This window comes from Aphelocoma coerulescens, chromosome 2, assembly GCF_041296385.1.
Source record: "Aphelocoma coerulescens isolate FSJ_1873_10779 chromosome 2, UR_Acoe_1.0, whole genome shotgun sequence".
NCBI lineage: Eukaryota > Metazoa > Chordata > Aves > Passeriformes > Corvidae > Aphelocoma > Aphelocoma coerulescens.
This window is the reverse complement of record NC_091015.1, coordinates 110,768,846-110,913,024: the sequence shown is the minus strand read 5'-3', so window position 1 is coordinate 110,913,024 and position 144,179 is coordinate 110,768,846. Positions and strand designations below refer to the sequence as shown.

At 37.3% G+C, this 144,179-nt stretch overlaps 1 long non-coding RNA gene across 2 annotated transcripts; it reads right to left on the bottom strand.

The window, feature by feature from the left end:
* Positions 1-61,891: 61,891 nt before the first annotated feature.
* Positions 61,892-136,961, bottom strand: LOC138105867 (uncharacterized). 2 transcript variants are annotated; one of them, XR_011148750.1, is made up of 4 exons: positions 136,868-136,961; positions 136,286-136,344; positions 123,447-123,537; positions 61,892-62,502 (listed from the first exon to the last, which is right to left on the bottom strand). It is a non-coding gene; the product is annotated as an uncharacterized lncRNA (long non-coding RNA). The 2 variants fall into 2 exon arrangements; XR_011148749.1 differs by lacking the exon at positions 136,868-136,961 and having other exon boundaries at positions 136,286-136,596.
* Positions 136,962-144,179: the final 7,218 nt, after the last annotated feature.

Sequence of the window (144,179 nt, the reverse complement as noted above, 5' to 3'; positions counted from 1 at the left end):
TGAAATTGCATGAACAGAGAAGGCATGGGAAGGGAGGGATGTTGTCATTTTGACAATTTTAGAGTAAATTACAAATTCAGAACTTTACTTTTGGTAATTATTTTGCTGTAAGAACAAAAGAGAACAATTCCAAATTTGGTATTAACATTAACCTACAGCTGTTACAGTAATTTTTTCTTTCAGCAAAAGCATGGTTCAGGAGATGTCCCTGATACAGAAGTGATGCTCCTTATTTGGGGACAAGCAACTTTCAGAAGCATGATTACATTTACATGAACAAACTAAGAAAACAACCTTTCCTATAGCAATCAATGCCCAAGATAATTGTCACAGATGCATTTGAAGGATCAATTTAGTTCAAGGTACCTTTTTAGACCAAGGATCTTTACCCATTAAAAAAGTACATATTAGAGTACAAGCAAAATATAATGGATTATTATCATGTTTTCTTATTAAATGCAATCCAAAAAGAACTACTTAAGTTGGCCAGGAACACACTTTATTACTACACTGGGACTTCAATAAGAATAAACCAAAAATATAATACTCTATTGCAGCCAAAGCTGAAATTATATACTTGAAAAAACATGACTAAGAAATGTCTTGCAAAATGGTGCAAATTTTTCTTATTAAACCTAAAAATGATTTCTTTTTATCTCAGTTTTGTATTGAACCTCTCCTAATTATAAACACCGAACTTTTAGAAAAATCTAATGGCAGTAAGACATTTCAAGCAAGCATAAATCAAAAAATGTTAAGTATAAATTTAGTCCTAGGAAAATTTATTGATTCTGCATCATACAGAAATGGACAATTACACCACCAGAATGGATGCCTAGAAATTTGTATTAGTTTACTGAGAGGGTTGTAAATTAATATTTCAAGAGGTTTTTACCAGAATCCAAAATCCTGTCAACAATAAGTCAATTGTGATATATGCATAACTTCACAGGAACAATAAATTTGCATAAAATTTTATATAAATAATTTTTCTTATTAACAAATAAACTCAACATTAATAATTATTGCTTATTTCTGTACAGCTCCCTGGGTGTCGAAACAAAACTGTGTGTGTGCAGTTCACATTGTAGAAGCAGAGTCCAAGTATAATATTCAGAACACCTCAAAAACCTGATGCTACATGGTGTTTCCACTCTACTGCCATTTGGTCATCATGCTGCCATTCCTTCCACCACACAAGGTAGTTTTGCTGCCCTTTGGCGACTCTGTGGCTTAGACCTTATGTCTGTAGGCATTTCCCAGTGACATCAACTCCTCCATTTTCAAAGACAGACTATTCCAAATAACTGAAAAGCTCCATATATTAGCTCCAGTTTTTTTCCCCAGTGCTACTATTCTATTTTTTGTTTAAAAGGAGACCAACCATAGCAGGAAATTCACCAAAGTTCTTGACAAAAAAAGGTGAAAAATAGTTAAGTTGATGAAAAATACATACTGATATTTTTTAAATTACTCTTGTAAATGACAGTGTTTCCTTTAAAACATTAAAAAAAAATCTGATCTCCAGCATCTTAGTTTAAAGAACAAAGTACAAATCAAAGTGAAAAAATGTACCCTAATACATCAGGGAGAAAAATGCCTGTAGATAATGGAATGATTTCAGAACACGCACATAACCCAGAATAAATTTGAAGCTGCTACAATTCATTGACACAAACACATATTTTTCTGGAAAAAATCTTTAGAATTTTACCATTGATTTGTTACAAGAAAAAAATTCTGAAGACAGAAGACAGATCATAAAACAGCTCTATAAAAGAGATGTATTCGAATAGTTTGGATACAAATTTAGCATTGAAGAAGCACAACAAAAAATTACAGGCAAAAGTAGTAGAGTGATCTAGAATCTCCTCAGGTATCACCACTTACTGAACATCAGTAGTAGCAGTGACAAAAATACCCACTTTTATGAGAACTCATAATGATTGTATATGGGAAGACCAGAGAATGTGAATGTGAGGACCTGATCATGTGAGGACCTGATCATGTGAGGACATGATCATGTGAAAACATGATAGTTTATGCGAGCCTTAAACATGACAAACTCCCAAAATTCAGTGTCCTTATATTGTAAAACACAATTTTTCAAGGAAATCTTCCTGGTTTCCTACCAGGAAATCTTACACAAAGTTCACTTCCACCAAAATGGAACTCTCCAAGGACTAAATGAGTGACTCATCTTAAGAATATTTTGAGTCTAATTTTGCAATTATTGTTTCACAGGCTGATTAGTAAGAATTTGACCTGATCTGTAGAGGATCCAAGTGATTAAAAGTCCAGTTAACTAGAAATTCTGCTTATCTGAAAGTTTTGGTAATTCTGTGTAACAGTAAGCTACACTAACTGTTGCTGTAGATAAAAAATCAGCTATGCTGATTTTAAATTATTATTTAATAATAAAGCTCCAATTCTAACTACAGCCACGTGGCCAGTCCTCATTCTACCAAGGAGCCCTAAAACATGTATGTATGTTTTATGTAAAACATATATATGTGTATATGTTATATATAACATATATGAATAGGTTTTATATAAAGGATATAGATATATAGACATATAAATATGTGTGTGTATATAAATATTTATGTAGAACATATATATATAGATATGTTTTATATACACACGTATATACATATATTAAAGTGTTCCCTATCTGTTCTGCCACCCCTAGACACAATGTTCAGTTACTTTCTGGAGCAAGAGATTAGAGTATGCAGCTCATAAAGAAAATTAACTTGAAATTCTTATTTTTCTTGTAGTTGTGTAAGCCAAATCTATGACAAGCATTCAGTCCAAGCCCTGACCTTACACATCGATGAAAATAAAATATCTAGGTATCAGCAAATATTGTTCTAGTGCCTAGGAAATGGCCAAGAAAACTCTGGTGCCAATGTATTTAATTTTTAATTGGGATAAATGTTATGTGTCTACCAAGAACAGACTTAAGTTGCAGGCAGGCACTTAAGAAAGACAGATGGAAGAATGGACTGAAACAAAGGGAGGGAGAGGAAAGGGAAGACAGATGTGCAGGCAGAGAAGGACGTGGATATAGGCTGATAGTAGGGAAGTCTGAGAAGCATTGGGATAGGTGGAGCTTTCTAAAACCATTGCCTCCTTAGGGAATGCAGGAGGCCTTTCATTTAAAGAAAAGCAAATACAGTAATGTCATCGCTCCTAGCACTGCCTATTAACAGCAGAGAGACCAGTTTCACAGAACTGGTTTTCAGGGGATCTTCATTTTGATGAGATCTTTTCCAGTCCTTCCCTGTAGGACAGGATTATAAGATGCAAAATCCTGCATCTCAGCAGGTTTGCTCTGTCTCTAATGAGATAGAAGGGAAAACCCTGTCCAGAAAAATACCTAAAATGAGAACAATACCGTACTCTGCATGACAGCTTGCCTTTAAGATGTAAGGCATGTTGTACTTTCTCCTTTCTTTTCTCTCCATCAAATTCATTGTCTACCTTACTTAGTACCATAGTAAAAAAATAAAAAAAAAAAAACAAACAAACAAAACAAAACAAAACAAAACAAAAAAAAGAGAAAAGTTTGAATTTAAAGAGCCTTTAAACTTCCAGACAGTTTTAGCTGTGAGTTGGTAGCTGTCTTTTTTCTTTTACTGTTCCATACATGAGCTGACCACACAATCGCAGTAACAATTTGAGTTGAATCTCAGACAGAATGTAGAAAAGTTTCTTTACACAAGATTTGCACATTTTTGCAAATCTGTGAAATCCACATATTTTGTCCTTATCTTGGAAAAGCAAAGTAAGACTATAATGGCCTCATACAGCAAAAATACATATACAGAAGCTGTTAACAGTATTAATTCTACTGTATAAAAGAATATATGGTATGCTTTAAGTGGTACATAAACACACATATGTACCATAAAATGTATATATATAGTGTATATGGTTTCTCTACCATTCCTAGAAATTATTATTTTAAGCAGAAATTCATTTAAGCATTTAACAGTAGCATTTTTCTAACTAAAATATTTTAATTGCTAAAACCTAGACAAAATAGATCTCATCTAGAGAAAAAGATAGGATGTTTGCAGGTTTTTTTGATTGTATGTAGTATTCTGTAAGAAGTGAGTATTTGAAATCCTGTGCAGAACTGGGATAAAGTGCTTTCAACACCACCTTCTATCAAATATATTTACTGATTTTATGTTAACTGCTTGTATACTCAGAGTTTGTCTACAAATAAAGAGGAAAAATCAAATTAAGGCCTCAAGTAAAAGATGCAGTTAACAACAGCTCCACAGTTAGGAACACTTCAAATCCATATCTGAACAATGACAAAAATCTATTTTATTTCAATGGTGTTTTAATTTATTAAGCACTAAAATATGCAACTGAAGGAATATTAGAGATAAAAAATCTACCTTAGTAAGCAAGAAAAGCCAGGCGAAAGGCATGCACCTGTCCCAGCCAGAACTCATGGGAGTGGCTAAAAAAGAATCTGGAATCAGGTAGGGCTCACAGATGGTGGTAGGAGTTTAGGTATGTGTTTGTATAGACAGACAGAAGGAAAGCTGTTTAATAAATGATAACCAATATATTCAACAAAAATTATGTCTAGAAAATGATTTGTGCAAAGCTTTTGCATATATCTATTCATATACTGTCCTGTCCAGAGGAACTAAACACAAAACAAAACATGAAATCTTTGGATTGTATGTGTTGTTGACTATTATGAATACACAAAAAGTGAAGAAAATAGAACTTTATGAAACAAAACTTTATCTAACCTTTCATTTAATTTTCAAATCCTTTGATAGGCTTTAGAAATGTCACAGGAAACATGGTACTTTCTCTTCATTACTTTGTGGCTTTTCCTGGCATCAAAAATGCAGCTTAATGAAGCTCTAACATTTATGGGCTCTAAGATCTTTATTTGTGCGAATTTATCGCATTTATAAATTATATGAAGAGAAAGAAAGTCTCCTGAATCTGAAGTGCTCTAACAGAATGAGTAGTTATATTTGCACCAAGGCACAGTAAAAGGCTTTAAAAGATAAAAGGAGCTGAGTCTGTCAAAAAATATTGTGGGGAGATAAAGAAAAAAACCCTGTAAATCTCTGTCAATAGGAAAGCCACTCCAGGGGACTATTAAGTATTGCTGTGGTCCAGGGAAGGTGTTTCACATGGCACCCATGCAATGTGCTAAGGGTTTGCAAACACTTGTTCTGGCTGGAATTTTTCTTTGCAGCAAGAAAATAGACATGAGAGATTGTACTAGTTTGAAAGCAAACCAGTGAGAGACTCAAAATCAGAACTACAATTTAATAGGAAAATTAAAAATAAAATCAGTAGTACAGAAACACTGACAGAGTCAGCGTACAACCTGACACCCTGCCTGGCAGGGTGGTGGTAGCAATCTGATTAAATGGTGGCTGCAATCCTCCTGATGTGATAGATGTGGTTCTGCTGAAGCAGTGACTCTGTAGAAGGGTCTGGTCCTCCTCTGGAGGTCCCGTGGTGGTTTTGTAGCTCTTGTCCTCTGGGAATCCAGTAGTTGAGGGCTGAGTGTGGTGTTCCAAACCTCAGATTATATCCAGGTAGCAATGCTAGGTTCCTCCCTCTGGGCAGAGCATCTCACAATGGGATGATGTAATTTTATGAGCCATGCAGTGAGGCTGGATGGCCCATTAACAGAAGATATCCCTCCAGAGGGAGTTATCAGGGATGTGTCATGGAAGAGGTAAAGAACATTGCCCCACCTGGTTTTAACAGATGGTGCTAGAATACATGCTTTTGGTTACATTTTACATTGTAACCTAAGACAGGAATAAACAAATATCTCCATTTTGCTGCTTATAATTTCTTTGGCACTGTCTTATGATTCCCATAACAATGGAATATAATGACTTGTATTGACTCAGGTAGAATACTGAGGAATATATAAATCCGTTGCTACTTCTAGGTAGTAGAAGTAAATCAAGTAAGCACATAGAAATAATTTCAGATGAAAGGCTCCAGAAGTTTGGTGCAGTTCTGAATTCCTGGATATGGTGGGTTTCCTGGATTTCACATACAATAGTAAAAAATTTCTCACTATTCTTTTGGACATACTGAAATAATGTAGGAATTTTGAGTCTACAGATCTGCTTCTAACTTAATATGTGTAAGTTTATCCTTAAATTGGTGAAAACCAGGAAAACTATGCTTCTCGTTCCACAGTAGAACATGAACAAGTTAGATACGATTTTGTGTGAAGAAAGGAATGCATCTGAATCTTCTCTTATATCACCTCTCTTTTTTTATTCCAGTTGATATCATAATAGGTTGTGATCTTACTTTAGGCAAGAAGTCTTTATTGAGAGACCTCCATGACTGTTGTTAATCCAAAGAGAGTTTTGTGTATTGGCTACAAAATTCCTCCTAAAAAGCATCTGCTAGGAAAAAGTAGCCATCATAAGAAACATTTATCCAATATCATTTTCAGCCTTTCCCTATGTATATTTATTGGCAAGGGCAGAGAAAATGTTAAGTGGGAAGAAAAGTTAGCTTTTCATTAAAATGCCTGGAGGACCTTAATCACTGTCAGTTCTGACAGATGACAAATCTATCCCTTTTAAGTGAATTTAGTGCAGAAATTTATGCATTTTTTTAATTATTTATCCCCTGATTCTTCCCAAATGTATGCCTGAATCCTGAGAATATTGGTAATCCAGGACTGAATAAATGATCTTTTACACTTACCATCAAATTGAAACAAAAATATGCATCAGTTGGCATACTCATATGGGGAAGCAAAGTGCAGATAACTATATAAAAAACCAAAGTATCTGAATGTTTAAAATTATTAACCACTCACTTTCCATCCTCACCCCTCTAAAAGGTGTGCACAAGTTGCCAAACAGTTTTTTGGTAATTATTTTGCAATGCTGCAGTGGCATATGTACAGTAACAAAATTTAGTTGTGCTGCTTTAAAAAAAATGTTTGTTTGATTTAAGAATAACCATATTTCATTTACTCCTAACTTATAAACTCTTATGTTCTTATGCATAAAATACAAGGGATTCGGGAAACAGACAAACATCAATCTGCTGGCCCGGTGTATAAAAGCCAGTGAGCCTTCATCAGTGAATGGAACAATTTCACAGAATTACAGAATCACAGAGTGGTTCCAGCCAAGGTGCGTGCAAATTCAAGGCCAATGCAATTTCATCTCATACAGGGCAGAATCTTTCCTGGTCTATGCCTCACTCAGAAGGGGCAGACACAAATACACAATCCTAAATGTCCAATTTGTTTTATGAGAAGACCTAAAACAAGACCAGTTTAAGTTCAATAGCCAGTAAATGTAATAGTTTCTTCCTATGATGATATTTTTTAAAATTACAGCTTTAAAGCCCAGACACATAGGAAAGCCATTAAGGTAAAACCTATTGTAAGCTCCTATAATGGAAAAATACCAACCAAGGAAAACAGAGAAACTTGATGTGCCTTTTTCCAATAATAATTAACTTGATTTCACTGAAAGGGAAAAAAAATAATTAAAAAAAAAAAAAATATATAACCATGTCATCTTGTTACTGTTGTGAAGTAAAATGAAGTAATATTTGTGTTTACTTTAATTTTCAGTTGAACAAGTTTTCCATATTGATTTTTGTACTTTTCACCCAAATAATCTCTCAGAGATTTTTTTATTCTTGTACTGTACTTCCTATTGCTCTACTAGAAATCCATACTAAGAGTTATATGTTGTTAAATATTGACCCAAAAATAGAGCAGTAATTTAAACTCTAGGCAAACAAAATTGATAACATAAATATTTTTTATTGATGGTAAATGTGCAACAGTTCCCTTTTAAAAATTCCTCAAACACTATAGCTCAAAACCAGTTTAAGCAGCTGGGCATCAAAACACTTAAGGTCCATTTGTTGTTTATTACTTTAGCTATGTTTGACTGAACAGTCACATTAGAATTACTGTGGGAAAGATGTGGTCTTACATTCTTTCTTGCACTGGTGCACATCTGATTGCTGTTAAAAAAAACAGGCACAGCAGAAAATTATTCACTTTTTCATTTTGTTTTTCTTTTGCTATTTAGCCTCCTGAGATGGTTCACAGTAGGATCAACTAAGAAGCAGCTGAGTTGCTCATAAAACAACACCAAATTTATGGAAATATTAAGCAAAAACAATGGAGCAAACAGAAACATTCCTGCAAAGCCAAAGCTTGCTGTGATTTTTATCAGGTCTCCTTCACATGGAGAATAATCTTTGCAGAACATGATGACCAAACTCATGTGAAAAGCGATCCCCCCATCTTGGGGAAAGTTTGGAAGTTGAGTTCTTCCACAATACAACTGGAATATCTTGTTCTAGAACTTCTACACCACCACTGCCATCTCTTCTACACTCTTACAGCATCACAGCTAGAATAGAAGTGTTTTACCTAAGTCAGAGCAATATGAACTCAAAACCAACTGGTTAGAGTCTCTCTTACATTAATGCATCATCATGAAATGCAAACATGTCAGACCAATTAGCCATTATATTTAAACACTTGTAAATTACTATTCAGTCAATAAAAGCTAAATATAGGGAAGGGGTTTGTCATCAAAGCCCAATGCTAATATGTTTCTAGCCAGCTGCCTTCACAGCCTCTTTTCATTCACTCCATGCAACCACAGTTCCCAGAAATGCCAATCTGCTTGCTACTGATACTCTTCCCATCCTGTATGTGAGCTACTAATTTTGAGACTAAGCATGAGCAATTTTAATAAGCATGTGCTCCTTTTATAGCACTAAGCATAGCAATCCCAAAAATAGTATTTTCAGAGTGTTGCCTACTTTGTGAAAATATAGCTCCATTATCATCACTTTAAAAAAAAATTGAAAAAAAAAAATCTGCACAAGTCTACAAATGAAGGTGAGACTATTAAGAGAATATTAATATTTTTCCTGATAAAATTAAAGAATCTGTTTCAAATTATGACAAAAAATATAAGTACCTTTGTCTAAAAAAGGATACATTTATCAATTTCATAGAAATGAATAGTTAAGCTACTATGTATAAACTAATTTTTAATGTAAACACTGCTGTAGGTGGGGTTTTTTTGTATTGCTGTCTTTTAATCACCATCTCATTGAAAAAAAAAATTATACTTACCAAAAAACTCATAAAATATTTATCCTACTTGTATGCATCTCATTTTTGCATTTAGAATTTCTAAGTAGTCTTAAAGTTCCTTTTAAAATATGTTAAAATTTTGTTATTTCCTCTTTGGCAGTACTGAATGTATCCAGATTTAGGGAGTTCTGCTTGCCTGGTGTTTTGGATACAAAGATTTGCTGTATGTAGAAGCACATCAGCATGTGCTGCACACTGCTCTAAAAGCTGTGTAAAGCTCTACAAGCTGTGTTGCTACTTTCTTGAATACTAAACACCCAGCAAGGTCACTCCCAATATCAATGAACAGAGTAATTTCATAAGTTATAACCAATATAGAAAATGGATTCTGAATTCTTCCAAAAGAGAAACCTCTGTTTTCCTTCTCACTACTGGAAAAAGCCTGAGAAGTTTTATGTGTCAGCTTTTGAGTATCCAAAGGCAAAAGATGCAATCCCTGGCAAGAAGCTTGGTCCTTATGCCCTCAGAGAAGTTTTAAACCAGGAGTTCCTCTGCTTACAAACCCTGCAAGGGAATCCTTTCTGGTATCATGCCTAAGTCAGAGTCCACAGACAGTATTTGATTGTGGTGTTTTGGCACCAAAGAGTGCAACACCACTCCTTTGTGAAAGTGGTTGAGTTCTTTTTCTCAGCCTAATGTATTATCCAGTTAAACATTTTTGCACAGAGAGGCAGACCCAAGAGTCACTGCAGTAAAGGCACATTTTCCCTACTATTTCAGCAGCACTATGTTATAGTGCATGGCACTGGTAGTGTTGAGTCCTTGCTCATTCCCTGCAGGCAGAGGACAGAGCAAGGGGATCCCAGACTCAGCTTGTCATGGCCTGTCATCTCCATGGTCCAGACGAAGATCCTCATTCTTACTCCTGGTTGATCCCCAGTCCACATCTGCTCCCCCACTCTCCCTGTCTTTACCGAAGCACTCTAGTATCCCTCATGCCTTCTGCTTTCTCAAAAAGCACTGTTGTTTCCTACTCCAGCTATTTACAGGTTGGATTTCTCTGCAGAGAAGTGCTAAGGGAGGCATGGCACTCAATTGCCACTACTGAGACAAAGCAGGAGAAAGATGGTAGCAACTTTCTCTCTAGCCAATGATTTCCACAGTGGTTTTCCATAAAAGGTATAGGAAAAAGTGTTGGTCCAGTTATTTTAAGGCAAAAACACATATATTGACATTCTTTAATGTTACACATTGCAACGTCAGCCAACGGCCGATATCAACATTTTATATGCATGTGTGAAGAAAATTAGTTTTTGCTCAAATTTTTTCTACCTGCACTGTAAACTGTCGATATTCAGATAAATCTATTCTTTGTTTCAGCCCACAAGATCACTACTTCAGAGTTCAGAGCTGCCCATCTGCAAACTGAGCAGGTCAATAAAAAATGACACTGATATGCTTAATCCATCAGTATTACCAAGTGGTGAAAACAAGAAACATCAATGAGACAAATGTTTACCAGACAGATCCTACCAGTATTATGTTATGCAACCTGTTTGCCAGGCTGTGTCCCAAAAATATTGGCGAGAAGAGGGCTACCTCCCTGTTTTGCCCAGCCTGCTCCCCAGTGCAGTGTTATCAAAGCCTCCAGGTGACTTCTGTCAGACTTTGTCCTGAGGGGTTTTCTAAAGTTTATTATAACTCAGAAGGCCAATAGAACTTGATGGACTGAGAATAAGAGTGATGTGAAGATCCCCACCCCGAGAGGATATGCTATACAGGGAATAGATGTGGTTTGAAATAATTTTTTCTTCCATCTTTCCTAGAGGTCATTGTTATCTGTTTCAAAAGTTCCCCCTCAAAAAAGTAGACATATATCAAAGTCCGGGCTCACTTGGGGTACTGCAGCAACATCATAGAGATTTTAAGAGGTTTTCATTGATGGCTCTTTAAGGTAAAAATTATCATGTATGAACTGCTTTCACATTTAACATTTAATTTTTATTTATTTATTATGGTTTATTTGAGAAAATGAGTATAAATTGCTGACTGTAACATACACGTAGCATTTTGGGACTTTTTTAATGTCTTCTTCATCCCTTTTTAAGGCTTTAAATATGCTATCATGCTAGTTGGACTAAAGAGGTTTACAGCCTTCACTAAGAAAGTGGGTTTTTTTGGCTAATTAAATATTTCATCCTATAAGACTTATTTATTGTTTGACTCTAATCAGTTTGACTAAAATCACTGGAGTCGGGGTTAGGCAATGATTGCTGCATTTGTTATGTGATGAATGGAACATCACATAAAATATGAATTGGCTGGAAGAGATTCAAGGATAAATCACAGCTAGGAGCTGACATTGCCAGTGTCTGGCTCTGTGTTCATTTAAAAAAAGAGAAGAGAAGGAGAAGGAGAAGGAGAAGGAGAAGGAGAAGGAGAAGGAGAAGGAGAAGGAGAAGGAGAAGGAGAAGGAGAAGGAGAAGGAGAAGGAGAAGGAGAAGGAGAAGGAGAAGGAGAAGGAGAAGAAGGAGAAGGAGGAGAAGGAGAAGGAGAAGGAGAAGGAGAAGGAGAAGGAGAAGGAGAAGGAGAAGGAGAAGGAGAAGGAGAAGGAGAAGGAGAAGGAGAAGGAGAAGGAGAAGGAGAAGGAGAAGGAGAAGGAGAAGGAGAAGGAGAAGGAGAGGATATATTTTTAAGAATTCTGCTACATCCTAAAATGATTGTTTCTTTTTCTCTCCATGTGTAGATATACACATGTATGTATTCCTGCAGCTCACCAGTCCTGCTCTTTGACTACTCTTTAAGGCAAAGAATAAATATATTTTGCTGTCTAAATTTATTCTTATACTGAGCTCAGAGAGTTAAAGTTCAAGACATAAATATGTTTCTAAGATTTAATATTTCCTTCTTATTATTAACTTTTCAGTATAATTCTTGATGTTTCTGAGATGCTGAAGCCCTTTTTAAAATGTTAATCTAAAATTTTAGCCTCACTGAATCCATTTGGAATATTTTATACAGATAAATGACAATAAGTGAGTCCTGCAGATTAAAAAATTATTTTCCTTTTTTTTATGAGTGCAGATTTTAAAGCCAGAAGGGGCCATTATAATCTTCTAAACTTTCTGCGGTTATGAAGCCCACAGTGATTTTGAACAGCTTCTTTTTTAAATAATAGCATCTTTTAAATCAGTCTTAATTAAAAAAAAATCTCCATAGATAAAGAATCCACGATACTTTCTATTTCTCAAGTTATGAATTTCAGTGCAGTTTTCATTCCTCACTCAGTATTTTAAATGCAGTAATTGTGCTCCACATTTATATGTCTGCTTCATATGGTACAAAGGATTGCTTCCTTCCTGTGCGTTATATTTTAAAAAATCCCTTAGGAGATCTTGTCTACCAAACACAAAAACTGAAGTTTCATTTTTTTCCATTCCAAAGTTAAGGTTCCAAAATAATAAAATATTGACACATTTTTATTGAATCGCAGCCTCTGTGTTTGCTTGAATTCAACTTTGCTGTTGATTTTGTTAGAATTTATCTATGGGTTTTTCTTTGTTTATCTTTTGACTTTTCCAAGTCAAAGGGAACATGACTTAAAAGCACTAATTTTAGTGTGCAAAAAATAACTTCAGAATTTTGTAAATAAAATCAAGAGTTCTTCTCAGGTATTAACTGGCAAATGCATAATTCCAGTATCTCTAAATACTGTGCATTTCCATCTTATCTGACTCTCTAGAATAATTAGAAAAGAATACCCAGGCAAAAATATACAAGTTCTAGTACACAAGCAAAGCTTTCAGGACCAGAAATCGGTAAAAAACCCCTCAGACTCAGCGACAAAATCTCAGCACATTTCCTTCTTTTTACAGATGTTACCTAGATTTATTATCTGCAATAATGGCACATTTCTCACTTCCATGTGTCCTTTAATAAAACAGTTGACCTTCAAAAAAAAAAAGGTAACAGTAGATATAGATAAGATAACTGAAAGTTTAAGCTTTGCTTCCAGTCCAGAGCAAGTTCCTCATGTTGAAATAATACATTTCAAGGAGAAAAGGTAGACTGTGATGCAAATGTCCTTATAGTATAAATCTGATCCCAGATTACATTCAGCTTTTGAAAGTCTATTTTGTAGCTTCAGATATCATAACAAAGGAGAAATCCAATAAACACATAGGAGTCTTTGTATTTTAAAAATAGTTTCTGAATTTTTAGTTCAGTCATATAGAAATTAAAGTTTAGTCTTTATGCAGCTTTATACTCAAAAGCTAGCTAAAAAATCCTAAAGCAGCTTTGGAATTGTAAATACCATTTCTTCAACCACAATCTAATTTTCAATAGCTCTTATTCTTAAAATATTCCACTATGATACTATCTTTCCATGATGAAAGGATGACCTGTGATCATGTGCTTAAGCCCCAGAAATATGAATAGAACATCTGATTTTTCATCTGATCACCGCCATGTCAATGGTCCAGTGTTAGGTCAGTGTTTCCAACAGGATTGTCTCTTAAATTCTAAGGCATAGCATGCTCCTACTTGCACTGGATTGATCAGATGTGTTGAGTGCTATGAATTGGTTTTGGTTAAGAATATACCTCAACAAACCACAGCCCATGCACAAGCCAGCTGCCTCTATAACCCTTCTGATGGCATCTCTCTAATCTAAGATGCCAGTTTCATGTCAATTCCTTGACTACTAGGTTAAGAGAGAATAAAACAGGCAAGTGGAAATCAAGACAGGGTCCATTCTTGGGAGGTGGTTGGTGTAGGGTTTGGGTTTTGGTTTTGGTTGGTGGGAGATTTTTTGGGAGGTGGGGAGTGTTGCTTGGGGTTTTTTTTTGAAGGAGGTTTTGAGCTGTTTGGGGTTTTTTAGAGAAAATTGTATTTCCATTTTATAGTTTTTTGAAATTTTTAACTGGGAATTGATCCAAATCTAGAAAAAGTGCCTGATCAAATGATCCTTTTCCTTCCTGTAGCTGAAAAATCCGACTTTTTATACATGAAGTTCCATTGCTGATGACAAATCAGTCATTATGGTAATACTTCAGACACAACTAAAACAATGAGGGGAAAACAAATAGAAAAGTAAAGCCTTTCTATAAGCAAACAACTTATTTTCTGTTTTGTTTTCTCTTGAAGAAGGTACTTTGTGGATTAATCTAACAGCAGCTAGAGTTAAGATACCATATAAACATAAACATGAAATATTTTCCTTAGGTTTTAAAAGGAATTTAATCTAATTGTTCCTGAAATTTATTACCTATTGGATTTGCATTCTGACTCCAAATGAGCAGCTTATTTTTAATTCATCAGATTCATCTATGGTTCTGTATTTTTAATGTGAAGGGTAGAACAGAAAAGATTCAGTACAGGCAGATGCCAGTTTTAATATAATATTCTCCTACTTTAGGGACTGCGCTAGCTGTGTGGGTTACCCAGTAATGCAACTCAGACTTTATAATTGACAGTAAATAATGCTCTTGCTCATCTACTTCCATTTGCTAAAGGAAGACAAGCCATAATAAAATCAAGTCAATTTGAAGTACTAGAAAACCAATGAAATACTTTGGATAGCTCAAATTTCTGTTCAGGAGGGAAACTGAAACCCCCTAATAGATATTGATGAGAGAAAGATGATTTTTGAAGTTCATATATTTCTTAGCATAAAGGTCTAATTATTTATAGCCTGCAAACCAAAGCTCAAGAAGGAAGAAAAGTGCATGGAAAAAGTGATGAAAAAGTCAAATATAGAAGCAATGGAGCCTTGTCAGCACTAGAAACAGGCATCCACTTCTCTGAACAACCTTTTCCAGTGTCTCACCGCTCTCACTGTAAAGAATTTCTTCCTAACATCTATTCTAAATATCTCTTCTTTTAGTTTAAAATCATTGCCCCTTGTCCTATTACTATCTGCCTATGTAAAAGATCACTCTCCTTTTTTATATGTAGTGGAAAGCTGCAGTGAGGTGTCTCCAGAGCCTTCTGTTCTCCACAGCTTTCACAGCTTCTGTTTACAGGATAGATGCTCCAGCACTCTGAGCATCTTTGTGACCCTCCTCTGGACCCACTCCCACAGGTCTGACAGAAATAAGGGACTCAGCTGAAGCAGGTGTCATCCATCCTCCTGCAGCAATATGACACACTGTGCTTTGGCACCAAAGACATGATCTCAGCTCAGCCTGAGCTGTCTCATACAGTAGCAAAAAAATCTGGCACTCAGCTAAGTACTACCAGAAGCTGTGCTAGATAGAATCATCACAGAACCATAGAATTGTTTAGGTTGCAAAGAACTACAAGATTATAGAGTCCAACTGTAAACCCAGCACTGACAAGTCCACCACTAAACCATGTCCCAAAGCACCAGGTCTCCACATCCTTTAAATTCCTGTAGGGTTTGTTGACTCCACCACTTCCCTGGACAAGCTGTTCCAGTGCTTGAAATATGGGGATCTCTACAACTTTCCTCTGATATTCAGAAGTTCAAATCCAAATCTGTAAGCCAGACCTTCCAGACTCAAATTTTCACAGCTCCTCAGATATCAAGAGAAGTATAAAATAGCAAAGTAGTTTTGTCATGGGTGGACAAGTCTTTATGTTTTAACCCCATTTTTTTTCCTCTTCTAACCTCTTCTGTGCTTCTGGATGTTAAAGGACATAGATATGTAGTTACTGGAATATATTCACTAATAAAAAGCTAACAAGAGGTTTTTTAGCCTTCATGCTCAGTCTTTTTCTAATTATAGTGAGAATCTTATATGAGAATCTCTTGGGATTCTTCCTTCTTTCCACAAGGAAGACTTTTGTTAAGTAGATTCAGATATTTTTATAATAATTGCATGATTTTTCCTTTCTTGCTGTGGCACAGTGTTATTAGCCTCTGTAAATCTATCCTCTGGTGTAAGCTGATAACATAAATGAATACTGGACAAAGTCATTTTTGGGGACATAGTGATGATATAATCTTTTAATTGCGTATTTTTCAAATTAGCATATCTAATAATTTATAAATGAGAAAAATATAAAATATATAAAAAAGAATAATGATTTTCCATTTGAAATTCTACATCAGAATGGAAATTCCCAATTTTGTAATTTACAAGACTTGGCTTGGTTAAAACAATAATTTTTTTTGGCCATAAAATCTCAAATTTATCTGCAACAAAAATGACAAGAAAGAGGAAAATGATAAAGTGTATTTGTCTATGTATAAAACTCACAGAATCATATCCTATATGAAAGTTTAAAGTCAGTGAAATCACAAGTATCTTATCAAGGCCCATTTTTATCCAAACATGAGGCCTTCTTATTGAACCTAACTTGATAGCCGGTATTAAAAAAGACTATACTACCAGCAGGATGAAAAGAGTCAGAAGACAGTTGCCACTATAGTGCTGTGCCAGAAGTGAGCTAATAAAAAAATTTAAATTGAGGAACAAAAAACCCAATTAGAATGAATTCAAAAACCATGGTTGAAACACTTCTTTGCCCCTTGCTTCAAGTCCTCTCCTGCTGAGAGTAAAACAACATGCCAGCAAGAAAGGCACGAAGAGCAGCTGGCAGTAGAATAACATACTAGAACTGTCAATGCCATCCACATGGTTCTCCACATGAGGTTTTTAGAGACTCCAGATACTGTAATCTATAATGCATTGGGAAAAAAAGACATCCTTTTCAAGGCTATTCTCCACAGAGGAGAAAGATAGGGTTAATGCAAAAAAAAAAAAAAAAAAAAAAAAAGCACTTCCCTTATATGTCTTTCAACCAGAAACTAAGGAAAGGGCATGGTAAAACCAGAAGCAGTGAAAGAGGTTATCACCCAAAATGGTGCAAAAATGCTTATCTATGCCTGTCAAAAAGTGTTTAGATGATATCCACTTAAAAAAACAGTTAGAAGCAAAATGTTAAGTAAGATTGCCACAAGACATGATTTTGTTTTCTTTTTTTTTACTTTATAATTTGCTTAAAAACTACTAGTCTTATTCCACATCATAGAATCAGAATCATAGAATATGCTGAGTTGGAAGAGACCCATTAGGATCATCGAGTCTAACTCCTGGCCCTGCACAGCAGCATCCCCAAGAGTCACACCATGTGCCTGAGAGTACTGTCCTAACACTTCTTGAACTCAGACAGGCTTGGTGCTTATACAATTTCCCTGGGGAGCCTGTTCCAGTGCTCAACCACCCTTTAGGTGAAGAACCTTTTCCTGGTATCTATCCTAAACTTCCCTTGACTTAGCTTCATGCCATTTTTTCTACTCCTGTCAATAGTCAAGAGAGGGAAGAGATTGGTACCGGCCCCTCCACTTCCCCTTATGAGGATTTTGAAGAGTGCAATGAAGTCTCCCCTCAATCTCCTCTTCTACAGACTGAACAGAACAAAGTGACCTCAGCCATTCCTCATATGGCTTCCCCTCTAGACCCTTCACCATCTTTGTCGCCCTCCTCAGCTTAATGTCTTTCTTATATTGCAGTGCCTAGAACTGCACACAACATTCAAGGTGAGGCCTCTCTCTCCAGTGCAGAGCAGAGCAGGACAATCCCCTTCCTTGCCTGGCTGACAATGCTGTGCCTGATGCCCCCCAGGACACACTTGGCTCTCCTGGCTGCCAGGGCACTGCTGACTCACATTCAACTTGCCATCGACCAGGACTCCCAGGTCCCTTTCCACAGCGCTGCTCTCCAGCCTCTTGTTCTCATCTGTCTGTACAGCCAGGATTGCCCTGTCCCAGGTGCAGAATCCATCACCTGCCCTTGTTAAACTTCATACTGTTGGTGATTGCCCATCTCTTCAACGTGTTGAAGTCTCTCTGCAGGGCTTCTCTGCCCGTGTGGGAGTCAACAGCTTCTCCCAATTTATTATAATTGGCAAACTTACATAGTGTTCCCTCAAGTCCTGCATCCAAGTCTTTAATGAAGGTATTGAAGAGCACAGGACCCAGGATGGAGCCCTGTGGATCCCCACTAGTGACAGGTCATCAGCCTGATCTCCCCCCATTTACTGTAACCCTTTGTGCCTGACCCGTGAGCCAATTTCTCCCCTCATGTAACACGGTTATCCAGCTGTGTGCTGGACGTTTTGTCCAGAAGGATCCTGTGAGAGACAGTATCAAAAGCTTTGCTGATGTCCAGGAAGATTCCATCTACTGTCTTTCCTAGATCAACTAGGTGGGTTATCCTGAAGTAGAAAAATATCCGGTTCGACAAGCAGGACTTTCTGCTCATGAAGCCATGTTTGTTGTGACCAATGACTGAGTTGTCCTCCAGGTGTTTTTCAATACCTCCCAGAATAATCTTTTCTTGATTTCAGCGGGCGCTGAATTGAGAGTGACAGGTCTGTAGTTTCCCAGGTCCTCCTTCTTGCTCTTCTTAAAAATCAGGACACCATTGATCAGCTTCCAGCCAGCTGGGACCTCTCCGGATTTCCAAAACTGCTCAAAAATCATCAAGAGAGGCTTTGCAATGACATCAGCATCTCCTTGAGGATATGTTTAAAAGACAATCTCTATTATTAAGGGCATAACTAAGACTGAGGAAACTTATGAAGAAATGCTGTATTATGATGCTTTAGCAATTTAATATCTGCTTTCATTTTGAATATGAATATATTAGTTGAAAGCTTTTCTTCTGTTTTTGTTAGCAGTGTCCAACCAAATGGTACATTTAGGTCTATATGTAAAAACAAACAAAAAACCTACATAATTCCTACAACAAGCAAACATTGATTAAAAAGGCTTTTGTCTTCTCTGTCTTGAATGAAGTTGATATGGTTACTTCATATTTGATCAGGCTTTTTGTAGTGAGTACTTTTGCCCTTTATATATATTGACATTTAGGCATTTCTTCTCTAAGATCTTAGAGGACATGCCTTATGTAAGAAAAAACCTGCAGTATTTTCATATGTTTTTACTTTTCTTCTTTATTAAAAAATGGAAGTGATTTCCACATTTCTTAGCATATAGCACTGGTAAAGTAAGGTATGTTTGGCAGTCAGGATGATAGCCAATATTTGACATTAATTTAAACCAGGAAAGATAGGTCCTTTTCCAGATCCAATAAATCCATGATTAACAAAATAAAACAGGAAAGTTCTTCTTGCTTGTTTGAAAATGAAAAAAATTCACATTTTCAAGACTTTAAGAAGCTCTGTACTTATTTGAGAGGAAAAAAAATAGACATATTTTCAAAAAGATTTTTGTAGAAAGATTTCTATGAGGCCAAGGAATATATTTTCATATTATTAGAGAACTCATTTAGAATTCATGTTTTCTGAAGGCACTCTCTGTTTAATGCATGTTTTTTGCAATTGCTCTTTGTCTTTCCACATGTCTGTTCAAATTCTTCACTTGGCTTGTGCTTCTTTAGGCTATGTTCCACCTTCAGCATGGTCAGAGTAGGTATAAAATAAGCAGAGTTTCATTTCTATTCAGTAAATTACTTTTTTTATCTTACGTGGGCCGTAGAATCACTGCCAGAAGGAACCCACAGAACGCAAATCTATCACAAAAACAAAATCACAAACACCTCTTCCTATTTCCACTGCAATGATTTTAGTGAGTTAATTGAGGTGGGTTCACCACAGCTGGATGGCCTGTGTCAGCCAAAGCTGCTCAATCACCCCACTCCTCAGCTGGACAGATGAGAGAAAATGTAACAAAAGGCTTGTAGGTTGCAATAAGGACAGTGAGAGATCAGTCACCAGGTACTGTCACAGGCAAAACAGACTTGATTTGGGGAAATCAATTTGATTTGTTGATAACCAAATCAGAGTAGGATAATGAGAAATAAAGCCAATTCTTCCTGGGATCCACTTCTCTCCTGAATTCTCTGCCTGATCCCCTCCCGTGGCGTAGGAGGGACAGGGAATGGGAGTTGCAGTCAGTTCATCATACGTTGTCTCTGCCACTCCTTTCTCCTCAGTGGGAGGACTCTTCATGCTCTTCCCCTGTCTCAGTGTGGGGTTCCTCACAGGGGACACAGTCTTCCACCAGCCTTTCCAACGTGAGTCCTTCCCGTGGGGTGCAGTTCTTCACAAACTGCTCCAGTCTCTTCCCCAGGGTGCAGTCCTTCAGGAACAGGCTGCTCCAGTGTGGGTCCCCAGAAGGATCACAAGTCCTACCAGAAAACCTTATTCAGGGTAATTCCATATTGGACATTGGGGAAGCTTATGGTGTCTGCTCACAGGAGCCATTCCTGTAGCCTCTGCTTCAAAATCCTTCCACATCAACTGAATACACATACGAAAATATGTTGTCTCCAGTGTCAAGGACTTACAACTGCAGATAAACTCCAGATAGATTTTAGTCCAGCAGTGTCTTGTTTTACCACCAAAAAATATTTTACTTGAAACTAGAACAGAGGCATTCAAACTAAAATAATTTCAGTAGTTTCTACAATAAATGCTGATTGGATAAAAATGTTATGTCTCTTTAACAGCCTGAGTAGAGATGTAAATGTAAGGATGCAATGAAATTTCTTATCAGTTTATAAGAAGAAAAGAAGCAGTGTATATTAAATCAACAAATAATCATTCCCTGATTTATCACAACTCCATCTCTACAGAAAAAAAAATATCACAGAAGTATTTTTTTCTGTCATTTGTTTGTTTTCCAACTTGGTGTTAGTTTGGTTTGGGTTTTTGTTTTGTTTTTTTTTATAATGATTAGCTGTTTTTTTAAACAGTAGGGGACTATCAATATCTTAAATCTAGGATTCAAAAGAGGATCCAAGATATAGAACTATTTTGCTTCAGTCCACAAATTCATAACACCATTTTTTTTGGCTGATATTTCAAACAATAGGATTATGAACTTTTAGAACCTTAATACGTGCCTGCTACAAGGACATTAACAACATATTTGGTACAGTTTGCTAGGCTGTCATCAGGTCATAACCAAGTACTGTCCATCACTGTTATACTGACCTTTAGCAATTTGGATCAAGCAGCCTAGAGTCAATAGCTTCCATTATCTTAGAAGCAATCCTCTGGGATATCTGGTCTATGAGTAAGAAAATCTAATAGACGGAACACCGACAAAATCTCACCAATAAATAACATCCCTACTCTTGGCTCTTGGCCAGCCTCAAAATTTGGTCTGTATTCCTCTTAAAGTCACAGATAAACAACTCAGAATATTCTGTGAATCTAAAGTTAAATGTCTGTATCACTTGCTACTGCCTAGTACCATTTTTTTTTTCCTGGTTGAAATTGCCTTTCTTGCTGTTCTATACTTTAGTCAATAGGTGGCAATGCCTACTCCAGTACATTTCCTCCATGGGCACTTGTGATGTTATTTATTCTCCATCTTTATATCGGCCTTCATATTTCAGCCTAAATATTTCCATTCCACCAAAAAAAAAAAAAAAAAAGCCAAACAAAAAAAAAAAAAACCCAACAACAACCAAACAAAAAACAACCCACCCATCACACATACCAGCTTAAAAAAAAAGTCTGTATGACATTAACCTCTACTTTCAGAGCCTTCTTTTACCATCATTTACCAATAGTAAATACTGGTGTCTGGACATTTCCTTAGCCTCCTTCCCCAAACTCTAATTATATTTTTACCCCAATCACTTGAAATTGAGATATTTTTGGTAGCAATGCTTCAGAGTCTGCTATCTTTTCTATGATACAAAGGTAATTTTGAAACAGAAGTTCCCATTTAGTCTGATGAAAGACTCAGACATGATTGTATTTCATTATAAACAGTTTTCAGAGGTACTAACCACTGAATCAATTAATTTTCTGGAGGTAGACAATCCTTACAAGGATTCTTGCCAATATTGCAAGGAAACTTTTAAAGAGGTGTGTTGTGAATGGCAGGTGGGGCCTTCTTGCTCCTTTTTCACTCCAAAATATATCCAAAAATATATCCACAATTTAACCCTAACTGGTCACTCTTAAGAGATCATTCAACAAGACTTTTATACTTTTTTCCATATAGAGCCTCACATATCATCAAAGATTTACCCAACCCCTTTTCTAATAGTAACTAAAAGAAGATGATATGAAGAAGAATGTCTTTTTCCTTTCATGTGGTAATGGAAAGCTGCTCTTGCAGCTCCAGTGAGCCATATTGAAGTGAGATTCTAAACAAAAAACTACAAACTATACTGTTTGTTAAATTATATGCTATGCAGTGAAGTAACAAAAACAGAACAGAACTTGTTTTTTCCCAGTATGTGCCAGATCCTTATGGAGAGTGAGCAGTAGAACAGGGAAGATCTTGAAAATTTAGTATTTTCAGAAAAGTTTCTTCATTCCAAGATCAATGAAGACAAGCACAGAGTTATTACACTCAGGCTTAGCTGTCCAGATTTATGTTAGGGCCAGTTTAAGCAATTACTAAACCCTGGTTGTTTGCTTCAACCTGTGTTTCTCTTCCATTTGTGTTACAGAGCTAGGTGTAGGGCTGCAGACTGAACTATCTGTATTAAGAGTCATAACTTTGGAGAGGTTGGTGATAGAATCAGTCTCCTGATTCCCGTAACAGCTGTAAGGCTTCTCAGTTGGCAAAATCCTCAACTGAAAATTTGTAGTGGTAAATAGTAATAATGCATTTCAGCATTTGTTATAAAAGCTAAGACAAAAATCTGTGGAAAATAGCTCCACAGAGCAATTTTTCACAATGTGTTAGCTCTGCTTTGCATTGCTATTGCATTTTTCTATTGAAACAGAATAACAAAGGAGGACTGCAGGAAGGAGTAGGAATTTTGGTGGAGAGGGATGTCATCCCAAAGTGAAATCCTGTCTGATTCAGTTCTTCATGCTGCTTTGCACGACTGGGGCAAGGATGGCCAGAACAGAACAAGCCTGCAAGCAACACCATAAACTGTGTATAAAATCAAGAACTTGGGAGCAGGGGAAGTTGAAAAGTAAATGTGTAAAAGCAGACTAGGGATAAGAAATCACTACAAAATGACAACTATTATTATGGAATGATTTTGCAAATCAGTGTCCGATATTGATTTTCAATTATTTCCTATGATACACATAGGAAATAATTCCTTCACTTTGCTAATGAAACAAAAGTTCTCAGTATATATCTATGCTGAGTTTGAGGCATTCATTACATTTCAATAAGAATATATACATCTGGGAGAAAACAAAGGGGATTCAATTATAAGCAGTTTTGGCTAAAAATCTCATGAGAAAAGGAAGGCAGAAGAATCTTCAAATTAATTTGCTACAAAGTAGAGAAAGTAGAAGTGTTGTGGTACCTGTAATCACCAATGAGATCACATAAGCTTAGACATAAGAGTAGTTGAAATTAGATGATATGGAAAAAGATAGTTTAACTTCAGAAAATAAAAATAATTGCAATAAATTACACTGAGAAAGTCTTCCCTTTGAAATGTTAGGTATATTTTTCAGAGCAGGGAAATGGATTTGATGTTCTTTTCAGATTTCTTTCAACCTAAAATGTCTAGGTTTCTCTCCACTGTCTAAGAAATCATAGCTTCTAACTGTTTTCTGCAATCTACTTTAGTAGTTCCAGCTTTCATTTTCAAATGGTCCAGGAGAGAACATACTATGACAGGTGAGAACACAGACTGCTAATGAGATTGTAATAAGTGCCATCGTTTAAAACAAAAGTACTAACAAAAAACCCGATCACTACCAACAAGAAAACCCAAACCAGGTATATCTTATTTCCTACTTATTGCACTTTATACTAAAAGAAGGTCAAGCTATTGCAAAACTCCAGTGGTCTTGGATGTGATGTACCACTAATAATAAAAAAATCTGTAAGTTTAGAACTGTACTTCCCATAACAACCATGTGAGGCTGTAGTGATAAAAATCAGTCTCTTGAGTGGTGAGATTTAAGCAATATTAGGTCAACAGAACAGGCTAGAGGAAAATAAATGGACATAGAGCAAAGAGGAAACATCTTTATCATTAAAAAGTCCTACACAATTGCACTGTAATGTGTCATCTCAACTCACGGTTACTGATAATAATACTTTGGCTTTGGCAAGTTGTGGCAAACAAAATAATTTTTTTGGGGTTAAAAATAAAAGGTTCTTCTAACTTTATTTCAAATCAGCATACAGCATTGATTTTTCTACCTCTATGTCCAATATACCAACATTTTGAAATGGCAACATATTATAACGACATTGTTTCCATAACTGTGGAGAATGAAACAATATATGAAGAGGCTAAAAGATGGATAACACAGTAGAATCTAGTCCTATTCATTTCAGACTACAGACACGTGGTTTTCTTTTTTCCAAATAAAAAGGAGAAAAAAATTAGGAAAAACTAAACAAAGCTGAACCAGCTCTCATCCCTTCCTCCAGTTATCCCCACAGTGGAGAAAGAAGAAAAAATACAGTGAGAATACCTGCAGATATGAGTCTAACTGATTAATAATATTTCCATATAAAAGTATGTAGACAACAAAAAATAAGTTTACCAGGTCCTACTATATAAAGAACATGTTCCCAAAGAGCTTCAAAGGAAAGAAAGCAATCACACCGAAAGTGTTGCGCATACACGTGCATTCCTGCATGCATAAAGACAAGTTAAAATGTGGCTATGGAGCTCTCCTGGACTGAAGAGAAATTGTGACATTTCTGAAAAGGAACAGTTTTGCCTAGCAAGTTAGCATGTGCTACCCTCAGGAGTCTTAACAGGATCTGGAAATGCATACTATGCCTCCCTGACACATCAGGAGATATCCTCATCAAAATCCTTAAAAGTCCCTTCAACAACCCCAACTTTTCTATGATTCTATGGTTCTAAGGTGTTACATTGTCACAGACTGAAATATTATATTTTATGACCTAAACATTTTCTTAAAGGACTTTTAAAACTGTATTACAAAAGCTGAAGAGAACATTACCACACCCTGAATGGGGCCCTGACTGAGGCCTGACACTGCTCGCTGATGAAGATAAGATAAAGTAACAACTCAGGGCTGAGGACATTCACTGACCACAGGCTTAACACCTCCAAGATGAGGACCACAGCCCCAGGGCTATCAGCTGCCAGGCTCGAACAGACCCTTGCACCAAGGGGTGGAGGGAGGAGAGGCTCTGGGTATCTTGAAAAAGCCACTGGTCAGAGGTGCAGTGACTTGTTGGGGTCCCTCCCCCGCCATGTAGCCCTGGGAGCCCTGAGGGAGGCACGGGGTTTCCCTGCCCCTGCTCAGCCTCGTTCCCCATTGGTTGGTTTGTGTTCCCCTGCGCGGGCAAAGGAGCTCGGGTCCTGACTTGTACAGTTCCTCAACAGAGCCCAGCCATGCGGCTGGGGAAATAAACATCTCTGAAACATCTAGCAAGAATCTGTCTATATATATTTCCTTTCCACGGGACTCCTGGTTTGATATAGGCGTGTTGCAGTATCCCCACTGTAACATATGGTGGAGATTTGAGGGCAGAACGATCCCCGATCCCTAAGCGACTGATTCGTGTGAGTAAATCCTGGAAACTTTGGATTCCTCTTCTTGGTTTTGTTTCGCTATTCCATATCTGGACTATGGAGGAACCGTGGGAAGACTCTTGGCTTTCAGAGCCTCATATGGACATTTATCTTAAACTTAAAATGATTCTTGAACAACTATTTGTAAATTTTAGCTTGATTCAAGCTCAGAAAGAACTGAAACACTTCCTGGCATGGTTGTTTAAGAACTTTTTCTATGTTTCTTGGGATTTAATTCTTACCAAGAGCTTTTGGAAAACCGTTTGGACCCAGTTAATATTTGAGTCAAAATATATGCCGATGGAAGAATATTTTCATGAATATTATTTGATTACCGAGACTGTTGAGCAATGTCAGCTGTGTCCTGGTGAAGGGAAGCCTGCCTCAGGGACCGTGCGGCCCAGGCCACGTGCACCGAGTGCTCTGCGAGCAGCAGCGAGACGGTTCCCGTGCGCGGGCGGAGCCACGCGGGCCGCAGTGTCGGTGGCGGAGCAAGGCGTGGCGGGAGCGGCGGGGCCCGGCAGTGCCCGCCCTGCCCTGTGCAGCACATGGTGGAGCGAGCCCCGTGAGCGCCCGAACGAGAGGGGCGGCGCGCGGGCGGCGGCTGGCGGCGGCGGAGCGGAGCCGTGCCCAGCCGGAACGCGCGCTGGAGCGGGGCACGGGGGGGTCATCGCTTGGGGGCCCAGCCGAGACGTGGGCGCAGCCCCTGGCAGTGGCAACGCAGCTGAGAGCAGGGGAGGCGACGCACGGAGAACGGAGCGGCGCGGCCCGGCCCGGCCCGCGCGGCCCCGAACACGACCCTGGGAAAAGCGCGCCGGAACCAGCAGCACCAACAGTTCCAACACGGGAGCGACCGAAAGAGAGAGCAAAGACGCAGCGAGACAGAAAACAGCAGCCACTCGGAAAAAGGAAAAGACCATAGTAGCTAAGATCTTAGGGACAGTGAAATGGTATAATGTTAAACAAAACTATGGTTTTATAACAAGATGTGATAACTAGCAAGACATATTTGTGCATAGAACTGCTATTAAAAAGAATAACCCTGAAAAATGCATCCCAAGCTTGGGAGATGGAGAGGTGGTGGAATTCAAAATCATACAAGGTAGAAAAGGGTTACAAGCATCGCAGGTCACTGGGCCTGATGGTGTTCCTGTAAAAGGCAGTATATATGCAAAAAATCGTAGTCATGTTAGACAATATCTCCATTGTAAACCCCCCCTACAATCTCCCTTTCCTAATCCCACCTTTCCCTTTTACCCTATGTCCTATTACCCCCAGTGTATTCCCAATCCATATTTTCATCCATGGTTTCCCTCACAAAACCCTGCCTTTGCCAGTTGTTTCCCCAAAAATCCCTTTCCAATGCTGAGTGGGGGATGAAAAGGGGGAGGGAAGAGATTGAACCCTCTCCTGCCTCAGTTTCCCCACAGGCATGTCCAGAGAGTTCTGTCTCCCTTCTGTCAGCCGTAGAATGTTCCCCAGAATCTGTTTGGACATTTAAAGACTCAGGAGGGTGGCTTGTTTTGTTTTGAAACTGTTCTTGTTATGTTTATCCAATTGTCTTCATTCTCCTTTTATTAAAATAAAACGGGTGAAATGTCGGGGTCCCTCCCCCGCCATGTAGCCCTGGGAGCCCTGAGGGCACAGACACACGGGGTTTCCCTGCCCCTGGTCAGCCTTGTTCCCCATTGGTTGGTTTGTGTTCCCCTGCGTGGGCAAAGCAGCTCGGGTCCTGACTGTAGCAGTTCCTCGGCAGAGTCCGGCCATGCAGCTGGGGAAATAAACATCTCTGAAACATCTACCAAGAATCTGTCTATATATTTTCCTTTCCACAGGACTCCTGGTTTGATATAGGCGTGTTGCAGTATCCCCACTGTAACGGTGACTGCCCATCCTCCACTGTGCAGAGGAGCCCAGCTGAGGGGTCCTCACTGGGGGGGGGAAGCTTATCCACAGCAGGAGGGGGTGACATGGCCCATCACAGTGGCCCCCCTCAAAGGGGTCCCCAGACCCTGCACAGAGCACCAGAGATGATGCAACAGACCCTCAGTGTTGCAAGGGACAGTGTGTCAAGCTAGCCCCTGCAAGAGAGGCACATGGGCATTCCCACCTGGCCCAAAGTGTATATTAGTCCACGGAATTCTGTACTCTTCGGCATGTGGCGGTCTGTGGCAGCATGTAGCGGCGTGGCCACGGTGGCGACAGGGGACCCTCACCACCAGCAGACTGGATGGAGTGGAGCAACGAGACGTCATTGGGACCCTCAGATGGGTGATCTGCTTCCACCTAACCCCTGTCACCTCTCCCTGTTCCCACCCCCCACGCACACTTCGATTTCTTTCTGTCTTTCTTTTCTCTTCCCTTCTCTTTGCCTCTTTTACTATTAAATAAAATACATCCATTTTTTGGCATCAGCATCTAACCTCATTTGGTTTTAATCTCATTCCTGGGGATATTTTGAACCTTCTAAGTTCTTTTCGGTTTATGCACAGAGACTTGGCTTGCTTTGCTTTTCTGGGTCTAAACCGGATGGTAACATACATGCACTGGGAAACTTCCATCTGTGAATTTGGTCCTAAATGCTTCTGGATGATTGCTGCTTTTTGCAAAACTATAAAACTTGTCAAAAATCTTCATTCTATGCAAGTATCCTGCATGTGAAACTGTTATTTTAAAAGTTGATGAGGTCTGTTCTGAAAGAGCTTTCTTTAGATATTGTACACATCACCAGGAAAGTATTTGTCACTTAAGCTTCTTTTTTAGGTGCAAGTGCTGTTCAAAAGCTGTTTGTACAAGCAATCTAGATCACATATTATCAAAACATTAGTCTCAAACCAATAAGCTGCTTAAAACATAAACTCAGTTAAATTAATTTCTTCATATCTGGATAACTCCAGTGTCATGAGAAGACAAAGTATTGTGTCTGGCACAGTATTGCGTGCACTCATTGCAGAGTGTGGGCAGGAGTCCAGTAGCTCAAGTTCATCTGTCAGTTCAGGTTTTTTTACAATAACTGTGTATATATCTACATATATTTTTTTTCTGATAACACTGGTATTTTTTCATTTGATCTTGAAATTAAATCCTAATAATAGGCGGTTGTGTTATTTACCTAGTCAAGAAACCTAATAAAGGAATACCTTGAAGTTTCTCTTTATTTATTGTTCTGTAAAGACAGGTATTCTTTGCCCTGTAATTACTGAACAGTCTTCATACTGTGAAGTACTATAAAGTCAGCAAAGGTTACGATGATGATGATTATGCTTCCATTACATTTCATCATCAATCTCTATATTCCTTTTATTGAAAGCCTTACACATAATGCCATTCCGTGATCAAATTTGTAGTATGATAACAAAGACAACCTACTGTCCAAGGCTATATGCTAATGATTAGGTATATTAACCTATCACATGGCTGTACGACTTTATTATAATGAAGCAAGTACACTGAAAAAAACTACCAAGGCAGTAGCAAGAAGGTAAAAATGCACACAAGCATGCCAGATTTTACATGAAGGCACAATGGACATAAAGAAATTAGGGAACAATCCAAATAATCAGCAAATCTGTCATTTCTAAACAGTTTAAATGAACCCATCCAATTTACACAATCCACTAGGCTCACTTTATCTCATAGCAATTATCACAATCTTACTGATGCTCTTGTGTGCTACAGGAAATAGCAATCCTCTGTCTTGCCTTGTGTCTTGCTAAACAAGCAAATTACATCGATTGTCATCTTAATGGAACATACCAACAAAAAGTCCTTAAGGTCTTTTATCTTGTGGAAAAAAGAAGAGAAAGGGTCTATAAAGCCCTTTTGGTTTTGTTTTTCAGTTGAGAAAGTATATTTTACAAGAAGCTTAAAAACCTCTCACAACATGCTTTTCACCTGTGTAATTCAATCTTCTTTCCAACATGAAGCAAATAAATAATCTTACATTAGCCACTATTTAGACAGGGTATTGAAGCAAATAAACAGCCTTTTCGTGGTAGTGGCAAGTTTAGCTTTAGCCATAATTATACAACGCATTTTTTTCCCTTGCAAAATCAAGACAACTATAAAATTTCACAAGCCTTTTTGTCATGGCAATCAGTGTCTTAAGTATTTCATAAGGAATTGATTTTTTTCACTTCTTTGTCAGACAATGAGGTGACTTCAATATCCTCACAAGGGGAAGCAGAGCGACAAATACTGATCTCTCTTGCGACCAGTGTCAGGACACGAGGAAATGACATGAAGCTGAGTCAGGGGAGATTTAGGTTAGATACCAGGAAAAGGTTTTTTCACCCAGAGGGTGGTCAGGCACTGCAACAGACTCCCCAGGGAAGTGGTCACAGCATCAGCCTGACAGAGTTCAATTTTTGTTCATTGTTTGGACAATGTTCTCAGGCACATGGTGTGACTCTTGGGGTGTCCTGAACAGTGTCAAGAGTTGGACTCTATGACCCTGATGGGTCTCTTCCAACTCAGCATATCCTATCATTCTAAGTTTCCACAGGAAGTTTTCCTAACTATGATTTTTAACATTTCATAAGTTGTGAGACTCAGAATTTTAGAATTACATCTCTTTGGAAAGGCAATCCTGAATAAGCAGTTGATGCAAAAATTGTTAATATCATACGATAATGGGTAGGAAGCTTGTGGTAGTGCACTTTACCACCACCACCAACCACCTCAGGCCACACTGTGATCTGAGAGATGCTTGTTAGGCCTCAGCCTTGATGAGCAGCACCTGGGCTAAGCTTCTCTTGATCTTAGCAGAATCACTGTCTGCTCCTAGATACTAGTGGTGTCTAACAAGCTCCTGTTTTTTAACGAACAGCCTTGGAAACTTATTTTTCTTGCCTGAATAACAAATCAAGTGGAATAATATTTTTGTTACCAAACCTTCAGAGAAAGTTACCAATTTGAATTGTGGCCAGGATCAAAAATTACTATGACTAAAGCACACTCTCTTGCAACCCTGTAAACAGTAGTCCAAAGTGAAACCCTTGGAGCTCTCCTGGACCACAGGAGGCTGCAACCAGCATTCTCCCTCTGAGCGGTCTGCCTCTCAGACCAGCGAACTCTCAAGCTGGCTGTACTCAGAGGATCACCAAATGACAACAGCGTATCTTGGGCTGATACTCCCACCTCCTCAAGTCTCAATCCTTCAACCACTGAGAAGCTGTGGACATCTGAAGTGAGGACTTCATTGAATTCAAGGGGAACTTTTTCACACGTATGTGTCTTGTACAGACTCTTTATGCCTGTGTGCATGTGAGTGGGAATATGCTATAGGAAATGTACCACAATTGTTCTCCTAGATTCTTAAGTATTTTACACTTGTAGTAAGTCAGGCCTGTGAATGAGTTACTATTGGGATAAAATAAATTCTATATTAATCTCTTGCTAAACTGTTTAGCTTCAGTTATCAGTTAAGTACTGTTAACTTTAAATGCTGTTAAGTTTAAGTTAAGTTAAATGTTCTCGGGCCTCTAGTCATAAACTTTTAGTCAAGTCCAGGCTCAGTTTAGCACGATGTTCTACTCTGAATCTTGTGACTCAACAGGAGGGTCTTCTGTATTCCTTTTTATCCTTACCCTTTCCTATCCTTTTCTCTTCCCTCCTCACCCTCCCAGCCTTCACATAGATAGTTTGGGATTTATTTGTTTCGATTGACTTCTTTTGGATTTTTGTTTGTTTCTCCTTGGTGCTTTTTAAACATCTAGTAAGTAATAGAATGAAACTTGCCATTGAATTTTGTCATGCTTTCATTTTTATATTAAACTTGTTTTTGCTGATACCTTTGCCAGTGATTCTTGAAGTGACCTTAAAACACTCATTGGTGAAAAATCTAAGGCAAGGAAAAAATTGTGCCAGGGTCTTGCACAAAGTATGCAATAGAACTGTCAGATCAGAAGTGCCCAGACCCTTTTCACTTTCTTCTCTTTACTGTATATTTTACTATTTTTCAGAACTCATAGGCTGAAAAAAATAAGAAAATCATTTCAGTCAGGTTTTACACAGGTCAGACTAGAATGCCTTACTTTTTGAACTTATTTTAATGAAGACACAAATAAAACAGAAAAATATCTATCTAATGCCATAAACTAGATTTGTTTTCCAAATCATTGTTTCAATCGTATTTGCCAGATCCAAATTAATTTTTCTGCTTTTAGGCTCATCTGGGCTTGAAATCCCTAGCAATAGAATATAAAAACTGGCTTAAAGGACGACAAGATTCTGTGCTATTTATTTTCACTTCTGGCTAAGCAGAAGAGAACAGTCAGTTGTCAGGTAAAATCAAATACAAATAAATTACCTAAAATCTCATTTTTCCATGTGGAAAAACCAAAGGAGAATAACAAACATGTATTTCTTATTTAGGAGGTTATAGTACCCCACCCTCACCTCTACTGCACAATGAAAAAAAGGAGGCAACAGATTGCTATCAGTGTCTCGGTTGATTTCAGTCTTACTGTCATAGTTTCACAGTCAATTTAACCTGGCATAAACTGGCAATGGGGCCAAATAAACCTTTCATGCTGACCCCTTCTTCCTTCTTATTTGCTCTTACTTCTTTTGATGAGGTGTAAGAGTTAATGAGGCCATTGAACACATGGGAGTAGGAAAAGCTTGTATGGATTCTTGTGCTGACATGAGAGACGGAACAAGTAGTCAGCAATGGGCTTGCAGTCAGGGATCAGAGATGCTGACAGATGAAAATGACTGAAAGTCTGCTCTTAGATACTTCTGTATAGGCTTGTACTGTACTAGGGTCTGCAGAGCTGTGTCTTGTGGTCATGCTAGCAGCCCTCTCTGACAGAGGCAATTGGTACAGGTCACTGACATCAGGCTACCTCACACACAGCTACAATTGTCACATGGAGAGAAACAGAGCTTTTCGAAAGAGGCATGATTATTCCTTATCAGGAGACAGGAGACAGAATGAAACACTTGTCTACACTTAAAGGCAAGATTGGAATGAATGGGCATTGGTAGGTTTGTTTTAATAACACATGAGAGTTTTTGCATCAGCTTCCCTTCAGAGAGCATGGTTCTAAAAGCCTATTTCTAATTTGAAAGTTGTTCAGTTTATGTAAACTATTTACAATTTGGCTGTTAAAGACTTTTTCAGAGGGTTTTCTTCACTTCTCTGTTCCCATAATCCACTAGTCTTTGGCTGCCAGCACAAAAGTGTTCAGCTAATAGCCAGGAAAAGAAATGCTGCAAGAATTACCTAAACTCTAAATAACCAAAAAAAGGCAAGATTTAAATAGATATTTAATAAAATAAGGAACACACAAAAAACTAGTCCTTTCATGAGATTTGAGTATAGAAGCAGCATTAAACTGTTTGGTACAAATAAACAAATGACTGCTACGAAGTATTTTGCATCTTTTGAACAAAAATCCTCCTAAAGAAAGTGTGCATTTTCTTAAGATACTGACAGACACAAAAAGACCATGTTAGAAAGGAAGACCTGGTGCTCTCCAAAGGGAAAACAAGCAAACAAAACCCCTTTTGTTGTTTATGTAATCCGTACAATTGTGTTGAGACTACCTGAGGCTATGAAATAGAAACTCCTAACTACTGCAAAGAGGCTCCTCATGAGTCTCCATTACTTTCTAGAGGGTAGAAAAGATAGTCTCAATAACGAAGGACATGCACATGACAGCAGGGGTTTTTTGAAAGATAGATAGCCACATATTGTGAGACTAACAAAAATAGTGACTTGTATCCAGATAATAAGCTGCATATGACATCTAATGATGTTTTGGGATTTTTTTCTGAATTTTCAAGTGCACTTTTCATGAAGGTACTTTTTGCAAGCTGTATCTGAAATGGTCTAGATTTACTTTGGAGGATGAGAAAATGAAGAAGAGGATGGTCTTTGAGCTACACTAGTCCAATGCACAAGCCTAGGCAGTATCTTTCTTATCATGCTTCCAGGCTGTCTGTGGGAGAAAGCTTAGGAAAAATTTGCCAGTATGAGCAAGGCAAAAGGGAACAGAAGTACAAAGAGGTTGCTGACATTGGCTGTATGTGTTCCTGAGAGAGTGCTCCTTTGGAGAAGAGCAATACTGTACAACAGAGACCTGCCTTAATGATCACACAGAGTGAATTCACAATGTGCCAATTTGCCCACAGCATCCTGTGTAGAGCAGTGAAATTCTCCCTTCTCTGTGAAATACATGCATCAACCTCCTCCACAAGCAAGTGTTAGTTATGCTGTTCCTTGGCAACACTGGGACACACTTGGTCTTACCACCTGATGTCAACATCCCTTAAGGGAAACTTTCAGGTCCATCTCCCCAGTTTTTCTGTTCTGTTCAAACCCATTCTGACTCACAGAGAACAGAAAACTTGAAAAAATCATCTGAAGCATACAGTGGGGAAAAGCTAAATTCCAAGAAATTTCTGATGACCTGATAACAGAAAGACATACGATAACTTTTTTTCACACTTGGCTTTTATTAAACTTAGTAAGTTACATCCATAGGGAAGAATCTCGGGGAAAATACTGTGCCTCCAGCTTCTGTTTTTATCTTATCTAAAGTTAATAAGAAAAACAATGAATAGGAACTGGAGAGTATGAAATAAGATTTAAAATGAAGTCACGGTATTTTGTACTAGCTTTCCCTGAACTGTAAGCAAAAAGGTATTTCTAGCAGAAGTGCTTTCATAGAAACATCATCAGATCATCTATTAAAAATCAACCCACCTCTGTAGAACAACTCTGTGAAACACAGACGTTGTACAGCAGGAAACATGGAACTAAAATAGGCCATGGCTAAAAGGGTTGCATAAGGAAAATCGTTTCCTCTTGGATGAACAGAAAGGTTTAGAAATTCAGTGCTGCTGTCTTTCTCATTGACGTAATATTTCCACTGCCAGAAACTTCCTGATTTATTAGTGTGCTGTGATTTTATACCACCAAAGAAGAACCATCAATAGAACGCACATGTTTTTTCAAAGGTGGCACTAATCATGAGGATACTGGAGTCCATTCCCCCCAGTACTCTATAACATCAGTAAAATCCCTCTGAGTGACTCTTCTCTGCTGCCCTGGGGTTGCAATTTACCAATGTCAGGAGCACCCTGAGAGAGGGTACACCAGAGCATGAAATATACTCCAGAACAAGAAGAATCTGTACTTGACTCTGGCTGTCTGTGAGCAGGAGGGGGGCAAATCTCCACCAGCTAAAAGGCATTAGAGCAGCTGCTATTCAAATATGCTTCATAAGATAGGCTTGACAATAAATTAATACTTACTGACTAAATACATTGAAAGGTGTAGATATTTCAAAGAGAATTCTTGTAAGATAGTCAATTATCTTTCCTTATTGTTTTGGGGCTTTTTCTCAACTGAGGTAAAGTTTTTTAGCTTCTGAGTAAGTTTTTTTTTTCAACAGGTGTGTAGCGGGTTCAGTTCGTAAACCGGGCAGAAACACCAATTTAGTGTAGTGGTTTGGTTCAAAATATCCATTACTTACTTATTTTCCTTCTGTGAGATAAGAATTAGGAGAAAGCAAAGCAGGCAGAAACCTTAAACAGTTGCAGTACAAAGAAAGAGTTTTATTACTAATAAAATTAAAAGTAAAGAGAAGTAACAAGAAATTAAAGCAAACCCCCTCCCCCTTTCCAACACTTTCCTCCTTTTACCCAACTCACACAAAGCGTAACAGAATATGGGATGTTAGTCAGTGTTGCAGTTCTTGATAAGTCTCTTTCATATGCTTAAGGAAAAAAGGGTTTTCTTCAGCTGCACATGGTTCCCAAACTGCCACCAACAGCAGACCCACCTGGAAAGAAACAATCTGCTGTGGTGTAAAACATCTCTCCCATGAAAAAATCTCACAGTTCCTTCACACTGCCAAACATAGGCTATCACATGGGATTATTAATCTTTTTAAGGATGAGTTACTTTGGCCTGAACACAAAGGCTTTCTTCACCACAAGTCTCTAAAAAGCCTCTCAATGCTTCTATATAGCCTGGCATAGGCACTCTTCACAATTTCCATGGGCCACACGTGAATTCTCCATCCCCTCCATGTACTTCAAATGGATTAAAGAGACAAACAGTTTGATATTACAGTTTCTTACCACGGCATGCAAGAAGTTTTTAAGCTACACGTGAGAAACGCGGCACCGCCCTCTTTTCTCCCGTCGCCATGTTCCGCTCCGTCTCACGTGACTCACTTTATCTCTGACTCTGACTCTGACGCCGCCACGTTGAAGAGTGTCCTTGTTCAGGCTTTATGGAGGAGAAATCCTCGCTCCCTTTGTGCTGCTGGCTGCACGGTGTCTTCCTCAGTTCAGCACAGGAGGCTACGCCGGCTCCCGTGGACTCCGCTGGCTCTGAGTGGGGAGGAGAAGGACCCGCCGGTCCCAGGAAGCCGCGCCGGATGGGTTTAGCTGTGTGGCAGTCCATGGCTGGGTTTAGCCATGTGGCAGTCCATGGCTGGGTTTAGCTGTGTGGCAGTCCATGGCTGGGTTTAGCTGTGTGGCAGTCCATGGCTGGGTTTAGCTGTGTGGCAGTCCATGGCTGGGTTTAGCTCTGTAGCAGTCCTTGGCTGGGTTTAGCTGTGTGGCAGTCCATGGCTGGGTTTAGCCATGTGGCAGTCCATGGCTGGTTTAGTTGCATGGCAGTCCATGGCTGGGTTTAGCTGTGTGGCAGTCCATGGCTGGGTTTAGCTGTGTGGCAGTCCATGGCTGGGTTTAGCTGTGTGGCAGTCCATGGCTGGGTTTAGCTGTGTGGCAGTCCATGGCTGGTTTAGCCGTGTGGCAGTCCATGGCTGGTTTTAGCTGTGCGGCAGTCCATGGCTGGGTTTAGCTGTGTGGCAGTCCGTGGCTGGGTTTAGCTGTGTGGCAGTCCATGGAGGTTTTAGCTGCCTGTGGCTCTGGGACAGTTCCCCCCCAGTGACCCAGGGTCCGTGCTGTGGTGTTGGGAAAAAAGTGGGGAGCAGTGACCCTGGCCCAGCCCGGTGGGCCCAGAGGCTCAGAGGCCCCCCCCACCTTCTGGCAGGCGAGCTCGAACAAAAGGAAATTCCCACCTTTCCATGCAGTTTAAATATGTAAATTGTGAGAAGTGTCATTAGTCTAAAAGACTCTACATCAACTCAGGTTCAACCCACTACAAGGTACCAAAGACAAGCACTTCTTCCTTCCATTGTCACCTTAAGAAATTTATTCACTCGTGCTTTCTATAGCTAATATTTATTAACAAAGCAGACAAATTAAATAAGTACTGTCCTTAGTAACTGAACGGAAGTAAATAAAACTGTTTTGAAATATGATTCTTTGATTTGCACAGCAGTTAAACAGCTCTAGAAAAAAATGAAGATTGTTACCTGAGCTGTAACTCTGAGAAGCTTGAAACATTTCATCTGTGCTTGATTACACACACTTCAGGACACAAAGATAGAAATACATGCAAAAGTCCCATTGAATACTCATGTTTCTACCTAACAGAAAGCAAATATTTCAGTAAAGTAATTGATGATGCACAGAGATAACTCACAAAGCAGACACAATTCTTAAAATCTTTTGTCTGATCTTTAATAGAATTTGAACCTTCCCAGCTTAGAAACAGAACCGTATATCTAAGAACAAATTGAATTATTATGCTTAATCATACCTATCACATGACAATACCAAAATACACCAGAATCAAATTAACAGAAAATTGGAATTTTCAGTCATTCTAAGACTCTATATACCACTATATCACTATATCATTAAGAAAAAGTATGAAACTAAATCTCCACATCAGCAACAGAGATCTAACTGGAGTATTAATACATATAGCAACTAATAATCTTGAAATAAATTAACCAGCTGCCAATAAAAATAATTTGTATGCAGTAATGCAAAACAGCTTTGCAAGACTGCAACATTTGTGCAAGTTCTTGACATGACATTAGACATGATAATCAGTTTCTGCGCTGAGATTGCTTGGCAAAACAAAACTCAAAATTACTAAACATAATTTGTAAGCCTTCTTAATGTTAACAACTGAGGTATGAAAGTTTTTTCCTTTCTCTAGTTTTGTTTGGTTTGTATAAGAGGAACCAGAAGAAGCAAAAACAGTGTTGAATTCCACAATAAGTACATCATCACTAATCATAACAAAGAAAAACAAATTCTAATTCAAATTAATAGTTTATCTGGGGTATTAAAAAAGCAGAAGTTGCCAGTAAAACTAAGCACTAGTGAGTTTTGTTTCTATATATACCTAGAAAGCAAACTGAATAGAAGAGGAATGTGCTAGGAAGTACATTATAATTAATTTCAGAAATTCTCAACATTCTTAACTAGTTAAGAATAAAACAAACAAAAAAGAGTAGACTAAACCAAAGCCATTTAACACAAACTGAAATCTTGGATCTAAGTTAGCTTATACTAACCTGAATGGAAATTTTCTCTAAAAATTACTCCAAACGTAAGGCAGAGTCTACATTCACTGAAATACACAAATAAAACCAGTTCAAACTGGCATGCATACCACAATGTAAAAGTCCAGAACGGAGGCAGGTGAGAAATACATCAAAGGAGGTACAGCAGCACAAGTTAAGGAAAGATATCAAGATAATATATATCCGTGCCTAGCAAACATAAATTATTTTGAACCACAGAACAGATAATACCAGAGAACACTTGGAATTTAGGTGACAAAACAAGAAGTGATCTGTGTACCTGTAGAAAGACAATAAATTATTAACAACAGTGTCTTATATAAAAAAATAAGTATAGAAGAAATTATTTTACATAGGAACATTTATAACACTTTTAACTTGGAAAAGATACTCAGATTTTTTTTCCTTATACAACAAGCACTTTTCAAGGACAAACACACTGATGATTAAATTACTTCTTTCACAAGATGAAACCACAAATTATGGGCAGTTATCCCATATCATCCCAGTTGCATGTGCAGCCTAATCCTTTTCTAAAATTTTCTTGAAAGTGTTTTGCTTTTGCATTGGGTTTGTGTGACAAGGTTCCAGTAGCAGGGTTGGTTACAAGGTGGCCTCTCTGAGAAACTGCCAGAACCTTCTCCCATCCATGTCTGATAGACCCAATGCCAGCCAAATCCAAGACAGGTTTGCCACTGGTCAAGGCTGAGACCATTGGTGAAAGTGGTGGTACCTCCTGGGTAGCATAGTTAAAAGGGGAAAAGAAAGACCTACACACCAAGAATTGCAGAGAGAGAGAGGAGTGAGAATATGTGAGAGAAACTACAGATACAAAAGTCAGTGAAGAAGGAGAGGGAGAAGGTGCTCCAGCTGCCAGAGCTGAGATTCTCCTGCATCCCATGATGAAGGCCATTGTGAGATGTCCAGCCAGGGTCAATCCAGCACAGGTTTTTAACTGTATCTGCAGTGAAAAACATGAAAAACAGGTTGTCATTGTGTTATCCAGGTGCTGAAGAATGCTGGAACTTCACAGGCATTCTTAAGCCTGTTAAAAGCCTTTGCAATGTATACGTACACCAGCAGACTTCATTAGACATGGCTTCTTTAATGAAGTGGAAAAATAGCTGTCTTATACATTTGTACCAAACAAGAAAATAAAATCATGTAAGATACTTAATAAAAATAACTGAGTTTTTCAAAGATTTGAAAAAGCATAACAAGAAAATAGTTAGGAGAAGATCTGAAAGGTTGTAAATCTATGAGTTTGGGAATCCTCATGTCTCTGGTTTCAAAGGGAAGCTTAGCTTTCTGTGCCTTCCCCTTTGACATTATTTTTCCGGATTATTAACAGTGTGCATTATTACCTCTCATCTAACTCTAAATGACTCTGACAAATGAAGTGCTAAGATGTAAAATACACACTGAGCAACACTTCAGGTTCTCGTGAACACAAAGTCCTCCATGCAGCCTTTTGTGCATGTCATATAAAAGCTGCTCAACCTTGTTCTCTCACCTCAAATAGATACAGCAACTCTGTATCAGCTAAGAGCTTTCAATAATTGATGATGACTGTTTACAAACTCTTCTAAAGCTTCTGTATATGTTTCTCTGATGGAAATCTCTTACATCTGTACTATAAACCTGGCTATTTAGTATGAGAAATTAAGCAGGCCATCAGTATGCAACTGCCTCTCAGTAGGTGAATTTAGCCCCTAGGTGCTTCAGTGTGACAGGAAACACTCATGCAGAATCACTTATTCTTTCTTGGGTTACATGCAAAATAGAGAGAATTATACATAATTCTTTTTTTCAAATTGGAGGAGAAATAGATTTTAATATTTCTGTTGAAAGGGTTGTGAGTTGTTTCATGGCTGCTGGCAGTTAACTGTAACTTTAAAAGAGATTTTTATGAGCACATCTGGCTTTCAGCCAGAAAGGAAAAAATCTCATTGATAGGAAAGGTGTAACTCTCATAGAGAAGTCCCTTTGGTAAACAGTGGTTTTAAGGCAAATAACAGTAAAACAGGATACAAAAAGCCTCTATAGAACTTCTATTATAACCATGCTTTCATATATCAAAGTGCAAAATGATACAGCCCTTGTCAATAACATTATCCAGTCAAAAACAACCTTATGTTTCCTAAAGACATTCCAAGATCTAGGAATTTTAACTATTTTTTTAAACAGGATATCAAACAGTGTTTGGGACTGGAACTTTACTGTATGAAGTAAAGTAGGACAATGGAGACTTGACATGAAAAATGTTGTAATTCAACACTGCAGAACCAAGAAAGTTGATGTAGGCTTGCCTTTCCCATTTGGTTCATAAGAACTTAAAAACTATTTTGCTGAAAGATTAATACTTGGTTCTTTGGCTACTTCTGTTATAAGTCTTGTTCATATATATGAAGAGAAGTGAAATTAAAGATTTGCACTTCAGTTCTCATATTTGGATGTTTTTAGAAACAGGCTTATTTATCTGAAGTATACTCACAGTAAAATAATATAAATTGAGATAGCCAAACTATACCTCTGATTTGCCTGTTTGATCAAAATTATTTGGATGGGGGACACAAAGGATCCTTTGTTGTTGTATTGCCTAGTTGATGATGAACATACAGTAATCTGTGCATACAGTTGCACAGATTACTGTAAATTAAATGAAAAGGAAATTTTTTCAGAATAAGGGAATATATTTCCAAAAGCTTTCTGAGTATCTTAGCTTGAATATGTAATGGTATAGCCTTGTAAACAAAACAAGTTTCTTTATGACATCATTTATGATATTCATTACATAAAAATTTAAACTCACAAAAAGCAATGCCTACAAAGCACTTTTGCCCTGTGGATGGTACTTTAACAATTAATATTCTGTGGAGGTAGGATTTCTCTAAAAGGCCACAGAGATGGGCCTGGTATGACAAAGCATATATTGAAAGAAATCTTTTTGCCCTTTAAGATTTGGTCTACTAAATCTACGTGGAAATAAAGTTCTTTCAGCTTCTCCTTTCTCCTGAAAAGAAGCATCCTGGCAACTCTTCATACTTTTGTTAAAAATAAAAGTCATGGTCCAGGAATGTGAAGTCAATGTGGACCAACCAACCTATGAATACACAGCTTACATACTTAGTGACAGAAAGCACTAGAAGAAAATCCATAGAGAAATAAAAAATATAGCTATCATAGTAGTTCAGCAGAGTAAACAATTTCATCAAACATTACTATAATCTTCATAATAGTTGCTATTTATCTGATCATAATGAACAATACTGGTATAGGTTCCTAAAAGTATCCTTGCATTCTAAACTCATATTTTATGTGTCTGTAAATGTGTACATACATAAGTATGAATATATTTACATGAACAAGAACAGGAAAAAGGCAATTATGACGTTATAAATTCAGTATTTCTACCTGAGGCTGATGCTGGTTCCAAATTTTCTTTTTAACTGCTTATTTCTCTTGCATACCTTCCTCTTGTTTAGGTACACTTAAATCAGAAAAGAGAGGTACCCAGGAAATGCAGGGCAAAGGTGTAATTTACCAGTCTTTGAAACATCTTTTAACCCTGTAGTGTTTGGAGACTCAGGTGGATTAATTTTTGTAACAGCCTGGAAAGATTAGAGGTCCCTACAGCTTTTGTGGATAGTATAGACATGGCAGTTTTATTTAATCCCTACCACTTGAAAGTACATTACTGTATGTAGAAAAAAAAAAGGAGTCAGGAAAGGTTGCAATGTTTGCTTAAAATCATACAAAATTTCTGAAACAGCTACAAGTAGCAAGTTGATCTATCAAAGCCTCACATTTTGAATCGCAAACCAGTGTTCAATGTAAGAACGAATTCTCTGACACTAATGGTATTCTTGATACTGAATATTACTGGCAGTGGGTATTTCTTGAAACTAAAACTGTAATTATATATTTCAAGTGAATAATTTAGTGCACTAAATCAGAAAAGTCCTTGCATAATAGTAATATCAACATATAATATATACACCTTAAGTTGGGCTAAATTTAACATCTATTCTTGCTTCATTCCTTCTTTTCTTCTTATACATTTATTGATATGAAAGCAAACTATTTGCTGTGGGAAAAGAAGTAGTACAAATGAGAGGAAATTACTACAGATTTGGGAAATTGAAGGGACATATGGCTTTCTTCCTGATGGAGATAGAATATTTTGCTTTCATTTTTGTAATGAAGTATGATATAGTCATCCAGAGATAAGTATACATAGGTCCCAATAGATGTCAGATTCAAAAAGGAAAACTAAATTTGAAAAAAACAAAGTGAAACAGGGTTAAAAAAAGGTATGTCAAAGACTAGGTCCCATCCCTACCAAAAAGGAATTGGATAAATATTACTTTTGTTTGTTTTAAAATCTCTTCACTCTTTCTTGATTATATTACTCTGGTTTAAATTGCAAATAAAAAGGACAGCTCAAACAGTTGAGTTCAGATTCTGATGAACTCCAAGTACTCCACCTGTTGCTGGAGAAAAGAGAAAAAAGCATGGCTGTTTTCCTCCTGACGATTTACAGCTCAGAACAAATAGTGTCAAACAAACTGTTTCTTATCATCAGAAAGCAGCCTTCAAAAATATAGATAAGCAGCAGCATAAAAGAGATTTTGCAGTTCACTAATTGAATGAACTCTGATAACATCAGGCTTTTGCATAGAAGCAAAATACATACACTTCTACATACACCTTGCTAGAATATATGCAAAAGCACCAGGTGTTAAACATATGCATCAGGATAAAGAAATAATTATTTTCTAAATAGAAAGCAGTAACATTTAGTTACAGAGGACATTTATTAAGATTTTTTTTTAATTAAACTACCATGAGAAAAAGAGACAATCAACAGGGCTAGTATCTAAAGGTTCTCACCAAAAATGCTGTAAAAGTCCTCTAAGTAATGAGTGTTACATCATCCCAGGAAATTAAATTTTACACAAGTGAGCAGTGAAAAAAAGATAATGAGAAAAATGTACCCCAACCAAGAATAAAATCTAAGCTTCTCAGGTTAGTGTCCTATTTGTTCTTCTATGTCTCTGTTCCAAGGTTAGTAATCTGTCATTTTCCTTTTTCAACAGTTAGGATACTTTCTTTGGATTTCCTGTGTCGATGCAATTATTTTCCATGAGAACAGCTATTAAAGGCAATGAAATTACCCTGTACATTATATTCAGGAAGTCACCTCTACTGACAGAAGGTTTTTATAAAAACAAGGGTTTCCTCTCTTAGCATAAGTGATTGCTTTTTAAAAATAGCAGCTAATTAGAAAGGAAATTGCAAGTACAGCTGTGCAAAAAGTAATGTCAATAGCACAACTCAAAACAAATCCATGAGTTGTAACAAGCCTGATTTGGGTAAATAGATTTAATTGCAACTCACTCTGCTTTGTAAGTACTTATCATCTCTACATTCGGTAAACAGAAAAGGTTGATACTATTTTGTCTTGTGTGTAAAACACAAACAGCCTGGGCATTGGTTTATACCAGTCTGTGTCTGGTTCCCAGAGGAACTCATTATCCTCTCGCAATGACATAAGACGTTAATCTTGGATAAGCATAGGTCATGTGAAAACAGAAAATAAAAAGGAAAGAAGAATATAAATTAGTAGTTTTCAGATATTTTTTTTACCCAGATTGAATGTTCACTGAAGACATGCATGCCAGAGTTCCTAATGCTTATAATGAAGGTGCTTCCTCCTGAAATTAGCATGGTCCTTCCAGAACATCTGGGTATTCTTCTCCTACATTTTTCACAGTGTTTCTTTATTAAAAAGGAGTGAAGGACTGACTTTATAGCTTCTTGGATCTTCACATTTCAAGAGAAAATAGTCTTAACAGTGAGAAAAAAAAACAAAAAACAACTAAACAAACAAAATTAACTTTATAAGTCCTAGGTTTTTCCTCATATTTGTCACTAATATATTGCAGGATTAGCAAGCAAACCTCTTTTATTTAACAGACAGATTCCCCACTTTTCTTAAGCTTTTCCTTTGGCCTTATTACTAAGACCTCCTCAAGAAAAATTTAGTAGACTGTTCTACAGTAGAAAGAAATATGAGTGAGAAATCATACAAGGGAGAGTTCTTCCCTTCTAAGTTACTGGTTAGGCACAACTTTAAATTGTCCTTTGCTAGTCATAGCTGATAAAACAGCTGTAGTTTTAACATATATGTTGCTCAAGAAAGAAATTCAAAGTTTCTTAAGAATTTCACTATGAAAAATAATTTGTAACTTTTTCCTTTTTATAAACTCTTTCTTCAACTGCTTTTTATTTTAGAAAAACTGCAGAAACAGCCCAATCCCAGAGGTGGGAATTTTTTAGAAAACTATATTTTGTCAGAATATTTTTTGAGGGATGCTGCCAATGGGAAATGCTTGAAAAAGGAATGTAAAAGTACCTTTTAAAACTAAAGTCAAAAATAATCTTTCATTTTGAACTTTCAGTGAAACTTAGACTAAAAATCCATGAATATAATCTGAGGATTCAACACTTAGAGCTTGAAGTTGCCATTAATTAGGATCATAAGATTTCCTTTGTTTCTTTGACTGAAAATAATTTTTACCCTTGTTTTTCAGAGAGGCAGATACATACATCTCTATGTAAGTATCATGTCTGTGCAGAAGCTTCTTGGAAATTTGAAAAAATTTTGGAAAACATAGTTTATCATGTTTCTACCCCTGAAAATAATCAGGTACACAGATAATTAAGAAGTCCTGAGAAACCTGTAAGAAATAAACCAAACGTAATCTACAGCAATGACTCACATTTTAGAGTGATTACATAATGTCTCATTCTTTGGAAAGCCTTGAAAGACAACTTTTTCAGTGTGATAGAGCTGAGAAACCTTGAGAAAGAGGTGTCCAGAGGCCCTTCCTGCTATGCTTGTTTCAGGTAATACATCACTTGTAAAACAGGAACATGGCATATAGGTTTTGACACTGAGCTCTTCTTCACAACATTCCGGAGCTACTCTGGAAAACCCAGACCTATATTCAAACTTTGAAACTTTTGTCTTTTCAGCTGACTTCCTCCCAGTGCATCTGAGAGCACTGAAGAAGAAAGGATGCTACTCAGAGCTTTATGTAACAGCACATTTCCATTTCAGAAAGTCAAGTGAGCTTCGTCCTGTAGCTTCTGCTGACAAAAGGAGGGAGAGGAGTGGAGAAAGGATGCATCTGTTTATTTTACACCTACTATAACATTTTTCCTTTGGGAAGGCAGAAACAGCCCATGGAAGCAGTAGAGGTGAAAGATTTCATGGAAGCTATTAAGTTTAGAACAAAAAAGAGCTTTGTTCTGTTATCACCTCTCTCTGTTACCTCACAAAGGTGACCAAACCTGTTACAGTAGTGATCTAATACAAACATAAGGATCATTTTCCATACTGCCTAACAGCAAATACATCAAGCCTTAATAACATGTAGCAGTAATGTATGAATTAACAAGTATCACAGACTTTGGAGTCAGGTTCTTACAGCAGTCCCTAACCTTTCTTTTTAAACTAGCATGTTTTCTGTCACAGCTACATAAACTATTCATATAACAATGTGACTATTTTAGGTGATATAAAAAGTTTAATAAACAGAAAACAAAATATGAACAAACACACCATCATCTCAATGCAAGATTCTGCTTTATCTGATTATTTATTCCTCTGATCACATTAAAAGAATTCAATTTCTCAAAATGTCTATGAAGCCTGTGTAGTCATGTGTGAGAGTATCTGCAGCACACTGACAATTTACTTCAAGTCTGTTTCCCTAAGACTCTTAAGCTTTGTGATAAAGAGAGAACCCCTTGTGGTTTAACCCCAGCTGGCAACTTCACACCATGCAGCTTCTCACTCACCCCTCTGACACAGCAGGGAGGAGAATTGAAAAAAAAAGTAAGTAAAACTCACAGGTTGAGATAGGAACTGTTCAATTATTGAAACAAAACAAAATAGAATAAGAATAAAATAAGAATAATGAAAAGAAGAGAGGGAGAGAGAAATAAAATCTAATAGAAACAAGGAATTGGTCATGCCCCCCAATCAGCGGACTGATGTTCAGCCTGTTCCTCATCAGCAGCTGGCATCTCCTGGCCAACTCCCCCCCACTGATGTATTGAGCATGGCATTCTGTGGTATGGAATATCCCTTTTGCCAGTTTGGTCTGGTTGCTGGGGTTATGTTCCCTTTCAACTTCTTGTGCATTTCCTTACTTGTAGAGCATGAGACATTGAAAAGTCCTTCACTTAGGGTAAAAGTCCTTCACGTAGGGTAAAAGTCCTTCACTTAGGGTAAGAACTGCTTAGCAACAACCAAAACATCAGTGGGTCATCAACGTTAGTCTCAACTGAATTAAAAAGACAGCACTATACCAGCTAGGAGAAAAACTGACTCTATTCCAGCTGAAACAAGGACTGAACTATTTTATAAAAAATGTTTCAAACAGGATGTTTACAAATGTTTGTCTAGTCAAGACAAGATCTTCAGGTTTTCAGGTGTTTACAAATAACTTCCTTGTGTTATTCTTGTGTAACATGTTTCTAACAAGCTAGAATTTTTGTACAGCATGCTGTAAAAGTGAAATACGTAAAACAGGAAAGAACAACAACAACAAAACAATGGAACTCCAGAGTTCTGTAGTACTTATAAGGAACACAACAAGGAGCTATCTGAATATGAGACCAGCAAGTTTGAGTTATTTTCATTTTTCCAAGCAGATGTCATAATAAATAATACTGTCACTGTAAATAATCTCTCTGTAAGTTCCACTGCATGATGTTTTGCTGAACAGCCCAAACTCTGTCAGCCTGTCTTCTGAGCAGAGATGCTCCAGCCCTCTGATCCTCTCCAAGGTCTTTCTCTGAACTCACTTGAACATGTCCACATCCTTCTTGTGTTGGGGACCCCAGAGCTGGATGCAGTGCTCCAGGTGGGGTCTCACCAGAGCAGAGCAGAGGGGCAGAATCCTGTCCCTCACCCTGCTGCCCACGCTGCTTTGGATGCAGCCCAGGACATGTTTGGCTTTCTGGCCTTTCTGGACTGTGAGAGCATGTTGCTGGGTCTTGTCCAACCTCTCCTCCACCAGCACCTCATGTTTTTCTTGCCAGAGCTGCTCTTGACCTGTTCATTCCCCAGCCTCTGCTGATACCAGTGATTTCCAGTTTAAACTAAAAAGTAGCATGTTTTCAGATCACTGAAAAATGCATCTATATTTTTTTTGTCTTTAAAGAAAAAAATAATTAAAAGCAGGTTTTGTTGTTGAGAGGCAGAAATCCCTGTTTTATAATTCTCTCATGAATTTGTAAGAGTAGTAATTTTACTTTAGAACAATTTGGTTGCAATTGAAGGAAGTATGTGGCTGTTTTGGTTATTATCTATGGTGATAGAACAATATGAAAGACTAAAAAGAACACTTTAGAAAATGCATAAGGAAAAGAAAGGAAGAGAAAGAAAGGATAAGAATAGAAAGATATCACCACCTTTGGATCCAGCAACGAGGTGTTGGTCGAAGTGATGGTGACAGTCATGATCTGTCATGGGTGAGGGAAAGCCACCGAAACATGTAATTCAATGGGTTAATATACATTCACATATACAGGTATGTGTGGGAGCACCCAAATATCTTCCCTGGAGCGGGTTTTTTACACTTTCACTTTTGCAAAAGACTCTGTATCTGTTGCAACACTGTGGATCATGTGCAGATCTCTGGTGGAAGGCCTCAGGAATCAGTCTATCAGGGACAATATATTTACAAATACAAAAAATAAGACAGACTCTGACTTTGGGGGTCTTTGATGGTTTATGGCCTCTCCTAAGACATGACAGCTGCCTCTCATGCCAGCATAGTTGAGCCAGTTATGCCCCATCAGAAAGGATGAATACCCTCAGTTACGAGTACCCTCAGGTGTGAATGTGAACATCCTGTCCTGTGTGAATGTGACCTTTCTGGGGCAGGGGCTGGGTGGGCAGCTTTACAACTGATTTTTGTAAAAGAGGACAATTGGAATGATAAGAAGCAACATCCTGCCTCTGAAGGATCCGCTTCTTATCAACATTCTCCCTTTTCTGGCTCAAAACCCAGAGCCTCCTGTGGTGGGTGCTCACCCCTTCTGTCTTATTCAGAGCAGAGGCTTTGACACCACACAACCAAAATTCACTTCCTCCCACTTAGGGAATATATACAAAGACCTTTGAGAAATTTTCAAGCTCCTGGATAATCTGGAAGCAATATTGCTTTGAGATAATGTACAAATTAGGCATATTAGCAGTAAAACAAGTAAAAATACTTCTTGTGCACTTGTACATTTCTCGACTTTGTATTTTTCAGCAGCTATTTAACACTTGTGGAGATCTTCTATTGCATTTACTCAGCTACTTAACATTAGGCAGGAGCAAGCATCTATGCTGAATGTTTGCCAAGCCAGATCATCCAGTAAATTAAATTTGACACGGAGTCCCCGCCAGCAGAGCACCTGCTCCTGCCAAGTGCAGCTCTTTATAAATGTGATGGGTTCAGCCTGGTGCCACCTGTGCAGTTTGGCAGTGCTGCTGATTGCTTCTCGCTCAAAGCTGCTCACCAGGAGCTCTTACTCACCCCTTGAACACCCACAGTGCAGCAACAGAGTAGGATGGAAGACAAAGATTTACAAAGGCAGGACTTGAGGCCAACCTTCAAGAAGACACAATATTCAGTGTCTGAGAACGGGGGACCAGAGGACAGTGAAGTTGAATCTTTGAGCACCAGAGGTGCTGGCAGCCTCTTCCCCCATGGGCCACTCATTGACAATGGAGAGTATCTGCACCCCCTGAGCAATTACTTCCCAGAGGCCCATTATGTGTGCTTAGTTCATTTTGTATTTCTAATTCTTAATGGTTCATTTTCTGTTACTGATTTTTGGTAGTTGAGTGGTTTCTTAAGAATTCAGCTTATTCTCATCTAATAAATCTGTCTCTTCCTCCTGCTCTGTCCAGCCCCTTCTCTTAGTGTTTCATGAAACCCCCTGGCCTGAGACTGATCTTCATTCCCTGAAACACCAGCTCTTTTCCTTTAAAAGATTGCTTGTGTAAGAAAATCACCTTATTTGCCAAACTTCCTTCTGTAACTCTATACATGTGTCTCTTATACTGGGGAGCCCAGAACTTAAAGCAGAAGTCCAGGTTGTGCAGAGGGTGCACTCCTCCCTGTCATCCATGTCATTAATGGAGAATTTAATAGTGTTTGATCCAATATTGGCTCCCGGGGTGCATTGCTGGCTCCCAACTAGACTTTGTTCCAGTGATCCCCACCACTCAGAGCCCTGCTGTCAAGTTTCCAATGCACCATCACAGCCTGATCATCCAGCTCATACCTATCAGCTTCTCTGTGAGGCTTTTGTGGGGGACAGTATGGAAAACTTTCCCAAAGTCTAGGCAGACAATACCCACTGCTCTCCTTCTACTACCAAGACAGTCACTTTGTCACAGAGGTGTACCAAGTCAGGCCATCATGACATCGCAGTGGTGAATCCATGATGATACTCCTGATGACCTTGACCTTCATGTGCCTGGAAATTGCTCCATCACCTTCCAGGGACTGAGGTGACCACTATATCTATAGGCCTTGCTACATTTTTTCTTTGCAGTTGCACAAGCTTTGCGTACAGGGAATTGAATGTTTACATTTTAAACTGTGGTTTAAATATCCCATTTTTTAATCAAATTACACATGCAAACACTCAGGAAAATGCACTGTAAGAGGTACCATACTAGGAATCTCTGAAATCAGAGAGTGTTTAATGAAATTTAAGGAGAAACTTGCATCCTAGAAGGAAACAATCTAAAATATTCCAATATAGAGATATCAGTGCTCATTTTGGAATTTATAAAGACAAATTATATTGAACTGTTTAATTTAATATAACAGGAGAAGAAATGGCATATGAGTCCATTTTACACCCAGTAATTTCCTAAATATTCACACTGTAAAATTAATTTTTGAAAATAGTGTTCTGTGTGAATCCAAATTATAATCCTTGTTCTAGTTTTTTCTATGTTTCAGGTTTTTTACATTTTCTATATAGGAATTGAGGCAACATATCACATCCAGCCCTTAAAACACTCCAATATGAAAGAGACAAGACCTATTCCTTAAACCATGTAATTAAATTCAGTATTTCTCATCTCTCTGTCAGCAGGAATACCAATTTGCTTGAGTCATAAAATGGGAAAAAATCTCTTAACAAACAGCTATTTAAAACCAGGGCTTACTTATTCAAGGCATAGTAAACACTTGACATCTTTCTTAAGTGTTTTCCTTTGCATTTATTATCATAGCCCTAGTCACAGACTGTTACTGTCCTCCCTATTGCTCAGCAGTTAACTCTTACTGGGTGAGGAGATGCCTATGAAAAACAACAAGGACATATTCTCACTTCCTTATCATTCTCTGTTCACTTCCATATTATTCCATTAAGTTTTCTCTCACAGTATCTACTCCCATATCCATTTTTTAAAATTTTACTTTTTCCAGCCACGCTTTTTAAGACAAGTTGATTTCCCTCCTCTTTGCTTTCAAGGAGTATGAGGGAGCAACTTTACAAATGGCACAGAAACACCCAAGTTCTTTATATTCAAGCTCAGATGTAACCAAAATGTGCAGATGGATTTTTCATTTCAATTAGAACATGCTCAGCTAAAAGGGTGGTGTAAACTGCAGCCAGAGAGGCAGTGGTGGTCAGCTTATTACAAGTGGTATATTTTGCATGCCATTTGCATACAATTGCAAGAAGTTAATCTGCAGAAAGGCAAACATTTCACAAATTCCTTATTTCTGTTCTTCAGTGAAGAGTAGGTAATTCATATTATTAGACAAAATATTGGCAATATTTCCTTCCTTCTTATGACACAGTAAGAAACTGAAGACACTTTTCACTGGAAAGCAACAGTAACCTCAGTTATCAGTGGTGCACACAGAGCTTTAGAGCAAGATTACTATATTGATGAGAGGAACACTCATTTACTCATTAGCACTCATTAAGCAATTGTGCATTTACTGTCTCTTATTCGCCTTTTCTATTAAGGAGAAAGAAACATATGTGCCTAAGATTTAAGACTCTGAAGTCAATCCCATAAACAAAAGCAAATATTTTACAAATCATGCATCATGAACAAACTTGGAACATCTGTTGCTGCTTGGCACTGCTGATTCCAACTTCCGCAAGCATTATTATCCCAGTAAGTGGAGAACCACTTTTTTTCAAAGGAGAGATGCACATTTCTCTCTCTCTGTGGCACGGCAAATGGTGGTATTACAGTCTTCCTTGGAAAAGAATATATTACTTCACTGTTAACACTCACTTTAAAGCAGAGTAGATTGTTTTAGAAGATTAAATATTTCTTGATGTTCTGCTGCTTGTGTTAATTCACTGCTCTTATGATTATTTTGCCTGAAGAGCAGAGACTTTATCACAAAGTTTCTAATTATCTGTCCAGTAGAGCTTCTTCAAACACTGGCAGAAGACCATATGCTTAAGGGCAACTGTGCACTACACAAAACAACATGTAGCTTTGTCATCTCCCCCTAGCAGATAGCCTCTGCTCACAATGGTACTAGCAGACATGCTACCCTGACCTAAATGATATTTGCACTAGAAAAACCTTATGTTTTATGATTCAGAGGTCTTCAACTCAGTTTCTACAATAATTCCTCCAGAGTCTTTGAATGCATTGGGATGTTACTCTATTGTAACAGATTTATTCATAGTTCAAATAGAGCAAATGCCCTCAAAAATATTTTGAATTAAGAAAAATCATAATTTTGACTGGAACTGCAACCTCAGTCAAAACAAGCTGTCCCCATCCAGACATTAGACAGGCTGATTTTGATCCCTTAGGGTTGTTCATTCAAAGAAGTTAAATGACAAAAATATCTAGTTTTATGTGCTGACCATTCCATCACACTAAGGAAAATTTTTAATCACCGACTGCTGTTTGTATCCTAAAGCTTCCCTAGGCTGGAGCATAGGTTTATCAGGAAAGCACTGGAGTCAGGCTCTTCATGGTGATGCTGTCTGCATATTCCTGAGCCATCTGACTAACCAATACCATTTCTCCCATTCACTTTGCTATTTGTTCCCATAACCTTACAGATGGGCATTTTTTTGTATTTAATTGGGCTTACAGAAAAAAGGTTCTCAGTCACACAATAAGAAAGAAATTAGATGAAGAGGAATAAATTTCTAGAAAAAGACCTGATAACCTGAGAAGCATGAATTGCATGGTAAACAGAAGAAGGAAAACTACAGTATTATTGTTTGATAAATGGATACACTATGCAAGCAAGAATTACAAATAAGTATTAGCAGCAAAAAATTCACTGCTGGATGGTTACTACAGTAAATATAAAAATCAATTCATACTAATATTTGAACTCTACAGACAAAGTGAAACCACTTTAGAAATTTGATTCAATTGCCCATAAATTTATATTTGTTCTATGAGAAATGAAGACACACACATCAGTTTTGCACTCAGAGCTGGAATGGAAATGAAAAAAACACCTCCTTCTCTTAGTGGACAGAAAGCAGGAAACTTTTAATTTATGCCCTCAATTCCTAATGGAATAGGCAAATTAATAATTTCTTTAAAATATGACACACAACCATTCTGGTTTTTTATGAAATAAATAGAAGGTCTTTACGTTTTTCTACCAGTCACCATTATTCAAGACTTCTATCACCTTACACCTGCCCACTTAGCCATTTTTTTTTTCCATAGAGATGCTTGGATTTTCCCATGGAGAGTTTTTCTAAAAGCTCATACATACATATGTCACCAGCAGCAGTTTTATTCTATAGACACTTGGGATGACTGATGGCTGAAACAGGACCAACCATAACAGCACCTGAGAAAGCCAATAAAGAAGCTAAAGAAAAACAAGTGTGCCTCATATGTGTACTGTATTTGGATGAAAGAAGCAACAAATAATCTTTCTCTTCTTGAGGAGGCAGGATTGGGAAATAATAAGGAAACTAGAATATAAATAAGAACCTTAAAAGGAAATATCTACTCAGGCAGAAACCAGGGCAGTCTTCTTATCACACCTCTTCAAATCCTCAGTTTTCCTCCATCCTCATAGTCATGGTTTAATTGGCATAAGTTAATTAAACTTGTGAGGGGGTGGGAGAGCTATTTTCCATTGAATACCACTAGTTCTCAAGCGGCTAAGGCTGCTTCCATAAAAGTGTGGCCAAATTGGAGCAGGTTTGTGGAATAAAGTGTATGGTACTGATGATACTTTGTGCACAACATGTATATATTCAGAGACTAGAGTATCTTTAGTCTGATCCCATGAATTAATTATCTATCAGATTCTGCAATAAATTTTTCTGTTCAGTTTCATCTTGAAAAGATCTGCCTTTCACTCTTCATGACTACTCTAAGCTACCAAAGAGAGTTAAGTGGAATTACCAGGATATCTACTCCCCATACACAACTCTGATCTGAACTAACACATTTAGGTAGATACACTTTAAGCAGTGGTGACACATAAAATATAGAAGAGAAAATAAATAACATAGGAGTAGAATAGTAGCTAAAACATAAGTACAAAAGGAAGGAAAATGAAGTAATATGGAGCACAGGAAGGCAGCACTGAACAAAAAAATCATCCCATTATTTGAACTAGGAGTTTCTTTCTCTAAGTTTCCCTTATATAATTATATCTACATATTAGCAAATACATTTTTTAGGGTTTATAGATAACAGGATGTATCAAAGCTTAAAGAGGTGGGGGGAAGGTAAAGAGAAAGGAAATTTTAATCTAGAAACATACGAAGAATTTTTATTATGAATACATATCTATGGTTTTTTTTCTAAAAGAATAGTTACAAATGAAAGGATGATAGTGTGAAAAGAAGTGTTCTGAGTGCATCGGGACCAGAATTCTGTTCAAGTGAATTAATAAAGAATTAGGTGACCTTTCCCAGTTGCTTGCAGATAAGAATACCAAAAAGAAAGAATCACAGCTGACTAAATATACTAACCAGCTTATCTTCTCCATCAGCCTATGGACAGTTCTGCTGTAGATTTAGGTTTGTTTCACTCCTAGAGTCTGTTGCTATAACTTAATAATTCTAAGTTCTTATTACCTCATGTAACCTTGTGGACTTTAGTACTATCAGACTAAATTTTCATGACCTCCAGATCCCGTTTTTAGAACGTCTTGTGTACCATAACTCATATCTCCTGTGCATCTTCAATCCCACTCTCAATATGGCACTTTTGAAAGAAAGTCCCTTCAAAATTTTGAATTTTGAAGTATTTTGTAGACTCCTTTGACATAGTAAATACTTAGGTTTTCTTCCTATAATCATTTTCATATTTTGTTTTACAAAATATATAACATTCTAATCAGGTATTGAACATAAATTATTACTTTCCCCTTGTGTAATCTTAAGGATGACCTAAAAAAAAAGACTTTTTAAAAAATAATACCAACAGGTCCATAACACTATGAGCCTGGAATTGCATTATCTTCATGTTACACAAGCAAACTCAGACATAAAATGCCTAAAAGCTTATTTGCTTAAGAAGTAGAAATCATAGGGCAGAATTACTTGAACTGAATGTGTGAACTCAATTTTGATCCAAAGGTATTAATAAGAATTCGAAGGTTCCTTCCAACCTGGATGGTTCGAATTATGGCTTATTATTTAAGCTAAATTATGCAAGCTACTGTACTTCTGCTCTAAAAGTGGCAAGTTAAACTGTAAATTTACTACAACATTATATTCACCAAACCATAATGACTAATCTTGGGGGCTTTCTAAAATGAGTAACAGCTAAGTCTCTAAGGTCTCAATTTCTTTGGAAAACAAAGATAGCAAGATGCACTTACCTTATTTTAGAGACTGAGATTGTACAAAAAACATGACAAGAAGGAGGAAGAGGAGTAAGAAAAGGAAGAGGAGAAAGAGGAGGAAGAAGAGGAAGAATAGCACACCCCTAAATAAGTGTGATAGAATTACAAAATACTCTAGGTTGAAAGCTGCTTCTAGAGGTCATCTGGTCTAACTCTCTACTGAAAGCAGGATCTATTTCAAAATTAGATCAAAATTCAATGTTAGATCATACTCATAGACTGAAGAACAAAACAACACTGCCTGACATGACTGTGCTACAGGCTGTCATAAAGAAATTTATCTGTTTTCATACCATCCAGGCACATTGCAAACAGAGGAAAAAATAACTATGGTTGTTTTATTTAAAGAAAAAAAATACAAACAAACAAATTAACAAAAAGCAAAACCAAACAAACAACCCCCCCAAACCAAAAACCCACACAACTCCCCCCAAAAAAACCTCTACATGTAATATCATAAGTACACTTAGAAATTCAAACAAGTTCTTTTTATTAGCTGTGACACAAATTTGTCCATACCAATTTCTGATATCATCACCATATTTGAGAGTGCCATTGGTACAACTTCAAGCATAACCTAAATTCACCTGTTGGGTTTTGACCATTTGGGGTTTTATTTCACTTTGCATTTTATAATGCTTTTAAAATTTGCTATCCTGCATTCTACAGTATCAGTCACACTGTGAGAATGTCTTTTATTAGGAAAACTAAAAAGAGAGCTCTAAGGGACAAAAAAAGAATACTAAAAAATGTGGTATTGATACATATTACAGTCATAGCTATGATGAAACTGAAAACATTTACAAGATCAGTAGTTAAGAAACAATAATATCATCAAGCTGTATTAGCTCATCTGAATGTCTAGCAGACAATGATGTTTATCCTTTTATGAAAACATCATCACATGGTATGTAGTGAAAAATATCAGGATATTAAAAGTGGATTTACTAAAAGTAGGCCAGTTAAACTATTTCCTATTTTCTCAGGTGAGTGAAAAAGAAGATACTGAACATATCTGTAAGGCAATTTATTCCAGAACACAGTTCAAGGAAAGTATTTTCACTACCCAGACCACATCTTAAACCAAAACTGAGACCAAAATAAAGAAATGGAGAGAGGAAGGGAAATGAAAATTGAATCTTTAGCTCAGAAACTGTGGCAAACACATACCCACAGACATACCTGGACACTGGTAAAAACTGAGATTTGTTGACATCTGTAAATATTAAGTATATTAAATATGGTGGCCCAGTTATAACACTAGAAATCACAGTACTACACAAGGCCACATGCTTTTTAGTTCCATCAGTAAAAGATTCTGAAAAATGTTCTGAATTAATTTTTTTTTCTATAGATGAAAAATGAAGAAAATCTGAACAAAAGCACATCAAATCATTTTTACTGGGATCTAGATGACTGTCATGTTTTTTAAAATCTTCATATTGCTCAGCTAGAAGAAATGTGTTGTTTGAAAGACCTTTGGAATTTTGAGTGAGGTGTAAAAAACCAGTATCTATATACTAGTTACCTTTACTCAGAAAATACAAGCACATTTTTTACAAGGGAAAACACAAATATCAATAGCCACAGAAAGAAAAAAATTGTGTCCTCAATCATCTCACAAACCGTTTCTGTTTCCTGGTCAAAGAAAGTATTCACTTTTAGAGTAGTATCATCAAGATGCTCATAAAAAAACTTTGTGACATCTAGCTCATTCGGGTTTTGATGGTATGTCTTCAGAATCTGGAAATAATATTAAATCTTTTGCCTGATGATTACTTCCACATGGTTTCTTGGAGTAATTTTACAGTGTCAGTGTAATCATATTAGTCTAACACAAAAGGTGTTACTTTCAAGCTCATGATGCACACGCACCATCTGCCCATGGCAGTATTTGGATCTTTTTAGGATTACTGCAAGGACTACATGAACAACTGAGCTGAACAGAAGTAGATAATGTGTTTAGTTCAGCCACCCCTATACTAAAGTTTCTAAGCTTGCTATAAGATACTGAGTGGTGCTCAATGTTGTAAGAGGTGCTCTGGGCAAAATGGTTACATAAATATCTGTGATTTATGGCATGCTGCACACATCACTGATAGCTACGAACTCTCATTTTCACATGTTAGCTTTCTGTCTGTATGTATCATCCTCTGGATTGTTTCCTCAAGCTATTTCCCAATTTTTTTCTTTTGAGTCTTCCATGTGTAAAGAATATAAGTGCACAATGCTGTAGGACCATCCATTTCCTAAGTGTCATCTCTGAAAGACTACTGTTTTTATTTAAGGTGCACTTCAAGCTGACTATAACTATATAAATCATAGTCTAGCAAAAAAAGAACTTCCCTAGTAGACAAACATATTTGAAATGTATCAGTTTATTGCAACGTTTTAAAGTGGAAAAAATAGAATGATAAAAAGGAAAATGAAAAGGAAAATAAGGAAAAAATAAAAAGAGAAAAGAAAATGAAAAGTAAACCTGAAATAATGCAGCTTAATGAACAGCATCAACTATTTCTGCTTTCACTCAATACTTCTCTTACTTTTCAACTCATGTTGTTTGTTGTCTCTTTTATTTGACCAGTAGGGGAAAAAAAATTACATACAAAAATCTGATTATTTTTTGTCACAAATACTGTGCATTTATAAACTCTGCATTTCACCATACAATTATTTCTTGTTCTGAAGTTTCACATCTAAAATTAGATTTACCGAAGGAGGAGTAAAATAGAGCAAAAGCTGTAAAGTGCTGCTCTGCAGAGAGTGTCTACTCTGTTAAAGATCAGCTTCTCTCTCCATATAATGAAACTTACAACACCATTCCCTTCACAGTGGGGTAGAAAGAGATGAAGACAGGAAGATTTATTTCTTCTCATTTAAAAAGGCTGCATAACACATCTTAATCAAAATAAATGGTGACAAGACTAACAGTAAACACAGTAACACAAGATTCACAGGAACAGTGACTTTAAGAAATAAAAGGCTAAAAGGTGTTTCCTCACTCTTCTTTTTGCCTGTTTAGAATTATTTTTAATTAAGAGTAACTACTAATTACTATAATTTTGTAGGTGAAAAGAAACAGTGATGTATGTATGTGTATGTTAAGGTAACATGTACTGGCTAGTGAATGCCTGATGAGAGCCTTTCGACTTTGCAGAGGTTACATCTTGAAACACAATTAGGTGAATAAAGCAGTGTTGTATAGAAGAAATGTGTTTAAGAAAGTGTACAGTGGGGTTTCAAAAACACTAATATACAAATTTTTCAGTGGGTACTGACAATGCCTTATATCTACTTTCTACTGCAGTTTTGAGAAATCTGGAAATCCTTGGAGGGATCAACTTGTTAAAAGAGTTCTCTGTACATCTGATATGCTTTGAATATTTCACAAACCATTTTAAGATGTCAAAAGTCTATGTCAAGAGGAGAATGCAGTTAAGAAAGGACATTGCAATTGAGATGTCTTAAAGTATTTTAAACTTAATGCATAGCTGAGATTGGTTCATTATACACAATGTGTTATTACACAGATGTTTACAGCACAGCCTTGTTATGTGGTGTGCACTGTAACATCTAGAGAGAGAACACCAGCAAAGCACTCCCACATTATCTATTCCCTGAGCAGGCCAGGTCCAATGACAGATATTTTAGATGATGCTTTATCTTTTGTCTCTAGCCTTGATGGATGTTGCTCTGCTTGGGCCAGCTGAAACGAAAAGGAAAGGACAAGATGATAACAGCTTGCTCAGTGGCGCATCACAACACATCAGCGTGGCGTTGTCCCACTCGTTACCCATGTTCTGCCTGCATGGAGCTGCTCCGAGTAAAGTAGATGCAGGAAATGAGAAATGTCAGTGCTCTCCATAGACCTATTGAAAAGATGTGTGGCTGGAAACCCCACCAGATGGAGAAGATTAAAGCAGAGTGATGAATGCCTTAGGAGGGAAAAGATATACCTTGGGAGAGGGTATTGATCACTGGTAATGATCTGTGATGGTAGAATGAGATAGGGTAGGATGTGAAATAGAAAAAAATATACTAGGATTTCAGGGTGAAAAAGTACAGTTTCAAGTAACTGAAATGTGAAAGAGAAGCCAGGATTTAACACTTTGAAGAATAATTAGAATACAGAGATTCCATCAGGAAAAAAAAAAAAAAAACATGACAGATTCTGTTCTGGTTTTGTTAAGGTGTGTTGGTGGAGCATATGTGAGGAAACTGTATCAGTCCTTTCCTCGGTCTATTCTAGTTTTGTTGGTATATTCTACTACTATTGGTTTGCATCACTTTATACTTCGTGACATATTGGAGTTGTTGGTCTCTTTTAAGCTTAGCATTATTGTGGCTGATTACATATAGAGATATATATGTATGTATACATAAAATATGTAAGTCACAACAACAGAAAAAGGTTGCTAACAAATAGATGTAATTTCTGGATTTTTGTCATATTTTTTACATTAGGCTTGGCAAATACAAATAACTGCAGTATTGGAAATATTTCTGACATGTACAAGCAATGACATTTCTCAGAGATGAGAGATAAAGGAGATTTCATAGCCTAATCTTCTCATGTCAAGCTGTTCAGAAAAGAAGAATCCATATGAAAATATAATTTGACAGATAAAGTGTTCCTACCATGTTCCTGAGGAGAGGAAACATTGTTTCTTCTATGGCTAAATTTTCCTATCAAAAGTAAAAAAGATGTGCAACACATATATGAAAAAAAGACTAATGGACTTATATCACAGAACTGATCTCAGTACAGAAGTAAAGCCAGTTTAAACCTTTCAAGAGGTCACTCTGTGAAACAAATATCAATATAACAGGATTTTCACAGGCTCTTATGAGAACAAGTAAACCAGATACATCTACATGACTTTAAAACAGTGGGAGTGCACACTTCTCTCCAAAACACTACTGGGCCTGCACAGTGTCTTAGGTTACAATGTAAAATGTAACCAAAAGCATGTATTCTAGCACCATCTGTTGAAACCAGGTGGGGCAATGTTCTTTACCTCTTCCATGACACATCCCTGATAACTCCCTCTGGAGGGATATCTTCTGCTCATGGGCCATCCAGCCTCACTGCATGGCTCATAAAATTACATCCTCCTGTTGTGAGATGCTCTGCCCAGGGGGAGGAACCAAGCATTCCTACCTGGATATAATCTGAGGTTTGGAACACCACAGCCAGCCTCACCTACTGGATTCCCAGAGGACAAGAGCTACAAAACCACCACGGGACCTTCAGAGGAAGACCAGACCCTTCTACAGGATCACTGTTTCAACAGAACCACATCTATCACCTCAAGAGAACTGCAGCCTCCATTTAATTGGGCTGCTACCACCACCCTGCCGGGCAGGGAGTCAGGTTGTACCCTGACTCTGTCAGTGTTTCTCTACTACTGCTTTTATTTTTAATTTTCCTATTAAATTGTAGTTCTCACAATTTTGATTTTGGGTCTCTCACTGGTTTGCTTTCAAACTAGTACACAGTTTGCAAATGCTCAGAAAAACAGAGTTTGTAGCTCAGGCTTCAACTATGCACCTTTTTACTGTTTATACACTGGTTAGCTGACTAAAATAGATAGGTCTGGTTTGGTGTTTGGGTTTGGTTTTGCTTTTGCTTTCTGTTTTGTTTTGGGTTGGGTTTTTTTTGGTTTGGTGTGGTTTGGTTAGGTTTTGTTTGGGGGGTTTTGTTGTTTTGTTTTGTTTCCTTTTGGTTTTGTTTGGTCTGGTTTTTAATGAACTCTTGTAATGTGGGGGAGATGATACAAGAAGAGGGAAGCATACTGCAAAACACTGGAAACAGATTTTCAAAATAACCACAGTGAAGCACTTGTCTTCTTAATTAATAACTTTATTTACTGTCATAGACCAAAGGTTATTTACAATTGGCTCTGTACATAATGCAGATAAAATCTATGGATGTCTCAAAAGTAATAAGCTCATTACTTCAGTGCACATGGGCTAATTATGCTCACACAAGTTACTTTGTTTTTTACGTCAAGCAACCCTGTCCAAAATGTCCAAAATATATCCAGAGGAAAAACTGGAAATAAACAAAGAAAGGACTCGAAAAGAGAAAAAGATCATTGTATTTTCTTTGATGAAAAAACCTTCATTCTCAGAAATGAGTAATTATCTTCCTGCTTTTAGAGCTCTGAGATATGGAGTCCTTTCTCCTGCAATGATTCTGATATAGACAAAGAACTGGTAGAAAAATACTATTCAGACACTAAGTTCTATTGCACATTAAGTTTTGATTAAATTAGCTTAATAACAAAAATATTAATTTCAACACTAATATTGATCAGTGAACAGTCTACTGTGATTTAACCATGAAGCTATTCTGTATTTTCATCCTTCATATTTAGATGAGGGTAAAATCAAGGATTTGCAGAAGGGATCGGAACTGTAAATGCATTTTTATCTCCTTTTGGGTGGTTATCATTCCTTCCCTTTAAAAATGAAGCTTCATTTTTGCATAGCCTCTATCCTTTTACATTTGTATATGCATCATATTTCATTTTCTGAATTATAATTTTCCTAAAACTCTTTTGATTTTGGAAGCCTTACGCATTTCTAATGTTGTAGAAGACTGTTAGGAAGGATACATAAACACATTGATGGGGAAATCTTCAGAGTAAAACATTTCAAGATAATAAGATTAGGTAGGATTAGATTAGAGAAGAATTCTTGACACTAATATAGAAAAAGAATTGCTATCCTCTTCTTCAGAGAGTCACCTTCTTTTTGGCAGAATAATTTTATATAGCTCAGTCCGATATTTTAGTGCTTTTCCTAATATTTTCTACTAAATTTATTTTTACCTTAATTTTAAAGCATTGCGAGAATGGGAAACCCCATGAAAAAAAAAGGTGTAGGGATAGAAATAATTTTTAAAAAGCATGTATCTACAACTGAGATAAAATGACAATGTAAAAGAATAATAAATTATACTTTGTTTTTTAACAAGTACAGAGGACACAGTATTTTTAAAAGTAATATCTCTGTTCATTTTCATTCAGACCAGTAGAAAAAAAGATATTGCATGCTTTAAATTCCGTGACTCAGACCTGATTGAATAAACTTGTTGCAGAAAAATCCATACACATAAGAATTGTTTCTGTGGGTATGGAACTGTTGTAAATAAGGATGTGCATAAGTACCAAGTTCATGCAGTTTCACAGAGGGCTTATAAGCATCATTAAAAATCCATAATAGCTTTTTGGTTGTTTTGTTTCTCATGACCTCTATTTAAATAGAACTTTTATTCTCTGAGATGAAGCTTAATAACAAGAAAACCAACAAAAGCTCTCCAAGGATCGGATGGGCTCAGGAAGTAGAAATGGTACTTTCACAAGCTCAGACCTCAATCTATGTCATTGGAGTCATCAAGTGAGCCATAATATACAAGAGACTACACAAATACCTGCAACTTTCAATGTAGTTTAAACTAGTCTTCTCAATAAAACTCAGATTTACTCTTGAATTTCCAGACTTCTACATCACTTGCTCTGAACTACATTTGCTCAATTGCCACACATGGGAGATTTCAATATATACTGTCCATTTCTTGGTATGAAAGTAGCCTGCGATTCCATTTTCACCCTATTTTAGGCATTCTGAAAAAAGAAAAGAATATAAACAAAAATTATATTCATACATCTTAAGGCAGCTGTCATATCAAATAGCCAAGAGAAAATCCAAGGATAAGTAATATAGTTTGGCCTTAAGGCTAGAGAATGAAACCTTGTTTTATTTATGTGTGTCAACAGAGCTTGTGGTAACAGAAGGCTAAAAGCAGTGTTGGTGTACTTACTGTTGTTAATCAATTCAGTCTAAGTGGGATGATGAAATAACAGAAGCTCATTGAGAAATTCTTTATACTCATAATTTTCTCTTCTGCTTACTTATGCCTCTTTGTTTCTACCAGCTGTCTCCCCATCAATATAATTCCATTTCATAGAATAACTTCCTGTAGTTTGCATACATTACTGAATATTGTGCAGTATATATTACTTTGCATTGCAGTCACCGAGAGAAGAAAATGTGAGCCACCATTAATACTGCAGATAAAGGAATACCTGATACTGTGAGTAGTGATTTTCAAAGCATGGATAAGGTCTCAGATAGCTGCAGGTGGAATTTGTGGTTCAGACTAACTCTATTTTGATATAGGAAGAATTTTTTTTTTTTTACTCTAAATCATATATATTATGCCATTAAATGCAAATTTATCAAAACTTTCTGTTGAGATTTGAAAAATTGTAATACATTAAAATCTTTTTGCTGTTATATTTTAAAAGCTTGCTCAAACTTGATACTCAGGACACCTATTTGCCCTGTTGAAAACAAATACATTTCACTATTTTCTTTCTCCAAAATGAGGACCTGGAGGTTACCACATAGGTAGAGAAGAACATCCTTTGATGTGAATGAGACTTTCTACATGTATTTGAAGGCAGAATTTTTCTCCGGTAGTAAATATTTCTGTAGTACAAAAATAAAATGGATAACATGTTCAAAGAGCAAAAAGGTTAGGTGAAGAAAAAGAACAAAAGCTATAATAGTTTCCAGATTCCGCTGCAGCACAGGAGTTTATTTTTTTTGTATCTGACCTCACTGACAAGATCCAAGACTTAAAATTCTGAAAATTGGGCAGAGCCAAAAAAAAGTATCTACAGTTTACACTTTTTAATCTTAAAAGAAGCATGAAATCATATCTAGCTAAAATAAACAACAAGAGATGCTCTTCTTGCACTGACCTGTTGCAGGATATGGTACCCACTGATGGCAGAAAAAACATTCAGATCTGGGTACACACTGTAACAATATTATAGTTTTAAGAGGCATTGCCACAAATCTCAAAAATTTTAAAAGTTTTCAGTGAATGTTTCTATATCTCACAATAGTGTGTGAAACAAAAAAAAAAGTATTCAAACAATTTTAAATGTCATTGAACTTTTTTTCTAAAACTTCATTACAACAAATTCTACAAACTGTTTTTCATTACAAAATATATCATATGAAAAGCTCTTTCTGAGCCATGGTCCTCCTCTAAATTACTAAAAAGTCAGTGATGCGTGATTTATTGGTTACAGTATAATATCTCACTTCTACCATTCTTTCTTATGAAGGACTTAATAATATCTACAGATGACGATAAGAAAAGCTAAATATACCCCTTGGGGAAAAAAGAGGAAGAGAAACATATATAAGCACAAAATAAAAATTACTTTTCACAGTTCTTTATACACTCTATATTGGTTGTGAAATCTAATTTGTAACAATGGAGCCAAAATATATTACTAACTGAATATTATTTTAGGTGTAGCTATAACTACCCTCTCTCAACCTCCCAGCCATTTCAGAAAATAAATGTACTGCTGTGTTTATCACAAAATAGAAATGAAAGGTTTATTCAACAGTAATTTTTCCCTATCTAGGATAACTCAGCATATATTATAATGATACTCAAAGCAGGAATATTTTACAAATCCTACAATTTCATATCCTATGATTGCATTAGTTTTCCCACAGAAATAAAGATTAGATGGCCAGTAATGTCTGGAGAAACTGGATGCCCATAGCTATTAGATGTTGGAAACTGTGGACCAAACTCCACTCCATTCTCTACTACAATCCTATTTTCCAAGTATCACATACGAAGACTTGGACTTGTCATGCCCATCCACCTGCCTGGGGAGAAAATCAACAAACCAAACAAAAAGAAAGAAAGACAGAGAGAGAGAAAGAAAACAAGAAGGAAGGAAGACATCTCTGGTATACAATATTAGAATGAAGAAACAAAATTGTAGAAAAAAGCATACTGTGTAAGGGAAGAGGTGTGAAATTTAACTGTATAACTGTATAAATTGCAGTTTGCAATGAGTACCTGATCCACCTTTAAGCTTTTTGTGGCTTTTGGTTTGGATGTTTGGTTGGGGTTGTTTGTTAGGTTGGTTTCGGGGGATTTTTTGGATGCTACAATCATGTTTTGCCTGCATAATAATAGATACAGAGGAGGAACATCCTAATATGACAGTCATGTGTTTTGGTATCAGACAGTGAACATTTCTTCTTTAATTACCACCAAATATTCACCTAATGAACGTGTTTTAAGGACCAGATGTGAGCAGATCAAACAATTCTTGCAACAGCATTTTAAAAAATATACTGAAAGCAAATTTAATATACAAAGGGATCTTTCTGGAAGAAAATTAGGATTATTTCCATTTGCAATGATGCCAGCTCATGCAGCTTTCTAGTATGATATCTCCACCTTTCATTTTATTCCCTAACATGCTGAAAATATCCCCAGACTTTTAGAATTAGTTACAAAGGCACATTTGGCAGACTCACCACCTTTGATAGCATAAATTTCAATCTGCTTCTGTAACCAAGAGAATCTTTTAATAAAGAGATTAAAATATTTAATTTTTATTCTTTGTGCTCAAGAGGACAATGTTTGACCCTGATGACTAACTGAAAGCTAGATTTTACAGCATTATACTGGATACTAATTAAATGAGTTGGGACACTTTTCCAGCAATGCAACAGTCAACAAAAAAATCCTCCGTATTAAAAAAACCAAAAAATGGAAGGACTAAAGGAAATGGACAATGAAAAACACCCGAAAGTGCCTACTTAAAATCATCAGAAATGAAGTGGGAGATCATAACAGAATTAGATTAAAAATAAAGAGGATTATAATTTAATTAAATTGGTTTGTGGCAGAGTTACAGATCATCAGATTTTTTTTTTTGTTTCTTTGTTTTTGTAATATCCTATTTTGACATAAGAGAGTTTTTCAGCCGGAACAGGAGTTGTTTACAAAGATGATGCAGAATTGTGTCTTTGCAGTCAACAACAGTTACTTGATTTGCAGCAGCCTTAACTAACATCCTCAGTCCTGAACTCTATTCCTCTAATAAACACACCTTGATGTAAATTGACAATATCCTCCCAAATAAAGCCCAATTTTTGCACCATGAGACTGTGTAAATGAATTATACTGCTTTAATGAGATCCATACTAAGATCTAAATCTGATGCTTACCCAGTGTAAAATATATTTTACAGTCTGTGCTAGAGTATCTAATATCACTTCCCTGTGTGTGTATGTGAATTTCATTTGTTTTTCTGACAGAGAACAGTATCTGGCTTGAAAAAAAAAAACAAAACAAACCCAAAACCTTGATAGTTCTTCCATTGCTCTTTTCTTTCTTTAACCAGCCCTGCATTTTTTGCATCATGCTTATAATGATGTGGTGAAACTCCTTGCTTCTAAGATTACATTTGCTCCTACTTAATTATTCCAGGAAAAGTGTCCATGGATGGAGTAAGCCATGCTAAAACAGTACTGTCATACTCCCCCTGAAGCTCTGACTGTACCAGAAAGGAATATTCGTTTCCATCAGACCAATTGATGGAACATCCAGCTGATCTCATGAGATAGCTACACAATTTCTAGAGCTGACACAGGACTGTGTGTGAACTCATACTTGAAAGGGAGAGGAGAGTAAAGAGAAGGATGGGCATGAGGAAGAAAAGGACTGGGAGAAAGGAGTGAGCAAGAGTGAGCAAGGCTTTAAAGTAGCAATTCACTAATATACTGGCTTATGCCAATCGTGTAAAAGCTAAACAAGTTTCAAGGCTTCCAAGCATTACATTTAGGAAAGGGTGTTGGGTTTTCTGGCTTTTTGCTCTCTGGATACTAGGAAAAGACTTTGGCAACACGGTGTGCTGATGAATTCAGTGCTTGATAAACTTTATAAATTTAATTTTTAAATTACCTGATTTTTTTCACTAAACACATTGCACACCATTAATCACCAAGTTACATCATTTTGTTTTTTCAAGGAAAGGTAATGAACAAGATGCCCACATGCTTACAGAATTCTTTTACAGTGAACTAAAGCACCCACTTACTTGAATCACAAACAGATCTGTACATTTTCTATTCTAGTTCTATTATCAGTTTTAATTGCCACATCACCAGTATTGAGTATTGTGTAACTCTTTTGTTTAAATTTTTGAAGGCATGTTGCTTCACAGGGCTACTATGAAAAATATATTTTTGAAATTCTTAAAACAGCACATTTAAATCCTTTCAAACTAATCTAAATCACTTTTTAAAAAAAAGAAAGAAAAAATGTCCTTAAATAAAGAAAATATATTCTTTTTTTGTCACACACGTACTTGTACCCTTTAAAAATATGAAAAATATTCCTTTCATTTACATCCTTATTCAAACTGTAGGCACTAAAAATTCAAATGAACCCTAATTAGAGTTATTATCATAGAGCTTCAATAGAACAATTCTCATCTATGTTAAAGAAGTTTCTAGTTCAAAGGAAAACTTTGCAGTGAAAGTCATGCATAATTTTTTTTTCTCTTGTCAGAAATCAATCATGGTTTTGTCATCATTAAGGAGAAGAGTTGGCCTTTTTTAAGATAAAGGATGAAAGTACCTGGTCATTAAATACCCCTACTTAATTAAAATACCCCTACTGATAGGCTCCTATTTAAATTTATAAAAAAATTCTTCATCATTCTCCAACTGATGTCAATGGGCAACAGACAAAAAATAACACATATAAAGAAAATTAAACAGTGCAAAAGTATAGGTATAAATTTCCACACATATCAAGATTTGGTGTAATATACATGACAGAGAAGGCAAGGTGATAATGTAGGTGAAATTCATCACTGTATAAAAACCCCACAGAAATAAACTTCCAACCAATTGTTGACAATGGAAATTCTATAATTCATGTATTAAGTTCAAGAGGTCATGCACACAAATTTGCCTAAAAATACTGATTTCCTAAAATCCAAATACCTAGTGTGTCACTATGTGCTTTTGGAGCTCATAGAATTGTAAGATAATCCAGGCTGATCAGGTAAACTTTGGGAGGTCTCCAATCTAACCTCCTGCCCACAAGAAAGAGCCTGGCTCTGTCCTCCTAATCACCTTTTCCTGTCTATATATACATAGACAAAAGTGACCATGAGGGCCTGTGTTGTTCTTGCTCAACTTTACCAGGTCTCTGCTGGCCTGTGTCTCCAGCCTGCCCAGGACATTCTGTACAGCAGCCCTGCCACCAGGCTTGTCAACTGCTGCCCCTTGTTTGTTGTCAGACTTAGATTTGGGGAATGTACCAGGGTACCTTCTGCTTCCTCCTACAGGTCACTGATAGAGATAAGAAACAGGCCAACTCTAAGGAGACACTCCAGAGGTGCTCCAGTTGTTACTGACCTCCAAGCAAAGCACCAGTCACCAACCACAGTCCAAACATGCTTTCATTCATTCTCTATTACTCCCTGAGAGAACAAAGACTGTTACCTCCCAACACAGACTGCTGTGGGAGACCACGTCCAAAGCTTTTTTAAAGTCAAGAGGAAAAAACTTTTAAGATCTAATTCTTACCCATAGGCTTTTTGCCTCTTATCTCACATCAGAGCAATGAAACATTAGACAGAACCTATTAGCTGTTGTTGTACACAGCCAGAAAATAATAGAGAAAGCTCTTTCAACAGAATATTTTTCTGAAATATTAGCACAATATGTTGGTTTTTAACTAGCTAAAGCAGATACCACCTCCTTTTCTTTCTTTGTTTTTCTTAACTCAGGTAGATTGCATTGAAGCCACCATCCCCATAAGCCTTTCCAAGCTTTCTGAAAGGAAAAGGCATTTTTTCAGGTGATGTTATTAGTGGCAGTATGAAAGCCTGATAAAATTAAATGATTCACTGAAGTGTATTGAAAAAAACTTATCTCTCTAGGCTTCATTTCCTTTAGACAAACAGGAATCCACTGAGAAAAATGTGGTTTGGATATAGCACCAAAGAATTTTATTAATGTGTTACTTAATCATATTTATCCCACAAATTCTATTTCTTGCCTCTTTCATTATCTTAATTAGTCAAATGGAAACAAAACAGAACAAAGTGCAGCATGAGATGAAGACTTCCATGAAACCAAAGAATCTTGAGCTGTAAAGACAATTTTTGCCCACTGAAAATCAAACTGACTTCCTTTTTTGTCCATTAGATGATCATGTAACTCCAGCTGTAATTTATGTCCAGGACTCCAGTAAGTAAATTACCTATTCCAATCTGTAATTCAAGGTCTGAAACATCTGGCTGTGGGGTACTTGGGGCCAGTGAATTTAGTCTTAGATTTGACTTAGATACAGAAAATTAGATTACTATCCAAATACTCTTGTATCTTATTCTGGAAAATAATTCTGCTTCCCTTATTCATAAATAGAGTCAATGAAAGAAAAGAGAACACAGAACATACTCAGCAAGTATGTAGAGCTGTTTGGATATAAGCAGGCAATTCCTGTTCATGTTTTATGGAGCAGTCATCATATCCTGCTTTTTCATACATCAGGCAAAGGCGTCAACAAGAGAAGAGATGGATGGAAAAATGCACCACAGGTTCACACAGAACATGGGAATGGACAAAGATATGCACTGTGTACAGAGCAGGAAGACTTCACAGAAAGCTGGGAGGTGTCTGTTCTTTCCACCTGTTTTGTCTACTCTTTGAACAGGACAAAAAGGCAGGCTAAATTCAGTTGAGAGGAGACAAAAGTCTAGATAAAGGAAGTGATGATTTTATCTTTGACTTCTGAGGAACGGGGAGTACATCATTATCTGTCTTCTACAATCTCTAAAACTTTATAAAATTTCTGGTTCTCTGTTTCTTGGTGTCTGTTTCTTTGGGTTTTGGGGTTTTTTTTTGATTGGTTGGTTGGGTTTTTTGAGGTGTTCTTTCTTGAGGGTGTATTTTGTTTTGTTTTCTTTAACTAAATTTGTGATCTAATCTTATCCAAGTCTCTCTCGTTACCTTAGCAAGATAAACACTTTTCTAATTTCAAATACTTTCTTGAACTGCACACAAAAAATTGTAGTTTCTTTAGATAGCAGTGATTAAATTGTCAGGCAACAGTTTCAGTGTGGCAGTTTTTCTGACATTCTTCAAAAGGTGGAATTAAATCAAGCATTATCAGGCTAAGAGATCTTTTTATGTTCTCACTCAGTGTTATCTTTCAGTCTTGTAGCCTACAATATGGATGCTGAGTAGTCTTCCATAGCACTTTTGCACCCATGAATCTTGTAGCCTACAATGCAACTACTGTTTTAGGCATGAAAGTATAAAGTTTCTTTGTTTTGAAAATGAAGCACAAATTTGTAAAGTTTACAGTTTTCAGTGACTGTGGTCAAAGACACCAGGCACAGCCTGATTTCAGAAATATTTCATAAATATGGAGTAATTCTACAAATATAATTCTAGACTTACCCCATGGCAAAAAGGAAAACATAAGCCATTGACCTGTATTCCCATAATCAATATATCACCGACAACATTTCCAATTAATTATATGTATATATATACCCAAACTGGCTGCAAAGAATTTCAGGTTCATGTCTATTCTGACTAGATGCACTGAACAAACCAAATCTTGAGGTCCAAAGGAAGAGCTGTTTAGACATTGCTAACCCATTGCTATAAAAGCTTGCAGTAAATGAGAATTTATATGTAAGATCACTTTACTAATAAATAAACAATCTGCAAGGGTATGTGGGAGAACAGTATCTGCTCTTTTAAGGGTATCTGGACAAAGGAGCCATAAACAAGAATTTACAGAGGCAAACCTGAGTGACAATTGATAAGGAAAGTCATGATAAGAATAAACCCAGCCAATCACCCTAATTGGTGCAGAGGTGAGGTTTTGTTTTTCTTCAGTATGATTGTCTGAGTAATGACCTTGCAAAATTGGGATGACAAGGGAGAGAGACAAACAGATAATTACCCTTAATGGAGACAATAAGCAGAAATGTACCATTTCTGTGAATTACCAGAAATTCACACTAATTGATGAGCTACCAAGAAACTGCAGGGCATCTGAGTCTTTGCAAATGGTAAGGAGACAAAGAGGATACTGCAGGTGGGGATGGCAGAGGGACTACGCCAACTGATCAATCAATGTGCAAGTGAAGGGAATCTGGGAGGGGGAGTAGACAGAAAAGGGTATAAAAGGGGCCAGCTTCACGTAGAATGAGACAAGTCAGTACACTTGTCTGCGCCTGATCACCAGTCTATCCAATAATCTCATAAATTCTTTTCTCAGTTCTCTCACTGCATGATCTCAGTCTCTATCCCATGTGCATGTGTGCCCTGCATGCACAGCTGGTGGACCCTGAGCAGACTTGAGTGTCAGGTACTGGAGCCAGACTGGGGTACAGGCACCCCTGGCCCGTGGTGTCAGCTACTGCAGCAAGTGGGGTCTTAGCAACAGCTACCGAAATGAGCTGGGATCTTTAACTTCCAGCTGCAGGGACTGGAATGGAGTGTGTGTTCCCAAATCCTGCTTCCGGGAGCACTGGTGTGAGTGAGGGTTTCTGCATGGGCAGCTGGAGCAGGACCATGGGGCACAGCCTATGTGCCTGCTGCCAGCTGCTGGGGGCTGACAAGTGTTTGTCTCTTACTCAAACCAGCTGAGTGTGCACTTCTGTGGGATTGTGTCTGGAGAACTTCCACTCACATTTTAAGCTGGACTCCACAGCAAGTAAAGGACCCTTTGTTTTAGGCCAGGGTAATAGGTTAACAGGAGGTCCATGTGCTGCAGGGGACTTGAGAATATGGAGTTCATGAGAGATGAATTTGCTAGCGAGCATTGAACTGGACTAGCTGGTGAGTCAGGGACTGTGAAGCAGGTAAGGAGCCACTATCTGGGCAGGTGTGCCAGGCAGACAGAGCGTCCATGGTGGTACTGGAGGGACCTGTCTGTCTGTGTGTGCTTGTTAACTTGGAGAGCATCAAAGAGAGCGGCAGGTAGAGAGGAGGGTGGGGCTGTGTTTCTATCACTTAGAGCAGTTAATTTGATGACTCAAAAGGACACCATATAACTGTTCCCAACATCCTGAACACACTCAAAAAGTTTGGAATTAACAAATATCAGTGTGAAGATGTACTCTCTGAAGTATATGGTACAGAGGGATCATAAAATTACCTATGCTTTCCACACTTGAAAGTATTTCCTGTTATTTTGAGTGCTCTTGCAGAGAGGTTTTAGCATTAACAAAACACAGTAGATAGGAGGAAAGAAAAGAAATGTGAGCAGCAGCATTTTCTCAGTGGTACCAAGAAAGCACTATGTTTTCAGAGTCTTCCTTCCTAGTTCTATGTGTAATTCAGTTAATGTTTCTGCTAGCTCCTGGACAGCAGGAAGTACAAGTGCCTGAGAACATTTATTTTAAACATTAAACACTGTATTAGCTGCATTAATCAGACACATGCTACCATGAGGAGAGGGAGTGGAAGGGAGGCATGAAAGTTTCCAACATCTTTGATTGTGTTACAGCTAAAGAAACCTTGAAATATTTTATCCTCTGGCCTTACACTCTTCTGTCTCTTCATCTGTTATCTCACTGACAGCCTCTTTGAATCATCACTCTTAGCAGTCTCCTATTTTAATGCCCGTCTCTCATTAGGTAGCAGACTGTTTTCCTCTTTTTCCTCTTTGTCAGACTATGAGTACAACTGAAAACTGTTCATTTTTTTTTAAATAAGCTTTTTCAACAACACAACATGGAATTTAACTGTCTACCATTTTTCAAGTAAATATCATTGAAAAATTAAAACATTTTTTCATTATAGAAATGGAATTTTTTTCTTTAGAACCAGAGTTCAGTCACTGCACAGTGTGTTCCTTTGCCTTTGACATTTAGCAGCATGACTGATTGATAACTTAGCATTACTTAGGTACAAGATTAATCTCCAAGTAGATTCAAGAGAAGGAAAAAAGAGACATTGAAATTTTGCCTTTATACCTGAACTGCTGTAAATTAGAAAAGTAAAAAATGTAATTCATCAATTTTTATGCATTGACAGACAGCAGCATTTCTTTACAAATACTAAGAGAAGGAATAAGAAATCTTTAAGCCAAAACTTAATACAAATATTTAATTTGTACATAAAATATCTACAACATTCCTCATAATTTTTGAAAAATGCCCTGCCATCTAAAGAAAAATTAATTAGTATATGGGAACAACCATTAGTGTCTCACGTAGCATAGGAAATTCAGAAAAAATAAAAGTTATATTATCCAAAGTGTATGTAGCAAATTTAAAATAATGCCACATTAAAAGACTTCTTAGCTGTTACAAGAAAAAAAAAAAAGTACATTTAACCATATCAGAAAACTGTTTGAGAAGTTTTACTTGCATTTGAAAGGATGGAAATGGAGACACTTCTGTGGGCTATGCCTGTATTTCAAAACTGCTTGGAAAAAAACCACACCACCAAAATGCCCACACTACCACAGAGGTTATAGTAGTCATGACATGCTATATGCCAATCCACTGGCATAGATAATGTTTCCTGGGATAGGAGTTGACAGGCAGTATGTCAAACTTGGGCCAGCATCAAGCTTTCTTGGACATGGTTAAATTTCTATTACAATTTATTTTCAGTGTTCGAGTGCACCACCAGCTCCAGCAGAGGACCATGACTGGACTCTCTGGCTTTTATCTCTTCACCATCCTCATTCAGAGAATTTTGAAGGACTTCTCAATTAGCGGATCCCCATTTTGTCCCTTTTTCCCTCTTGGATGATGCAACACATTCAAGAATCAGAGCGACATCCTAAGTATATACTTCTGGAATATCCCTTCACATAAATAAAATCAGTCTTTAAATTATAAAAGAGCAATAGATTTTCCATTTAAATTGCAATTTAAAGACTAGTCTGTTCTTGACACAGGAACAGGACAATGGATGAAATATCGTGTTAGTCTGCAAAGAGTATTTTCTAAATTTTGTTTTCGTCACAGTATAGCACTGCAGAAAACCAGCAAATTAAATAATTATAAATTAAAATACAATGTAATATAATACAATATAATATAATATGGAGAACAAACTGATTAAAGAAATTCAATTCCCTGATTAAGACTTTAGAAAAAAAATCTAGAAAACAAACATATCTTAGAATGAAAAGCAAGCAGTAAGTGAATGTAATTACATTCTTCAGATGAATTCCCCATATATTAATATATTTTTACACAAAGTAAATATTTTCAGACATAAGGACTTGTCATCTAGTTATACAAAATTCTACCCATTAATATCATTGTAGATGAAAATGTGCTTGCTAAGTGAGCTATTGTTTAAAACAAAAAATCCAAAGGAGCTGCTTTGTTGTATCTTTTGAAAGGATGTTTCATTGTTTTGAAGCTAAGAATACTGAGTCATAAAGCATTAGTAATGACTCAGAATGTCTTGATGCCTCATCTTATTTTCCTAACTATAAACCTATTCGGAAAATTTTGCCAGAACATTAGATGTGATCCACTGAGTTAAGAACATATTGTATTATCTCTTTTGAGAACTGGAATACATGTTTGGTTACTAAAAGTAATTTGCTCCCATTTCCAAACATGTAATTGAATATAATTAGAACATAACTATCTCCTGTTTATAAGCATATGAAAACTGTATTAAAATTCCTAATTAACTCTGAAAATTCGAGAGCCAGAAAATGTCAGAATTATAGTCTACCTTAAAGTGCTTTATGTTTTATGGTGTAAGTTTTACATCATGAATTGAATACTGTCACCAACATACTGCCCTCAATTAATTCAGTTCCTGAGATGGATGGTATTCACTGACTGTGGAGCTATTCAGTGCTGGAGTTTTGGGTTTTCTTGTTAGTGTTGGGGGTTATTTTCTCATTCACTGTGTGGATCAATGCATTATTAGCTGCACATTATCCAAATTATATTAATTTTGTCGTGGGCTTTTCTGTGGTTTTCCTATCACATCATTTATCACCACAATTCCCATCTGAGACAAAAATTACTTGAGATCATTAATAAAGCTATTTAATGTATCAGAGGTAGGCACAGACAAATTTATGCTAAAATCATTGAACATGACTATGCATTTGAGCCGCCTAATTTTTTAAAAGTTCTCTACAACATTAAGAGGCTTGTCATGTTCCTAGCACGAATGCTAAAATAGTTCAATTATTCATGCTTTCCAGAACCCAAGTTCCATAAGAAGAGATATGGAAGGCATCAGTGACTTGCTGCAGGCACTTTGTTTATGTAATTTTCCTAGCACCACACAGCAAATTCACAGCCAAAGAACCCAAGCACTGCTCAACTGTCATGGACAAAAGTTTCTTAAATTCCGTAAGTGACATTTCTGAATAGACTGAACAACACTCTTCTGACAGTGGCCCAATTCACTACAACCTCTGGTTTCCACTAGGAAAATTAGTTTTATTGCCAATCAAATCAGAGTAGGGTAATGAGAAATAAACACAAATCTTAAAGAACACCTTCCCCCAACCTCTGCTTACTTCTGGGGCTCAATTTCACCCCTGATTTTCTCAACTTCCTCCCACCAAACAGCACAAGGGGTTGCAGTCAGTTCATTGCATTTGTCTCTGCCAGTCTGTTATGATCCAGTTTTAAGGTTCTTTAGAAATGCCTCTGCCTGAATTAAGGTGCAAATGAGACCATGTGCCAGTGACAATAGTAAGGGTTTTATTTGATGGTAAATATGAGAGAAAGAGAGAGAAAGAAAGAAGTAGAAAATAGGTGGGTGGGACAGAAAGAATGACAGGGACAGAATAAGGAAAATATCACCACTCCATGGATCCCAGCGATGTTCATTGATCCTCTCCAGCTGGTCTCTTGGTGGTGAAGGTCTCCCCCAAAAAGCACAGAATCTGATGTGTTTATATACCCTTGAGCCAGGTAGCAATGTCCAGGCATGTCCCCCTGGGGTGGGGGTCAGTCTCTCACAGCAGACTCTGGGTCTGTTGCACCACGTGCAGCCCTGTGGGGCCAAGCCTCTCACGTGAAAGTCCCGTGGATGTGGCCTGTGGGGTTGGGGGTTCCACAGCTGGGCCAGTTTGTGTAATGGAGGATGGGTGTTCATTGCCTCTCACCAGAGGTTACACCATGCACCCAAAACCTCCTCCTCCCCCCTCGGTGGGGGGAGTCTGTGTAAACCTGGCTTCTGTGAGCTGTGCTCTCCCCCACCCCAAACTCAGCCGGGGATAGTTGCAGCTGGTGGCTTTGGCCTTTTGTGGATGCAAACCTTTCCCTCAGCCTGAGATGACTGGACAATGTGTTTCCCTTTATCTAATCAACAGTTTGACTTTCAGTTCAAAGTCCCACTCTTCAGAGAGGCTTCTTCAGTTGTAGCTTCTTTATCAAAACTTTATATCAATGTTTGAGGCATGAACTATCTTCAGTCTCTGACACACTCCTTCTTCCTTGGGATAAGGACTCCTAACACTCTTCCCCTGCCCCAGTGTGGAGTTCCTCCATGAACTTCTCCAATGTGAGCTCTTCCCACAGGCTGCAATTTTTCACTAATTGCTCCAGCATGGATCCTTCTTCTGCTGGAATACATATTTGGTTACTACAAGTAATTTGCTCCCATTCCCAAACATGTAATTGAATATTATTAGAACATAACTCTCTCCTTTTTATAAGCACATGAAAACTATATTAAAATTCCTAATTAACTCCGAAAATTCCGGAGCCAGAAAATGTCAGAATTACAGTCTCCCAGTCTTCTGCTGGACAGGGGAGAAGCTTCTGGCAGCTTCTTACAAAAGCCATCCCTGTAGCAACCTCCACTCTACTACCTGTCACTATCACTTACTCAACTATGGTAGGACATGTGGATTCACAGGGTAACAAGTAATGCGACAGTTTCCTGCTGTCAATGTCTGTACTTGATGTATATGAAGCTCGACAGCTGAGAGGAAAAAAAGAAAAGGAAGGTGTCTTGGGGTGACTTTATGATGTCATATCCCCTATCACCGCTCTATGCCCCGACATGATTCCTGTACCTTTCTGTGTCTTTAAAACTGGGTGCGAGAGAAAGAAAAAGTCAGACAAACTTTTCAAAGTTGTTTGTGCTCCAAGGTCACTCTATCTTCTCTGTGTGCTTCTGCAGCAGCAAGCATGGAGGAAGCACCCTTTTCCTGCTTTTCACCCAGCTTTCGGCTCTGTTTATCTGGACAGAGATGGAGCATTAAATATTTTTTTTCTCCCTGGGACTTTGGCTTCTTCTCTTCTGGACTGTTCAACAATACCAGAACACACTGGGAGACCCTACACCATTGGCCTGGAGCAGGGCTCTAAAGATGAGAGAGAGAGACTACGTCCAAAGAAAGGCCTCTAAAATCTTATCAGGTTTCTCTCCCCAGTGAGAGGTTTTATTATTTAGCATTATTATTCTTTTCCCACTGTGCATTGTGTCTGTTAAATAAATAGTTTTTTCCTTTCACTTTCCTTGGAGGAAAATTTTTTTTTTCCCAAACCTGGTGGGGGAGGGATGGTTGAAACCTGCCTTCTATCAGAGGACATTCAACTTTGGACATTCCTCCTAATTTGTCTCAAACTAGGATTCTGTCATAATCAGGCCATAATCCAAGTCCTCAGTCTGCTTCCTGGATATTGCTGTGGTTCACTCCTTTCAGAGCCTGCTGGCTTTCCAACACTAAAACACACATACACACATGATGTGAAGAAGCAGGATGGTTATCCATTAACATCTAACTGATTGATTGTTATACAATTGAAATTTCATAGAACATTTTAAGTGGAATAATATTATAACCAGCTTCACTCAAGTCACTCCTAGACAGGAAAAATGTCCATATATTGGACATCTAAGACAACATTATCACAGATCATTTGAAGACTCTTTGCCCCTCTGAATCAAGTAATTTGTAAAACTCTTACAAAGCAAAATTACTTGAAGTATCTGCACAAGTAAATTAAACACCTGAGCTTTTGTCAACAAATTTGTGGATTTATAGACGAAACACTATACTCTGATACTGCTAAAGATTACATAAATTGGTCAATAGTAAGATAATAGATATTCTATAAAGAAACAGTATCTGAAATTGCATTTAAGGGAAATAGTTCTTAGAAAAAATATGTGACTCCAGAAATTTGCCATGAAAACTGATGACTTATTTCTGTATATACACGCACAAATTGCAAAACTATTCTTTACTGTTTTCCTCTTGAACCACAGGATCTACTTTAGTTTAAATGTAAAAATGATAGAGTAAAAATTAAATTTATCTTGTGCACTTAGAATCTAGCACAGCCCCTTTCAGGTCTCTGATGAGAGCATCTTGTACAGAAAGTACTGCTTGAAGGCCTAAATCTGTGAGATTGAGAAGCCCAATCTGCCTCTCTAACAATAGTAAATCTCGCTTAGTCTTTCTTAAAACAGTTTTTAAAATACAGCAAACAGATGGAATCTGAAAGAATAGGATTTGATGACCTAGAAGAAGATTTCTCATGCTGTTATGATTTCTCATAACACAGTGAGGTGGTATGGAATAACCTTGAGATCCTAGCCATCACCCCCTTCTGGTTACTGAAAAAAATTAACACTGTCCTGGCCAGAACCAGGACAATGTCTAATGAGTTTTCATTTTTGTTTGCTCTTTATCTTTTGTAATCAGATTAAATAAAATCTAGGTATGTTGACTAAGCTGGTACAACCTAGAAATCAATCTGCTACAGAATATGAAGTTCAGTTGAACCTGCTTAGTTGGGATGAACTAATAAATACCTGTGAGGAAATCAAATGTTAGTGACATCAGTAATAATGTGTTCTTAAGCTGCTCTTCCATATCTGAATTATTTCATAGGAAGGGAAGAATTATAAAGCACTGCAATGTGCTTAAATGTAGGGGAAAAGGGTAGGAAAAGTACTAGAAGCTACAACCATGTATTAGCAATCTACAAAGCTACAAATATGTGAAAATATGTAAAAGCTAAAAATCTTTAGGCATTATTAAAAGCATGTTTTAACAGAGCAGGAGAGACCTTATGGGCCTCAATATATTAACAGCTTATGTTGGTTTTCAGAGAACATGAGAAGACAAATTAGCTTGAGGTTGCACAGGTTTTTTCCTTTCAGTTATTTTTGTTTGAAAGAAGTCAAGTAGACAAAACTACTTTCTGGTTTACAGAAAAAAATCAAATCACTGTTTGAAAAGTTCAGGATATATTATAAACAGATATGCAGATAATACAATATGAAAAGCCAAAAGCTCATTAGCTACTCTAAATAAGTAGGTCATAATTTGTTTCAGTATTTGCAGGAGAGATTAACTCCCAGGCCAAGCTATTTCATTAAAATAGACTTTGATCTCCTACATTATAAAAATATATTTGTCCACTTACATATCATACTTGAAATGTTAAAAGCCTGAAAAAGTAATACTTAGGTAAGAATATACTGTTGCACACACAAGGAAAAACCATTAAGCACAAACACAGAAAACCAGCAATTTGTACTGACAATTTACCTCAAAAACTCTAACAGCTGGAAACCCATAAAAGTCATCACACCACAGCTATGCCACAATCGTGTTCTGTAAACTGACTGGGGAAAACTACAATACCCAAGTCATTACACACAGATAAGAGAGGGGAGGATAATGAAAATGCTGTTTCTCAGATCACACTGACAAACGAATGAGAGAATTTGTATCCAGGCCAACTAGTTCATAGAGAAAGCAGTGATGCTAAAGCCTCCAAGGGAACATTCTCAGAAGTCAGAATTAATAGCACACTTCTGAAAAGCATAGCTTTATCCCTGAGATGCTTCAGTTGGCAACATCAGCCAGCACCTGGCTAAACTAGCAGAACTACGAGTCTGTAGTGAAAGATGTTAGCAGCCAGGCTGTGAGAAAAACAGCCAGCTACAATACCAGACTGAAAAACAAACCAACAAAACAATCCATCTGACTAATTGAATAAATGTAAAATACTTGGGAAGCCATTCAACACTTGCATAGTCAGGGGAGAAAAAAAAAAAAAAGCCTAAAAATGTTTTAGACAGCTTAGTTTCATTGCAGGGGGGAGATATGCAAATAGATCCTGATTTCTTGCTGACATGAAGTGACACTGCAATGCTTTCATTTGTGAGCTGAAAGGGTTAGAAGAGACTAGACCCACAGAACTCCATCCAGGCTCCAGGCTGCTGCTTTGAGCTGAATACCTTACAGCCTCTGATCCCGGTCCTGCCCAGCAGGCAACAGCTCTCTTTGGGGGACAGGGTCTGAGCACTGACATAGGATGGATATGTATACAGCATGCTGAATCTAAAGGCTGGGCTCCTGACTTTTAAGGGACTTAACATGCCCCCAAGCACGCAGAGACTCCAATCCTGTAACAGCTTCCTGAAGGGGCATTGGAATTGTGGATAATGAATAGGAGGAGCTTACAGCTCCAAAGAGAAGGTAGAGCTCTAAGCAGGGAGCTTACTAGCAGACATACCTGAGACAGAGGCTATGAATCAAAGTAAATCCAGATTTTTGTTATTTACTCTAGTATGGAGAGAAATGGCCCTCAAATTGGGATTCATATTAACTCACCTGAAGGGTTAGCCTTGTAAAGGACACCCCCTCCCCCCTTGATTTTTTTTAGTAGTCCTTAAATATAAATTACTCTTCAGCACTGATGCCACTATTTTATCCAAGAACTGAGCAGCTGAAAAAAGTATTGCACATCTGTTTTTAAATTCATACATTTAAAAAATCCCCTCTAAAATGCTTGAAGCAGCTCTCTAATGTTGTGCTTCTTATCAAAATCAAAGGCTCTTTCAAGATATATTGGCTGAATTCAACTGTGAAATTTTGAACTGTCATAATTTCTCATCTTCTGAATCTATTTGAACACAACTTCCAACCATCCAGTTCTGCACTGTGTATTTACAGGGTTGTTAATGACTCTCACTGATTGTATTTTTTGCCTCACGAACTCCAAAACAAATGGAAATTTATATTTATCTTTAATAGAATTCTTTGCAACCAAAACCAATATGCTTGTTTTTACATCAATGTCCTGTGGCAAATGAAGCTGGAATTTATTAGCATCACCCCAAATACTTCAAAATACATGCAACATCCATTTAATATAGTGTGGTTTAAGACTTTCCATGTAAATGTTATATTTCATTACCCTGTATTTTTTGCAGAGACTTAGTTAGGAGATAGAGAAATTATCTTCTTGAAATGGAAGGTAATTTACGTCTAGGAAGGAAAATCTGGTGATTTTCACAGCAGTCACAGGCTAAGATGCTTCTTTCCTAACAAAAGCCTGATAGTTTTACTTAGGGAATTAAGAAAATACACGGAATTTATCTGCAATGCCCCTACTCACAAAAAACAACAGAGGACACTTTGGTCGCAGAAGATCTGTATTTGTCACGACAGTTTATTGCACATGCAATAGTAGGTTACTGGATAAAGGTATGGTGATGGGAAGACCCTGTAAGACATACACAAGTTGTTCTCTTCTTTACTTCACCTTCAGTTACACTCCTGAGGCAGTGCTGAGTCAAAACATGAAGGAATATTAATAGGAACATGCCCAATCAACAGGAATGTAAAAATTAGCTTTTATACTGTAGCACACTCTCCCATGGATTTCTCTCTTCGTACCAAAGCATGACAAGGCTATGTTCCTCCATCTTTTCTTCCTTTCCCTGTTTTCTACAGAGAGGAATTGTGCTTGCCACAGACAGTTTCAGATGAAAACCACAATATGATCTGTGCTCAGCTGTGTTAACCAGAGACCAGTACCTATTTTAAAAGAAATTATGAGTCCACAGCTAGAGGAACTATTTCCAAATAGAACCTCTCATATGTTAACTTTGGAGAAGACATCTCAAAATTAATAGGTTACTCAAGACAAACTTTTCATTGCTTCCTCAGCTCTAGTACAATTCTTTCCAAGGGGCAAGAAGATACATTTCCTGAAGGCAGTTACTGCCTAAACGGCATACGAAACTGACCATCCAAACTGACATGGTAATACACTGCTTTTGAGAATGCATTTCTAAGTACAGTAGGACAACTTCTGTGTTTTCCCTTCTTTTGGTAGGGAACGTTATCTGTCGCAACATGAAAGGGTTTGCAGTCCTGTGTATAATGTTCTCTGGTGTTTTCCTAATACTTTTGAAGAAAATAGATTTCATTCTCTCAGTTCATATTTAGTGGAGTTGGGCTACATCAATCTTATTCAAGTGAAACATGCAGTTATAAATTAAATGTACTTTTTTGAGCTCAACCAAGTCTCTAGTGAACAGCAGTTTCCCCAAGAAAAGTACTACACATAAATCATGATAATTCATTGGGAAAAAAGAAACAATGGTATTGAACAAGGTGTTAGTCACAGCATGGTGCTGATAACGCCAAGATTGTGGGTGTGATCCCTGTAGGGGCCATTGGCTTAAGAGCTGGACTTGAGTATCTCTGGCGGTCCCTTCCAACACAAAATATTTTGTGATTCTAAATGAATTGTGAATCTGAACTTCTTTTAAACTTTAGGATAAACAGACATCTCAGTGTTCATGTTATGGTCAATATGATATCGGAGACTGCCTTTAAAAGAGCATCTATTAAATTTTATAGCCCATTAAAAGCAAGAGGTATAAAACTGGTTTGATTTTACATTCAACTTTCATTTTTTTTCCAGCAAAAATATAAGTTACAGCATAAATTTTGGCTGACATAAGAGTTTTGATATTATTTTTATAATTAGCATTATGGTTTCATTTATTTAATAGGTTGTACTTATTTCCAGATCAGTCCAAAGCAGTGAAATTTTGTTCACAAACTCAAAACACTAGATCCCACTATATCCAGTCAATATAAAGGAATTTGTAGTTTGTGGTTACTTCTGGATTCAAATAAAAATAGCCAAATTTAATAATTCCTTATAATACTTGGTACAGAAAATTAAAAATTATGAAATCCAGCTATTGAAGAGTGTATTTTAAAAGGCCCTTGAATACGTAGCTAAAAAAAACTGATAGCAGAATACAGACATACAAAACCAATCAAGTGCTCTTTGCCTGACAAGATGTTCCAGTCTTTCCTGTCCTTCCCATTTCCACGTGTGCTCCTAGCTAATGTGATAAGGGCATCAGACATGCTGTGATTACATGTAGAAATGTGAGCCTTATCCTAAAGACTAAGGGCAGAGTCCCTTCAGGTCTTCTCTTTACAGCCTTTGCAGTTCCCTGCTGTGTGTTTATTTCTGTCCAGCTGGCCACAAACAGTTTCCCACCTGGCTGGATGCATCAGAAGATGTGTATATGAGTTTATATAGCAAGAGGAAGTCCGAGTCACTACTAAGGCACAGTGCTGGAAACATATATCCCTTCAGCTGTCATGGGAGTCCTGCAAATTTCTTTCCGATGGAGGTCGTGACCCTGGTCAATTCCATAGCTTTTTGGCTGTTGGCAGAAAGCTTTAACCAAGTCAGTAGGCTTCTAATGCAGAATTTTAGCCTAAAAATCTTACTGCTGGCACAGCATGTGCTGATCTAGATGAGAAAAAGTGGTCTGTAAAACAATATTACATGGTACTACATACCACATTGGAAAAATAAGGGGCATATTGGAATTTTCAAGTTAATAACTTCAAGAGTTGAAACTTTTGGAGTTTAAATGTAAAGGCTTTCCTATAAGCTGCTAATCTTACAAGGTGTAGTGGTTTGGTCTAAAAGACTCATTACTGTTTATCTTCTGTGAGATAAGAATTAGGAGAATTGCAAAGCAGGCACCAACTTGAATGAATATAAAGAAGTTTATTAACAGACCTAGAAGAAAAGAAAAAAAATTATACCACCTTCAGAACTCTCCTCCTCCCCCCACCTTCCTCCCTTCTCCCACTGACAATGTAAAGACAACCCTTAAGATGTTCAGTCTGTTTACCACTTCCATAATAACCTTGTTCAGTCCATTTAGAAAGAGAAGTCTCTTCTTGCTCGTGCTATGAAAACAGTATCACACCGAGACAGCCACCCACTTCCAAATATTGTTCAGTCCATTTAGGAAGAGGAGTCTCTCTGCTTGCGATGTGAGTCCCTTCCCCCGACTTGCAGCTTTTCCCGCAACTGCTTTCGAGGGTCCACTCTTGAAGTTTTTTGGGGTACAATTTTAAGGTTGAGCCGTTCAGAAACAAAGAAAACAGAGGCCCTTCTCCTTCCCTGGGAGCAAAGGGTCTTTCTTATCTTCAAGACTATCTCTGGGAGCATCTCTAGGAATTGAGGTTTTTCTCCTTTCGCATTTGGAGCAAAAGTCCTCATCTGGTTCATCTGGTTCATCTCTCTCTGTCCAAACTTCTCATGAAATTACAGCTGTGTCAGCATCTGCCTATCTCAGCGCAGGTGCTTTTGCTTACGAGTTGAACACTCCACCCCCCAGATCTTCATGAAATTACAACGGGATACTCTGATATATCATAGCTTCACAACAGAATTTCAGCTTTAAGCATCTCCTCTCTCACTTCCCTCAGGTTTTCAGCTCTTCACAGCACTAAAAGGGTTAATCTCACCTCGGCCTTGCAGCTGGAATGTGGCTTATCGCAGTTGGTCACCTGGCCTCTGCCGGACAGAGGTGCCGCTTTGCTGAATCTCGGCCGCAGTGGAGGATGGGGGGGTTCCGAGCCGCTCCAGCTGCCCACGGCAAGGCAGTGGGGGGGGGTTCCACAGCTGGAACAGGCCCATGGCTCCAGGATGGCTGTGGCCCGGCTCAGCCTGGCCCAAGCAGGGCCTGGCCGGGCCCGCTGGCCCCCGCACGGGGCCTGCAGCCACCTGTGCCAGCGCCGGAAACGAGAGAGAGCTTGGGGGGGAGTTTGTCTATTCTTAAGTGTGGATCACAGAGGCGGTCACAACTTTAAGTGGCTTAAAGAATTGTCCATATTCAAACTGGCCAGCTGATAGGTTCTATCAGGTCCCAGAGGAAGCTGTAAGCACACCTTAGCAAGGACATCCCTTCCGGGACTATGCTTGCTAACCTATGACACAAGGTTAGTGTTATGTTACGGTGTGCTGTCCTAAGACCTTTGCAGCAAGCTCCAACATAACAGCTCAGACCTTGCAACTTTTGCTAATGCCGTTTTTACTAAGTGGGATAAAGCAATGATATGTACTGTGCAGTACGACACCAGGAACAATAGTGAGGTAAGAGAATTCCCTCTCTTCCCTCATATTTGGCCATAAAAAATGTAGCTGTTTCTTTCAGATGTGTTTTTACAAGAAATCTGGATGTAATAGATTAAATTAGAGCAAAAAAATCACTCTAACCTGGAAGGAAAGTAACTTACTATGAAAAAGTGGTAAAAGGAAATCAAAGTTGCTGACTGGAGAGGGGGTGAACTTTTGTGATGACCGCAGTTGAGTATGAGCTTAGTTAGTTCAAATAGAAACATTTGTGACACTTTTCTCATACAGTAATATTCTCTGCTTTATTGTAAGGGCATTTAAGCCACTCCCTTTCGAAAGAGGTTGATCAAGACCGGTCAACACACACACATTGTTCCTCATTTTTCTTGTATATTCCATAACCCAGAATGTCTGTACATAATGCATAGATTGCTGAATTTTTTTACTTTCACAAATAATTTCCAGCTTTAGAAATCTAAATAGTGATACATGGTAATGATACATGTGTGTGTGTGTGTGTATTTATAAATAGATTTTTTTTTTTTATGGTACTGAATATCTAAACCTTTAATATAGGAAGGGAAACATAAGGATCAGCGTTTACTGAAGTTGGTCATTGACAGATGTTTATGTCTAGATGAAAAAAGAGAGCTCTGTTCCATCCTCACTGCATGAAAAGGCTCATTTAGTTTCAGTGAAGTTGCTGGGAAAATCCTCAATGCGACTGCAGGGTTAAAAAATGTCACTGCAGATGCAGTCTCAAAAAGATTCACTTGGCACAAACACCGTCTCTTAAAATGTGTGTAGGTCCAGAAAACCAATATAAATCAGATGGCAGTCTTCACAGAATGAAGAACAGAATTTAATTAAAATCCATCTCATCTGCATTCACACCGACATGCACCTCTGAACTAAAAAAAAAAACCAAACCCAAAAATCTCATTTCATCACAATATTGGAGAACATGTGCTGAAGTGTGGCATGTAGTATTTTCCAGAAGAATTGTACTTGTCATTAGTACGAAATCCTTTCTGTACTTTGGGCAAATATCACAACTACAGATGATTTTGTGTCAGAAGCAATCGCTTGATTTGTGGAGCTGGTTGAGAACATCTATGATGCTACTCTCTATTATACACAAACAATTTCAATAACATGCATGTGGCTTATAAAACATTTTTTAGCAGAACAAGAGTTCCTGTATATTTCATATATTTTATGACTGAAACTTTTCTTTTATCCAATAGTAATTAAATTTCATCACTGTAGTTGACTAACATTTTGACTAACAAATACTGCCAGATGCTAAATAATATGTCTGAAAAAGACAAAGTGAAAAACAAGGATTCCCAGTCCTGTAAAGATAGCCATATTTAAGGGAATGGATCCTTTTAACATCTATGACTACACATGTTCCAAAAAATTTCAATTTGGTGCATTTTTTTCATATTTTCAGAGGCTGTCATAGTCACTGTGGTGATTAAGAATGCTGCTGGACTTGTCTTCAAGCTGTTCTGAGGATTCAATGAAATAATTAAAGAAAAATAATCAGAGCACTGAACAGATTATATATGACAAAGGGCTAGCCAGCATGTATGAGGGTTTATACAGACAGATTCCATTCAGTGAGAGATATTAAAAGACTGTTTCAGAAGGAGTTTAATAGTTAGAAATCCAAAAAACATGATCAGGCAGTTAAAACTAAAAACAAGAAGATTTCTTGCCAACAAAAAAACAACAAAACAAAATTAAAAAAAAAAAAAGAAAAGAAAAGCCAGGGAAATTTGCAACAGTAAAAGAAATATCTGCACAGTTAAATTGTCTAAGGCACTTTTAATATCTTTATTATGTCTTGTAAGGCTACAATAGGAATAAAAAGGTGCATAAGTAACAGTTAGTAGCATTTGTTTTGTATTAGGATTATTGCTCACTCAGAATTTAGTGATATTGAACATAATTGGTTATGATCAAAGAAAAATCCAAGTGGACAGCACTTTTTAAAAATCTTCTTTAAAAAACATTTCAGGATTTCTTGTGCAGTACCAATTCAAAGTGAATAACAAGAAGAAGAAGTAAGCACTAAAACTTTTAATACAAGACATACTTCTGAGAACCCTATATTCACTGAACAAAATAAAGTCTTACTAAGGGGATAATGGCAACCTAGAGTATTCCTGACTTAATAAAAATTCTAATAAACATTTTTCAGCCTTCTCTCTAGTTTTGGACAAAAAATTATCTATTTCTCTCAAGATTTTCTTCTCTCTCAACCATTAATAAAATTTTTATTTTAATTCTTCCGTACTGATTTGTTTTTACTTCTAGTGAAATCAGAAATAAATTCCATTTTCATTTATATAACTGATAGCAGCTGCTATAAATTTCTCTTTTAAGTAAATACATAGGGCTTTTGGTATGAACAATGTGAATGTTAAGTCATTGGAACTGCTGCTGAGTAGAGTGGCAGATGCTTAATCTCATTAAACAAAAATTTTATGACATAAAATATTAAAAGCCTGGTCCAGTTTGACTAGATGAAAATTAAAGGTCTGCAATTACAAGAGGTCATATCATCATAACATCATGCTTCTTCTCTGCCCTAAATTTTATGAAAAATTATCAAAGATGCTGTTGTTCCTCACCATAACTCAAGAACTCAATTCATACAGTTCCATGCTTGTAACTCACATGAAGTACCATCACTCAAGTTTAAATCTGGAGAAAAACTGCATTGAAATTCTGCCTCTCTTTCCCATTTTTTTGTAAATATTTAAGGGACAAAAGTACTTTAGGAAAATAACACTTACAAAAAGAAGACCCTAGTATTAGTTAAGAAAGAAGATGAAGCCTCTATCTACACTCATGCACAGAATGATACACATTATACACACAATGCACTGGTTTAACAGAATCCCAGGATGATTAGGGGCTGTAAGGAACTTCTGGAGATCATCTAGTTCAACTTATGTGGGAGTGTGTTAGCTTAGTTCAGTCTGGGTCTCCCCCCTATGTTCTGTAAGTTTGGTGTACCCCAGTTGGCACCCCCCCTGTTTTATTTAAATCACCCTGTCTGTCATTTTTATCTCCTCCCAGGACCCTGTCTGTCACTCTGGCACCCCTCCCAGGCTTCTGGAAAGCTCTAGCCAAGGGGCCAGGTGATTAGTCCTGGGAAAGGAGCCCCTCCCTTCCCCTGTTATAGTTGGTTCCCTTATGTGTCCCTCGTTCTGCTTGCCGCACCCTTCCCTTCCCTGGTTGGTTGTTCTGTACACCCCTCCATGCCCTCCCTGCCATAAAATGCCCCGGCACGCGATCTGCAGGTGCTCTGGGTTGGGCACCCCTGGTGGTTGAGGTCCCCCCGTTCGGAGGACCAATAAACTTTCTGGATTTAACCCAACTCTGAGCCTGCCCCCTTTCCTCCGCCGTCTGCCTTTATCACCGCGGTCCCTTGGAAGGACCCATGAGCCAGACCTTTAAACCCTCCGATATCAGAGGCTGGCCCCCGCAGCCTGCTGTGTCCCGAGCTGACCGGGCTGAGAGGGAACTGTTCCTAGGGGACACAACAGCAAACTTTCCTGCCAAGGCAGGGTCACCTAGAGCAGGTAACCGAGAAACCTGTCCAGGTGGATTTTCCATGTCTCCAGAGAGGGAGACTCCACAATCTCCCTAGGCAGCCAGTTGCAGTGCTCTGCCACCCTCAAGGAAAAGATGTTCTTCCTCATGCTGAGGTTTAACTTCTTGTGCTGTAGTTTATGGCCATTTGCTCCTTGTCCTGTCACTGGGCACCACTGAAAAGAGTCTGGCACCCTCCTCTTGATGCCCCGCTATGAGATGTTTAGATGTATTGGTGAGGTCCCCTCTCAGTCTTCCCTTCTCCAGACTGAACAGGCCCAGCCCCCCCCAGTCTCTCTTCATAAGAAAGGTATTCCAGACCCCCCATCATCTTTGGGCCTCTGCTGGACCCTCTGCAGTACCTCCTTGTCTTTCTTACACTGATGAGCCCAGCTGGACACAACATTCCAGATCTGGCCAAACTAGGGCCGAGTAGAGGGGCAGGATCACCTCCCTTGGCCTGCGGGCCATGCTCTTCCCAATGCACTCCAGGATACCAGGAAAGCTCCAAATGAGAAACCTTCATATGGAAGCTATGAAAAATGTAGAGCCGTATCAATAGAGTTCGTACAGTTCTCCCAATCATAAGAAAATATATGTTTTTCTGTGGCTACTTCCTCAGGGATGCAGAAATCCTGCAGTAGCACAGAGCTCACTGGTACAGTTTCTACGCTCTCACTCACCCAGAGAGGAGTGGCAGGAGTGTCCAAGTTTGCCAGAAGGTGGAAGAATTTCTAGAAAATCTCTTTAACATAAACCAAACAAATTTAGGGACTAGTTCAGACATCACTAGAAACTAGCTTTGAACCACCTCCTGATCCTCTATATTTATTCTAACAGCTTTCCAGCCAGACTAAAACCAGGAAACAGTTCTGTATTTTTAACAAACTTCCTAATGCAGAACACCAGTGATCAACTTGTGTTGAAAGACTACTAAAAGGAGGGGGTGGAAAACCAGTTTCCTGTAAGAAAAATAGTGTAAATTTTAACCAAGAAACATGTATTTCAACTCCATAACACAGTAACTAGCAAATGATTAAAGATTAATATGGGATATTTAGCATCATAAAACAAGATATAAAATTGATTAAGAGAATATTCCCAAAATACTCTCACAAATAAATTACATGGACAGTATTGAAATAATGATTAAATTACTGCTTAACTCACAATACCACTAAAGAGTGAGTATCATGTTTGAAGTAATTAACTAATAAATTGAACCTGTAAAAAGGTTTTTCTTACTTTTTATTTTGGTCTTCATAGACTGCATATGGAAAAGCTAGATGATTTTTTTTTTTAAAGCCGAACCTTTGTAAAAATACTTGGACATAAACGTAAGATAGTCTTCCTGAAATCCATAAAACCAAGAATGAAGCCATTAATAAGATCTGTGCATTTTAAAATCCTCCAGTCTTGATGTCAACATGGTCTTGAAGATGCAAAGTTTTAACATGGAAGACTCCCAGCAACCCAGAATCAACATTCTGAGTTGGGGGCAGACTCAGGAGGAAAAAAGAGACTGCAAACACACCCCAGCTGCCTCCCTTTGATGCCGCTCTAAGGTACGGAAGTTTGAAGACAAAAATTATAAATCGACTTTACACAGTACAAAGTGTTTCAAGGTCATTCCAGAGCCAGAAGAATCAGTGTCAACATATCTGGGTTCAATTCCACATAAGCATTGTTAGTTGATTTCCAAGTTGTGGGATTATCATATCTGAGCAATGCCACCCTAAAATATGTAGGCATGTTACTACAAACTAGTCTGGACATTTCTTCACATTACTGCATATAATATATATATATTATATATATATAGAATATATATATATTATAATATATATCATGTATATATTGTATATTACTTAACAGTTCCTTTCATGTTTCTGAGTGTTTGCATTTCTAACATAACTGCTTTAAGAAATAAATTTTGAACAGTAAAACATTCTTCATTTTAAGAAATAATTGAAAACAATACAATTTATAAAATATTATCCTCTTAGTTTTTCTTTTAAATTTAGAAAATTGCTGAAATTAACTCTGTCATTCAAAAACCTTTTGGTTTGAATTAATGATAGGAAACAATATTACTTGGATTATAATAAATAAATAATCTTAGCCTGAAGAATAGTACAATTTTATTAATCACCCATGCTTATTATTTATCAAATTTATACTCAGTGGAATATGTGTAATAGTAATTGGTGAGGCTTGATGAGCTTGTGTTTTGCTATCTGTTCATGTGTCACAGAAATCATGATCAACCTTCACCCTCCAAATACCTCATCTGCTTTCATTTAGATTATGTATCCTGACCCCTCAAATTTTAATTCACTCTATATGTATATTTGACTTAAAGATGAGTTTCAGTTGACTTCTAAGCCTTGATGAGAAGAAATAAAAATTTTAAGCACACACATAGAAACAAATATGTTATAATTATAACAGATTCCTCTGAGAAGCTTTTCCTAATATACTGTTCCAGATGGCAGGTTCCTAATAAGCTTAAAAGCTTCATGGATAAAACCCTGGACATTAGAATTGATAAATAAATTGCTTTAAAACAAAAAAGAAGAAAAAATTTGAAGTTGCAGAGGTCAGTCAGTATTTTGAACACTGAGTTTTTAATCCCACTAAAGCAAACAGATAAGATGACCATCTGCAAACTGATTCAATTTAGAGATGGCTATGCACAACTAATTCCTTGCTAGAGGTAGAAAAATGAACCAAGTTGCTTAGAGCAAATAAAATTTATTCTGTAAAATAAAACAAACACAAACCCCTGCTGTATGTTAGTGCTTGAAAAGAGGAAGGAATGCAGAAAATAAGTAAAAAGATCACTTTCCTATTTTAAAAATAACAAATCCGTTTCACAGACAAGATAAAAACAAGATAATAAAGGTTTTAAGTGAAGAATAATCGGAAGAACAGATACTTAAAGAAAGAGGCAATACATTTGCACTTCTAAATTTTTACCAATAAATATACCAAAAGCTAGCTACAAAAAGAGCAAGGGGTCAGCGGGAAAGTGTGGGGGGAGGTTTTCCCACATAGCAGTTATGGATCTTTCTTCTACAATACTTTGTCACTCTCTGTCACATATCTGAAGACAATAATTAAAAAATCATCTAGCTAATTTATCATAAAGACAACATTTATTAAAGCTAAACCAAAACAAACCAAAACCCTCTGAAAGCAATTAACAAAGTTGACAAATGAATTGTCAACTGGGCTGTCAATCCAAGAGGGAGTAGCAGAAGGTAAACTTGAGCAACCCCAACGCCATTGCTATCTCATATATTGATGGTGCAGGTGACAGAATAAGGAATACGCTTTCAAAGTTTTTTGAGGACACTAAGATGAAAAGAAGTGAAAGCAGTGTTGTGAACAAGAGCAAAATTTTAAATTCTATTGATGAAACTCGGATATCTCTTCAGCATGAAACTGAAGTAATTGCAGACTTCTAGAGTGAATAGAGAGCCATCTTTCCCTGTATTGTTACAAAATCAAACTTCCGGCAGAAGTCTGCATGGAAAGCAATGTGAAAAAAAAGGCAGTTTACCCAGTTGGTGTTGTGGAGGGATTAGAAGACCCATACCTTCTTGGTAAGAGATTTGTTCTTTTCATCCGATAACATAGTTCTGAGATTCACCTCAAATAAGAACTATATTTTTAAACATCTGTTCTCTCTGAATGTATCTATTCCAAAAATTTCCCTAGAAAGCCCAATGAAACACCACCAAAATATGGAGGGAAACTGGCACAGTGTTTGTTGAATGAATTAAGCAGGTTGTATTGGTTCCATACTGGGAAACCCCTCAACCTTCAAAATTACAGTCTCAGAAATCTCTAGTTTTTCATGCTTAAATCATAATTCAGTCCATTAGCACTTTACAATTAAGACTTAAAGAGTTTAATTTATATTTACTATTTCTCATGAGATTATGATTGTTTCCTTAATTATATGGTGATTAAAAACCACATCCCCATTTATTTTATAATCAAGATTAACATGTATACCCATAAATGACTACAGCAATTTCACAGATTTAATGAAGGTAGATAGGGGATTAGAAGTGCTTAAGCCTTAAAGAAAATGGCATATTAATTCCAAGCATTTACTTATTCGTAAATTTCTCTGCCCTGACCCCCAACAAATAACATTTTAAAATTGTAATTAGCCAATCTTTGATTATAAACAAATCTAATGCACAAAGTGCTGTGAAAACTAAACTATCTGCTGCAATAAAATGAATGGATAGGGAATGAGCACTTAGGAATTTATTTACCTTTAAGTTTTCTACAATAATGATTAATCTTATCAATTACAACAGTTATTTTTCTTGTAAACAAATAAGAATTCATAAAAGCATTTTAATAACTAAAATTGCTCATAAATAAACTGAAACAGTCCAGATTTCTGTAAAAGCATGAATTTGGGCTCTGCAGTATGATCATATCATGGAGACGAGGATTTAAAGAAGATTTTCAAAAATCCTTAAAATATTGAGGAACCCACAATAGTTTTTTCTCCGTATAGAATAAAGCAGGTTAATTCTTTTATCATGTGACAAAATTGGGAGGTTTAGGAAGAGAAAAGGTCTTTCCATAAAATCTGTATCTTAGATGCCAAACTTACATGTAAAGTTCAAACTCAAGGACTAGATGGGACTCATTTGCTTTCACATGAAATAAAAGTAGTTTAAAAAAATCCCAGTAGCTTTTAATGGACATAAACTGTTTTCCATTTGTGCTCTGCTCCAGTGCTCCTGATAAGAGATGCATGGTATCCCTAGAGTCACCAGTTGCCCAATTGGGGTGCAATGCTACCAAATGAAGTTCCAAGGTTATTTCCAGACAGTCTAAAATGTTGTCAGGAGAAGCTGGATGGATATAGCATAAATTAAGAGGAAAATTATGGGAAAACAGGGTAAAAGAAAGCAAATTAAGACAAAGCAAAGGGGAAAAATACATAGGTCAATGGGTTCCCCTCAGTTTCTCATAAAACCACAAGAAAAAGGATAAAGCTTTGGAATTCACCTGTAGCTCAGGAGAAGTACAGTACCTAGACCTAGACCACAGGCTGTTTGAAATATTTTCTACCTCTTCATATTCGTTGTTATACCAGAACTCTAAACATAAACAAATTGCATACAAATCAGATTACTGATGTTCAGTCTCTGTCTCAAATGAAAAACAGTAAAAATTCTCTTTCACTCGAGTAAGGCCAGAAATTCTCCCATATTTTCACTGAGGAAGCACAGAAATAAAATAAAAACCCTTTCAGGCAAAGACTGATGTTAAACCTGAGCATGGTGTTGAGGATGAGTATGTTGAGAAACAAAATGAAAATACGTATTTTTTTTTAGATATCATCACCATGAACACCACATTTGTTACCACCATCACCACATTTGATTTTTTAGGGTTACAGGAGCTTTCTTGTATCTCAGTCGACTCATAATTGAAGTACAAAGACAGATGGGAAAAGTATAAAAAAGAAATACTTTAACCTTTCCATTTAGTAACCCTGAGTGCAGGTTGCATGGTAATTTTTTTCATTACAAATGCGAAAGATCTCAGAGGTTGTAAAGCATTCTACATATTTGCCTCTTGATGACCTCATTTAAACAAAATGTGCAAGCCACTAACTCTTTGTACTCACCGAATTCAGAGTGTACAGAAGCAGACTTAGCATGGAACAGCTGACATCCACAACCAAATTTACCTCCCTGGTAAATATCTGGAACATATTAGTGTAGATGCAGCAAAACACATTACAGCAAACTGTGCTTCACAATGCCTACCCTTACACACAGCACAGCAAAAGAAACAGAAAGGCTAAGATTTCAAACAGAAAAAAAAGTGTGAAAATATTATTACATTTGACTGGTTCAACTTTTCATTCACTGGTATGTAATGCTGGGAGAACAACAGATTGGGGTGCTTTTCAAACCTAACCCTGTAACTTCTACAGTTACTTTCACTTCTTCTAAGTAAATAATTATTCTGTTTGAGGTTTGTAACTGGAGCACACCAGCACGGCCCTATGGTCAACAGTGGAAAACATAAATGGTTCAGTCCATCTACCACTTCTGTTTAACCTTTAATCAGTATGAAACTCAATGTTATAGAGCATATTTTTCTTACCTCTTTTTATACCAACGATCAAAACCAAAAGAACTTTTAAATTGCAAGGATTATGCAACTCGGGGTGGGAGGGGAAAGTACTGGAGTAATATTTCAGAGAGCTTGCAATGTACTTGATTACCCTTTACACAATTTGTCTTTCTGGTATCTGAGCTAGTGATTTTCTTTTTATCATTTACTTTTTCCTTGAAGAAAAGAATTTCATTAAACAAAAAATATGATAACATGAGAAATCAAATTCCAATCAAGTTCCAATTCAGACTACTGCTCTATGAAGTGGTAACTTTCACTAGACATTGCAGAATGCTGTTCAAGTTGAAAGTCCACAAAATATTTCTCCAGTAGTGAAAACAATTAAAGTGATCTGGGCTGCAGAAATGGCAGGAAGCATCCAACCAGTGTTAAACAATAGGAAGAACTTACTACTTCAGGCAGGCAATTTTCTCTGCATGAGCATGTGATTACAATGGGAACTGCTGTAGGCTAATGAGCTCCTATTCACTGTTTTTATGGCATGAAACTCAGAGTAGTGCTCAGAATTTGCCCCTGCACTTTCAAGCAGATGGTACTGTGGTGAGACAGTGCCCTTCCGTGATACACAGCACTAATCTGTGTGCTGCAGCAGCACAAACAGCACAGAGGTCTCTTCTGTGTGTTGATGACATTTAAGATAGATTAACAGAAACTCCAACAAGGCAAATTGGTGTTGCTGAAGGCATTTAATTAATGGGATTTAAAATACATATTATCAGACTCAGCAGAGATTTATAACAGCCATAGTTTTCTTCTGTAAACAAAATCTTTTGGTGGTTTTTGTTTGTTTTGTTGTTGTTGGGAGGTTTTTCTCATAAAGGTCATCAGCAAAAACCAAACATGGTTGGTTGCAGATAGTCCTTTTATTTAAGAAGATTATCTTCAGCAAATTTTATTAGCAAAAAAACCCACCAGAATCCTTTGCTAAAGAAAGAAATATTTATAGCTTTTAGATGTCATTGAATTGAATTCAGTATAGGAATGGACTCCTCTTTCAGATTTACTTTTCAATATATCATTCATTATTTACAGTGGCAGGCACTGAGTGTTGAAGTCAGGACTAAATATCCTTAAATACTGTAGCATAGTATTATCATAGCTTTCAAATTCAGAAATTAAACTGGGTTTGATTATGGGACTTGAGATATTTTGTTTTAAAAATATTTTGCTTAAACCACATCTGAAAAATCTAAATACTTATGAGATATCCATGCAAGTGTTTTGTGATACCAAACCAAGACTGGTAAAATCAACAAACTAAAATGATTTTGAAGAGATCTATATGACAACAGTATTTCTCCCTCACTCCTGAACTACTACTAGGAAAAATATGTCCCCATGCCCCATCACTATTCAAGGCCAACCACTGAAAAAATCATCCATTTTCTCAAGTGATTGTGAAGTAAACATAAGGTTCAAACAAAAACTTTGAACTTGACTGCAGGAACTGACTGACAAATCAAATTAAGAACAGGGTCATTTGAATGATATTGATATATTGAAATCAACAGAATCCTTCAATTTTAGGCAGGTGCACAAACTGGCACAAGGTAGGCAGGTCACCTTCACTGTGCTGGTTCACTCATCCTCTTGAACTCCTTAGATGAAGACTTTACTGTTTCTCAAGCCTGGCCATTGTTACATTTGAGCTAAGGGACTGCAAAGCCCAGATTACCACAGCAAAGTCCACATACAGAATAGTGTCATGCAGTCTTTTTGCCAAATGGAAAAGATTTTGCTTGTTTGTTTTGTTTTCCTGTAACTGCTCTTCATTCTTGAATTACATTTCCTTTGCCAGTTCCAGCAAAATAAAAGCAGACTTCACTGTGTTTCTTCTCTGACTGCAGAACTGAAGATCAATGTCTACCTCTAGTTCAGTGAGAAAGTCTTATTTAATATTGAAGAACTGTATTTTCTTCCATGTCTCAAATCCACATTCAAGCTCACTAGAGATGCATTTATTTTGTTTGTATGGAGCTCTTACTCAGTTTTTATTACAAATGCTGTGGGTGATCATCAAACACTATTTGAAGCTGTGTGCAGAGAAATTACACAGGAACAGAGCAGGTGTTGAGACTGGCTCAGCAACCATAGAAAGCAAACCACCTCCTTATCTGTCAGACTTACTGAGACTGCTGCTCTCCCAAGATGTATTGTTACAGGAGAAAAATGAAAGGAAGATCAGTGCATCTTACAGATCCTGATTTTATCCTAGATTGTATAGGTTTTAAAGAGACATCCATTAGCTCCTTAAAAAATTACAGACTTTTGTGGTTTTATTAACAGTATTAAATGCAACTTGTTGCTGGGGAAGTGCATATACAAACAGGACCTCAGGTCCTTAGCTTATTCTCATTCAGGCAATTGTTTGGATGCACACACCTTTCTCACTTAAACAGTATTGCACTTAATGTAATTACTCTTCAGATATCAAAGCAAAAATCAGATAAATCTACATTCTAGGAATTAGCAGAACTTGTCCTTCACATAATACATAGGCTAGGTAACCATGGCTTTGATCGATAAGAACAAGAGATCCTAGTATCCTGCCCTCTCAAAACTTGAAGAAGGAAAATGACAAATATCTGCCTACCCTATAAATTAAATTCTCTCATGCATTCTGCAGTTATGTCCAGGACTCAATGTAGAGCTAGAAACTTAGCAAATGAGAGCATTTTTTCCCTATTTCTACCACTAAGTCTGTATGTTTCCTCAGTGAGCAAAATTAACACCAGTTTCAGTAATCTGCAGTTTGCTCATAATCGAAGAGGAACTTGGAGATTTAATACAAAATTTGCTTTCAAAAATGGGGGTTTATGACATTGAAGAGACAAGGTAGAACAGCATATGATTACTGCTTTTAGGACTAAAAGCAGTAATCTCAAAGAACATTTTGTCAATGCATAGATCCACACAACAAAATTTCATGTTCACACTTTCAGTTTGCAAATATTAACCCACAGTTCCCACTTCGTTTTCCATTAATACCCTTTTATGTGTTCATGGCAATACTTTGAGCCTGTCTTAAACAGTTTTCTCTTCATTCCATGATTCTTACATCATAAAGTACAGTATTTAGTCCGTCTTAAACTCATAGGATCAGTGAAAAAGCTTATTAGAAAATGTACCATCTTCTTGGTCTTCGAAATTTTAAAAAGATAAAAACATTATAAAGATGGGTTCTTATTATCTGTAGTGTGATTTTATTGCTATTTTTCCAGAAGAAATCTCAATAATTTATCAAAATTTACAATATTGATCTTGAGGAAGAATCCAGTGCAGTCTGCAAACATCTGCAGAGCTGCAGGATTTGCTGTATCCTTCAGACTGAGTTAGTTTTTGTTCTCAGCAGAGAGCTCTGTGTGGTAGGAATCATACTCGGTTGTCATGATTTCTACACTGACTTCAGAAAAACTCCCAACTGTTTTGACTGAAGTAGGGATTGACGTGGTATTAATCTAAACAACTGATAAAAATGCAGTCATTTATTGAGCTAGTTCAATTCTCCTGTGATTGTTTGGAGAACTGTGTTAAACCTAGGAAATAAGGCACTGTATTTTAAATTTTGCAGAATGGCAGCCCTGGAGCACAAGCAAGTCTTCATACAAGTGCCTCCAGGGGTTCATTCATGTTAAAGGAATAGTTAAGCATGAGAGATGATGTTCTCCTTCAGCATCAGGCAGGACTGTTGCTTAGATACAAAGGCTATCCTTTTATTTGTATTCTTCAGAGGAGATGCAGCATTGCCCTTAGCCTCACTCCATGCTAATGCAGCTCTACAATTGCCCTGCATGACACAATCTGTTCCTTAAAAAGAAAAAAGAAAGATTCATGAAAACCTTGGGATGCATCTTCCTAATTGTTCCTATTAATTCATCATCATAGTAAGAGTCTGAAAATTTGAGAATACAGGAATGTTGTGTGAAGAGATTACTATATTCAACAGCTCTTTTAATGTAAAGTGAGACCAATAAATTATTTGGATGGAACTTTTAATACATTTCCCTCTTAAAAAATGCTTTATTTTCTGGTAAAAAAAACCTGCATAGGCAAAGTAACCACTTCTGCTCTGAGATTTCAGATTATATTGCTTCTGGGGAAGAAAAAATCCCTCTCCTAACAAAATAAAATGTCTCAATATCCTGCTTTCCTGCTTTAAGTTATACACTACCAGAACAAAATTTAAAATATTTGTGCAAAAATAAGAGGTGCTTTAATGAAAAACAGAATCCACTTTGTTGCATTGTTAGAGGAATATACTCAAAAGTTAATTGACTAGTAAAAGCATACTCATGGCATTGCTTTCTTCATTTTGGATGGGTCTTGGTTTCATTCTTCTGTTTTAAAGATGCATAAAAAATAACTATATTTAATAACATGTATTAACACAAATTTTCCAGAATATTTTGGAAAAAGAAGGAAATATTCTGCTGTTATTCAACCTCAGTCTTACATGTATTTCACAGCAGACATCCATTTCATTGGCAATGTGTCTGTGTGTTTTATTTTGAATGTACAAGCTTTTACAAACCAATTTTTTTTATTACAATTTGCAGTGTAATTCTTGCCTGTTGTGGACTATCACAACAATCACTTAACACCACAAAAAATGTGTTTCTTCATGAGAAGTGTTTATGGATTAGAAATCAAATCTGCTCTAAGATTTATATATGTATATATTTTTTATATATATGTATTTATATTTTTATATATACACATAGGAGTGATGCTTACATAAACACATCTGTAAGACCTTTGTACTATGATATTTAAATTATCCTCTGCCATAAAATACCTCAGATGAAGTTGTCAGAGTGTGTGTTATTCTTAGTTCCTCTCAATATCACAAACAAAATGACTAATTTCTGTACAAATGTACAGATATATATGCACTGTTTCTCTGCCATCTTAACCAGAAAACAGGATTGAAGCCATCACAGGATATAAAATTCATTATCTATGAGGTTGTCTTGGTTTGAAAGACAGGTGTCTGCTAAGGAAGGCAGAAGCCTCCCTTGGAATGGCAGATGCGACCCCCCTTCCCTCTGAGTTATTATAATTTTGAAATCAAGGGGCTTTTAGGCAAAGATGTGGGAAAACAGGAATAACAGTTCTTTACTATGATATATCTATATGTGTATAACCAGTCAAACAAACAGCAATAACTATGGCAGTAACAGCAAACAATCCCAAACCCAGTCCCAGCCTTCTCGGCTGTCAGGCCCTTTCCCCTCGGGTGCAGTTCCGCTCGCAGCCGGCAGGGGCGCTGGCGGCTCCCGGTGAGCAGGGCAGGTGCGATGGTTCCCCTGCGGCTGCAGGGGGCGCTCCGGAGTGAGCTTGGGGAGCACGCGGATAGGCGGCCTGAGATCCCGGGAGGGATGGAACAAAGGCTTCACAAACCCCTGGGCAGCCGATCTCGGTGTCCGGCTGGACCCTCGGGAACAGCAGGCTGGAACAGCAGGCTGGAACGGCTGGGACAAGCACAAATCCCGAATGGCAGATGAGATGTATCCAAACGGGGAACCCCCTGGAGGTCTGGGCAGGCAGAGTGAGCACGGCTACAACGTAGCGAAGGCTCAAAGCAACGGTGGGGCAGGGCGGCCACGGTCCGGCTCCCAGCGGGGCAGGGAAGGCAGGCTTTGGGATCCCGGGGCTTCTCCAGCAGAAGGAAAAGCGGCCGAAGAAAGCAGCTTCCCTCTCTGCCTGAATGCTGAGACCGACTGCCCCCACACACTCAGGTGAAAACAAGAGTAGCCAGATGCACCCCACAATGTAGCCAGCTCTTTTGTTTTTCTTAAGTACCCAGTCATTTGCTCCCCTAGCAACATATATGGGCAAAATTCCTTTAACAGAAGAAAAACCAGGAGAGTTCCTAAAACCCCAACATTTTGTCCTTCAAAGGTGAATTTTGTCCTTCAAAACAAGGTGACTATCATATTACCCTGTATTGACCTCTGCAAATTGCAAACCACACCTGGTAATCGTCTGGAATAAAGGCAGCTAGCATAGGCCAGGACTAGTTAGTGACTGAACTAAACATTGACAGTGACCACATGACCATGTCTCTACAGTCTTCTAGTACTGTGGCAGTACTTTACCAGGACTGTGATTATAAGTACAGAAAGAAGGGCTCATCAAAAGTTACGGGCTCATCAAAAAGCACTGCACTGTCTAGAACAGCTTTACTGTGGTACACTGAACATGACTTCTTGTGTGAAAGAAAATGTCGGAAAAATAACCCACAGAATTTTAAGAGAATTAAAAGAAAAAATGGACAAAGACAATTCTGTTCCCTCTGATACCATAAGCTCTGGACGTGCATTTTCACCTTCTACTCAATCACGCAATTCTGGAAAGTGACAGCTGCACTTTCATATAATTCAGTATATTATCAGTGACTCTCTGATATTAAAGTTGTAAATGCCAGGAGTTCATGGGTGTTTTCCAGCTCTCTGTCTCACCTCAGAACTTATGTTTTGTTTTTATTTTGTTCCAAATACTTTTCTTCCGGAAGACATGAACATTTTGAAGAAGCTTCTTTGAAGCTTTAAATAGTAATATTCTCAAATAAATTGCTACATTTTTGTAATAGAAAATAATCTCTAGTAAAATCTTTGCTTGCTTTGAAGTCTCCCATCATTGTTTCTATGGCAGTAAAACCCAAAAAATATAATCTTTACTCACCAAGACCAGCCTTTCAAAATTGTATTTATTCTGAAGTGTTTGGTTTTTTGGTTGTTTTTTTTTTTTTGCAAACAGTGATGCCAAAATTATGACATTTCTTTGAAATCTAGGAAAAATTCCCCATAGAGATCTTCTTGGTGATTTTAAATTTATTTATATTTCTGAAAAAAAAATCAAATTTTCTCATCTCAGACTGAATTTATACCACTTCTTGCAACATTAATGGTAACTAAGACCCTAAATCACAACTTTGCCTATTCTGGTGTCACTAACTGTTGTACTGTCAACTAAGGAGCCTTTAAATTGGTGTTATTTTGATATTTTCCAGAATACCAGGAGCTGATAAAACTGAAGGAGACCAGGAACACTCTAAAAAAGGAAGTATTGCTAGGGCATTCTCTTGAGATTCCTGACAGAACCAACTGTTGCTGAGCAAACTCCAATGGTATCTGTTTCATGGATCATGATGCTTATCCTTAATCCAAGAAAGAGTGTATGTGTTCACTATTGCCAAAGTGACATTTAATTACCTGCATTACACTAAGTGAAGAAAGTATTGTGAGTTTGCTTGTAACAGAAATAACTACAACATTGTGGTATACTTATTTTAGGCATGGCTGAAGAATAATCCGGCATGGGTTCTGTGTTTTTTTAAACAGTCACATTCAGTAGGAGAAATTCAGACCAAATTCCAAGAAGTCACATATTCAAGTTCACCTTCCCACCATCTGGATTGTTACCTCAGCAAGTGCTACCTGCAGTTTTATTCTTAGAGTTATGTCATATTACAACCTGAGGAAAATAATGAAAACCAAATATATCTACCTTTCCAATGACAATTTTTTTATGAGTGAAAAATGAATAATCTTTTTGCAACATTCTCACTGACATCCAATTTAACTCCACCCACAGAATTATGTTATTCATTATTCTGTCCGAGTAATTACCTCGAAAGGGACTACATGATGTCCAGGGCAATTTCCATTACAAAGATAAATAAGTAAATATATTCCACTCTTGCAGTCTTCAAAAGGTAAGAAACAACATAGATAAGATTTCATTAAGGCAGTGGTTGCAACTGCAGGGAAGAGAATTTATTTGTAGGATGTTACTCCTTGGACTCTGTGTGTAAGCCATCATATGTATTACCACTTGTAGAAAGACACTTCACATTCAAGTTTACAAATTCAAGAAATGACTCACAAAAAGGGTATTTACTTGGGATTGATTTGCAGACTGTGTTGACTCTACAGTGTAGGAGACACTAAGGCTATGAAAAAGAGATGTGTCTACCATTGAGAATGAAGAGCATGTCGCAAATTGCCTCTATCCTCTTCCTTTGAGAAGTAAATAATTCTGCTCCTTACTGTGTATTTAAAACATAACTCACCTATCACAACAACCAAGAGCTTTTAAAGGTTACAGTTTGCCATCAGTGAGCACTAAAATGCAAATACAATTACTGTTCCTCACTCTCAGTGCCTAAAGAACAGTATGATCATATAGATTTCTGGGAGATGGGAAAGGGAAAAAGAAGAGCAAGAGATTGAGCCATTTCAGTCATAATGACGAATTACAGGTACTCTCATAAAATTAAATGCCAGATGAGTCAGGTTCTAGAGGAAGAAGCACTGCTTTATTGTCTGTGCTGTTGCACTGAACTCATTACCATCAGCTCTTGATCAGAGAAGCTACTTGACAAATTCTGGAAACTAATTTTCTCTTACAGTGTAAAACTGCCACACTGTTTAAGCAGGCAATGTTAGCAAATTGTAATTGTCATCCAGGAGGAGGTCTAATATTGATCTCTTCCTGGTTATGGTACATGTGTGTCACAGGCCTTAAAAATTCTGCTAAGGGTCTGCTCTGCTTAATGAAGAGATCCTTTGTTTGATTTAGAGTTGCATTGCCTCAAGATAGGGACTTCTGGCAAGAGGATTTCAATCAAAACAATTGCCTGATAATCAGATGATTAATTTTGTTTTTACGTAATGACATTTATAAAAAGTGAAAAAACATGATCACTTGCTCAAATGAAAATGAATTCTGTTTCTTAATTGTCTGTCTTATTTAGTTTAATTACCATACTAAATCTATCTGTCTCAAACTAATATATATATCCACACAGAAGTGTTCTTGATGTTACAAAAACAAGTTTCAGACCTATGAAATCCTGCTAGTGATTTATAATAAAGTATTAATGAAAAGGCTTCTAAACCAATGTTGCTCTCCAATTCAAGCAATAAAAAAAGCTATTAATTTTGTGTTCAGACACTTTGGAAAGTAAATAGGCAGGGGAAAAAAAGGAAGCACTAAAGAACAAGTAAGTATAAGCAACATTTCCTCTGTATGATACCCCACAGCAAACAAGCATTCTGTCAAAACTGGTCTTAGTCAAACTGTATCAACTGGAACAAATTCAACCAAAAAAGATATAGCACAAAAGATGCCCCAAATACGTGTGCTACAGCCCAACAGACTGATGCTTCTGAATTCTTCTTACATCTAATGGTCAGATAAGATTTCATAGAACTTTCAGCCAAAGCTATTTGCTGTGTGACAGTGTTGCCTGGAGTAAGACACAAAACCTTTTCAAACAATGTTAAGAATGATAATATAAAAGCAAATCTTTAATGAAAGCTTTCAGGTGCACAAAATATCGCTATATGCACACATGATAGAGCTTTTCTACAGTTTTTATAGGGTTAACTGATTAGCATATCTAGCTGATACATCCAATAGGAGATCAGTTACCCCAGCAACACCCCCTGAGTCAGCCCCCTGGAGCTGTCCAGGGACTTTTTTGCCCTATTTTCTTGCTATGTCTCTTAAGTTCTGGAAGAAAAAAAAAATTATGTCCTTGTCAGGAATTATCTTCTTAAGAACAAGACTAAACAGACTTTCAGGAATGTATTAATAAGGAATTAGTTAAACTATGAAAGAGGGTAGGAAAGGTACTGGAAGCCATATTACTATATATTACAAATCCACAAAGCCACAAATATGAAAAAGGCTAAAAATCTTTAGGCATCAACGGCCCATGTTGCTCTGGCTATGGTAATTTTAATATACATATATCCTTGTTCCCAACACCTAAGACTATTTCCAAACTTAAATACAAACCATGGAATCTGAAAACATGCTCAGTTTCCATATATTTTACTATATCAGTCAATCTCCTGAAAAATCCACATCAAAACCATGACAAAGAAATACTTTTGATTATTCTTTTTGGCAATGTGTTACAGTATTCATTAATGTAGCCATAGGATCTCCATTAACTACAGCAGAGTGCGACATCAGGCAGGGGTTGGGGGGACAGGACTAGAAATCACATAATCCTTGAAATAACCACAGTCACAGGAAAAGCTAACACTAACATGAAGAGTAGCCACCAGATTTTCTGCCACCAAATTTTCTGCAGTGTCTCCGCAGCAACAAAACACATGATCCAAATACTGCCACCAAACCTCATAACAAATGGTGAATTTGGCAATAAAACTGAACTTCCCTCCCAGTACAGATTTTATCAACTGTCTTTCTCAGGAGAAATGGCATCAACAGAAACACAAGGTCATAGCTGCTATCTATGAAAATAAAAAAGTGCCCCAAGGTGGCATAATGCTTACAGTAAAGAGGTGAAGTCCTTAAAGAAGTTACAAGAGTTGCATGAAAAAAACTTTTATGGGTGTACTTGATTTTATATTCATCATCTATCTGCATTATTTCATAAGATTTGAATGACAACTAAAAGCATCAGAACTCCAAATATTTACTAAAAATTAGAAAAAAGAGAAAAATTTATTTCCTTACATTTCACTGGCATGTCTCATCACTATCTAAACCATAAAGTTAAATTAAAACGTTGAATACATCACAGTGGTCATAATTTTCAAGCCACATGTGAAGACTTTTACCAAAAGTCTTAGCTTTGATCTTGGATATGAAATGAATATGAATTCAATCTTGAGCAGTTTATTTGTACTGCATACTATCAGGAGTGAATGAGGTTTTTCTTGTCTAAAAACCAATTTCTAATGCAATAGGAATGAGATATTAGATTGCAGGATTGAGTTCTGCTATAGAGAGAAACTCCATTTGAGAGTGTATTTCTGACTTAATATTGAAATTTAATGCTTAGGGGGTTTTAGATGAGAAAAACTAGCTGTATTGTATTTAAAAGAAAAGAATCTTTGCAGGCATAAAAACAAGCTACTTTTTTTTTTTTTTGGATATCACAGGATTATTCAGAATCAATCTCCCAAAGAACTTCAGAGTGTTTATTACCCACAGAAATACTATGTGCTTAACTTTGATATACTAGTTCAACTACATTGAGTTCCAGTTGCAGAATCAACAATAAGACTTCTGTGGTCCCTTTAGAAAGTTTTAATCTTCAAGGAAAAAACAGAAATGGGGTAGTATTAGATACTAAAGGGCACATTAAAAAAAAAAATCTGTAAGGCATTACATATTAAAAAAGAAAAGCCCACAATCTTCTAATTCAGTAAAAAACTCTTTTGTCATCTGTCAAGGTCAATCCCATCTCATTCACAAACCCGAATTTGTGAAATTCTGTAACAAAGTAGCTACTTTTGGTATTTTATACCTAAGAATAAATTCAAGTCAGGTATAGAAAACAGTAATTTCTTTGCAGTCTTAAAAAAATCTTTTATATATAACGTTAATATGAGTGGACAAATACAGTTACAAAATTAATAATAAAATACAGCTGCATATGTTAATTTTAATAATATATACATAGTCATAAGTTATATAAATACAATAATTATCGTATTGACCTTTCTGGTATTAAATACAGTTTAAAAGTCTTGAGATAGCACATAAGACTAAAAAGGTATAATGGGTTTGTAATATTGTCCTTGAAACAAAACAAGAAAATTTTTTTTGTCATATAATCTAGGACTTATGTAAGCATGTAAATTGCTCTGAGTTCTATGGTATTTCTTTAGTGAATCAAGTCTGAGTCTGTAATCCATGAACATCCTCTGAAAAAGAAAGATGCTAAGGAAATTTGCACTTCTAAAACCCCAATGTAATGCTTTTTCACCACTCTGAAATGCAAATCAGGAACATTTCACAGCTTTTATAATGCTTACTAATTTTAAACAAATCCAGGCAAGGAATCTGGACCTGAAAAAAGTACCTTTACTATTATTCTGCATAATTGGAACCACTGTCTTACAATGATGCACTATATTAATCATTTTCATTACACAGGTGCCTTCAGATGGGACTGAAGTCCCATTATGCAAACACAAGATTTTCTCAGAGTTTACAAGATACATAACACAAGGTGAAGAAAGAGACATTACACATGGCAATGTTAGAGCAGCAAATACCGTGTTAGCTCATGTTTTTTCATTTTTCTACAGCTTCTTCAAAAATGTAGTGAAATACTTAAGAGACAGAAGGGTAAAAAGGGGCTAGGGCAGGTGTTAGGAACCAATTCTGAGGCAGGGTAACTGAGGTTCTTGATAGTAGAACCCTTGGGGTTGATTAGTGTGAAACACCATGGTGGTCTGTGTTTGACCAGTGTAGGAGGAGTTGCTTCCTTTCACACCGTTCGCCACAGTGGGAATTTTTGTCCCTATGTGTTAGCCAGGTCTTGCCTGCACCAGGCCAGGAATCAGCACCTTTCTGTAGCAAATTCCTCCCTTCTGCGCTCATCTCAAGTTCCCACTCTGGTGATTTATCTTATGGCAAATTCCTTCCATGGCCTTGACATTGTTTGAGACAGGGAACTGTGCTCTTTAACTCCTTACAGAAGGACATGCAGGAAACCAAGAGAGAAAAGTAATGCAACAGAAAGATATGCTGGTGGGAATGAAGCTGAGATTGACATTGAAAGCAAATTAAATATTTTAAAATGAGTAAAAATAATTAAAGAAAATGAACTGCTGGAGCATACATCGGTTCCTAAGCAAGGCTAAAACTCTGTCTGGAAAAGTGCAAGCTGTATATACTGGAATCAATTCTACCATCTTACTATCAACAACAACTGAGCCCAGAAAGATTCCACAGGACTGTTTAATTTACTTGCACAGTCCCTGAATGTCCATATGTCTGTGACATCAACTTTCATGCCACTGGGTTTTCTCTTCAGGTTTCACCGTGGCTTCATGGCAGTGAGGGAGGAAGACATCACCTTCACCATAATTTCCCTTTACGTGATGTGCTCTGCCATTTCTGTATCCCTGGGCACAGGAGGACTGATACAGCACCCCATTAGCTCTGCTTTATCTAATGCACCAGCTCACATTCTATTTCCTCAATCACATGCTACTGCTGATATCTGTGCCGTAGCAAATGAGGAACCGTGACAAACTTGTATTTAACATAGCTGGACAGTGCGGCGCATTGGCCTCGGCTGGCTGCCAAGTGCCCATCAAAGCTGCTCTATCACTGTCCCTCTGCAACAGGAACAGGGAGAAAGGGTTCTGAGTATTCAAATGAGTGTATGTATTTCATTTCACCCAGTGAAAGACAGAACCTTTATAGTGTAAGTTTATATTAATTAATTTGAGCCTTAAATGAAAGCATAAACACGAAACACAGAAAAGTGGGGAACACAATCCAACTGAATTCTGCAGCTGGTAGACAAAAATTCTGTATTTGCCCAAAGCCTATAGTTAAATATCTTTAATTCATCATTTCAACATTAGAAGTCTGGAGTCTGCTGAGAGAGGTTGCAGTTCTTTTCGCACTCTGAGACAAAAACTCATAGCCAAGGATATTGAGATAGAGGACAGTCAGAAGACTACTTAATCATTTTTGTAGTTGAAATCAGCACACCTTCTCAGCAGGTGCCTCACTAACACAGGAAGGGCTCCCATCACCAACAGCTGAGAAAACTGTTCTTTAAATCATGTAGGTATATGAACTTCTAATTCACATCTTTGATAGCAACTCATTGATCACAGCTTTTACTGAATGTTAAGGGAGAGAAAATATTTGGTTGGAGAAATTTTTTCAAGAAAAAAACCACAAAACAGACTTTTATTTAGAATTAATAATTGTATGTTTCACCAATAAAGTTCACAGTTTTTTAACTGGTTTTTATACAACATTATGATCCCTTTGGTGTCCTAAATAAATAAAGTGGTAAAGGACATGAGTGCCTGAGAAAACCTCAGTTGCAGCAGCTTATGCACTGAAGAAAATTTAATCATGGTGCTGTTGCTTTCCACAAGGAAGGAGTAGGAAAATTAGCCTTTTGGAGCCCTAATATCTCATAGATACTGGATATATAATAATATATAATAAATAATAAAATATATAAAATATATAATAAATAATAAAATTTAAAACCACAGCAGGTTAAAGAAAGTAAGTGTTGAATGTGCATATATTAAATGTTAATTAGTGGTGATCTAGAGATACTGCATGTAAACATTAATGGAGCAAAAATGTAAACTTTTAGTAAAATTTTCACCAATATTATAGTCACAAATTCTGAAGAAAACACATTCTAGTCCAATAACAAACTATTATAAAAGCTTTGCATGGAAACAAAAAGTCACCCATAATACTCTATCAATCACCACAACTCTACAGACTCTTATTTTCATGCCCTTCTTGTAAGGGTGAAGTGATACATAATTCATACTTTCAAATAAATCAACAAAGTAAAGGATAGGTTCTATTTCAAGAATAATGATAATAAAAAAAAATAATGACCAATTGCAAGACACCAATACAACCCTGTGGAAAGTTCTTATTTGAAAGTAGATTCAACAGCAAGAATGAAGTTACTATCAAAAATACATTGGCCTCACTATCAAAGATTTACTTGAATGAAGTTCCTGGTGAATGATCCAAGAAAGTAGTGACCAAAGACCTTATACTGAGATGTAAATACAGTAACACAACATTGTAGCCTCAGAGAATTCAGTGATGAACAACACAAGACAGCAATTTTTTGGCAGCAGCAAACTCAGCAAGTCAGCCCAGAGAGCTAATTTGCTTTGAAGTAAAAAAAAATAAACTTAGAAATAAAACAGCAGAGATAGACTACAATATGCTTCATAAAATGCAGTCAATAAACACAACTATCTAGAGAATATGAGTTCATCCAATAAGTAGACAGTCATGACAGCAAAATTACAGATGTATGGTAAATCTAAATTGCAACAGAAAACTAAGGGGAAAAATAAGGCTAAAATAAAATAAAATTTAAAAAAATCACCCCAATTAAGTAAATAAGATCAAAGTTCTGAAGGAAGAAAGGGAGTACACAGACAATTGCCATAAACATAAAACCACTTTTGGAAAAAAGTGAACAGATTTGAAGTTACCTTTCACAAAAATGAAAAATAAAATAGTAGACACACAACAGTCTGAATTTTTAATTTCAGAATATTTGTGAAATGCCTTATTTTCCCCTTTGGATTTTTAAAAATATTTATATGTTATATCGAAAAATTCTTCATGAAATTTTAATTTTAATCAATGCAGTGAGCACTTGGAATATCCTATAAATGTGCAGAGCTTCTGTAGCATTATTTTACCAAGAAATTATAATGTTATGAGATTATTATTAAATTTTTTAGTATTTGCAATTTTTTTTATTACTGCTATTTGTGTTGTATTAGTATCACATATCAATCATGATTCGTAGTATGTAGACCAATATTGTACTGCACTATTTAAAACGGCACTTGAATCATGACTATCTTGACAGTAAAAGAATTTGTTTCAGAAGTTGTTTTCAAGTAAAGTATTAATTTTTAAAAGGGTACTGCATTTCTGCCTTAATTGAAACTGCTAAGAATAATATAAGATACAGAATACATTTCTGAACTTCAGTTTTTACTCTCAGATAAATGAAAATGGAAATGTTTGCTTCGTGTCTCTGTTACAGATCTAATCTATCTGTTACAGTGGTCTGGTTTTAGCGATGAAAGAAGGCATAAGGGATGAAGAGGATTGGTCAAGAGTTCATATGGCCATCCTGCCATTTCTGGTAGAATAATATATCCTACGTCTATAGCATAAATCAATAAACACAATGAGTCAATTAGAGAATGATTTTTTCATTTGCATATTATTTATCTTAAATGTCGATCATTGGCTTCAATTAATGAAATATACAAAATGAAAAGACTCAATATCATAGTGCTAGAATTGAAAATGACAGCTCTTGGAGGGTGACTTTGTGAAAGGAAAAAAGAAAGGGACTGCCTTGGGTTCATGAACCAGTATTTTACAATTTAAATGAGCAATGTTTAGATTTTGCACTCTGACTCTTCTCCTGTGATGTTTAATTATGAACAGCAACTGCATTTTCAAATGAATGGAAGAAATGATGACAAAACACATTCAAAAAATATGAAGTTAGAACCACATTGAGCAGTAGTGATATGAATGTAACAGGCAAAAAAAAGATATATCTTTTTAAGTTAGAAGAAATAGAAATACAAATTAGATGGGGCAACATTCTCCATATATAACAGACTGAAAAAAAACCCCCACCTGATTAATAAAACATCTGTGAAACTGTCTTTTAAGCAAGGGTTAACATAGGGGTATGAACAGCTGCAATGAAAAAGCATTTTAGAACTGATTAAACTTTTGGAAAGGCAAAGTATTTTTAGACACTAGAAAGAAAGACTGGAATTTCTCCCTAAACTTCAGACACGGGAGGTGTTTCTGGGAGAAGTCCTCCCAGAGCCATGGCTTCTTCTAGTTGCCTCCTGTAAGTGGCACATGTGCACCCCTCCTCCACATGCCTCTGACAACAAATGTTGAGGCATGACAAAACTTAATTGGCTCCACACACTCAATCTACAAATAAAGTATTTTAATCCTACCCATTCTTCTTAAACAAGGCTAAGAAGGCATAGAAGTTACTACAGGGATCTGGAGATATTTAGACTTGCTCTCTTGAGCATCTAAATGTAAAGAGTGAGAAACTGGTTTTCAGGAAACTACTTTAAAATAAATTTGCATCGATCCCTAGAATTACCCATTGCCAACACACACTGTTCACCTCCTAAGCTTTCCGGTATGTCAGGGTGTCTGGGCAACTTTGCTGATTTTGGCTGGGATAGAGCTACTTTTCTTCATAGCGACTAATACGGGGCTGTGAGTGAGATCTGTGCTGGAAGTAGGGTTGATAAACCTGGGATGTTTTAGTTATTACTCAGCAGTTCTTACACAGAATCAAGACCTTTTCTGCCTCTCACCCCACCCCACCCCACCACAGAGGAGGCTGGCAGTACACAAGGAGTTGTGAGGGGACACAGCCAGGATGGCTCATTCCAGCTGGCCAAAGGATTATTCCATACCATATGGCATCATGTTCAGCATATAGATCCGGAGGAAGTAGGAGGAAGAGTGGGAACATTTGGAGTGATGGTGTTTGTCTTCCCAAGTCATCATTAGGGGTGAGGAAACCCTGTTTTTCTGGACATGGCTGAACACCTGCCTGTCCATGGGAAGTGGTGAATGAGTTTCTTGCTTTGCTTTGCTCATGTGAGTGGCTTTAGCTTTACATGTTGTCGCGGGTTGGGTTTGTAACCGGGCAGAAACACCAATTTAGTGTAGTGGTTTGGCCCAAAATATTCATTACTGTTTATCTTCTGTGAGGTAAGAATTAGGAGAAATGCAAAGCAGGCACCAAACAGACCTAAAAGAAGGAAAAAAAAAAAATTATACCATACCTTCAGAACTCTCCTACTCCCCCCACCTTCCTCCCTTCTCCCACTGACAATGTAAAAAGACAACCCTTCAGATGTTCAGCCTGTTTACCACTTCCATAATAACCTTGTTCAGTCCATGTAGGAAGAAGAGTCTCTTCTTGCTCGTGCTATGAACACATTATCACAACCAGACAGCCGCCCACTTCCAAATAACTTTGTTCAGTCCATTTAGGAAGAGGAGTCTCTCTGCTCGCATGTGAGTCCCTTCCCCCGACTTGCAGCTTTTTCCCGCCAACTGCTTTCGAGGGTCCACTCTTGAAGGTTTTTGGGGTACAATTTTAAGGTTGAGCCATTCAGAAACAAAAAACAGAGGCCCTTCTCCTCCCCTGGGAGCAAAGGGTCTTCCTCATCTTCATCGTTAGGACTATCTCTGGGAGCATCTCTAGGAACTGAGGTTTTCTCCTTTCCCATTTGGAGCAAAAGTCCTCATCTGGTCCATCTCTCCCTGTCCAAACTTCTCATGAAATTACAGCTGCGTCAGCATCTGCCTATTGCTTACGAGTTGAACACTCCACCCCCCATATTTTCATGAAATTACAACTGGATACTCTGATGTATCATAGCTTCACAACAGACTTTCAGCTTTAAGCATCTCCTCTCTCTCTTCCCTCAGGTTTTCAGCTCTTCACAGCAATAAAAGGGTTAATCTCACCTTGGCCTTGCAGCTTTGCAGCTGGAATGTTGAATTTTTCTTATCACAGTGGAGAGGGGGGAGAGCCGAGCCGCCCCGGCTGCCCACGGCAAGGCAGTGGGGGGGGTTCCAAGGCTGGAACAGGCCCATGGGTCCAGGATGGCCGTGGCCCAGCCCGGCCTGGCCCAAGCAGGGCCTGGCCGGGCCCGCTGGCCCCCACACGGGGCCTGCAGCCACCTGTGCCAGCACCAGAAACGAGAGAGAGCTTGGGGGGAGTCTGTCTGTTCTTAAGTGTGGATCACAGAGGCGGTCACAACTTTAAGTGGCTTAAAGAATTGTCCATATTCAAACTGGCCAGCTGATAGGTTCTATCAGGTCCCAGAGGAAGCTGTAAGCATCCCTTAGCAAGGACATCCCTTCCGGGACTATGCTTGCTAACCTATGACACATGTTAAACTGTCTATGTCTCAGCTCATAAATTTTCTCACTTTTATTTTTTAAATTCCCTTCTTCATCTCCCCAGGGAAAGTGAGCAAGCATCTGTGTGGTGCTTAGTTGCTGTCTAGGGTTAAACCACAACATTAATCATGTTCAGTTTCCAGAATGCTTGTTTCGAGGTTATGACAATGTCATGGTTTAGTATAGTTTGGGTTTTTAGTAAAGAGGGCTTCAGGCACGGAAGTGATTCTCTTGCAAAGAGGTGCTTACAGCTTCCTCTATGACCCAACAGAACCAATCAACTGGCCAGTTTGAATATTGGCGACTTTTTTAAGCCACTTAAGAAGTTTCACATGCCTCTGTGATCCACATTTAAGAACGAACAGAGCTTGGGAAAGCCTCTCTTGCTTCCAGCCTTTGGACAGGTAACTGGGGGCCCACACGGCCCAGCGGGGCCAGGCCAGGCCCTGCTCAGCACGGGCTGGCCGGGAGACAGCCATCCTGGAGCCGTGCGCCCCGTTCCACCCGCAGCCCCTCAGTGCGGGCCAGGCCCTGCTCAGCACGGGCTGGCCGGGAGACAGCCATCCTGGAGCTGTGCGGCCCCGTTCCACCCGCAGCCCCTCAGTGCGGGCCAGGCCCTGCTCAGCACGGGCTGGCCGGGAGACAGCCATCCTGGAGCCGTGCGGCCCCGTTCCACCCGCAGCCCCTCAGTGCGGGCCAGGCCCTGCTCAGCACGGGCTGGCCGGGAGACAGCCATCCTGGAGCCGTGCGGCCCCGTTCCACCCGCAGCCCCTCAGTGCGGGCCAGCCCCCGCAGCCCTGCTCCGTGCAGACCCGAGGCCCCGAGGCGCGGCTCGGCCAGGCCCCCCAGTGAGGCTGAAAATTCATCTGAGGCGCTGCCCAGCAAAGCTCATGTGAGCAACAGCGATAAGCGAATTCCAGCTGCGGGGCCGGGTGAGATTAACCCTTTCAGTGCTGTAAGATTCCGCCAGAACAGATGAAGCCTGCAGACATCAATCCTCTCCCGAGTCAAAGGAAGAGGAAGGGTGAAGGCAAGTGAAGAAAACACCACAAAGACATCAAAGTCAGTGAAGAAGGAAGAGCTGAAACCCCAAGGGAGGAGAAAGAGGAGATGCTTCAAACCTAGAAGCTGAAATTCTGTTGTAAAGTTATGGTGATGGACTATGATACATCAGAGTACCTGTTGTAATTTAATGAAAGCATGGGGGAGGTGGAGCGTTCAAACTGCAATTGTGAGCAAAAGTACCTGTGCTGGAATAAGCAAATGACTGTAACTGTGACCAAAAGTACTTGTGTTGAAATGAGCAAATGTTGAAGTCGCTGTAATTTGATGAGAAGCTTGAACAGAGAGAAATGAAAGTGAGGAGGACCCTTGCTCCCAGGGAGGGAGAAGACCTCTGTTCCTAGAGACGAAGATGCTGCCAGAGATAGGTGAAGAGAACCTTTGCTTCTGAACAGCTCATCCTTAAAATGGTACCCCAGTAGCAAAGACTGGACCCTCGAAGCAGTTGTGGTGAAAACTGTAAATTGAGGGAAGGAACCAATCTGGGCGGCTGTCTCACTGTGACACTGAAGCCATGAGAGAACTGTTTCTTGTGGAGATGTCTCCATAGCATGAGCGACTCCTCTCCCTAAGTGAACTGAAAAAGATTATTATAGAAGTGGTAAACTGACTGAAAATCTCAAGGGTTGTCTTTTTTTACGTTGTCAGTGGGAGAAGGGAGAAAGGTGGGGGGAGGAGAAGTGTTCTGAAGGTTTAGTCTGACTTTTTCTTTCTTTTAGGTCTGTTAATAAACTTCTTTATATTCTTTTAAGTTTTGTGCCTGCTTTGCTTTCTCCTAATTCTTATCTCACTGAAGGTAAATAAGTAAGTAATGGATATTTTGAACCAAACCACTACACTCAAATTGGTGTTTCCACCCGGTTTTCAAACTGAACCCGCTACAGACAATTATAACCACAGAATTCTAGAAAATCAGATCTAAAAAACTACTGTCCAGATTTACTGGTCTACTCAAGGTCATGTCAAATAAATTTGTTTTAAGAGCCTGAAAAAATGGGTATTCCAAAGTTTTCCTAATCCATCTACTCCAGTGTTAAAGCTTTCTCTGCACAATAAAGAAATCATTGCTCATTGTCACTTAAACCCTGTGTTTTTGTATTATAAAGTCAACACAAAGTATAGCTTATTTCCTATCTTCTTGAAGAATTTTTTGTGTATATAAAAAAGTATTATCCAGTTGTTTTCTAAAATACCTCTTCTCTTGACATCTCAGTTACTTCAGTTTCTCTTCTTGGATAATTACCTCCAGTTTTTCCATCATTCTTATTTGGCTCACAGGGACTCTGATGCAGATTTTTCTTGGGATATCAGTGTCTTATATTGGTAACAATATTACAGGCAAGCATTGCCATTACGGATTCAAGAGTAAGGTAATTTCCACCTGTGTGTAAAAAATGCACCTATTTATACAGTGTGCCAGTTTGGTCAAATTTAGAAATATATCCTCTGAGAGAAGGCACAACCACCCCTCCCTCAACCAGGTTTGGGGAAAATATATTTTCCTCAAAGGAAAGTGAAAGACATAAAAACTATTTATTTAACAAACACACAGGAAAAGGATAATAATGCTAAATGATAAAACCCCTCGCCCTGCTGAGAGAAACCTAGGAAAATTTCAGAGTCCTTCCATAAATCTCTCTTCTCCTCCTCCTTGGAGCTGGGACGGGGTGGTGGGCCCACCTCCAGGGCCAAGGCCTTGGTGGAAAGTCCTCCCAACGTACTCTGATGTTGAAACTGTCCAGCAGAGAGAAAAGGGAAAAAAATGAAGTCCCAGAAAAACAAAAGTTCAACTCACTGAAGGAAAAAAAGAGCTGGGGAAAAAAAAAAACTGCCAAAAGCTGCCTGGAAAGAAAATCAAGCCAGGTGCTTCCCTTCCCTCCCACTCTCCTGCCGCAGCTGAAAAAAAAAAATTCTCTATCTCTGTGTGACCTTGAACAAGCTGCAAACTGCTTTGAAAAAGTTTTGCTCAGTTTTTCCTTCCCCCTCTCAGGCTCAGTTTAAAGGCATAGAAAGATACAAAAATTAATTTCTGGGCATACGGCAGTGATATGGGATACACATCAGAAAGTCACCCCAAGACATACAGCTCAGAAGAATATCTGTCTCTTTAGCAACATTATTGTTAGGTACTAGTGACTAAAATAAAATTTGCCATTATGTTCTTTTCCAAAGGCTGCATCTAGGCCAGCTGTGTCTCACCTTTCTACTTGTATGCCAGGCTATTCCTACCTGCATGCAGGACTGTACATTTATTCCTATAACCCACCTAGTTGAGTGACTTATCCAATGTATTTATTAGCCACTATGGTTGCTGCCCTTCCTCACCTGTGTCAACAACTTAGGCAGTGTCTCCTATTCATCCAGAAAACATACAGTGATTTAAAACAACAGCAATTAAAAGAAAAAAAAAACAACAAAACAGAAAGAAATGAAAACTACCAGACCAGACTCACGCAGAATCACAGGTGTTTATATAACACTGGTCTTCATTTCGACAGCAAATCAATCACTACTTCTCTCCTGGTACAGTTTTCCAACTGCTTGTGAATTTACTTTGCAACAATCTTTTTGTAGACTATGTCTCCCCTAACTGGAAATCAAGACAGAGTATAAAGAAGCTGAGTCAAAACACTCTATATTTTCTGTCAGTCTTTAATCCATAAGCCTTTTTTCTTCTCATGGAAGGAAATTAGATTCATTTGTCACTGCCCAGTTTCTTGTCTTTCTATCACATACCTGTGTATGCACTCACACATACACAGTTTTACCACCATCCCTCCAGTGGCACCTGCTGTTACAGAACTTGGGGTCTTTTTTTTGTTTTATTAGTTTTTTTTATTAACAGGAGCTAGGTTGCTATCTGCTGTAAATCTACAACTCCAGTTGCTGCTGTTATCATACATAACTAGTGGAGTTTTAGCACATTGTTGATTCAGAACTGAGAATTCTCTAGAGCAAATCACGTACAACAACTCAAAGCAATACCTAAAAGTGAGCAGACATTTCAAATTGAACACTTATTGCAGGGAAATAAATGTTTCTGTAAGTGCTTTGATAGTATTTACTGCAAAGGGGAAAAAAATTGTATTCACAGAATTACAGAATGGGTCAGGTTGAAAGGAACCACAGTCATCTGGTCCAACCTTCCTGCTCAAGCAGGGTCATCCTGGAGTACATTGAACAGGATTGTGTCCAGACAGTTCTTAAACATCTCCTGTGAGGGAGGCTCCACACCCTCTCTGGGGAATCTGTTCCAGCACATAGGCACATGCACAGTAAATAAGTTCTTCCTCATGTTCAGGTGGAACTTCCTGTGCATCAGTTTCTGCCCATTGCCTCCTCTTACTACTTAATACTTACTATTCTGTCATATACTCTGAAAATTCTTTATAAAACTTTTATAATATTTTAAATCTTCATAATACTTTTCTCACACTTATTGCAAGGACTCAGTGAGAAACGATCTGTTAATCAGCAATAATGAAGAATCAGGTAAATGTTTATTTATGTATTGTGGCTTGACTTCTCCCTTTTTGTCATATTCATCCTCTACAAAATATTATTCAGTGTCAAAAGCTATGGTTGGTTACAATTGCTCTAGGGTCAAAATTAACAGCTTTATACCCAAACCTAAACAAAACTATTTTTTTAATGATTATTAATCCTGTCCTTTTAGGAAAAAAATCAGTGGAAAAAGAACTATTTTCAAGAAGCTGGAACATCAGAATCCTCTTTTTCAGTTGCATGAGCAAAGGTGGATAATGTACTCCCACTAGCTATTCTTACCTCTGGTCAAGGAGTTGACCTGTGCTTGATCAGAGAGAAAGAGTGAAGATGCACAGAATGCAATGAATGAAATTAGGTCACAGTTCTCTTACTAATTCTAAGGAAAAGTGGATTTTCACTTCTTGGAGAATTGCCAAACAGCTCACTTTATGCTGTGGGTAGTATCTCTTCTCCTTGACCCATAAAACAGACTGTTACATGGTAAGATTCACGTAATGTTTCTAAGATTCGAAGTTGTCCTTGATCATTTACATTTAGAATTACTTAAGATGTGGATGAAAAGTAAAAAATTTTCTGCACTATTTATTCCAGGAATAACTATTCACTCTTGCCCTGTTTACATATTCCAAGATCAGATGCAGGCAGTAGAAAGAGTCTTTTTCCATTCCCCTAACCAAATACTCATAAATATTCTCAAGACCCTACAGAGGGAAAATCCTTCTTAACTGTTATGATTCATTGGGCTACAAGTTACACACGGACTAAGTGAAGCCAAGGTCGATATCTCCCATGAGGTCCAATACATCTCAGTATTGATTGAAGCACTGAAATCAATGGAATTATAATTGGACAGAACTTTCAGGTAACTAGAAGTCCTACTGAAAACTTTGAGGGCTTAGCAAATGCCAAAGGGAAATCCTTGGAATTCACATATCTAGAAAAAATATTGCCACTGATTTTTTGACTCATCACACACTATAGGTATTTTTTGAGTCTTGAATGACACTGTGTAGTGCCTGTCTGGAACTCAAATAGCTGTTTTAAAAGATGGCCCAGAGTAAGGGTAAACAAAGAGTTTATATAACAGAGGTACCTGTGATAACACTAATGTACTTTCCCTACAGGTTTCAGTATATACAAAATGCTTTTTCAACAATATGATTCCTTGTAGGTACTAATACTCCATTGATAGGCCTCCTGTTATATAGCACAGGTTTTTGGTTACCCCATTAGAACTTTGCTCAGTTAGTGCATTTCAGGACAATTGATTATTAACCCAACTCTTACGGAAGCATGACCACAGAATTCCAGTGATAGTCTTGGTTGTGTGCTATCCTTGAAAGCAGCACTCCCAACATGTTATCAAGAAGACTGTGAGACAAGCTGCTTTTTTACTGTCTTAGTGTTCTTTGAACAGATTTTTTTTCCTTCATAGTCAAAGTATCATTGAAATAAAGCTCAAAAATTTCTCTACTTTTCATGCAATCAAGCAGATTTTCATATACAGTATTTTTGGGGGAAAAACACGTGCATACACACAGAGAAAAACACATATAAATTTTAAAAATATGTATTTTAGCTATTTTTTTAGTATTTATGTGCAACATCAAGATCATCTCCATTCTCATTCATGCAAGCATTCTGCATGTAAAGACAATTATATGTTCTCAAAATGCAAATCAAATCAGGGTCAGAGCAGCCATATTCCCAGCTAATATAAATCACCTTGTTCTACCAATTTCAGAAGACTTATATGATCCATTTGGTTTTGAGTATGACCCTAGACACAACTGGTTTACTGTTTGTTTGGTGTATGATAATATTTCTCCTGTAGTTTAACCAAATTTCTTGCAACCTACCTTAAAGCATTAAGAACACAGTAAGATAATACATGGTAACTTCTCTACCACTATAGAAGGGGTAGTAAATTATACCCCTCGTATGGAAACTTCTACATTACTTCCAAGAAGGAGTGCAACTATATAAAATGCAATCACACAGACATTCACATGGAGTCTTTCAGCACAGCTTCACAGCTAAGGAATGCACTACAGGATTTTTTTTTTTTTTTTCTTTGTGAAGAAGAAATAACATCATAGGTGAGCAAAAGCATAATATAAGCTCTGAAATGCATCATAGTGTACTAAAGGTTATACAAGCTTTGAGCATGTCTTCCGAGGCAGGTGATATGCTCCATATTCTCCCTAGCAGAACCAAACATCTCACAGTGGGTTAAATGCTGATGGTGTATGAAGTTGAAGGCAAGAGAATCATCACTTCAGTGCCTACTCTCTTCTAATCAAACTTACTGCAATTCCATAAAAAAAGTAGACAGGTTTGCATACAAAAATCACTCGTATATGTGCAACCTACAAAGTTTGAAAGAAATACGTTATCTGAAAGAAGGGTTACGAAGTTTGTAAGGCAACTCATCAAGACTGAGTAATGTGATAATGGTGTAGAGTTGAATAATTAGATTCATAAGGAATGAGTAAAAAGGAAACTTTAATAATCAAAAGAATTGGACAAAAGCAAGACCTTAGGTTAAGAATTTACTTCTGTCCCTATTTGTGAGAGATACATATTTATGATCAAAGTTCTGTATTTCCTTTTTCATCTTTCCTGGATAATGTATGGAGCAGTAAGCTAATTTTTCACATTAGTGTATATTATTCTGCACATCTCTTTCAGCTGCCTAAAACTTTTCCTGTGTGATTCATCTGCAAAAGAAGAAAGGCAATGAGCAACCCACAAAAAAGATTAATAATGAGAGTTGATGGTGCATGATTGTACCAATCAGTGAGCCTAAGCCTCAGAGTTAGAGCCTCAGCACTACACAAAAAAGGGTAAGCAGAATCAGCATGAACAACATCCTCATCATGCAAAACTTTTAATCCAAATGTTTACACTTGGCATGCATAATAAGTAGTATCTTTTTCCTATTAGGCTTTCCTTGTTCTTTCTTTTCAGAACTGATTTGCGAAAAAGTGGAAACTCTGCACAATACACCTTGTCTTCTTTAGCTCCAAAAGTATCCTTATCTTGTATATGATGTGGCAAGTAAGTAATATGCCAGGTATTAAACTGCTAATAGTGATCCCATAGCCCTTTCTGTCGTTTTTGTTGACAGTTCATTAGGGCAGCTGCCAAAGGAAACCTCTTGTACAAAGTCTCCGTTGCATATCATCACTACAAGGTCCTTCTGACTTCTGCCCTATCTTTTAGTTCTGTGCATCCAAACTTGCAATCTTTCCTTTGCCTGTCTATACAGGGAAGCTGGAATACATGATAATACTGGTCAATCAGATGGGTGTACAACTTACGTAATTAATTATCTTCTATTCAATTTTTAATTAATCGGGGGTGGGGGGTTGCACTGTGGGAGATTTCTTACTGGTTTGAGTTTTCCCTGTCTTTTAGTTGCAACCAGACATGTTTAAGATGTTATTTTAGTTTTGGATTTTATATTTTAATGTAGACAAAGATATTGAATATAGTGCAGAACCATGTACTTCAGTGCTGAGGGTGGTGAATAATTTCAGGTAAACATCAGTTAATTTTTTACCCTTTTTCTTTTTTTGAGGAGAGGGTGATATCTTTAAAAAGCTGCTGCCAATTTTTAGAATTTATTTTTAAACCAGCACTGTGGAATTCTAAAACCACAGGAAAAAAATCAAATCCTGGGTGGGCAAGAGGGTGAAGGAAAAATTAAAATAAAAATAATTATAGAATCTACTCAGCTCTAATTATCTGATTGTCACAATTTGCAGATTTCTTCACAGGTGCATCCTGTTCATTGACCAAAACCCAAAAGTTTGTAATATGTAGTTACAGTATATTGCAATATTATTTAAATTCTGACTCTGCTTGGATACCTTTAGTGGCTGATTAGAGAACTTTACTATGATTTTTAAAAGTTAGCAATTAATACTATGCATGTACTGACACCTCAGACAGATATATTTCATCCATTAATTGCATAATAATGAGCATTTAAAGCACATTAGTAAAGGTAATAACTGTCAAATACTCGTGATTAAGAAAAACTCTTCCTTTTACAGCAGAAGGAAAAAATATCTGAAATGAATCTGTTTCAATAGAAAATCGAAGATAAGGATAGTGGCAAAATCTAGCCTTTGGAAAATCAATGAAATTTTTTGACATTTTTTGAATCCAACTCAAGAAAAGTGGCTAAAAGAATGTAAAGATGTGTAACATACTGAATGGAACACAATATGACCACACATGAAAAAGTCTTACATCTCTTTTTAAATCTTCATACATTCAAGAAAATGTGTCATTTTTCATTCAAGAGAAAAAAAAAAAAATGGACAGTAACTTCAAATTATCAGAAAGTGCTTTTCTTTGCCCAATTTTCTAGATAAGAATGGCAATAATTTAAAGTAAAATCATCTTCTGTTTGACATTACAAATACGATATATCTATACCTGTAAATTTACTTTTCTTTCAAAATAAAGACCTTGCTTTGCTGCCTTCTGACAGCAAGAATCGATTTCCTAAAAAAACCCTCATCCGTTTTCAAAAATTAATCTTTGAAAAGCTTAAAATGTCACATCATCCAGATTGTGTTTCTAAGTTTTTACTTTTAGTCCGATTCTTCACCTGCAGAGAGTACTTTTGTGCAGAGATTCTTCATTACAACATTTTTTTTTTTCTTAGAGACCTAAAGAAAGCTGATTCTTGTCATCTACATAAACTCTGCCACTGGGAGAATGAAACAAAAGATCTGTCAGACATGCAAGCCCCCAACTCCCAGAGAATATAACACATGCGTAAGAGAGTAAACCTGCCTAAGATATTCCTATGTGAATACTCTGTTAAATTACAGAGGAAAATATCCTGTGTCTGCCATTACAAGTTTCAATCTTGCTATTAAAACCCCAGCCTCAAAAAAACCCCAAATAACTTTCTAATTATGCAACATTTTTATTGAATTCTTTTGGGTGTTAGACTGGCAATTGCTCTACTACCAAAATATCTGGCTATTTATAGGGAAACATCATGGCACTTCCTCATTTTCTTTCAAAGATTAAGTAGGAAGTTTTTTCTCAAATGTCTCAAGAGAGATTCTTGCTATTGGACCAGAAAACACTCTTGTAGGAAAGACATAATGGGAAAAGGACTTTGTAGGACGTAAGATAGGAAGTAAATCAAGTGATTGCCAATATCCAAGTATGAATAAATCAAAATATTTTAAGATTTCAACCTTCATATATGCAAATAGTAAAAAAGCCACTCTTTTATGAGGGAACTTTGTTTTGGACATCCTATAAGTCACTCAGGTATTTCATGTGAACAGTTGTTAATGACTCCATACTACTACTACTACTGCTACTACTACTACTACTACTTATAATAAATCCCACAAACAGACTTCAACACCTCAAAATAAACCAATTACATACAAGATTTAATTTTTTTTTCCTCAACATACAATACATTTTTGCACAAAATCAAGTCTCAAACCCCAATTTCTGTGCAGCTTTTCTATTTGTTTTGGACACCCAAGGGCAAAATATGGCACCTCCCTTTTTCTACAGAAACAGTAATAATTTAGTTCTATGTTTTACTTCAGTGGAGGCCTCCTGACATGTTATTAGATTAGTGAGGAAACTGAAAGAGAGATCTAAACCAGGAATAGTTTGCATACCTGACCATACAGTGGTTAGAATAGATCAATGAGAGCAAATATCAAAGGTCATTCATCTTCCCAGACAATGCAAATCCAAAGGTCATTTCACCTGAAAAAAATCACACTCTTAACATACTGTATCTTGAAGGAAAAATGTGCAATTTAAACAGTATATGAGATAACAAGACTTCAGAAAATGAAACAAAGAAGGGTTTTTAAAAGTTTGAAAGCAATTCAAATTTAATTTGAAATGGACTGCGGAGCCTTTTAAATTTTATCTCTACATGTTCTTTTAACTTGCAAGAATCCCTTTGAGGACTGGTTTAATCTGCATAAGTACATTATGTGCTTTCACAAGTTTTTCATAATTTGCACTCCAAATGCTTAAAAATCCTGGTTTCAAGGATCTTTTTGGGTGAGTTTTTAGGGTTGTGTTTTGTTTTTTTTTTTTAATCCATGTTACAGTTATGAGATGTAATGAAGAAATTTATACAGGGGAAAGTGATGAAGGGCATTAGGACACCATAAATTGATTCAGTATAGCAAATTAAATGTTGAAGGCCTAGGCTTCAAAAATGCATTAGAATTTAAGTTCCAAATACACTTAAAGTTATATTTGTAATTATAAACTTCTCAGAGATTCATATTGCCCTCTACCAATATTATTCTTGAAGCAATCATACCCACAATCTCTGGTGTAAATTCCATTTCATCTTCCACACTTCTAATACAAAGTGCTAGCTCTATTACTTCAAGCACAGTGATTTAGACCAGTTTCATATACATTCTACAGTAATATAAACTGCCTCTAAGAGAAGGAGAAGCAATTATGAAATATTTTCTCATTTGTTCTTCTCCTTATAAAAAGCTCACAGACAATTTACAGGGATGTAGGATGATGGTATCTTACAATGCATCACCTTGCTCCACTGATCATGCCAGTATGATTCAAGTCTTTTGGTGTCAAACCCATCAATTCAACTTGGGTAATTAACTTTGCTCCCACAGATGTTTAGGATGACTATGGATTAATTAACTTGGAGTAGCATTCATCAGGTTAACACCCAAGAAGAGTAATCAGCCTACACTGACATTCACTAAGTATTAATGTGATGTTTTTAAGAGACTCTGATAAGAGCTTCTTGAAACTGTTGGAAAAATCATTCTTTCTAAATACAGTTTTGTTAATTAAAAAAAATGTTCAGATTATGCAATGGTTCTTTCTTATTGTTCTTGACTGAAATAATGGAAATTTGACTCAACAATAAGAGTTTTGGTCCAAGTATCTGAAATTGCAGTGCATCTTGCATCACTAGACCCCAGACTGCCTCAGATACTACACGAAGGCTGGATGTTGCTTCAGATTCTTACCTGGAAGTCTGGGTAGATTGAAACGATTGGTTTTTTTAAACTCAAATCTAGATTTGTTTTCAGGTTTATACTTGGAGATACTAAAATCTTTTCAAACTCCTCTTAACTGCTTATGCAGTTTATAGGCCAAGATGTTGGCAATGACCCCACGTTGCATAGTTCCTATCTACTCCTGGCATTCAAACCATCTCTCAGACATGACTTGTCAGTACATGCACTGTTTGCTCCCTAAGAGCAGCAAAGACACAATGTAGCCATTAATTGTGTCTTACAGTCCCGGGGGAAAAAAGAGAAATAGGCACTAAGAACGACTGACATGTACAGTGGGATTTGCTTAGACCATTTTTCCCCCTCTTAAAAAATTATTGATGCTATGCTATAAAAAAAATCAATTTGACTGTAAAAGACTACCACTTACCAAGGATGACTCAATGAAAAAAAAATAGTGAAATACAACACCAAATAACTGACTGCTATTCAAGTACTTACTGAGTTCATTTATGTCTTTTCATCTCTAAGAGCTACTTAGATTCCTAAACCTAAGCAGAGAACTTCTCTAGAAAACAGGAAAAAACCAACCTATACACATTTTCTCCAAGAGGTATTGCAAAAGGTATTCCACCTCTCCTTTGCCTTTGAAGAGCTTCTTTCAACTACATCAGACTGCATGATATCCTATTAAGGCTTCTAAGAAAACTGTACAGATGTATTTAGTACTATTGATTTTTTTGCAACATTAAAGACCATAGACATCACAGTCAGTGATTAAAAAGCACTATAAATTCTTATTCGGGCCAACAAGTAACTGTAAACACAAGGAAAAACAAATAGATGCAGATGCTTAAAGTTATTTCTCTTTCTGCCTGCACTGGTAGAGACATTTCAAGGCATCTCAAGAGTCAATTTAGTAGTGAAAAAGTTACAAACTTGACAATAGCTTAAACCCTTATAAATCCTCAGGTTATGAGTGATGTGGCTACCAGTTTGAAGAGCTTTCCCCACTGCTTGCCAAAACATGTAACGCCACCACAATCAAGAGAGATTTCTTTGGGGCATTTCTCCAATGATCTCCATCAAGATGTTACTGCCTTACGGCAGAGCAGAGGCTGTGGCTTCCCCAGGCTCTGGTTCGCTCACATCCTTGCTATGCCACATACAAACACACCAGGTGTACTCAAGGTGCAACAGGCTGACATCTGACTTCTGTCCAGTTTGGCTGAGTTCCTGTGAAGTGCCTTGAACCTGTCAGAGCTGCTGCACACACATGCTGGGCTGCACAAAATCTGATGCCATTCAACCATTTGCTGAGGTCATAGCTGAAGAATTCAGCAGAGAACACAAGAAAATCTGGTGTTCATGCTAATTTGGGGACAGCTTCAACAAATGCTATAGGCACATTTGCTATGTCTAATCACCCCTAGGAAGAAATTAGCTGGCAGTTAAGCAAACTAATGCAGTGTCCTTTATTCGATCTTCAGCTTTCTGGAGATACAGAAAATCAATTAAGTTGCACTGCAGCAATTGTAGGCCTGAGCATAAATATTCCTTGCCATAAGAGAAATCACTCATCAAGCACACTTCTTTGTTTCAGCATGCTGTAACAATACATTTTCAGGTATTTAATGCAATTTTACTTCATTCATACCAATAGACAAAGGGAGCTGCTCTACATTCCACTCTTCATGACTCTCTCTCTCTGAATTCAATACACGTGAAAAGTATCAGGATCATAAGTTAAACATTCAGGATGGTTTATTTTAAGCCAGCTCTACTGACATCCATTTTTGTAGTGATTTAAATGATTTACAACCTACTTTTCAGACAAAAAAAATGTACTCAGCCTGTCAGCATCAACACGTTACGTTCCCTGAGACCATACAGAAAACAGATTTGTATGTGGGTTTCAAGACAATCTTATAAAAAGCAAATCACATATATACAACTTGGAAAAGTTTAGAGACTCCATGGATCCCAAATTCAGTGTATGAGATCTTCACATAGCAATTCAAATGTTCGCTGTGAATCTTAGAGAAAGAATGAACACTAAAAGCTCCCACACATGCCATGGACCTGCACTTCCCATTCCATCCTCTAGTGTGTTAACCACTGAGTTGAAACACAGAAGGGAGACTATCAGGATTACATTCTCCACTTTGTAAGCAGAATCTAACATAAAAATTAGAAATGGCTTTTGAAAAACTCCGAAACTAGTTGACTCAACACATCTGATTTCTACATCCCCTCCAAATCACAAGGCATTCAGATGCAACTGAATACTGTTTAAGCAATTTGATATGCAAACTCTTTTTTGGGGGGAATAAAATAGGCACTTAAAAGCAGTAGATCCAAAACAACCCAGCTGCGGTCTGAAGAAATAAAGAAAGACACAAATACTGAAACCATAGAAGTCTGTCTTCTCTAGTTACTTAAATATTGTTTGGATAAGATTTTGCATAAGCGTGGCAGACTCTAACATTAATATTTAACACTAAATTTCACAAGCATTTAGTGATTCATTGTGTCTTTAGAATTCTCACCATCACAGAAAATCCAATATAAAATTTGTCAGACTCTTGTAAGAGTGTAATAGCATGATTCATTTTTGTTGCTGCAATTTTGCTGTCAAATCTTTCAGGTTTTAGTCTTTAAAAGTCAGTATCTGAAATGTTAAACCCCTCAAGCTTCAATTGCATTGTGGCTTTTCATACAGAATTAATATTAACTTTGACTAAATTATTAGAAAATTACAGCATCTTTCAATTACAGTGTAATTAAAAAAATCTTCGAATGAATTGAGCATCAATTCAGAGAAAATCTCTATTTTCACTGTAAAGCCAATGTCAGAATTCTTTACACTAAAAAATGGTCTGAAAGCAACTATTAGAGGGATTTTAATGGAACCTATGTCATCTACAATTCAATTTACAAAATGAGCCACATTTTAGTAAACAACCCTTCAGACAAGCAATATCGTTGCAGCAATTTTCAGCTGAGGCTCTAATTAAGCCTAATTTATTTCAAAGGGTTTATAATTTTAAATACAGATTTAAAATATTGTAATGTCTTAGTATATGTATCTGACTCAATTAATATTTCTTGCTTAACATGAACTTACTATTAAAAAAAGTACAAGTTCCACAAATCACACAGTTCTTATTGTTTCTGCATAGTCCCCCTTAGAAACAAACTTGATAATAATTTATGAATTATTATATGGTGTGGTGTCATGGTTTAACCCCGACCAGCAGCCAAGCTTCACACATCTGCTCGCTCACTCCCCCACCAGCAAGACTGGGAGGAGAACTGGAAGGGTAAAAGCTGGAAAACTTGTGGGTTGAGGTAAAGACAGTTTAATAGGGAGAGCAAAAGTTGCACACACAAGCAAAGCAAAACAAGGAATTGAGTGACCACTTCCCAAGGGCAGACAGGTGTTCAGCCATCTCCAGGAGAGCAGGGCCCCATCACACAGGACAGCGATTTGGGAAGACAAATGTTATCACCCCGAACACCTCCCCCTTCCTCCTTCTTCCCCCACTTTGTATATTGAGCATGATGTCACACGGTCAGGAATACCCCTTCTGTCAGCTTGGGTCACCCATCCTGACTGTGTCTCCTCCCAAACCAGCATGGCATATGAAGAGCAGAAAAGGTCTTGGCTCTGTGTAATCCCTGCTCAACAATTACAACAACATCTCTGTATTATCAGACCTGTGTTCAGCACAAATCCAAAACACACTCCCATACCTGCCACTGTGAAGAAAATTAACTCTGCCCCAGCTGAAAACAGTACATGTGGTTAGATTTATATAAGGAGATACATCTAGGATTGATCCAATCTTTGGTATAAATCTCAGTCTTTCAGGGTGTTTCAGGAAAGTACAAATACAGACAGCAGAACTCTAACACCTTTCTAAGTAGAGAGTATTTCACACTCCAGTGGAACTAGTGATATGCCCCTAACACACAGGAAAAAATAAAAATGAGAAGAAAATGGTCTTCCAGACTCAACAGTGATATAAAACAATTCTAACTCAACAGCTGGTAGTCCTTATTCTGGTTTTTAAAAGCTCCTAGCAGGTGTTATATTTCAAGGCTTAGTATACTAATGCAAGTATTATACCCACTGAAAAAGTGTAAATTTATTTCGTATAAGGAACAAAGATCAGTATAAAAAACCAGGTGTTTTTCTTTTCAATTCTCATATCTAAGAATTTGTTGCATGCATTTCCTTTTCTAGTTTGATATTGCAGCCACTGATGTAAATGTTATGAAATAAAGATGAAACATTCCAGAATATATAGGGATAATAATTTTTAAATCAGTCATAAAAAACATTTTGCACATCATTTAAGGAGTTATACAGTAAAATTGGTGTAGGAAAAAAAATTTTGTTAGTTTTCTTTGTTTTTATATCACCTCATTATTTATTATCTGCACAGAGGCAGGATGACTTGCTTCCTTTGTAAGATCTTTCGAGTTCTATGTTTTTCTTAGCAAACATCTGAAATTTTTCATCTTCCAAATGTAACTCTTGAAAGCATGGAGGATGGATCTATTTGTGAGAACATTTATCCTAGAGGTGAGCAGCTCTGTTTCAAATCTGTTTTCACCTGAGATGCTTCATGCCTTTGACAACAGGTCCCTAAACATCAAGTCTAATTTGAGCAAGAGTCACGCTCCATTGCTCTTGGGGAAATGAAGCAACTGTGCAGAAAAGAGCACAAGCTTCAGTGCATCATGGAAAAAGAAGGAGGATGGCTGTGAAGACACAGGAGTTGAGTAGTTAATGCTGATACCCCATTTACCCAGGAGTAAAGTTGTTGACTCCAGAACTTTAACTTATTCTCAACAATTTATCCAATCTACCAGCAGGCTAAGACAAAAGCAGCTGCCACTCTCAAAATGTGAGCGCTCTTTAAACATCATATGAGGTTTTCAGCTTATAGGACTTGGGGAAAAAAAAGGAATGTTTTTGTTCTTTCCTTCCTCATTCAAAGGGATTTCTTGGGAATCTGGAGAGGTCCCAGTTGACTGGAAGCAGGAGAACATCCCAATTTTCAAAAGGGCAAGAAGTATGACCTTGGAAATTTACAGGCCTGTCAGTCTCACTTCAGTGTCTTGTAAAGTTATGGAGAAGATTATTCTGGGAAATACTGAAAAACACCTGAAGGAAAACAGAGCCAGCACAGCTTCATAAGGAGAAGGTCCTTCTTGTCAAATTTGATTTACTTTTCTGACAAGGTAACCCACCTAGCTGACCAAGGGAAGCCAGCTGATGCAATCTGTTTAGATTTCACGAAAGCTTTTGATACCATCTCTTGTTGTATCCTTCAGGACAAAATGTCCAGCACACAGCTGGATAAACACAGCATGCAATGGGTGAGCAACTGGCTCATGGGTCTGGCACAAAGAGCTACAGTGAATGGGCTGACATCACATTGATGACCTTTCACCAGTGGGTCTCTGCAGGGGTCCATCCTCGGCCCTGTGCTTCTTTCAACATCTTTATAAATGACTTGGACACAGGACTCCAAGGAATACTAAGCAAGTTTTCAGGTGATACAAAATTGGGAGTTGTGGACTCCCTTGAAGGCAGAGAGGTCCTCCACCAGAGAAACCTCGACAAAATACAGGGCTGGACAATCACCAACTGTGTGAAATTTAACAAGGGCAAGTGCCCAATTCTGCACCTGGGATGGGGTGCAGATCCTGGATATACGGACAGACTGGGGAATGAGAGGCTGGAAAGCAGTGCCATGGAAAGACACCTGGTGGTCCTGGTTGATGGCAAGTTGAATAGGAGTCAGCAGTGCCCTGGCAGCCAGGAGGGCCCAAGGGAATACCCTGAAATTTTATCAGAGGAGATTCAGGTGGATATTAGGAAAATGTTCTTTCCCCAGAGGCTGTTTGGGCACTGGACCAGGCTCCCCAGGGAAGAGGTCACAGCACCCAAGCCTGACAGAGTTCCATAAGTGTTTGGACAATGCTCTCAGCAACATAGTGTGATTCTTGGGGTGTTCTGTAGGGCCAGGAAGTGGACCCGATTCTTGTGAATCACTTTCCTCTCACAATATTCTGTGATTCTGTGAATTGCAACTGTTTAGTCTTGGCAATGATTGCAGTTCCTGAGTTTTATGTGAGTACAATTAAGAATAAATAAAACCCAAACAAACAAACAAAAAAGTACACTACAAATTTATTTTTTCATTAAAAACTGAGGTGTTCGAAAAAAATTAGTGTTGAGTCACTGCTTCGTATTATCACCATCAACAACACTTTCATCTGCTTGGACTATTCTGATTAACAAAAAAAAAAGGCAGAAGATCATTGTTACTAGCGTCATTTTTCTATTAAACTGAAAAGTACAGTTTCCATATTACTGGGATACAATTTCATACATACACTAATATTTGCATTGCCTGTGCAGAGCACTTATAGTTCTTTTCTGGCCTGTCATTCTCCTACATTGTAGGAGTCCATTGTATCACTTTTCTGCAAAATAAGATAAATCAGCCTGTTGTTGGAAAGACTACATGCAATGCAGTCTTTTGTACTGGATCAAAAAGTGTCAACTAATAGGTACAAACCAGGAAGATTTCACTCATTTGTCTTATTAAGGGAAGTTAAAAATAACTATTCATCATCATAGCTATATATTCAGCTGTATCCTAGTGTATTATATATCTAGTTCCTGACAGTGCTAACTGAACCTCAATGCAATCAACAAGACATATGGAAGAAAGACTGAACAGTGCTTCAGTCATCCATCATGATTCTGCAGGTCCTGCTGAATCACAAAAAGCAAAGAGCTCAGAATCTTGAACACCCAGTGTTGCTGGAGGACAAAAGTACTTTTACTGAAAGTTCTGTTTTCTGTTTAGAACTAGCAGTGAGTCCACAGGCTTCCATGTTCCTTTCAAACTACAGAAGCAGAAGATTCTGGAATAGTTTGATACTTTTCCTGTCAGATTTCAAATGGTCAGAAAAAGCAAAAAGATATTTTTACAGTCAATTATGAACAGGACACTGCATAACAGATGCTGTCCCTCACTTACATGTAAGTAAAAGCAAAATCTTAAAATATGAAAGAATTACAGATGCAAATAATCAAATGCAGAATCTCCTACTCCTGAAAAAAAATTGAAAAAAAATAAAAGAAAGAAAAGGTGGTTTTTTGTCACAAATGAGTAAATAGGCATTCTGTGATTTTGTCTCCCAGATAATGGCATCAGTTACAGTGTGTAAGCCTGTATAAGATCCCCAACATCCTAAGAGGCATGTCTAGGACTGCAAAACCAAGCAACGAAACAAAACCACTTTTTTGTTAGGTAGAATTCCACCTGTCATCACACCTGCAGTTGCATTGCTTTTATAGATCTTTCCTGGAGAAGGAGTACATCTCATGGTTTTAGGGAAAATCATAACCCCTACAACACATACAACTGCAGTGCAGCACATACTGTGATGTTAATTAGAAACTTTCTGAATGCCAAAAAGTAACAGAACCTAAATATAGCTAGCTCTGCGTATTATACAGAACGTCTTTTGTCTCTGTACACCTGCATAGGCCAGGGCAGTATTTTGTCTTGGCAGGGCATCTCTGACTGGTATGTACTGCCTCATAATAAGCAATAACATTTTTTAAAAAGCAAGATTAAGATATCAAAGGACAACGACAATATCCTACAGAGTTTTTAATATGCTTAATGCCTAATACTCATTGGCATCTATAATGAGATTGGTGTTCACAACTTGCTATCCTGAGATACACCTCCCCACCCCTGAAACATGAAGCAAGAAGCCCCAAGGCAGCCATAGAACAATTCATAACCCTCTACATTACCAAAACCCAGCAAATTTATTATTTAGGGCCTCATAACAGTTTTGAGATGCTAATAAGACTGTATCAGAGCCCAATGAATTAATAGCTTAACATAATTAAGCCTTTTTGTGACTCACACAGAACACATGAGCACAGAGATGACATATCCTTCTCACAAACTAAGGAAAAGAGAAAACTTGATTCCACCAGGGAATTTATTTTTATTTACTTGATCCAGCAATTCCAAATCCTTTACCTCACAAATGGAGACTGGAAAATGATCTCAAGAAGTAGGTTATTGAGTGTAGGAAGTATTCAGAAAAGTCACCAACTATCATGCAACAGCCAGGTCTTACTGATATTAAGTACTGACATCAAGAAATGCTTCCCTGAGAGAAAAAAGTAGTTTTCACACTTTTTCTTTCTCTAGTCCTGTGCTTCCTGAAGAATCCTCCACTAAGTCAAATAAGTGAAAGTAAAAAACTGGAGTTGAACTAGTCCTTTTACTTTAGGATGATGTCTAAGAAAGAAGGAACTGCACCTGCCTATGTGATCCCTGTAAAAGCTTGCAGGGCTAGGGACTGGAAACATTGATGAATAGGGATGGTTTGGTCACAAAAGTGACAATAAAAATTTGCAGCTGTCTGGTTTTCTGTGTTCTCCAGCAAATAATTACTCTACAAGAGGTTTAAAAGTATTTGCTTGATTGCAAAAGTACATTCTTCATCTGGCTTTTTGCATATATAAATATTTGTTCATATTTTGGTTTTCAGACAAAAGTCTCGCTAGCACTCTTTGTTTCCAGTCAAAGTAGAAGTATTTGTCATAGTGTCATCATGCATTATCATTGTGATATCACCAATTTAAGGCATATTTAGAAATAAATTCCAGAATGAGATAAAAACTTTTAAAAACCCAAGTCTATTACAATGACAGTAAATTAGAAGACTTTAAGATTTTAAGAGACACAAGTCTAATTAGCATTGAAGACATCTGGTAAATCATAAAGCCAACAAGGTTTTTCTGCCTCTAAAAGGAAAAAGCAGCCTGTTGGAGGTCATTCTGCCATCACCCTTAGAAATGTCTGTGCTGGTTCTGGCTAGGGTAGTTTTCTTCCTAGCAGTGAGTACAGAGATTCATTCTGGAGTTAGGATGAGAATAATTTTCATTACTCCTGAGAAGTGCTCACACAGTTTTTTTCTGTTCCTCACCCCACTGATGAGAAGGCTCAAGGTGCACAAGGAGTTGGGAGGGGACATGGCCAGGACACCTGACCCCAACTGACCATGACCATATGGACGTTCCTTACCATATGGTGTCGTGCTCAGCATATAGAGCTGGGGAGGTGGGAGAAAACGAGGGATGTTCAGAGGATGGTGGGTTTTTTCCGAAGTCACTGTTAAGGATGATGGAGCCCTGCTTTCCAGGGAATGGCTGACCACCTGCCTGTCATGGGAAGTGGTGAATGAATTGCTTGCTTTGCTTTGTTTGTGTGTGGTCTTTGCTTTCCCTTTTAAACTGCCTTGATCTCAACCCACGAACTTTCTCACTTTTAGTCTTGCAATTCTTTCCTTGGCATGGATAGTTTATTTTTTAACAAGTTCTTCCATGTGGGATGTCTGGAAAAGGCAAAGGATCTTGTCTTTTTTTACGCAGGGCAACAAAGTGTTTCTTCAAGTTTAATAAATTATTACAGCCATGTCTGTGGCAGGAACATATTGTTGCTTTACATGTAGGCAAGCTCAATCATTACTGCCACTGCACTTTGAAAAAAACATCTATCAACTTGTATATTGAACTACAAAGGTTTTTACGGGTCCCCTTCCTTAAAATGGATTTCCAGTGTCACTAATAACTAATATTTGAGTACATTTACAGCAAATGTATTGCTACATTTGTATTGCTAAAATAACAGCATTTGAATTGTGTTAATCTTAGGAAAATTAGCAACATATATAACTAACTAATATAACTGATTGTAAGCTATATATTTGAAAGTGATAAGAGTACACTACCCTTCTAAGCAATTGATTTTATGAACTCGGATACTGACAAGTGACCAAACCAAGAAATGAACAAAATATGTTTTAGTCTCAGTTGTTAGTTTTAGGCCGGTTCAGTTTTTGGTTTTTTTTTTAATAGAATTAGAAAAGAACACAAAATATTTGTAAACAGAGAAAAAACCTAAAATTTCACTAATAGGTTTGGGCAATTTTTTCCTTGGCTGGTGTTTTTGGTTGGTTGGTTTTATATGTTGTTGGTTTGGGGTTTTTTTCCCATCTGGCTTGCTTTAAATACATCTGCAGAATCATTCTACTGAGAGAGACAAGACTCATGTGCCTATGTTTTAACATTCTTTAAGTGACATTTTAATTCCAATTTTTTTTCCTATCACTATCCATTTATAGGGTGTTTTTCCATTCACTCACAAACTGCAGAAAGAAGGTTTTTTCTGCAAAAAGAAATGAAGTGGGTATCAACACTAAAGCTAAGAATACCGTAAAAATTTCAAAGGTTTAGGAAGAAATAGAGGAGAAAGAAAGAAAAAAAGGAAATTGAATGAAACTCTGAATAGGGCACTGTGAGTTAAGAAACACAAACAACAAAATTCTCTTCAGGCAAAACTACCTGTAAATATAAAGCTGCATTTGCAGGCCCTCAGTGGGGACATTTGTTTAATTAAATGAGGTATACATACCACATTACCAATTTCAGCTCTTCACCCAGTGGCTCTGGTTCAAGATTTCAATTCTTTACAAAAATGCATAGCTTAGAGAGGAAAGTACTTTTGGCATTATATTTATTGTACATTTGTTTTACTTTAAGAATTATAATTCTTTTCCTAGTTTGGATATTATTAGTCAAAACCATTTCTTCATATTCTGCTATCATTGACACTGATGTGATTTCACAAATAAAGAAGCGAAGGGAAAATCCATGTTAGACAAGTTTAATGAGGCACAGCTAGTGTAAATGGGTATTGCCTCACTAGTTTCCATAGTATTTCCGGACATCATTGGTCACTAATAATAGACATTGTCAGACAATCTGGTTTTGGTGGGGGTTTTTAAGCAGAGACGTTAGCTATCCAGAAACAATGAAAAGGGAAAGAAAAATGTTATCTAATCAGTGAAGAAAAAATAAGTCAGTACATTACATCAGAAGTAATGAAAAGAGACAAGAAAATATATTATTAGAAACTACCAGAAACTGTTGGCTGAATAGACTACAGAAAGCTTTAAAAGCAAAATATAAAATATGTGTACATTAGATGCTCCATTGATGGACCTATAAGAACCTGTATATTCAATGAGCTACACTAGAGGTGTTTAATCAGGTAACTTTCTCCTTATTTCTCTCTCAGATCTGAACCCCAGTAAAGCGAGGAGAAAAAGTGAAAAAGCAAAACTGAGATGAAGATAAGTAAGCACCTAAGGAAAACAACAATCAGAGCAGAAAAAAAAGACTTTATAAAATAATTAGGAGACACATGATTGATCAGATGGTTCCAGATAATTTTCGGAAGTTCCTTTGAAATCAAAAAATTTCAATGAACACATGGTTTTCAAAACATGACATGCTGTATTGAAGATAATGCATAAAACCAAGCAGTATAGCCACTATGCAAGAAAAATAATGCTACTAATAATTTTTTAAAACTCACCACTTTGTCTAGGATCAAATTCCATTGCAGTAGGACATCCATGAGGAAATGGAATGAAGCTGTTTCAGAGAAAGTTCAGAACGGACATTAGGAAAAGTTCTTCACCGAGAAGTTGTTCAGTCACTGGAATAAGCTCCCCAGGAATGTGGTTGTGTCATCAAGTCTGTCAGAGCTCAAGTATCCAAACAATGCTCTTACCCATACGGTTTAGTTTTAGGTAGTACTGTGAGGACTGGACTGGAAGTCCAACTGATAGTTAGGCTTAATGATCCTTATGCATCATTTCCAACTGGAGAAATTCTATGACTCTGTAACAGTGGCCTTGTAAAAAAGGCTCCAGAGAAAGAGATGAAGAATCAAGTATTTTGAAGGTTAAAATAATTTTTATTTTTACCATTTTCTTAAGGCAATATATGAATTGCCATACTGTAGAGAGGGGTTTTGCAGCCACTGGGAGCTGGCAGAAGGGGGTTTTACCCCTCGCGTGCCGACACAAAAAAGCCCGGAGGTGAACGCTGAAACCCCTCTGGAAGGCGGCACTCAGTGCCCAGCACACAATGAAAATGGGGCAGAGCTCCTCACCCAAAGGGGCTGTATCCTTCTGTCACTGTCAGGCAGGCACGCAGGCAAAGAAGTAAAGAGAGGGGACTCTCCCTTTGTGCTCCACGCAGGTTTATTCCCGTGAAACCACAGGGACAAGTTGGTGGGCGGGTTCAGGGATCTTATAGTGGGTACAGAATAGGTGGGGAAAGGGATCCCAGCCAATGGGAGAGAAACAAGCAGGTGGGATTGACAGGAAGGGAACCAATGGGAACAACACATAGGAGGGACTCAGGGAAGGATCCAATGGGGCGTTGAGGAACAAAGAACTTTATAGAACTGATACATATTAAAAAAGGGAAATGAATATACATAATTTCATACATAAAACAGAGACGGGAAAACATTAACCAATGGGAAAAACATGCAAAAGGCAGAACAAGGGAATCATGAGCTCTCACCATGACTGCAAAGTTACATGCTAAACTTGGGTTGCTGACCACCACAGCTGCTTGTTTGAGTTCTCCTCAGAAGACAGAATGGTTGGAGCCACCTGCACTGCCACACTGTAGTGCATTTGATCAAAATGTTTTGCAACATACCAGTCATTGATAGGAATTCTTTGACCTTTTGTTTAAAAGCATATGCATTTTCTATGCAATACACAGTTGAAGAGAAACTGTCCACAAAATGTTCTCAGCCATATTTGCATGTTAGTGTCAAGGTCCTGGCAGCTCTCTGCAACAAATACTGTGCAGCATGTAGGACAATCAACCTGAAAAAAACACCTTGAAAAACAGCACTCAGAAGGAAGTAGGCAGAACAGGTTGTACAAAGAAAAGTACTCTTTATTTAGATATTTAGATTACCCTTGGTTAGCCTAAAACTACATATGGCATCTTCTTTAGCTACATTTTATGCAGCTGTCTCTGCTAAATCTTTCTACTAATACATCTTATTTGCAAAGCAAATAGACCTGTGCATTAATTACCCAATCTTCTGTTCAGGTTTCTAGAAAGAGACTGGAAACAGAGGAGATGGCAGTCAGGAAGAAGGAACAGCAGGAAGGCTGTAAGTAAGCTTCTTTTACTGGGGGTCTGTGGGATGCACATAAATTCCAGATGCTCTTAATGAATCAAACCAAAAGATGACCAAATTCAACTTCTTCCCTGGTAGGATTTCTGGACCATTGACAGAGATCAAGCTGTACGATATGAACTGATGGAGGCCATGCCCACCCAAGGGGTGAGCACAGAACATATTAATGTCATAATCCTGCACTTCTCTGAGATGCTGAAAATGTTTTGCATGCTCAAAGTTGTGTCATTATATTAGCACAGCGCTTTACCTGAACAACACACTTAACAGCTCAGCAGGCTAATGAACCAGGCAGAATGCCACGCTCCAAGCTGGCTCCGAGCTTGCTGTGCGGTCTCCAGATGGCACTGCCTTGTGATGTGTAGCTGGACTTGAATGACATGAAGGATTAAAATAAAATTTATAAAGCATATTATCTCCTGCTTATGTTTCAGGTGCACGGACTAGGTGAAGATTGCCAGCCAAACCATATAAAAATATTTGAAAAAGTGAAACCACAAATGCAAAGATAAACGAACTTAAAAGGTAAAAAGCAACTATAACACAATGTTAAAAAAGCAAAATTACTAACATTGTTGACAACAAAAGAACAGTGTTTCTTAAGGGTAAACTAGATAAGCCATTGCCTTCTCTTCCTTCCTCTCTTGTTCTGCTCATCTCTTACCCCTCCCAATCAGATTAAGCGAGGCGGTTATTATTCTAATTGTAGGAGTGAGAACAATGCTTTTCAATTTTGCTGCTGCGGTCATTCACTGAAACATTTATTGATTGAAAAACCCCCATCAGAATTTTGATTATCCTAACATTCTCTCTGGAAGTGAAAGGGACAGGCTTTCTTATTTCATTTTTTGCAAAATTACAGTAATTGGTATCTGACCTTTTTGGAATAGACTGTTAAGCTCTACACTGCTGGATTTTTTTCATCGATTCAATTATTTAAATTATGGCTATCTCAAAAGGAGCAACAGGGTGCAAACAATAATAGAATATTTAAATGAAACTGAAAACTGATTCTCCACCACTACCCCGTTAACACAAAACATGCTGAAAATCCAACCTCTGGAGGCCTCTCACACTTGGATTAAAATTTAGTTTTTAAATAATCAAACTAAACCATCAGAAATAAAGACAAATGACATTTCTGAGAGTTTAAAAAAAAAAAAAAGACTAAATGAAAGTACAAGGATAGAAAAAATAAAAAGCTGCATCGATATATGAAAATGAATATTGGAGAAATAAGTCATTCTTAATTAGTCTAAAAGAATTTATTCATTCTGACCACATATCTTTATAAAAAATAAAGATAGAAAAAAGAAAGGGCAGCTCAGTAAATTGTACGCAAGGTCAAATGCTTTCCAGAACAATCACCAGTAAAAAGTCACCATTCCCCACTGCTATCATAGAAACAGTATCCTTCTTTCCTAATCAAGACATGAGAAAGGCTACTGACTTGTCAGTCACATGGTAAATCCATGAGAATCCAACCTGGGCACAATTCTGTAGGACTTAAAAGGCAAACTGAGATTAAACCACTACTGAAAACTATTTAAGTATATCTTCTGACCTCAAGTGGTTAAAAAAATACTGGGAGGTGAATATACCATTTTCAGAAATTAAGATATGTTCGATTCAGGACAGGATAATGTAAAAATTATCCAGTGGAAGATAGACAGTCATCATAAATTAGTACTTTCAGTCCCTTCAGAGAGTCTCTTCTTGTATGAAGTATTGTCATGGAGTAAAATCTTACATCTGGCAAGACTTTTCACTCCCTCAATTAAGCCCTCCTTCAGTTTCTATGTGAGAGCCACCACTACCTCAGGAGGTGCTGAAAAGGCAACCATTCTCCTTGGGAAAGGACAGGTAATCAGTGTCAGCTTCCTGAAAGCCAAGTATAACTAATGCACAAAAGGTGTATTTAGGAAAAATACCCCTGTGAGAGCACTCATGTTGTTATCAATCTGCATTGCAGAGCTTGACATAGTTATTTCCTAACGCCAAATAATTTGGCTTCCCAGCTCCTGAGAGAGTTTCACATTTCCATTAGAATCCAATATACAAGTTCTCGTTTTCCCAAAAATAAATCTGCATTTTCCTTTGAAAAAGGGTATAACACACCTAGAGATCATTTTCCTGCAAGCTTAAGGACGTGTTCAGGAGAAAAAGTGTTTTTATTAAGATTTTGCCATTAACTGCAATTTCTCTAACCAGAAGTAGCACCCATCCACCTTTCCTTTTCTCACTCTTCCCTCCTGCCCAGTAAGTAGGTTGTGGGTGCGCAAGAGATTGGGAGGGAACACGGACATGACAGCTGACTTGAATTGGCCAAAGGGATATTGCACGTATCATGCTCAGAAATTTAAAAAAAGAGCAGGGATTGTCTCCCAAAGTGGCTACTACTCAGAGACTGTCTGGGCATTGGTCTGCTTGTGGGAGATGGTGAAGGACTGCCTTTGTATCAGTTTTTCTTTTTCTTTCCTTATTGGATTCAGCTGTCCTTACCCTGACCCAAAAATTTTCTTGTTTTTGTTCTTCATATTCTGTCCTCCATCCCAGTCTTTGAGGGCCTGAGTGCACAGGTGTGTGTGTGGGATTATCTTCTGTCTGAGGTTAACCCTCCACAGGCTACAAATGAAAATATACTTCCTTAGCTGACTGTACTGGAAATGATAAAAAAAATAACATCATTAAAAGATACAGATACCCTGCTCTTGTAATTTACTGTGAGTAATGACATTTTTATTCTTTGCTGCAATAATACTGTTTGTTCTACCCCTAATGATGTAGTAATCTGTAGTAATCATACTGTTATAAGAAGCTCCTTCAAGAATTTTAGATAAGGTTGCCATTGTAATTTGATTTCATAGTTTTGCAATTAAGTTTTCTGCAAAATGTTTCCATAGCATTCATGCAGTGTAATACTGGCATGTCACAATTTACATGGAAAATATTATTTTCTAGTATCACATTAAGCAGGAGTCTTCCAGATTGGACACAGCCTCCAAATAATAAAATTGTGGAGGTTACATAAATGATTTCATTATCTTATGTTTCTTCATTAACATACACTGAAGCTGCTTAGAAAGAAATATGTAAAGGAATTGTCTTGTGAAGGAAATATGTGAAGGAAGTGCTTGTCTTTCTGCTCCTACAGCAGTAAAAAATAAAAACACATGCCAAAAATGAGGCTGCATTCTGGGATTTTGTTCACAATGGACAAAAAAAACCCCAAGTTTTGTCACATTCACTTCTATTCTGCCCTGCAAGAGCTCACTATCAATCTGTGTACAGGCATTCATAATTTACAGCAAGTCCCAAAGGAGTTTGCTTTCTGTGACAGAGCATTACAAATGATAAACAAAACCCAGGTGAAACTTGGAGAGACAAATACATTCCACCTGACTGAGTCTCCAGTCTAGTGCAGTGCATATCTCCTGCTTGTCAAGTACATACAAAATTTAATCACAAAACTTTGAGTTAAACAAATTTTCAATTTAGATCATAAAACTTGATTTCTTTCTGGGAATAATTCAGACCTTTTATTCTATAGAATCCATGGGACAATTTGTTCACCAAATAGGTCATTTTGATTTCTAACTTAGAAATTATCAAGTTACTGCATCAAGAAACTATTTTGAGTTATATATTTATATATATTGAGTGAATGAGAGTCTGTGACTTTCAGATAAAAAAATTAAGTTTGTAGTGTTCAAATTTGTCTTTTTTAAGACTTACCAGGTAGAGATCTTCATATCAATGCAAACCATTTCCCTTAAAGAATTTTTTTTGTGAAACCTGTGGTAAACAATGTCTGAAATGTAAACATTATATTACTCCTGATAATTTAATTCATATTGCATGTGTTTAATAAAAACTAGATACTTTGAAATACCATTTTTTATTCAATAGAAATTTTAACCAAAGTAATAATTCTGAATCAATACCTTTAACTTGACTTTCATTAAACTTTGATGTCATTCTCTTATATACTAACTGGGTCTTTCTTCACGTACTTTTGATTTATAGTTTCTTCTATGGTTTAGATATTTTTCAATGTTCTGTCGCTGGAAGTCTTCTCTGAGAGGTTCTTTGACAAATTAATATACACTTCTTAAGATCAATTGCTAGTCTGTTTCAAAACAAGCAATTCATACACAACAAAACTCTTTTCTGGCTCTTCATTGACAGATATTTTGTACCATTTTCATTTTTAGAAGAAAGTCCTTGGTATTTTATTTAAAATTCTGAGCATTGTGTAATTGCCCAATCAACTGTAATTGCACGTGACAAGTTCTCAGACACTATTTTTTTTTTTTTTTTAATTGTAAAAATAATACTTTAAAGTATTAGCTGAATAAAAACCCTTTTCCTACTGGTGGGGCCCCATCAGGAAATTGAATTTAAATATTACATTAGTCCCATTCACAGTATGTAATTTTTTTACTCTTGCTACAATATCATGTTGAAGAAGCTCAATTAGCATAACAAAAAAATATCCTATTCCTTTGAGATGCTTGTAATGTTGTAGGTAATGAAATACCATGCTGTTGATTCTCATTATTTATTGAAAGTACCCACTCTGTATTGTAAATCTTTAAAGACAGTAAATCAAGCCTTGTATTAATTATATTTTATCCTCAAGAATTTCACAGGAAATTGTCATTTTGGTGACACATTTTTCCCATGTTCATTCTTTTTAAACAGTGCACCTAATTTGCCATCTTTTGTGAATCTTGAGTTCATTTTTGCTGCTTATTAGTTCGTCTAATAAAGTTGAATACAACTTATGCTACAAGTTAAATTTTTTACTTTAAAAAAAATCTGTTTCCTTCCTGTGGTATGACTCACTGCTTGTCAAATATTACAGATATTATGAGGATTATTACCATAAGAAACAGTAATCAGTAGACTAATTTTAAATATTCTATAACCAGTATCATGAAAATCCAGTAGTAATTGTTAAACATTAACAATCACATATAAATATGTTTAATCCTAGATATAATTTTCTTTCTTTCTATATTCTTGATTACTTGTCACTCAACATCTTTGGAAGATAGAACTTTAAATCCCCAAATCAGATTGATCCAGATAAATAGGTGACAATTAGGAGTGAATTTTAGGTGACAGGCTTCAATTTAACTATGTTAATATAGCAGATGTATCATAATGTGTCACTTGAAGAGTCCTGTCATATTTATATGCCGTTTATATTCTACCCTCAGTCTACTCAGGAGAAGGTCACCTCAGAGAACAGTCTCCTAGTTGTGACAGGAAAACTACAAGGCAATCTTCAGTGTGCGAAAAATCATAGTTATCAAAAAACCCTCCATCCAAACAAAAAAACCCACTAACCTCCAAAAAAGAAAGCCCCAGATTCCCCCAAAACTAAAACACCCCCCAAGATACACTAACATTTTAAAAACTTGGTTCTTTTCACCATCTTTAACCAACTAATGATTATAATTAGCAGGGAGAAAGAAGCAATTTCTAAGGACATTGTCTCCTACATTTTCTTTCCTTTGACAAGTGATCCTGCTCTACATTTGTAAGCACACAGAGCTTTTCACTCAGATGTACATATTTAGCTGGTTAACCTGAGCTTACTGACATGAGTTTCATACTGCTGCAAATTTTAGTCTTTAGTGAAGCTACTCTGAATCTAAATAGTGTGAATAAGGATAGACTAGATTCAGCTGGAGAGGATTAATTTTCATTTTCAGCTTATTTTAATTTTGTTTGTAGAAGTCCAGACTATTGAATGACAGGAATTTAAAGAAACATTTTGTTGTGTGGACCCAATCATGTACATAGGAGCACCACTTTCTGCATGACAGCAATTCATATATTGCACTACCCCATTTTAAGCAAGTGGGGTACAGATTTTACGCCTCATAACAAGAAGTCTCATTAGAGATGTTTCAGTCTACATACAGAGTGTGCTTTGCATTAGTTCAGATAATTACCAGAGCAAGAGTAGAATGAAATAGCAAAAGGTTCTTTGCGGGGGGAGAAGAAAAAATCATTCTCTATAGCATTTAATCATCATCATCATCGTCATCATCATCATCATCATCATCATCATTATCATTTTATCTCTTACTTTTTCATCCTAGTACCTTAAAAATGTTGTCATGTTCATTTCACAGGTTGGATCTGAGGAACTGAAAAAGAAATATGAGGAGTTATTCAAGCAGTACTTACTTATGTCCTGAAAGCATTTTTCCTTAGCTGGGTCTGCGTCAAATGTACAGAA